This window comes from Danio rerio, chromosome 3 (assembly GCF_049306965.1).
Source record: "Danio rerio strain Tuebingen ecotype United States chromosome 3, GRCz12tu, whole genome shotgun sequence".
Taxonomy (NCBI): domain Eukaryota; kingdom Metazoa; phylum Chordata; class Actinopteri; order Cypriniformes; family Danionidae; genus Danio; species Danio rerio.
Window position 1 is genome coordinate 45,157,370 of NC_133178.1, and position 144,179 is coordinate 45,301,548.

The 144,179-nt window shown below is 37.4% G+C and overlaps 1 protein-coding gene across 1 annotated transcript; it reads right to left on the reverse strand.

The window, feature by feature from the left end:
* Positions 1 to 36,943: 36,943 nt before the first annotated feature.
* shisa9b (shisa family member 9b) lies at positions 36,944 to 109,728 on the reverse strand. Its single transcript, NM_001135975.2, has 4 exons — positions 108,887 to 109,728; positions 95,350 to 95,471; positions 47,338 to 47,490; positions 36,944 to 38,709 (listed from the first exon to the last, which is right to left on the reverse strand). The coding sequence occupies exons 1-4, from the start codon at positions 109,513 to 109,515 to the stop codon at positions 38,312 to 38,314; spliced, it is 1,302 nt and encodes a 433-aa protein (NP_001129447.2). The 5' UTR covers positions 109,516 to 109,728; the 3' UTR covers positions 36,944 to 38,311.
* Between the last annotated feature and the right edge of the window lie 34,451 nt (positions 109,729 to 144,179).

The following is a 144,179-nucleotide window of genomic DNA, read 5'->3' on the forward strand; positions in this document are numbered from 1 at the left end:
ACTCTAATTGGTGAATCTTTAACTAAGGACTCACTCTGAAAAGATAATTTGAATCAGTGAATCTTTAACTGAAAACTCACTCTTTACAGAGTGAAGTTTCACAAACTAATTTCAAGAGGAGCATGTGATAGGATCGACTGCAGCTGATCCCTATCACTAATCACTAACTAGCCAATCCTATCATTCCAAATTTATTAGAAATATCCAGCCTAAACATCATTCCTCATCTTCGTTTTGGAAGACCCCCCTCCCCCCACTCTCTGTGCAGAGTTTGCATGTTTTCCCTTTGTTTGTGTGGGTTTTCCTCGGGTACTCCGGTTTCCTCCCACAGTCTAAAGACATATAACAAAAGTTTAAGTCACAAGCACCTATTACGCACACTCTGGCACAGTTGGCGGTCTATTCTTGGAAAGTTATTGAGAACTATGTGATCTTGTATGCCTCTTAATGCTTATTGACCAGGCGGGAGCCTTGGGCTCATCTATCTCAGAGCTTAGGGTTCTCTCCCGGGACAGCATGCCACACCTGCTAAAATAGTTAAGCATTATGTGTGAACTCTTGAAACATTTGAATCATTGAAGCTTTAACTGAAGACTCACTCTAAACAGAACATTTGGGTCATTGAAGCTTTAACGGAAGACTCAATTGAATTAGTGAGTACTTAAGTGAACACTCACTTGAATCAGTGAATCTTTCCCCAAAAACTCACTCAAAATAGTAAACTTTTAACTGAAGGCTAAAGCCTCATTCACGACTCGCAACGGCAAAAAAACAAAACAAGCGACTGTTCATTTCATTGGAGAGCGAGCAACTTCTGGCGACTTCCATCTACGTGTAATACAGCGACTGTTGGTGACGAGGTAGGCATAGAGGGATGCAACAAAGTTGAGAATCCTTCAACTTCATGCAAATGAAGAGGTACTTTCTTATTTGACAGCCATTAGAAGCACCAGTAGAGCTCACGTGATCCTCTCTCAGCTTGCTCAGGGGCTGCTTGTATTTGTGGTGTGTAGACCTAAATAGACTTGCATTTGCAACAGCTCGCCACCCAGAGCAACAGGCAACTACAAAGTTGCTGCTAGTGTGAATGAGGCATCACCAAACAGAAAATTTGAATCAGTGAATCTTTAACCAAAGACTCACTCTGAACAGAACATTTGAATCAGTTAATCTTTAACCGAAGGCTCTTAAATCAGTGAATCTTTAACCAAAGATTTAGGCTGTTTCTCAATTCCAAGAACGCAGACAACGGACTTGTGTTCTTGTAGAGACCGGTCTTGCCAGGTGTCCTCGGAAGAACGAACTCAGGAGACCACGAGGGCAGAGAACGCGTCCTTTGAGAAACGGCATTCTTCCGGATGGTCACGTGACCTTCACGCGTTTTAAATGGAAAATATTTAAACATTACAGCACTCATACAACAATTTATTGTTTTTCCCCTCTTCAAAATATATACTTTGCATGAAAACATTATAAATATACTCTGCACATTATAAATAAAACAAATTTTAATATGAATTTCAGCAAACAAACACCCATGTGTTTATTCCTTTATTAAGATGTCCATGGTGATGTTTATATTCACAGTTTCATTTAGGGAAACTCCTAAGGTTAATAAATGATATCTCTGAACTTTAATAATAAATCTAAATAAAATGCTGTGCTTCCCACCTCCAGTCACAATGACTTCTGGGACTTCTAGAGCGAGATCGGTGCTCAAGCCTGCATTGGTTTGTCCTCGATATCAAGAACACATCCGGGAGGTTTCACGTGTCCTCTGTTCTTGCGGTCTTGAGTATTGGAACTGAACTTAGGCAGCTGATGATGACGTTGCACGAGGACGCAAGACCGCTGAAGAATGCATATTGAGAAACAGCCTTACTCTGAACAGAACATTTGAATCAGTTAATCTTTAACCGAAGTCTCGCTCAAATCAGTGAATCTTTAACTGAAGACTCACTCAAATTAGTGAATCTTTTACCGGGGACTCACTCTGAACAGAACATTTCAATCAGTGAATTTGTGACTGAAGACTAACGCTAAACCACAAAACCACATACTTCCATACTATATAGTATGCTAAAATCAGTATGCGAGCCGAGTAGTATGTTCGAATTCATAGAATTCCAAAAATCAGTATGCGAGAAGTACCCAGATGACTTACTACTTCTGGCGAGATTCTGGAGTGCGCATTCCCATGCACGCTTTGCTATCCCATGATGCCCCGCGAGAGAATTCATGAATGGGAGTGAAGCGACGCATGACAAAATGGTGGATGTAGTATGTCCGAATTCCATTTATATTTTTTTACAATTATACTGTATAGAATGTACTGTTCTAACAGCCGAGTAGTATGTTTAAATTTAAATGCAGTACCTACTGAGTAGTAGGTGGTTTTGGACTCAGCCTCTGTCTGAACAAAGCATTTGATTCAGTACATCTTTAACTCAAGACTTGCTCTGACCATATAGTTTGAATCACTGCATCTTTAACTGTAGATTCAATCTAACCAGATCATTTAAATCAGTGAATCTCTAACAAGAGACTTGCTCTGAATCAATCATTTAAACTAGTGAAATGTTATCGGGAGACTCATACTTAACAGATCATTTCAGTCAGAGAATTTTTAACTAGAGACTCATTCTGAAGAGGAAATTTGAATCAGTGAATCTTTAACCGAAGACTCACTCTGAATTAAACATTTGAATCAGTGAATCTTTAACTGAAGACTCGCACTGAATTAAACATTTGAATCAGTGAATCTTTAACTGAAGACTCGCTCTGAAATAATCATTTAAATTAGTGATTTGTTATCAGCAAACTCATACTGAATGGATAATATAAATCAGATAATCTTTAATTAGAGACTCATTCTGAACAGAACATTTGAATCAGTGAATCTTTAACCGAAGATTCACTCGAATTAGTGAATCTTTAAATGAACACTCACTTTAAAAAAGAAAATTTGAATCAGTGAAACTTTAACTGAAGACCTACTTGACTTAGTGAATCTTTAACTAAAGACTCACTCTAAATGAATTTATATTGATGAATTGTTAACTTGAGAAATAACTGAATCTTTAACTGAAGACTCACTCCCCCTCAATCATTAATTCTCACAGTTAAATAATAAAAAATAATATTCATTTAGTAGTAAGTAGACTAAACTGGAAAGCAACTCTGATTGATATTCCAGCCACTTATACGTACATACGAATAGCCCTAAATAGCAATATAGCCACAGTGGGACAAAAATATAGTCTTTGTTTGTGTCAAAAGAAATGGACCATGGATTGGAGTACCGTCAATACTTCTGTAAAAAGCTAGAAGTTTAGTATCTGTTTAAATGGGCCACTGCCACTGATATAAATGCTTTCCTTTTCAAACAATTGGGAAAAGTGCAATTATCGCATTGTATCCTGTACTTAACCTACTTTTGCTTGTTTACAATTGACTTGAGCGAGAGATCTTCCTCTAATGCAGAGTCCTGTGGTGATTTTCACAGTGTGAAGGGAAATGCACATTCAATTAGCTGCTTTTGTCAAACCTTTGTTCTAGAGCAAACAATATACATAAAAATACAAGGTATTTTTAATAACAGGCTATATTACTGTATGTAGTTGTCTGTTTGTGAATTACAGCCTTGACAAGCAGGATTTAATCAAACATTACAAACCCTAAAATTAGACACAACTGACTGCGTTTCAAAGTATGAGCTATGTTTCTGATCACGGGAGTTTACAGAAACAGTTAGACTGACTTAAATAGGACATTTTTCCTTTGAGACACAAGTTCTCTTTGTTTTTGTGTTTTTTTTTTTTCTTCCTTTTTTGTCTGCTTTAAACTACTACCCCATTGGTACTGTGATTTCAACTAAATCCAGAGTAATAAAATGAAACAGACACCAAACTTCTAGACTAATAAATGCATGTTGTGATTTAGGGCAGGCCAAATTTGCTTTTGGTTTTTCTGCATAATTCTCATCATTCTTGCACAGCAGGTTTATTCTCTAAGACATCTGAACATCTCTTGCTCCCTGGGCCTCAGATGATAAAAGTGGACGTTATGGTGTCATACTCTCAACATGAGGGTGCAATAATGCAATATGATTTTCATCTCTCCTGGTATTTTGTTTGCACATAAATGAACAAAGACAAGTATTTTATTTTAGTTTTTTTTTTTTTTCTACTAACAGCTTGCACAAATGCTAAACATCTTTTGGTGTTAAACAACAACAGGAATTACTAAAGATGTACTGTAAAAAGTTGTAATGAGAAGCCAAAGACTACTATTTTGAGTCGACTTATTGCATTTGCATTTATAGGAGCTTCCCTTTCAGATAATTCAATTAATCATAAGACATGAATTAGTAAGCTTTGCATTACTCACTTTTTTAATTCGTTTCTAAATGTTTGCTTATTTGCAAGCAATTCCTTGGGAATTATTTAGGAGTACTAAAAGTTATATTAAATATTCTAGCAAAGTTCCCACATATTAATCAATAACAAACAGCTAACCTCTGTGTAATGCCACTTGCAGAGGGAGTACTCAGCTCTGCTTCCTCTGCACTCACTTTCTGTTTGATGAGCATTTTAGCAAGGACTCAGATACTGTGGCTGCATCCCGTTTCACATACTTATACTACGCCCTAAAAGTATGTACTTGTAAAGGAAAAGTATTTACTTTTGAGTTTTTAACAGAAGAGTATGCAGGCTTTGGGACATACTACTTCTTTGTTAACAGGTCACTATGTTGCTTAGTTACTTTCCCTGTCAATCATCACGACACATCGTCCACATTTTTTTTTTTTCATATTTAATTACCTACACCTTATTAGAGAATCAAGCAGCTGGATAATCTGCCATTCACAAGTCTTTCATGCAGAGAAATCTCCTCAGGTCTTTAGATAATTATGCGTTTAAAAGTTAATCTCCAAACATGTCTTAATATAAGCTTACATTGTTGTTGAAGATGAAATTGAACAATGGAAAAGTTGGTTTAAATATGTTTCAGTTGGCTAGATATTGAAGGTTGGTTTTCCGTGTCTGCCATGTTTGTATAGTTTGTTTACACTTTTCTCCTGCATTTGTACTTCTAATCAATTTCACATCCAACATGCAATACAATATTAGTGGTTAGGTTATTGAGGCTTCTACACTTCGAATTTTTTCCGGAAATATAAACTATCTGGGCACCTTTGGCATACTCCTTTCAACATACTATGTTTTAAGACACACTAATTTTATTTTCGAATACTATTTATGATAGATAGTCTGCGAATTGGGACATATTCTGTTACTTTGTGAAGTATTGGCAGCTTACCTGCTTGTTTACCTGCTTTCCTGTTTATGACCCAGCCTGTTTGTCTCACGTACATTCCTTGTATTTGCCCTTTTGCTCAGTTTTTTGCTCTGTTGTTTTTGCTGTGACCCATCCCCAGCCTTATCACTCACGCCTTTTGGAATTCCCCTGTGTTTGTTAAAAGATTTGGACTGCCTCTCTGGTTTTGACGCTCTGCCTCTTTTCACGTTTCTGTTTTTGTGCAAGTCTTTCATTAAACTTTCACAAACGGATTCTAACAACCCTTTAGCATCATACTTACACTCTGTCACTAGAATTAATTACATTTCTAAAAATCTATTCAAACAGAAAAGAGTTTACTATGCAATAATATTGTTACTCTATGAAAAACAAAGCTTACTCATATACTTTTTTTTCTTTTCACAATATGGCTGGGGGCGAGGCAGTGGCGCAGTAGGTAGAGCTGTCGTCTCACAGCAAGAAGGTTGCTAGGTCGCTGGTTCGAACCTCGGCTCAGTTGGTGTTTCTGTGTGGACTTTGCATGTTCTCCATGCCTTTGCGTGGGTTTCCCCCGGGTGCTCCGGTTTCCCCCACAGTCCAAAGACATGCATTACAGGTGAATTGGGTAGGCTAAATTGTCCATAGTGTATGAGTGTGTGTGTGTGTGGATGTTTCCCAGAGATGGGTTGCGGCTGGAAGGGCATCCGCTGCGTAAAAACTTGCTGGATAAGTTGGCTGTTCATACCGCTGTGGCGACCCCGGATTAATAAAGGGACTAAGCCGACAAGAAAATGATGATGAAATAATATGGCTGTATTATTAATTTAGTTCTAGTTAAATTAAGACTTTTTCAAATAAGTTCAGTAGAAATTCAGTTTGAAGCTCAGTTCAGTTTAATTCAGATCACTCTAATGCAAATTTCACTACTAAATGCAGATTCACCGAAGAGCAACTCCACCAGTCCTGACCAAGCAAGGTAGAGGCAAAAGTGACAAGAAACCAAAACATGCAGAGCAAACCTAGGAAGAAACCAGGCTCGTCTGGAGCGACAAGTTCTCCTCGGGCCAAACGTAAAGAGCAGCGTTACAGTTTGGACATCGGCAGCTTGAGAATGATGAACAGAAGGTGCAGGTTCATGCAGGTCACCACAAGACAGGTCGACGAGATCACTGATGAGATTTGTCTGTCACTGCAGGGTCATTGCAGGAATTAGTCTTGTGCTCTCAACTCACTGAAGACTATGAAAACCATCTGCTCTGGATACAGGCTGGATCATGGATTATGTGAGAAGTAACAGACAGAATAACATGAGTATAGATGCCATTTAGATTAGAGGGGCTTTTTGGGAAGTGTTCTGGTTGCCCTTAAACAGTCCTTTATATGATTCAAATTTCAAAGTTAGGCATTCGTGTTTATGTGTATGCTAGTGCGGGGTGTTGAGGTGGTGCAGTAGCTAGTGCTGCCGCCTTACAGCAAGAAACTCGCTGGTTCAAGCCTCAGCTGCTTTAGTTGGCTTTTCTGTGTAGAGTTTGCATGTTCTCCCTGCGTTCGCATGGGTTTTCCTCCGGTGGTCTGATTTCACCCACAAGTCCAAAGACATGTGGGTCAGGTGAATTGGGTAATCTAAGATTGTCCGTAGTGTTTGTGTATGAATTAGAGTGTATGAGTGTTTCCCAGTAATGGGTTGCAGCTGGAAGGGCATCCGCTGCGTTAAAACATGTGCTGGATAAGTTGGCAGTTCATTCCACTATATGGCGACCCCAGATTAATAAGAGACTAAGACGAAAAGAAAATGAATGAATGTATGCTAGTGCAGTCTGTATTCTTGTTTAAGACTACTTTTTATTGCTTAGGAACTTGTTAAGAGAACACTTTTAGCTTAAACTTGTCCTGTTATAGAGGCATGGTAAGCGCTAATATGTATAATAACTGAATTCTAAACTGTCATTAGGCAGTAAAGTCACCAGTGTTTAGGTGCCTATTTTGGTATTCCCTACTGACAGAGTCTGTGGTGCTTGTATTATAGTGCTTTATAACTCCAGTACAAAGATGAACCAATGTAAAAATCTGTTCATAGGTTCTGCTCTAGCAAAAGTAGTCTTTTATGTGCATTACCGAGACACCCCATCACCATACATGCACTGTGGGATGTATTCCCTCACACATAACTTATATAAATTGTAACTTTTCAATTGTTTTATTAATTGCAGTCACATTAAAAAAAAAAAGGTTACCACTAGGATATTATTGAAATACTGATGCTAGCAAATATTTATTCTATGCACATATATTTTATTTCCCATATGGAAACATACTGGTTCACTGAACAATGCAATCAAAACAAATCTAATAAATCCCCAAACTCTTTTAAACTTCTCCCAAACACAAGAAAAAAAAAACATATAATGTCTTAGCTGTTTGATGATGGTCCTTTCTTCTGAACAAAGAAAAACATTGAGTGCGTTGAAAGTCACTGATCCATTTCTTCAAACTCACAGGTAATGTTTGAATAAAACTGCATGGTGGCCTCCAAGATAAATCGTCCAAAATTAATCAGACATCATCGCCTTACAACATTAGTGAAGTGCATAGGTTGAGCTTAAAACTCTAGGTTTCTCAACTAATACTTCACAAATTTACTATTAGTTTAAAGTAGCCTCAAAGAACCATGTGTTCCATAAAAGAAATAAAAAATTAATAAAAAACTGACCCCCCCTTCCTCTTCTTCTTCTCAACCTTTTATCCCTCTATGTATCTCACCAGCGCCCTCTAGTGCCCTGTAGTTTACATTTGAAATTTTCATTTGGTTTTCCTTTCATTATTCCATAGATAAACAAAAAAAAAAAAACAAGTGACAGACATTTTATTCTGTTACAAAATATATATGTTCTTTTATGATGTCATAGGGAACAAATGGCATGTGTGTAATGTGTGTTATGTCTAACGTCTGTAGATGTTTTGCAATGATCAAAAAGCAGTCATAAACTTTTTTATTGTTTGATTCAACAAGCTTCTTACTTATTGATATCTATGATTTTAAAAAAGTAAAAACATCCAAATCAAGTACTAAAAATCTTGTTGATCAGCTTTAAATCTCCAGCAACTTTCGAATGGAGCTGCATTTAGTACACAGATCCATTTTTCATTGCAGACGATTTCATCGGCATGATCCTGAAATCCAAGAAATCGTTCTGTGATTTGACAGCTGTTTTTCTTGCTGTTTAGTAATCTATAGCTCTGTGTTTTAGCTGTGTCCTATTGCTAGTGTTTGCCTTCAGAGAAGATTTATTAGTGACCAGAGCTAGGTTTCCCTGACAAAATGTGCATGAGAATCACAGCTTTTGCGGAATCATGATCTTAATTTCATTTCTAAACTACCTGACAGAAGTCTTGTTGCTTGTTTTAAGAACAACAAATAATAAGTTGACTTCTAGTTGATCATTTGGTGTCAGAAGTGACTTATTTGAAAGACAAACACTTCAAGATTGTGTTTATTTTACCAAAATAAAATAAAATTATGCCTTGTTTTCTAAATTATTTATTTAGGGCAGTGAGGTCTGACTTTGCTTAAATAGAAGTCTTGACATCTAGACAATGGCATCTATACATCTCTGCAATGATTCAAATAACTAATTAATAAATTCATCTGGAATGGCAAAGAAAGATCCAGAGTTCATTAAGATTGTTTGGATTCACCTTCAATGCGTCCTCCTTCATCTTAACCCAGACATGCTCAATAATGTTCATATCTGGTGAATGGGCTGGCCAATCCTAAAGCACCTTGACCTTCTTTGCTTTAAGGAACTTTGAAATGAAGGCTGAAGTATGTGAAGGAGCACTATCCTGCTAAAAATTTGCCCTCTCCTGTGCTTTGTAATGTAATGGGCAGCACAAATAGGCTCTAGTTGCTGGTGATTGTCCTGTCTCTACAGATTTGGTAAGTAAGCGACCAGTGCTCTTTGTTTATTCAGTTTGTTCGTATTGAACAAACTATTGCACCGAGTGTAACCAAACTTTAACCTTGTGTAGGATTTTCACCGCATTTTGTGACCCGAAATAACACATGCGGCTTTCTGACGCTACCTGCCATGTGCGTCTAAGTTTCCGGGAAATGCTGAGGTTTTTTTTTCTCTCATTCGCCATGCGGTCTCAAACATTGCATGAAAAATACACGCTTAAAGCAGTTCCTCGAATCAAATATCTCGTTTTTCACGAGGGACATGAATGAATTCCCTGAATGAAAGAGCCAAACTGCAGTTAAAGTCCACCATTTAATAATTTGGCAAATAATTCGACTACAGATGTCCATGTAAACACAGTTCCTTTCTCCTCTGTGTGTGTGTGTGTGTGTGTGTGTGTGTTTTGACTCTGAAAGTCAGCGCGCCCAAATAGACACTCCCACACTATGCCTCTTTTCTTTCTCCGACACTCCCCCCTAAACAGAGCTGGACACGCCCACTTTTCTGACTTTTTCCAAAGTAGAGGTGTGAAAACACCCTGCTGAAACGAGGGGGTTTCATGTCCCTTTAAAATCCAGAGAAAATGTGAGCGTGGTGATGTGATGATTATATTCTATAACATGTAACAGAGGATCAAAAAATAAATAAAAATGTAATTCTACTAATTTACTTACTGTTATGTTTAATAATATGTTTAATAATAATAATTGACATTGCAGTCACCTAGTGTTAACCAAAACAGTATGCAGTACACATCCTTAATAACGTCTAACAATTGATATCAGAAGCACTTGTCGATCAGAAATAAATAATCATCTCGTGTTAAAGGCTTTTGTGTTGTAGCAAAGTAAACAAAATGTTAGATGCAACATAACGCATCTTATTAAGCAATGCTTTCTCATAACAAATCATATAGTTTCCTATTAATTCAGTAGAACCTGTGGGCATAGTAGGGAATACCAATATGGCGGCACAGTGGCTAAGCTTTTATGATGGAATAAGTAATCAGTGTTTGCCAGATAACATGGTTTGTGAATATCCAAACCTTTCCCAGTGGTAGTGTTGTCCTGTGGTCAGATAGCGTCTGGTTGTGTAGTGTCAGCTTAATGGAGATTGTGGAGTGACCCGGTCCTTTCTAAAGCCCTGTGGTTGAGGCACAGGTCCAGCTAGCAGACGGGTAGGAGGGAACACAAGCTGCTACTCCTGTATTGAATCAATTATGAATGCTTTTGGAGGCCATTGTTCATGTTTTAGTCGGTTTGCATTCACTCTGGAGACTTTTTGACAGGGCTTTTTCACACTTCCTCCGCAAGATTTCCTTAAATGTTTCACACGTACATTTTATTTATAAAGCATATCATGGAACTAATTAATTGTGGCAACTGTCCACTTTAAGTTGGCATGACTAAGTTTACACTCAGAGATCGCCACTTCGTCACAGGCTGATGGTGGAAATATGGTTTTGTAATTTCATTTCAAGTGCCTTTGAAGGAAACATTATGTGGGTGGGGGGATGTTGTGCATTCATGAAAGCTTTAGTATACAGTACACTCTAGATTTGTTTTCCATATGTTATTATTATTTTTTTTTAATAATGGTACTGACATTACAATGACACAATCTACATAGCAAAAGCATTCATATAAAAGACTATAAAGGACTGCTAAATTATCTTCTTAAATATGTTGTCTTTTTTCTATAAAACTCTAATTGATATTCAATTTAATTCACCTTTATTTGTAAAGCTCTTTTACAATGTAGATTGTGTCAAAGCAGCTTCACATAAAAGATCATAGTAAATTGAAACAGTGTAGTTCAGGTTTCAAAGTTTAAGTTTAGTTCAGTTTAGCTCAGATCAGATCAGATTAGTGTAGTTTAATAATCACTTCTGATAGTCCAAACACTGAAGATCAAATCGATAGGCAGTTCTACAGCTCTCCAGAACCATGCAAGCTAGTGGCGACAGCGGTGACAATTGGCAAAAGTGAAGAAAAAAAACCTTGAGAGAAACCAGGCTCAGATGGGCACGACCACTTCTCTACTGGCCAAACGTCTTGTGCAGAGCTGCAGTCAAGGTGTCGGAGGCAGGAAGCTGGACCTCAGCGAAGACTCGTCAGTCCCTGGAACGTCAATGGAATCAGTCTCATGCGCTCCACTCCTCCATGACCACCACGGTAGCTCCTCAGGACACGGCCTGGTCCAGGATATGGAAACCTTGGGATCATCTCATCTCTGGTCTTAGATTGAATGGCACTGCGTGGTCTGAGGGTCTTGGGATGAGTTTCCCCAGGTGGAAATAGAGAATAAAGAGAATAATTAGCGTAGCTGCTGTTCATAGAGTATATAAATGAGATGCAGAAACCTGTGTGGAGCACATTCATGTATCATACCGCTAAGTGATGCACTGAGTGTGCTTTTTCTAAAAAGATGGACAGTTAATCTAGTTTTGAACTGCGATAGTGTGTGTCTGTGCCTCGGACGTTATCAGGAAGGCTATTCCAGAGTTTGGGAGCCATAAATGAAAAGGCTTGACTTTGCTATTCTAGGCAATATCCCAACACAAATTGATGAAGTTAGCTTAACTAATTTAAGTAGAGTCTGCGCAAATAGCCTTCTGGTTTATGGGTCACAAAACACCAAAACACATTTTTTAAGATGTTGACAGTCATACACATGTCCCATGCTGCTAAAAACACTATAAGAACACCTATATTTCACAAAATATAATTATATTTTTGTGTTTTTTCTAGCAAACTCATTTTTTTGGTTTGAAAATAAATTTTGAGACCATGCCACGGCCATGAGATCCTTGTGTAAATTCCAGCATGGGAACTGGATGTCTGTACCAACCAGTACAATGTGACGTCTTTGTGTTTTCAGCATTAATTCACGAGAAAGACTGAGTTTGAACCAATCAGAGAGCTCTATTGTGAATGAGATGCAACTTCATTAATAGGCATGATATAGCTTCAAAAACTGTTTTTACCCATTAAAATGTTTAGACGACAGAGAGATGCCACGTTGTGTTGCCAACTGTAATTATAACAAGTGGAAGAAGAAGAATTGTTCGGAGACATGGGTCGTCAGTGTTGCGTTCATACATGTGCTGCAACAAAGGTTTTGTTTCCATTTCCCCGTGATGAGAAAGGACCCACATTTGTGCTAACACGCGGCAATAAAATGTATGTAAGGAACAGGTTGGATGACAGAGGTCATATGGTTGGATGAGACACTAGATAGGGGCGATCGCTCCTCACGCCTCAAAATAGCTCAAAACACTGGATGTACAATAATTGCAACAAAGTGAGCATCACTCGCGCCAATAAACTACATATACAGAGGTCGCTCCACATCTGTATATAGTTTAGCTGCTGTGTTGGGAAAGCAGCAATCGCTCACGCCCCATGCATCATATGTCTCCTCACGTGTTAAAGCTTTGCTGGATGCGCACATGGTTCTCCTCTACGTATAAATTCATAAACAAACACTTGCAATGAGTTCATGAGATCGGCCAGATTGGCGAGTAACAAACGAGTCATAAAATTGGATTGCATTGATCTCTGGCCGATCGATGGGAGCATCCCTAATAATTTCTTTATGCAGTATTGATAGTAAAATTTAAGACTGCCACTTTCAAGCAGATCACATCATAGAAATTCATATGAAATCCCCTTGACCTGTTGGCAGATTTGATTGCAATGGAGGAGGTTAAAGGAAAAACTGATCATTTCAAATTAAAGGTCTCTGAGGTCTGTGTTCATAAAATGGCCAGAATCACATTAGATTATTATTTAACAACCTTTGCTACTTAAAACCACATCCTCCTACTGTGAAGTAGCTGACAGTCTTGTTAATGGTTATTATTGAAGATGAGCTGATTAACATAACTCTCATTAGGGAAAATACATGATTAAAACTGTGCTTTTGTAAACTTATGTTGATCACAGTTTGGCAAGTGCAAAGCCTTCAGCAAAATCCAGATTAGTGCTGATTCTCTGTTCTGCACATCAATGCTGCAGATCTAAACCCTCACATCATCTCCTTAGTGTAATGATTGTAACTCTGGCATTGCCTCTGGAATAGCTCCAACATTCAGATGGAGGTATTACCAGATTTATTTATATTAACACTTTAGCATACCTACTTATAAGACAGTTCTCCCAAAATTGAAATTCTGTCACGGTTTATTCACCCAGAAGCTCTACACAAGACAATAGCGCCATTATTCAACTGATTTTGTTCAGTGCATTTTCAGTTTAGTTCCATTACTGCATCGATGTTCATCAATTACGAAACGAGTGCATTTCACCTATAAGCAGCTCTGTAAAAGATTATAGAGTCATTATTCAGCTCAAGTCAATCACTTCAGATTAATAAAAGAGTCAATAGTGCAAAATTCATTAAATACTAAATGAGTTCTTTCCAGTCATAAAGCAGAAGACAAAAGTCTAATTATTCAGCTCGGTTTCATTTCACTGTTGATTCTTTTTTTTATTCAGTTTTGTTGAAGTGTCAGTGTTTCCATCGACATACTTTTCAGCTCACTTTCGAATGTTGCATTAAAAATGCTTAATAGAAATGCCAAAATGTGCATCAATTTTGAAAATGCACATAAAGTCATATGTGAACAGCGATAAAAAACTCATTTACTAAATATATTCCAGATTGCACACCAAAAAATTCAAATCACAGGGTTTCTGCATGTTTCACCAAGTTTCACCAAGCAAGCTCTATTTGTATCCATACACTTTTTTTCCAACATAAACTTTCTAGTATGTTTTTTTATCAATGGATGCCCTTCCAGCTTCAACCCTGTATTGTGAAACACCTATACACACTCATTCACACATACACTCATACACTATGGACAATTTAGTTTATTTAATTAACCTACAGCACACGTGTTTGAACTGTGGGGGAAATCTGAGCACCCAGAGGAAACCCACACCAACATGGGGAGAACATGCAAACTCCAAACAGAAATGCCAAGTGGCCTAGCCAGGACTCAAACCAGTGACCTCCTTGCTGTGAGGTGACGCCGCTAACCACTGAGCCACCGTGCCATCCATGTTTTTAGATATCCAAGTAAAATAAAACCTAATTCATACAATTAAAACTGCAATCCATAGTGTTCTTTTAAAAACCCTCTGCCGTTATCAGCGCGCAATGAATCTTGGGTCATTCGAGGTCACAAAAGATTCAAAAGTTGTATCCTTCATTACCTGGGAACTGAAGGATGTATTTTGAGGCTGCATTTGAAGGAGCCTTCAATTTTTCTTAATATGAGACAACCTACGATGACACAGCACCTATAGCTAATAGCCCCTTTCACACAGTGATACCGGTAAATATCCGGAAAATTTCCGGAACTACTTTACCGGTATATTAAAAAAAACGCTGTTCACACAGGCGAGGACGTTACGGAATTTTTCCGGAAAAGAGCATTCACACATCCATCGCAAAATGCCGGTAAATTCTGACATCATTAACCAGAAATGACCTTTAAACTGCGCTTGTGTTTGTAAACATTTGACTACATTACAAACTCTTCGGATGGATCAGTATTGAGTACAACTCTAATGAAAACATAGGGAAACACTTTGATATGTGTGTGTGCTGGCGCTATGGGCGCTCACGGGCACACGCAAAGCTTAAAGGTAAACAAACAACGGATTATCATAAACATTTTATCGATAATTATTTACACAGCATTAAGAAGGAACAAAGAAACATTATCTGACTAACATCTAGCAGCTAAAGGTGTCTGGAAAAAATATTCAAAGGCTTTTATTCTCATAAACCGCGCGCACGTGAATGCGTCTGACTGTTGTGATTGGCTAAAGCAGGTGTCTCACGTCAGCCCATTCTAGACGTGGACGCGCTTATTACGGCAATCTTCCTTCTGCATTCACACAGCGCAGCATTCCGGCAAATTACCGGTAATGTTACAACTTCTCTTTCCAGAAAATAGCCAGAACGAATTTACCGGTATTTTCAAAAAGAGCCTGTTCACACATACAACCTTTCCGGAAAATTGCCGGTAATTTTCCGGAAAGGTCTGTATGTGTGAAAGGGGCTAATGTCCTAATAATATTATCTTATCATTTACTGTAATAGTATGGAAAGGGCAGTGGCGCAGTAGGTAGTGCTGTCGCCTCACAGCAAGAGGGTTGCTGGTTCGAGTCTTGGCTGGTCAGTTGGTGTTTCTGTGTTGAGTTTGCATGTTCTCCCTGTGTTCATGTGGGTTTCCTCCGGGTGCTCCGGTTTCCCCCACAGTCCAAAAACATGCGGTACAGGTGAATTGGGTGGGCTAAATTGTTCATAAGCCCCTTTCACACAGTGATACCGGTAAATATCCGGAAAGACTTTATCGGTATATTGAAAAAAGCGCTGTTCACACAGGCGAGGACGTTACAGAAATTTTCCGGAAAAGAGCATTCACACATCCATTCCAAAATACCGGTAAATTCTGACATCATTCACCACAAATGAGCTTTAAACGGCTGCGCTTGTATTTGTAAACATTTGACTAAATTACAAACTCTGTTGATGATCAATATTGTGAACAACTTTCGCAGGATCACTTTCGCATGTCGAGATGTTCATAATATGTGCGTGTGCAGGCGCTCATAGGCTGTTTCACAGGCACACGCAAAGCTTGAAGGTAAACAAACAACGGCTTATCATAAGCATCTCATCAATGATTATTTACACAGTTGGCATTAAGAAGAACATATAAACGTGATCTGACTAACTTCTAGCAGCTAAATGTGTCTGGAAAAATATTCAAAGGCTTTTATCCTCACAAACCGCACGGACGTAAATGCGTCTGACTGTTGTGATTGGCTAAAGCAGACGTCTCACGTCAGCACGTTCTAGACGTGCACGCGCTTATTACGGGAATCTTCCTTCTGCATTCACACAGCGCAGCATTCCGGCAAATTGCCGGTAATGTTACAACTTCTCTTTCTGGAAAATAGCCAGAACGAATTTACCGGTATTTTCAAAAAGGATCTGTTCACACATACAACCTTTCCAGAAAATTGCCGGCAATTTTCTCGGAAAGGTCTGTATGTGTGAAAGGGGCTATAGTGTATGAGTGTGAATGAGTGTTTGTGGATGTTTCCCAGAGATAGGTTGCGGCTGGAAGGGCATCTGCTGCATATAGGCGTGCTGAATAAGTTGGAGGCTCATTCCACTGTGGCAACCCCAGAGATTAATAATGGGACTAAGCTAAAAAGAAAACGAAAGAATGAATGATTGAATGAATGAATGAGTATGGAAAAGAGCAACCAGCTCTTTTTTTTTTTGTGTTTGTTTTCAGGTTGGAATGACATCAGGGGGAGTGGAAGATGACAGAATCTTTATTTTCAGGTGTAAGTGTGTGATCTTGTCCAGAATCAGACATGTCTATAATACTCGGAGAAAGCTATTTGTTAGCACTCTCATTCATCTTGATCAGGTCAATGCCGTAATGAGTGTTCTGGTCTCTGTGTCATCCAAAGCCAGCAGGCAGGGTCCATTTCACACTTTTAAGAGCCTTCCAGAAACAACATAGAAAAAAAATCTATATTTTGCCAGAATACACATCATTTTTCTGAGTCATGTTAACAAGCAAAATCTTTATACTATTAGCCAGAACAAGAAATACTACATTTTTCTACATGTTTAAGTGTCTTTTGTTTATCTGTTGTTGTTTGACATGCCTTTCCTATTTCCACTTGACCATTTAATGCACTGATCGGACAGCTTTTCATTTTGAAAAAAAATGTTAATAATTAGCAAGATTATAATCAGTATGGGGTATATGCACAGCTAATGTTTTTCAGCTGAACTTCCGATGCAAGCTTAATGTGATTATTTTCAATTTCATAAGGTTCCTTTTACTGCAATGATTCTGTAATGTAATTAAATACATTCAGTTAAATAGACTTAATGAATTAGACTTATTCATTTAGTTGTTCAAGCATAAAACGAGATAAAAGACCATGTAACCTAACCATATAACCAATCCTGACTCTAGTGCCGTCAGGATCTGCAAGTCTATTGAAAATACTGGGCTAAAATAAACTGTCATATTTTAAAGACATGGCAGGGGAGAATGGAATTTAATGCAGTGCTTCTTGCACATTATGAGATCCACTTTATATCATATATCTATCAGGCATTGACGATCTCTGATTTAAAAAAAAAAAAAATCAGACCTTAAACTTGGCAAGTTTATAATGGAAAGCGCTGAGGCTGGCTGTCTAAAATTAAAAGTCTGTATGTACTGTATATACCCTATTCTAAATCTTGCAGTGCTGATGTTTTTCTTAGTTCTGACTTGGCTATTCTGTGAGTCAGATCTAAATAAAACTCTCGCAATTTTGCTATTTTATTCTCAAAATTCTGACTTTTCTTAATATGTCAAGTTTATATTTAACTCTAGCCCATAAGAACCCGGACCGATATGACCAAATGGACCACTTATAACATGTTTCTGCAGTTGTTTTTGAAATCCAACCCACAATTGAAAAAAATAAATATTGTCAGTTTTATTTGCTACATAACCTTTTTTTTAAGTTTATTTGCTTTTCCATAACATATTTCAAAGCCCCATAACTGTGACTAATACATTTTGCAACAACTCTTTCGAAACATTAAAATTTGACCTTTTTTGGTGTATGGTTGTTCGTGTATTATTTACACAACTTGAAAATGTGTGAACTAAATAAAAAAAATAAAAATAAAAAAAACTAACTCACAGCAACACAGTGGCCCAGTGGGTAGCACTTTTGGCTCACAGCAAGAAGGTCACTGGTTCGAGTCTCGGCTAAGTCAGTTGGCATTTCTGTGTGGAGTTTGCATGTTCTCCCCATGTTCGGTGGGTTTCCTCCAGGTGCTCTGGTTACCCCCACAGTCCAAAGACAGGTGGTAAAAGTTAATTGAATAAGCTAAATTAGCCATAGTGTATACGTGTATAAATGCAAGTGTGTATGGGTGTTTCCCAGAGATGGGTTGCAGCTGGAAGGGCATCAGCTATGTAAAACATATGCTGGATAAGTTGGCGGTTCATTCTGCTGTGGTGACCCCTGATTAATAAAGGGAAAAGAAAATGAATGAATGAGCTACCTCACACTGAAGGTTAACATGTTAAACATGCACCTATTGTCTGCCACCATGGAACACCTTGTGTAATTATCCCAGTATGCACGATTTTCTGGCATTTTGTTTTGGACCAATGCGCAGATAGCTTGCAACCAATATTTACAATTCTTTAACAGTGGAGTTAACAGTTTTTTGAGTTCCAGATTGTTGTACACTGTACAAATGTGTTTGTTTCTTCAGTAAAGCAAACATTTCTGCTGTTATGAACTTTCTGAAATACTCCAGTGGTGTGTGAAGATTGTCTGGAGGTGTAACACTTGGCCATTTGAATGTGCACTTGTGGGTTTCAACTTTTTCCAAGAAAAAGTTTTGTTACCCTTGCTGGATGCATCTTGCTGGCCAGATTTATGTTTGGCTGTGCAGCTTCTAGATCACTTGATCTGCTAATGTTTAAATCAGATCCACTTGATTCATCATCCTCCTGTTTTTCCTACTTGAAGTGTTATCAGGGTCATCAAAGTCTTTAATCGAGTCACTGTCACATCCCTCATACTCACTGTCATCTCTGTGAATAATCTTTAATGCATTCTGAACATCAAATTGTTTCCTGAATCTAATCATGTTATTCTCACTTCAAATTTACAACCTTAAAATAAGACCAACTTAAAATATAAACATCTTGTTACAGCTTATAGTTATAAAATAGTTTCGAAATACATTTCATTAACAATATATTTAATGTGACATTTTTATTATTTTTTTTAGTATATGCTTTGAAATGAGCAGTAGAAAATATAGAACACTAAAATAATTTAATCAGCTAAATTAATTGAGCGGTTTGTTACTATTTTTCTTAATGTGACAAATACGTCACATCAAAATTCCACCTACTGTTTTAAGGTTAAGACCCTAATGTGACATATATGTCACCGCAATATCTTCGTACCTTGTTTTATATCAGTTTGTTCAAGAAATGTATTAAAATCATGATGAGTCTAATCTAGGATGTGTTATTAAAACATTAGAATAGTTAAATGGGTCAAAACATACCTTTAGTAATAAAAACAGGTACTTTTAAAAATTGCTGACACTGCAATGTGTGCTCCCCTCACAGTACACCATTTTGGACATGTTGCCATGACAACAAAAAATGCACACGTTCTCACGTGACTGAACCTGGATGTTACTTCTACGTCACTTTGAGACTTGCCAAGATGAAAATGAGGAATAATGCTTTAAAAAGACCTTTCCAGATGATCACAATTGTTTGTGACACCGGCGTCACAGTGGGTTCTTATGGGCTAGGATAAAAAGTTTTTAACCTTAAATTTTGATGAAAAAGACATCTACATCTAGAATTGCAAAGTTATACTTATCAATTTATTGAATTTCTTGCTATTGATAAGTTGCAAATCTGATTTTTTTGAGAATATTTGATTCTGAGAGGGAAAATAGATGGATATGAGGTGAGATATAAATAGAATTCTTAGCTCATAATCAGATTGCACAACACTGCTTTTTTCCCCTTAATTTTGAGTTTATATCTCACCAATTATTAAGATATTTTCATCATAAAAACTTACCTTATATCTTTCAATTTTGATTTACAAACTCACAAAGACAATGCAATTCTAAATACTCTCTTAAACTATGGGTTGTATTAACAATGGTTACGCAAAATATGGACACTGTATATGGAACTGTTTTCAATACAATTTAAGCTGTTCTTTTTAAACCAACTGTTGGGTTTGTCCATATTTGTCCTAACATTGAGTAAATACAACCCAGCATTTTTAATTTTAATTTTTTTTTAGAATGTATCTTATCATTTTGAGTTTTTATTTAATTCTGAGAAATAAAATAAATCATGACTGTGCAAAATAAACACACAATTGAAAAAAATTTGTTCATAGAGTATACGTTGCAGTTCTGCCTTTTTTATTAACATTTTAAAACTTTATATCTCACAAGTATCCATCTTTCGAAAGAGATGTTAAACTGAGGTTCTGACTCTCTGTGGTCATTAAAAATCCCATGGCACTTCTCGTAAAAAGTAGTGCCATATAACCCTGGTGTCCTGGCCAAAGTCCCTCCATCGGTCCTTATCCATCATGGCCTCCCAATCATCCCCATCCAACGAATTGTCTCTATCACTGTCTCTTCACTCCATTAATAGCTGGTGTGTGGTGAGCCCACATGCGTCATTATCTTGTGGCTGTCGTTGCATCATGTAAGTGCACACTGGTAGTGGTGTGGAGAGACTCCCCTCATGATGGTGAAGTGTGTTGGGTGTATAGCTATACACGGTAAGTGCGCTATATAAATACACAATACAACAATACACATTACAAACACAAGTTTTGCGAGAAGTTAATGTTTAGCAGTTCTGAAAATAAAAACCTAAAAAATTTGATGTAATATATTAAATCTCACAATTCCTAATTGAATATCTTGCAATACTCAGTGCTCAGCATATATGAGTACACCGCTCATAAAATCTAATTTAAATTCATATTTTCCATAGGAAGCTTTACAATATTATTTTTGTGCATATACATTAGATTAGTCAGTACTGAAGCCAAATCTGGAGCTATTCATTCATTCGTTCATTAATTCATTCATTCATTCATTTTCTTTTTGGCTTAGTCCCTTTATTAATCTGGGGTCACCACAGCGGAATGAATCGCCAATTTATTCAGTATATGTTTTTGTGCAGTGATTCCACTAGATCAATGGTTCTCACTCACCAAACCATGGACTACACTTCCGCCTTTGATGGACTACATATTTATACATGCACTTCGCCCAGACACACATGCTTACGCATCTAGACTGATTACATTCACACCACCTGAGGATTGTCAGAGACTGATTGCACAACTATTTAAGCCACACACTCACCCTTTCAGTTTGCAGAGTCTTGTTTATCCTTTGATGACACTACAACGCAGTTTTCCTTGTCTTGTTTACCCATGTTTAGACCAAGCCTTGTATTCCTGTTCTCCCTGCCTGCCGCCTGCCTTTTGACCTATCGCCTGTTTCCTGATTACGATTCTGGACTGTCTCCATATACCTGTTTGAACCTGTGTTGACCATCGCTTGCCTGACAACTGATAAACCTGCATATTGGATCTTACACCAGTTGTTGGTGTCATCCCGTCCCCCGTCATTACACAACCCATCTCTGGGAAACATCCACACACATTCATACACTACAGACAATATAGCCTACCCAATTCACCTGTTCCGCATGTCTTTGGACTGTGGGGGAAACCGGAGCACCCGGAGGAAACCCACGCAAACACGGGGAGAACATGCAAACTCCACACAGAAATGCCAGCTGACCCAGCCGAGGCTCAAAACAGCGACCTTCTTGCTATGAGGCAACAACACTATCGACTGTGCCACCCCGTCACCCAATCTAGAGCTAATCTAACAAAATAACTTGATAATGTTCCAAAATTAGTCGCCCAAATGTGTTATAGAAAAATGTAAATACAATTATAAAAAAGAGGAAAAATCAAGAAAACAAAAAAATGTATAAAATTGGCAAAATTTTGTTGTTTGTAATCCCCCCCCCCCCCATGGTTTCACATGAATTTTAATAAATATATATTTTAATAAATCTGTTTTGTTGCACCAAAATATATAACTTGCAGTTGAAGTCAAAATTATTCAAATCTTCTCTCCAGTAAACAGAAATTGGGTAACAGAGGGCTAATAATTCAGGGGGGGAGAGGTGGCTAATAATTCTGACTTACTAATAATAATAATTCAACTACGTAAAGCTCACATCACTTTATTATCAGTTCATTTCACAGATAAAAAAGTGAAGCGGTGTTTGGCTATCACACAATATAACATATTAACTTATATGTATATTTATTTTTACACTTTTGGAGGAATTTATAAAAGCTTTTTATTTTCTGCCACAAATTCTGAAAAAATATACAGTATATATATATATATATATATATATATATATATATATATAAAAGGGGGGCTAATAATTCTGACTTTAACTGTATATTGCACTAAAACTAAAGATTGGATTTAGATTTTTCTTGCAGAGATATTTAACAAAATATAAACAATTTTTTTTTTTAGATCAGAAATGAATCTGACCTCAGAAAATACATAATCCGCTTGTTAAGTGTGACGTCACGCGAAGCGGCTTCCGGGTCCAAGCGCTCTATTCAACTGAATGAAGAGACTCATGAAATGGCAATAATAAACATTTACAAAGCGATTTAAGGCTTTCGAAAACCACGATCGCAGTATATATGTTCATGCCTAATATCCGATGGCCAGTAAGTGATAAATTTTTTTTTAGAAATTGTTACATTTTTGGTATTTGTTATGCAGCAAGCCCAGAGATTGTTGTTTACACTATGATTTTATATAAAATTAACTTTAATGTGTAATAGGAATAAAACGTGATCATAAACGAATGATTTCTCCACTCAAATGAATGGCGGCTTGGACCCGGAAACAGTATTACATACGTCACAAGCACATCACCACTTAACAAGTGGATACATAAACAGACATTAAGCATTAAAAGGTTAATCATAACCTGCAGTAGCACAGCGAACATTAAAAATTAGCAAACTCAAATAAATCCCACAGAGTGTATTGAGAAGAGACATTTATTTTAAATAAGTTTTGTGATGTTAACAGTACAACAGTGCTTAAACTTTCAACTTCCACATAGAAATGTTACATAGAGTATGTCATTTAAAAAAAAAAAAAGTACCTTAGTGTAGTAAATATGATCCACGGGCATTAAGATAAGCCAAAGTGCTCTTTTGTTTCCCAGACGCTTTGTTTGGCATCACCAATACAAAGCACACCGAAATACACACAGTATTATGACTAACTCAATACTATATTGACACATTTTCAAATAAACCCGAATCACAAAATAAACCTTCAATAAAAGACACTCAGATTTCACTGTATAATTTGAGCTTGCACGGGTATTGGTTTGGCGGGTATCACTTTAATTCTGAACGCTTCGTCTATGTGATTTACAATATTGACCACTAAACTGGACAACTTGGTCTGATCAGCAACTACTATGCTACTACTTACAAATATCAAGTTACTGTGATACTTTTCTGGCTTTATGTGAAGAATATGACAATATCATATCATAAAAGAGCCTGACACTCTAGTAGTAAACCATTATCACCAAAATTAACAAGTAATTCAATTAATTCAACAGTGGCTTTCTACTTGTCCAACATATTTGAGGTATTACTTTTCTAAACATGAGTTCTATAAAGTCACATTAGTGTGTGTGTGTGTGTGTGTGTGTTTTAAAATGAACCATTTACAGACACAGACGCACAAACTAACATCAATATCAACTGCGATGGTGTTGTGGAGATTTTCAGGTGTGAAATAAAGGGCGATATCGTTTTAGCACAGCTTGCCTGTACATGTCAGTGTATTTTCAGTGAGAGTCAGAATGCATTCGCTCAACGGATCACAGCGTTAAAGTTGTTCTGCTTATATATTCAGCCCTTTTGTGGTGTAATGTACTGGTTGGACATGCGAGACCTTGCGCTGATGTCAAAAGATAATTCATTTATAAATGTGTGTTTATCCACAGCCAACCTAAATCCGATACAAGGAAACAGATGCATTAGGTAAAACCTTGAAAACAAGACCTAGCTTGTGTTTATGAACAGCAAAGGCACAATGAGAGGTGGAAACAGCAATCAGACATTAGACTACCCCCTATGTAGACTCAAAGTAGCATGCGGTTTCATACATTTCAATACATCGAGAGGCTAATTCACTGAACAGTTGTGCCACTTTTGATTTTTCTTGTGAGGTATTTTAGAGACAAAAACTCTAAAAGGGAGTTCACACAGAACATGTTTGTTTTTTTCATTCTATTGCAATACTTACTGTTAACCTGGAAATGGGTCAAATATGGACAAATCCAACATTGGGGTAATTTTTTTTAACCCTTTAACTGCCTGCTCTACCAAATGGTTGACCATATTTTATTTTTAATAATGGCTGTTGAAGTCATTTAAAGAATGACTGTTTTAAATAATGGTTTACACACACAGCATTGCTGGTTTACAAGAAAATCAAACACACATAATCCTGCTGCACGACTACACTTGATTTTTTGGCTTTATTTTAAAAAAATATATATCTGAAATATTTAATGGCATATTAAAAAAAAAATAAAGATGATTGAGTGTTCAGAAATGTTTTATTTTTATTATGTTTTTTTAATAAATTAGTCTTACACTTCATATATTCTGATTTTTCATAGTGTATGTATTAATTTTGGTACTTTTACCATAAACCGATATATCCACCAATTGGTAGAGGTTGATATTTTAGAAATTATGGGATGTGTTGAAAAAAAAAGAAGTGAGTGTGTAACTAGCGACATTAGGAGTTAAGATATGCAATCCAATTTTTTTCTTTTCTTCGAATGCTAAGTCATATGAGATGCTGCAAAAATATCCGAATCCATGTAATGTACAAAGCAAGTACATTTGACCCAATATTGGGTTACGATAAACTGGCATTTTTAAAAGTGCATCTCAGAAAGCATTTTTCTGTGGTTAAAAACATATAATTGATGTCCAAACATAGACATATTGGCTAAAACAGTATCCAGATTTGGACAGTCGGTGACCAAATGTTCAAAATAGCCAAGTCATCAAATAGACAGGAATGAATGAATACACACTGTAATGGCTAATCCCGGCAGGCACACAACATCAAAGGACATTAATATTATGTTAGATTTAGGTTGTGATGATTTCTAGCCAGCATCTAAGGACAACATTATTTTGATGTTCAATAACGTCGTCAAATTATGTTGATATTTGGTTGATTTTAGGTTGTGTTGGAAAGTGACCAAAATCCACCATCTGATAGACGTCAAAGTGGTAACTTCCACACAGTAAAAGTGTAACATGATTATATGTTGAGATTCGGTTGATTTTAAGTTGATTTTAGGTTGGACGTTGGACATTGACATCGGCCTGACATCATGATTTTTATTTCCACACAAAATCCAACGTTTCCATGACATTGGGGTACATTGGAGTACAACATTCTATGCCTGCCGGGATCTGTCTATTCGATGACTATTCTAGCTTTAAGCTATTCTTATTCACTGTTTCCATTTTGCGTGGCATGAGGAAGCAGCTGACAATTTTTAATTTTTTTTTAATAAAAAATGTCATAGCAGTCTGACTGAAAAAGAAATTTTGAAATGTACATTTCAAACCCTTTATCACTATATCTTAAAATGGATTTGTACAATTCTTATTTTATGTGACTTTTTGTCCTTCACACTTCTATTTGAAGTCAGATAAACACAACAATCAGATTTGGTTCGACAATCTAAACAAGACTTTGTTCATCAACCAATCATATTATACAGTACATTTAGAATGTAACATCTACACTTACTGGCCACTTTATTAGGTACACCTTACTAGTATCGGGTTTGACCCCCGTTTGCTTTCAGAACTGCCTTAATCCTTAGTGGTATAGATTCAACACTATTCACATAATAGCATCACGCAGTTGCTGCAGATTTGTTGACTGCACATCCATGATGGGAATCTCCTGTTCCACCACATCCCAAATGTGCTCTATTGGATTGAGTCTTGTGACTGTGGAGGCCATTTTAGTACAGTGAACTCACTGTCATGTTCAAGAAACCAGTCTGAGAGGATTTGTGCTTTATGACATGGTGTGTTATCCTGCTGGAAATAGCCATCAGAAGATGGGTACACTGTGGTCATAAAGAGCTGGACATGGTCAGCAACAATACTCAAGTAGGCTGTATTGTTGACTTGATGCTTAATTGGTACTAATGGGCCAAAAAAAATCTCCACCACACCATTACATCACCACCACCGCTAGTCTGAACTGTTGATACAAGGTGGCATGGATCCAATCTTTCATGGTGTTGCCCATGTCAACATGCCTAAATGCATTGAGTTGTTGCCATGTGATTGGCTGATTAGAAATTTGTGTTAACGAGCAGTTAAACACTGTACCTAATAAAGTGGCCCGTGAGTGTATGTTTATCATAGCAATGCATGTACATATTCAAACTAGGCACAAATTATGCTTTGCGTAACCAAGTGTAAACAGCAACACAACTTATCTTTATTTTACATTCAGTGTAAATAGAAGTGATGTGCTGTTAGTAAATGTAGGAACATGATTACTAGCCAAATCCAAACCGTAGAAAGCTTAAGAAGCGTAAGAAGCAAAGCTCTAACATAAATACACTTTCAAACTAACCTGTTGTTTGTTGACTAACTGAACCCAATGTGAAATCTGTAGTATAGAGGAATCCTTCGCAATTCCACAGACCTCTATAAAATTTGTAATGTTGGAATTACATTATGGTGTGAATACATCTTAAAGCAGCAGGTACTGAACAGGTCACTATTGCTTTTATTCAAACACATGCAAACAGTCCAGAACATAGAGCAACAAGATGACCAATGCTCAAAAATGTCTGATTGAGGCGTTGGTGTTTTTTTTTTTTTTTCTCATTAAACTGGCCACATCTCACATTTTTCAAAGTGAAGACATGTTCTTTGTGAACGACCCCTTGAGTTACATTTACAGTGTTCGTCCAAATTCCTATAAAATTTCACTGTGAACGTAATTGTGGCCGTCATTCAGTGAAAACACCCTTCGCTTACACCCTTATTTGCACTTAGCGTATGCAAATAATAGATTTAAATGATTTAAATGCTTTTTTTCTGTGCAAACAAATCCTATTTCTTTGGACATTAAGGTGCAGTCACACTAGGCTTAATCATGTAAAAAATATATATACTTAATACTAAGATTTTTTATTTATTTATAAAAAATTTTTGTTTGTTTTTTATTGTTATTATTTAGGTGAAAATGTATCTATTTGTTTCAGTTATTTGAGCAAAATCTGACTTTTCTTCTGCATTTGGAGTGGCAGATCTTCTCTGTTGACTTCAGTTTGACAGCTTCAGCCACAATATTTTTAGCCACGCTCTACTGTTAGTTTGCTACAAGTGAATGATACACAAAAAGAAAGCTCCGGCTCCTGGTTAATATTACATTTCAGTTGGAAGGACATCAACATACTGAAAGTCTCAGAAACTTCCTGTTGATACAGACTACAGGATGAGTTGTTTTGGTCAAGTGACCTCTAAAACAATGCTAATAAGCGAATCAATTAATGGATTGATTAACCTACATTAATTTTAAAAAAGCACATAATCTACATCAAAATTTCATATTTAAGATTGTGCAGGCAAACCGAGGCTGGAATCCAGCTGTGAAGATCTTTTTAGCTGCATGCCGGATCTTGACATTATCTGTGCTAATCCATTTCTCCTGTTCGAAGATTTCAAGGGAAAAGATATTCACTACATGCTATAATTCTAAGAAATGTGCCCCCCGGTGAGTGATCCTGTAGTGCGCTCTGAGTCATGAGCTGACCTGCAGTGAGACACTCAGGTTTAATAGATGCTGAGTGGACTCACTGACTGACAGACCAGCAGCCATTATGCCAGTACTAAGTAGTGGTTTGTTGCAGGCTGTTTGGCAGTGACGCACAAAGACATTATTCAATGGAGAAGCAGTTAAGCTGAAGTTAAGGCAGGGCTTGTACTATTTTCACATTGTTTTTCTTTAAGAGGGAATTGTTGAGAAAGCGGAGGACAACATTTGACACAATGCTCATATTTTGGTCACACTTCATTTTGATGATCTGTTTGTTGCATTTAAGTTACATTGCAACTAATTCTCATTAGATTATAAGTAGACTGTTAGGTTGGGGCTTGGGCTAGTGTAAGTTGATATGTACGAGCAAAGTGTCTTATCGTCAGTTAAATGTCTATTGTAGGAGCAGTATCAACAGATATTAAGCAGTCTACTAATACTCAAATGGACCTTCAAAATAAAGTGTTACCCAATGTTTTTTTTTTCTGCAGGATTTTCATTGTTTTTAAATAATTATCAACACATGTACATAGAACATGGTTATGAATTTAGTTAAGAATGGAAATTAAATATCTTATTATATTCAGATTTTAAAATGGATGTTTTATTTTAATTCCATCCCAGAATCATTCACCTTGATGTCAAACTGACATTTAAAAAGGCCAAAAACATGTCAAAAATCAATTTGATGTCAATTAACTACCCTGATGTCAAAATTACATCAATTTGAAATCTAACACTGGCATGAAAAAAACATCAAAAATATATTACAGGACAATGCTGTTTTTGTTTCGTTTTTTTGTTTTTTTTTTTTTTTTTTACACCAATTGTAGATGTAAATGTGATGTCATTTTGAAACTCAGATTCAAACTCAGATTGAGTAAAATAGGGACTAGCCCAACTTCTGGGTTAATTTTTAAAATGGACATTTTTTATTTTAATTTCATTTAATTTTTTTATTTTATTTTAATTTCAACCCAGGTTCATTCTCAGCAGGCCTCTCAACAACATAAAAAAAAAAACTAATAAAAAATGTCAAAAATCGAATTGATGTCAATTAACTCACCTTGATCACAAAACTACATCAAATTGACATCTAACACTGACACAAAAAACACATCAAAATTCATTACAGGACAGTACTGTTTTTTTTGTTTTTTTTTGACACTAATGTTAGATGTCAACTTGATGTCATTTTAATATCAATGCTAAAAATTCTAGGCTTTTTAAACCCAGATTGGGTAAAATAGGGACTAACTTAACTTAAGTGTTACATTTTTTAAATTGAATTAAAAGGAAAAATTTAGCCCAATGTTTGGGTCCATATTTCACATAATTTAAGTTTACATGCATTGTAAAAATACAAACAGTTTGTATGTATTTGGTTTACATGCTTTGTAGAGACTTAAAATCTAGTGTTAATGTCAAATTGAAGCTTCCAGACAAATAAAATATTTATTTTACATTATTTTGGTGGTCAAATAGGCATCAATTTGCGGATGTCAAACAGACGTCTAAATTTTGAAATTAAATAGATTTTTGGCATGATTTTATTTAAGTCATTTTGACATTGAGGTTCCCGCTGGGTGAAAAATATGTGCCTGTTGCAGCATTTTTGCAAAATACTTATATTATGTATCTTTTTGCATGTTTCGCTGTGGATTCAAAGTCAAATGTCCAGGGTAAGGTGCTAAAAAGTGTATTCAGTTTATCAGAAAAAGAAAATGCAGCATAGGCTTTTTGAACCCAAATTGGGTAAAATAGGGACTAACTTAACTTATTCACCAAATTGGGTAAAATAGGGACTAACTTAACTTATTCACTGTGGAAATGTTGTATTATGTTAGTTTGTGTTCATATGCAGTTTGGAAATCTAATGCCTTATACTGTAACCGATCACTAAATGTTAATGCTTTATCATGTTTGAAGATACTCAATCACTGCCAAGCATTACATTAAAGTTAACTAAGAGACAAAAAAGTTAAGTAATACTTTTTAAGGTATCCTCACTACACGTGTTCTTACTTTACAAATGATGCATATTATATGCAAGCCTAACCCTAGACCACATTTTAACACTAACCATATAGCAAGTCCAACTGATTAATTACTATTTCTCAGTAGTTTAAGGACACCTAAAAATAAAGTCACACTTTTTTTTTTTTTTATGGACAATTCACAGTATCAACAGACCATTACCTAAGATGTGTCCTCACTAAACTACAAATTAGCTGCTTAATAATAGTTAGTAAAGTTATATTAGGTATGTAAAATAAATCATGCTAATAAACAGTTAATATTACAATAGTGGACAGGTAATAAATCAGTAGTAAGTTGTGTAAATTGTTAAACTAAATATAATGTGTAACTTAAAGTTATGCTAAAATAGTGGTAAAAACGCCTTTGCTTAGGCAAATATGCTGTCTTACCTTATTATTTGAGCATATTTGAGTTTTGTAAAAGTATTTTGAGTTAGTAAAATAGTATGATAGGAAAACGGTAATTTTAATGTTTTTTTTTTGTTTTGTTTTTTAAACAAAGAAATGGTGCTGAGGCTATTCTTTATTTATTTATAATCCACTTTGTAATCATAGTTTATGTAAAAAAGAATAATCTGTGTCATGTGTCATGGTGCATTGTATGTATAATTATGTTTTTGCAAAGATGTTGGTAGAGACATTTTTTTTTTTTTTTTTTTAATAATGAGCCTGTTTTTTTTATTTTTAGACATGCAATACATGGACAAAAGTGCTGTGGTTTTTTTTCCACCCACAAACTACACCTAGATTTTTACACAGTTGCATTGCATTGTGTCATGTTGTAGGAAAGGTCTGTAAATATTACGAAAGAGAAACTAGTCATTTTCTCTCAGCTCATTATCTATTTTCCCCCAGATGCTTCAATGGCACTTGGAGAATCCCATATTTAGTCTTTTCATATTCATACTTTAATTTAGTTTTAATTTCAAGTGCGTAATTTCTACGACTTTTTTTTCCATATTTACACTGCATGGCTCAAGTGACCCAATTAGATTTATATATATTTTTTTATTATCGGTGGCACATATCAGATATGACTCATGATTGCATAAGCATGAAAAACACAAGGATTTCAATATTTTCAGATCGGTTTCATTCATATGTGGAAATAAATCCAATATAAATCAGGGATGTGCATTTGCATTTGGAATGTAAGCAGTCAGATCAGATATTCACCTGTCAATGCGAGTCGGGCGTCATTTAAATAATGACGGTGAAGGATGAATCGATGTAGAAGCGATCATTACTGCATTATTGATATGAATAATATCTACAATATCACTTTTCTGTGTTTAGCTGACTTTTAAAGATTATGATTTTTTAGCTTTCTTTTGGGGGGGCAACATTTATCTTTGAAAGATTTTGAAGACTTTTTTAATAAATAAATAATAAAAAAAAAGATATAAAAATCTGACAGTCACAACATTGGAAGTGGATATCCACACCTAGGTCTGTATTCACAAAACATGTCCCTTGTTACTAAGAGTTCTCCTAAATATAAGTAAAAATAATATAGTCTTTTTAAACACATTCAGAACAAGCCTATGCTTTTTATTTTTAAATTATTCTACATATTTAAAGCTACTATTAGCCTTGAGATGTTTTGTGAATATAGACCTTTCAGTAAATGCAGCATAAGAACCTTAAATGATCCGACATGACTATACAGAATTAAAGTTCTTTAAACATAGAGCCAGATTTGCTAAATAGGGCAAAGCAACAACACATAAAAGCACCAATGGGAGCATAAAAAAAAGTATACAGCTCTTTCTGCTGACAATGTGCAGAATTAATAAACACAGATGCAGCAATTATGAATTAACTACACTTACAGCAGGGCAAATGACAAATAACGTGGCCTGGTAATTGATTTGTGCAGATAATGTTCTTGCACTGCAAATAAAGAAAGTCAAATGCAGAAAATTCTCGACGAACTCTCTGTTCTCTGTATTCCTCCTTCAAAAAACGATCATGACACACACGCAAAGCTTAAAAACATAAAATATTTGAAAATAAAGAAGCTTTTTTTAGATCTACATAATGCTTTGTGTCTTTGCAAATTGTTTTCTAAGAGTTTTTAATAATTCTTGACAGAACAAAAGAGGGTTAGGATTCATGTAAGCTGTTGATCAATCTAAAAGTGACAGTACAACCAAAAATGAAAAATTACTCACTGTCTATTCACTCTCAAACTTTAAACAGAAAATAAGATATTTAGAAGAATGCTGAAAATCTGTAACCATTGACTTCCATACACTGTAACAAATTATCAATTAGTCATGACAAAATATGTTTTTAGTTCATTGTACCTTTTTAAACTAAGAAAATCATGTTCTAACTTAATTTTATAAGTTATGCAGGCTGTTTTAAGTCAGTTTAACATAGTTTAAGTTCAATGGACTCACATGGTTAATTTGATTTAGCTTAAAAATTTAAGGCTACCAGGGTAATTTTTTTACAGTATAGTAGGTTTCCAGCTTTATTACAAATATCCAAATAAGCCAAAAAAGATTGAAACAATAAAAGGGTGAGAAAGGATGGTAGAATTTTCAGTTTTAGGTGAACATCCCTTTGAAAAAAACAGCAGTATATCTAAACAAAATCTAGTGTGACAGCACTTTAAGTCCAATTGCAAATACTGAGATTGTTTTCTACTTGTTTGTGACAATGCAGAACAAACTTTTTTTTCCCCATATTTTCCAAAAAAGTAAACGCTAATAAATAAGTGCACAGAGATAAAGCCACTTGTTTTGGAGCAATTAAAGTTATTGTGACCCTCATCATACACAACCAGATACTAGGGATAATTTGGATGTGGATAACAAAACGCTCTCTATTCAAAACTGAAAGCAGCCTTTTGCCCTTATGCTAATTGAAATGCTTCACATTATGACGCTGAAGACAAAAGTACCCACTGAAGCAGTTTTAACACCAAATAAATACTGGGAATGCAACCATGGCAGTGTCGTAACAATCTTGTTTGGTACCAGAATGAACCACTCACTTTTATCATACCTAACAATAAAAGAAAACAAACGTCTATCATTAACCCTACGTTACTTTCTTTTTCTACACTCTACAGTTAAAAAAAACAGGGCGTACAGTTTGTGAACACAAAACAGAAGGAGGCAATGTATAAGTTAGAACAATGACAATCAACATATTCGGTAACACTTTACAATATGTGCACTAATATGCATTAATGAATGCTTAATAATCATGAGTTGATGTATAACTCATGAAAAACTAAACCATTTTTAATAAATACTGCATGAGCAACAAATGAATGTTCTATACATTGTAAAAAAAGGCTGTGATTTCAATGGTAAAAATGCTACAGTAAAAAGCCATAACCTGGTTAACAGTATGTTTCCTAATATATACAGCGAATAACCGTAAATTGACTTTCCCATAATTCCCTGCATGGCACGTCATTTTGTATATTTTTTGTTGACATTACTATGCATATTTTTAGTTGTTTCCCCATCAGTAATGAAGATTTATGTTACATCTAATATTGATAAACAATGTTTATTTCATGACTTTAATTTTATGCATGTCACCATACTGGTGTTTAGTAGCTGTGTGAATGACACTGAGCACCTTCTTTACACTGATACACTTTTCTGCTCGTGGGAAAATTTGTTTGTGATGAGCATTCGTTCATTATGTAACTTTCTCATCACCAACTGCACATGACTCTGTTAACATGTCTATCTGTGTAACAAAAGATGTGTAGATGTGAGTAATTCAGAATACAGACATATTGCCTTATACATATATGAAATATGGTAGTTTACTTTAAAAATAAGAAATTACTTTTATGGTTTGTACCATATTTTTAACTGAAATACTGGCAACCACAGCTGTTGTTTTTTACCGTAAATTTTGCGGATTTATTTTTTTAGGGTGTATGATTTATACATTAGGTTTTCAAATGTCTGCCATGAAATTCCATGCACACGCAGGCTGAGTGCTAAGTTTCACCTAATCTGCTCCTGCGTTATTAACTACAGGGTGGTTGCAATTGAGGTTGCTCCTTATCAGTTTAAATGCTCCACGTTGTTTTAAGCTGTAAAGACCCTCCTCCACCCCAGCTCCACCTGTGTTAGATCTGCTACGGGGGTTACATATATTACGTTTGCAGCGTGTTATATTCTCAGATGACATGTCTGTGTATATACTGGCAGTAGTAGGTATAGGGTACTTGCTCTGCCATATTAATCAAAGCAGCAGCAGCAGCAGCGTGACAGATCAATACTGCCAAGACCAAGTACATCAACATTGCCATGTAAATATTCATTATCATACTAAATCTCAAGAGTAATCATGACAAAAATCTTTGAACTGTTATTAGTTAAATGAGTTATGAGGGTTAGTAATATATTAATTCCCTAAATCAACTTACACACACACACAACAATGTATAAACACCAACCTGACACCATGCATTGTGTGTATTGTTCTTCAAAAATCTAATGTAACTTATCTAAACATATTTTATTAACTAATGATGTCATTTCATATGTTAATTACCACAATTGTCAAAGTTATGCACTTCAACTGCCAGTTGTTTGCTTAAGTTTATTATTAACTAATGATGGGGCAACACAGTGGCTCAGTGGTTAGCACTATCTCACAGCAAGAAGGATGCTGGTTTGAGCCTCGGCTGGGTCAGTTGACATTTCTGTGTGGAGTTTGCATGTTGTCCCAGTGTTTGCATTCGGGTGGGTTTCTTCTGGGTGCTCCAGTTTCCCCCACAACTCCAAAAACATGTGCTATAGGTGAACTGGTTAAGCTAAATTGTCCATAGTGTATGTGTGTGAATGAGTGTGTATGGGTGTTTCCCAGTGGTGGGTTGCAGCTGAAAGGGCATCAGCTGCATAAAACATATGCTGGATTAGTTGCCGGTTCAATTTGCTGTGGCGACCCCAGATTAAGAAATGGACTAAGCTGAAAACGAAATGAATTAATCATGATGTTATGACTACTTGTTGAGGAACAGGACTGCTATTGTACCCATTTGGTTATAAACTGTAAGTAGTTAGTCCTGTCTGTGCCTTAACAAATAAGTCATAACATAACGATACCTTTGCAAATCATTAGGTAATAATTAAATAAAGCAGAAAACTGGCAGTTGGAATACATAGCTTTGACATGTTGTGGTAATTACAAATGAGTTAGGGATTTATATTAAGTCATTCAGCAGATGCTTTTGTCCAAAGCGACTTACAATTAAGGAGGCATTCAGCGATTCGACAAGAAGAAGCAATGCACACATGAAGTACTAATTATACAAAGAAACTTTTCGTGTTCGGATAATTAAGTCCTAGAGTAAGGAGGGAGCAATGTTTTTTTTTTGTTTTTTTCTGTATAGAGTGTTTCTACAGGTGGTTTGTCAAGACCACTCACCTATATGAGGCACTCAGAATTGCATAATGGTTTGAGGTTGTTGTGTGGTGTGTTGGGGAAAGGGGGAAGAGGGGGGTACTGGTATTGTTCACAGAGCTTCGTCTGATTCATCTGCTTTGAATGTTATCACTCGGTTGAGTAGCTGATTTTAGAGAGTATTTGGTCCCTCTTTAAATATGGACAAACAGGTTGGTAATAAGTCCAGCTGCTGTTTGTTGAGTTGCTTAATGATCCTCTGCTGAGATTTTGAGAGATTCAATGTATTATACTTCAGCTGAGTTCATCTAAGGCCGTGATTTGTCAGTTGTAGTTTTGTGTTTCTCTTCTGTGTTTCTGTTTATTAACAGCAGGTGTTCATCATCAGTGCTCAATCATCCCCTAATTAGTTCATCCATTATCTCATTAACTTGAATAACTTTAACTCAATTTAGAGAGGGACAAAGACTACCTAAACCAACCCAAGCTCATTCTGGAAACGTAGCCCCGTGGACGTTTCTGGAGATCACGATTTACGTGGCCGGAGGTACGTAAAGGCCGCGTTTGTTTTTTTTCGAGCGAACGCTGTGGGGCGGTGTGGCGCCGCTCCGCCCCTCCTCTTCGCGCTCGCCGGCCGACGGCTCGCCTCCGAGTGGAGGGCTTTCCCGACGCAATCAGTTTGTCACAGCGTTGCGTCGGCGGAGCGGAGGCCCCGGACGAGGAGGAGGAGCCGGAGCCGGCCGCGGTGGACGACGACCGGGATCGAGTCCGGGGAACGGCGGGTTCCGGAAATCAGGTAAGATGAAAAACGAAATCCGTAAAATGAGGGCGAGAATGCGGCGGGATCCGAAAACGCGGTCGAAATCGAAGACGGGGGCTTTTGCTTTTTTTTTTTTTTTTCCCGATCCGGCTGGCTTTTCGCGCGAGAACGGCGCGGGCGCTAACGCCGCGCACTCCCGAGAGGCGCCCGCCTGAGACGCGAAAAAGCGCGCACAGCGGCCTCTCGTGGATCCGCGAAAACAAACGTTTCCACAATGAGCCCGGGTTGCCCTAAACTGAGTACATTTTACCCAGGATTTTGCTGTGTATGGCCTTCTGCACCTACTAGTAAGCTCAAAAGGCTGTTAACATCCATCCACATGGTTAATCAGCTATACTAATAGAGAAGACTCCAGATCCAGATCTGTTTTGACATTACTGTGATGGTTGGCTTTAGGATTGGGGTAGGGGTAGATGTTAATAAAATACAATTAAATGGAAAATTTAATAAATTATATAAATAATACTTGGTAACGTATAACATTGGTATCTATACCTGCTTAACACTTGTGGATAGATGATAACACCCTTCTGAGCCTACCAGTAGGCACAGAAGGCCAATACTAGCCCATACTATCAGCTGATAATGGCCATTCAATTGAGTGATAACATTCGAATTGGCTGACTGATAAGATATAATAAAATTTATATAGACATTAGGTTTCTTATCAAAAAATGTTTTCCACATAAGGCCTACAAGAAATTAGTGGAGAGTACATTCTTGTCCATAATTGCTTATATTATCATGCAGCAATAGGCTTTGTCACAGGTGCAGACTCACGAATGCATCGATGTATTTTGTATGATTGGTTAGATTGGTTCTCTCTATATCAAAGGAGAAAATTACATTTGTACTTATTTACTTGAAAGGCTCTTTAAGGTAAACTACCATCCTATCTTTCTAATTTGCCAACATTTTACATAAATAACCAACACTAGATTTGGTTCCTGTATTCGTTTTACAGTCCCAAGTGTATTATCAGAACTTAGCAAACATGCTTTTTCCTTTTATGCTCCTAGTGTTTGGGATGACATGCAAAATCAGCTTAATCTTAACACACTTCCAACTCTGAGTACTTTTAAACATCTTCTCTCCAACGTCTTAAAGGATACTTGTAATTGTTTTTATGATCTGACCTTTTTACGAATGATGATTTTGCAATTTTGTGGTATTGTTTTTTGTGCTATTTGTGTGAAACTTTATGTGCTGCCTGCCGTCTTGACCAGTTCTCACTGGAAGAAGAGACAGTACTGTCTCAATGTGATCTCCTGGCTAAATAAAGGAAATAATAATATTTATGCTAGTAAATATAATTTAAAACAGACATGTATTACTAATAACACTTTTTAAAGATGACTTAATGCGTGAATCATATAGAATATTCATGTGTTGATCTTGCAGTAATCCTTAAAATAGGGTTATTTATTCAGAAGCTATACGTTTAATGCAAATTAGAGCACCTGTATGGTAAAGTGTTACCAGATTTTTTACCAAAAGATGACAGCCGTAAACAATAGATTTATATGTATGCATCTTTGTTATTGAAGAAACACCATGTGCTCACTGAAAAGCACAAGAGCTCTTACATATAATGAGTTCTTCTGTCAGAAAGGCACAAGCCCAGTGTTTGTCAGGATCCGGCGTGTTGCGTTGCTACAGGAGGTTTTTTTTTTTTTTTTTCTTGTTGTTTTCTCTTTTTTTGGTGCACACGCTCTGGAAAAAGTCTGGTTGAGATGAGAAGAACTAGAAACCCCAATTGTCCTAACATCTTCCAAATCGATGTTCTCTGATTATCTGAGGAAGCTTCTGACATTCTGTTATATACAAGAAAAGAAAATAAACAAGTGCTTTTAGACAGTGATTTCCTCAAGTACGATTGGTTTTCAGTGGGTTCCTCATCACTTTAATGCAACAGACTCATCACAACAGGTCATTTATTCATTTGCATTGTGACTGAATGGACACAGAAAGAGATCCTTAGCCTTTCGAAAATGATGCCAATGCATGCCTGGTCCATGCACAACCCAACCGCTCTAAGACAAACAGCACACACACAGCCATGCAGATCTCGAGCCAGACCCAATCGGCCAATCCTTCCAGCAGGATGGGCTCCTAATCCATACTTCTTCTTCTTCTTCTTCCTCCGTCAGGCGTCTCTGGTTATCTTCGTTCTCCTCGTCCACTCAAGCCTGGGCTCGATAAAGCCGTTGGTTCGGCCACGTTCACACAGTCACCTCAGTCTTGCTGTTGGTGACGAAGTACGGATGTGGTGGCAGGTAATGTTGGCTCTGGGCGGACGTCAACTCGTTCATTTGCTCCATTGTGGCGCTGTGCTTCTTGGGGCCGTACGTGTGCCGGCGGCCCAGTGTTTCTGTAGTCTCCCAGCTACTCATCCTGCCGGGGTTGGCGATTGTGTTGGAGCCATAAGCCAGCGGGTGGGAGCTGTGGACCTTGGTGCTTTTGGACTTGTGTCCGTTCTGCTTTTGGCAGGGCAGCTCTGGGCTGTATGGGTTGGTGGGCTCCTGCTCCAGACTCACTGAGTGCATGGGAAGAGTGCCTTTCGCTGCCAGGTCGGCCAAGTGCCGTCTGTTGGTGTAGAAGTTTTCGTTGGCTTTTTCAGCTGTAAAATAAAGAGAGCAAAGGCAATGAGAATTTAATAACACTTCATTAGTCAGATGCAGGGACAAAAAAAAAAAAAAAAAGCCAAACAACAACCTCCCAACTGATTATTAGCTTTTATCTCTCTCATAAATGGCAGAGAATTACACATGTAGTAGATCAGGAGTGATCACAAATGAGCTTTTTATCTGTTAATATGCTTGACCCTGTAGTTATTATTATTATTATTTTTTTTTTTTTGTAGAAGAGTAGCTCACGTTCTGTCATTATTTCTATTTTGTGATAAATACATCATTCTTTATCATTTACACATCACATAATTTCAAATAAGAGATGCACACTTGCATTTATGTTTAATATATATGTATTTTTAAATATAAATAAATTAATGTTTTAATATAGCATGAATGCCTTTTTCACATACTTTTTAATGACTTTAAATGTATAAAATGGTATAATGTAAAATGAACATACTATATATTCATACATTAAGTAAGGTATGAGTTGTTATTGGTTTAATGAGAAATCTATTTACACATACACAAATATTTTATAAACACCAACCTGTCCAGGGACCACAGGGGGAAAGTAGCATTTTGCTATGACCTGACACCATGCATTGTGTGTATTGTCCATCAAAAATCTAAAGTAAACTTAACTAAACATGTTATATTAACTAATGATGTCATTTCATAAGGTAATTACAACAATTGTACACAGTGCAATTGTACAAATTACACAGCGGATGCCCTTTCAGCCGCAACCCACCACTGGGAAACATTCATTCACACTCACACACTATGGACAATTTAGCTTACCCAATTCCCAATTTTTTACCCAATAGAAATGTTTTGTAAGGATCAAATAAGCATATAAGAACTGGAACAATGATTTTGTTTTGTATTACAATATTCAATTTAATTATTATTATTATTATTTTGACTGTTTTTAATAATGGCTGTTATAGTAATTTTAAGAATGACTGTTTTAAATAATGGTTTAGATACACAGAGTTGTTGGTTTACAAAATAACAAACAAACAATCCTGCTGCACTACTACACTTGATTTTGGTTTTATTGTAAAAAAAAATAAATAAACAAAAAAGCATGTTAAATGAGAATCTGAAATCGTTTATGGCATACTTCAAAAAAAGGAAGATGATTTAGTATTCAAAAATGTTTTGATTAAATTAATTGGGGCGACGCAGTCGCACAGTAGGTAATGCTGTCGCATCACAGCAAGAAGGTCGCTGGTTCAAGCCTCGGCTGAGTCAGGTGGCGTTTCTGTGTGGAGTTTGCATGTTCCCTCTGCATTCGCGTGGGTTGCTCCGGTTTCCCCCACAGTCCAAAGACATGCGGTACAGGTGAATTAGGTAGAATAAATTGTCCGTAGTGTATGAGTGGGTATGGATGTTTCCCAGAGATGGGTTGCAGCTGAAAGGGCATTCGCTGCGTAAAAGGTGTGCTGGATAAGTTGGCAGTTCATTCTGCTGTGGCGACCCAAGATTGATAAGCGGACTAAGCAGAAAAGAAAATGGATGAATGAATGATAAATAAATTAGTCTTACACTTCATATTTTCAGACTTATAGTATATGTATTAATTCTGGTACTTTTACCATAAACTGACATATTTACCATTTGGTAGAGGTTGATATTTTAGAAGTTATGGGATGTGTTGAAAAAATGCATTGAGTGTGTGTTAACAATCCGCTTGTTAAGTGTGACGTCACGCGAAGTGGCTTCTGGGTCCAAGCGCTCTATTCAACTGAATGAGGAGACTCATGAAATGGCAATAATAAACGTTTACAGGGCGATTTAAGGCTTTCGAAAATCACGGTCGCAGTATATATGTTTATGCCTAATATCCGATGGCCAGAAAGTGATACATCTTTTTATAAATTGTTAAATTTTTGGTATTTGTTATGCAGCAAGCCCAGAGATTGTTGTGTACACTATGACTTTAAATAAAATTAACTTTAATGTGTGACAGGAATAAAACGCGATCATAAACGAATGATTTCTCCACTCAAATGAATGGCGGCTTGGACCCGGAAACAGTATTACATGCGTCACAAACACGTCACCACTTAACAAGTGGATAGCGACATTAGGAGTTAAGATATGCAATCCTTTTTTTTTTTTTTCTTGGAGGGCAGTTAAAGGGTTATGCGGTACAATATTCAGGTATTCAATACACTGCTTGTGTAAAAACTCAGTGTTTGTTTGCAAAAACAACTTTTAAAGAAACTGTGAATTATAAAAAAAGTGCCTTATATATTTATAGAACGAGCTGTTAAGCTGCCAGTGTGAATGGTGACCAAAGTAATTCAACTGTTTTGGAGCTGTGTGCAACATGCTAATTCTTTTTTTCGCCTAAGGTTTCTGTTTGTTTCACGATTCATGTAAATGTGTTTCTTTGAATGCAAATTGCTCTGGATTGCCTCCATCATCAAATGAAAGTGCCTCTTTTTCCTCTCTTCCAGCAGATGGGTTGGGATTTTATCTGTCTGTTGAAACCACTTTTTATTTAGATTTTTTTTTTTCAACTTGCACTAGTTATTGTGCACTTAAAACCCCACAGTCGCTTTGCAACTGTTAATATTGCATGTTATTTTTGGACAGTACGTGTTTACAGGCAACAAACTCCGCTGCATCAACACTGACATTCAAACAGACACAACAGCTCCCTTGCAAAGAAGTCGCAAATGTTTTTCTGCCACAATCGTTTTCAGTTAGTCCATCGCTGACAGCATGAAATGCAACTTGTTAGGACCAGATCAGACAAGCGAGTATAAATATTCCTAATGTGTTTTCAGATGCCATCACTAATCATTTATTATATTTTTTGCGGTACAGCATATTTCATAACGTCCCTCATAGTGTATCATTTTCCAGCTCAGCCGGGCTTTAATTGGGATTGACTACCCTCTGCTTGAAGTCCTCTTCATTCCAGCATGACATTTCAGACTTTTTAATTAAATATCCTTCAGATGACCTTTTTAACAGGTCTGACGCCCCAACGAGTCGCAGCAAACCACAGATCTGAAAGCTCATACCGGGAGGCAGACGGCAAAATAAGCCAGCCGGACGAGAGGAAGGCTGATCTCTGACGTCTTTCTTTCATTCACATCAATCCGTTGAGATTAGCCCACATCAGAGGAAGGTAGCAAAACTGAACTTGGAAGCTTCAGCTCTCCAGGCAATATACTCCACTGCTTGTGTAGCTCGTCTCCCGGGTCTCTTTCATTACAAACTGTCCTTTTTTTTTTGTTTGTTTAGTTTATTTATTTTTTTCCGAGTCATCGGTTTGCACAGACTGCACTTCAGTGGATTACCAACTAAGCTGTTTCATCTGAGGAAAGTCACAGAGAAAGCTTCTGCTAGTTGAGTACAAAAACTCTGTCTATATAATCAGAAGAGACACAAAATACTATATCAGTGGCCAAATCAATGTTGGCCAACAAAGGTTATTTTTAATAGTATCATTATTGGTCTGATAAGATGATAAATGATGTGTTATTTCTTCTGGTTGAATCAATTCACACATTTGCTGCGAGCCGCTAAGATTTTGATCATCGCTTCTGTGATGCAGGAGTTTTTAGTCATGCAAAAAAGAAGAAAGCAGACTTGTATTCTGCAACAGTTGCAGATATGCAATGCAAACTTTACATTTACAATCTAATTTAATCTTGAGTCATTTTTATTATCTCTTCTTATGTACATTTATGAGCTAGACAGAGTTGTCGGCAATTGTTTGTGGCATAGTCCTGAAGTGTGTCCTAAACCTCCTGTGGTAACACATTACTTGAAGGGGTGTTCTTAAGGGCATCATGAAACCTTTTTAATCATTACATGACACGCCTTGAATATGAATGTGATTTTTAGCATGCTTATGACAATTGTCATTAATTGTCATTTGCTCAGTTGTGTCATTTTCATGCAAAGATGACACTGTTTGAGATGTTTTGTTATGACAGTTGGACATAAACAAATAGATTCACCTGTCTTTGTCATGACAACTTGACATTACATTGACAAAATCATTTGTAATAAATCTGTCATTAACATGAATGTCACAAGGCCATTATAAATGTGTCATCCATTTTCTAACAGCAAAAAAATGTATCTTGACCGCAACTACATTAGTACAAATTTAATACATCATAAAATTGTCATCAACTTTTTAAAATATTTTAGGGCTGTCAATTGATTAAAAAAATAATCAATTAATCACACTTTTTTGTAATTAATTAAGATTAATCAGGAAAAGCCATATTTATTGCAGAAATAAAAACACAGGCATGTCAGTGTCATTTGAATTAATGGCAATAACAAACAAAAATGATTTTTTAATGTTGGATTCTAAGTGGACTACAAAAAAAAATATATATATATATCCAAAGTACAGGCATTGTGGAAATGGAAATTGAAAAATTGAATACAAACAATTGTACTCATTGAAAAGTTGTATTGCAAGTTGAGAACATTAATTATAAAGTAGAAACAATTTTGTTTAGTCCTCCTTGACATTTAATATTCGTCACCTTAGAATTATAAGGTTCTATCTGATATTTTTGTCAAAAATGAGTTATTGACATATTCATATTAAATGACGTCTTATTTACATAATGGGATGTTTTTTTTTAAGTTGTTTTACGTTTTAGGACTTTTTATTTAAAACACAAATGTTACATACATACTGTTTGCTATGGAATGCAAAAACTTTGAAGCTCAATATCTCAAAATCAAAATCATTCAGAACGCAGATAGAACTTTATAATTCCAGGGTGACGAGTTGCTAAGACAGTCCAGTCTATTGACATTATCAGGGGACAATGTGGCCCTTTTCTTTAGAATTATGGGACCTGAGAGTGAGAACAGTGTCTCAAACAGAATCACTGAATTAGCATATAAATTTCGGTGCCTAATTTTGGTGCCACTGGTGCTAAGGACGCAAGGACAAGAAGCACCATGGGGACATCAAAGGCACGTACCAAACCATATAAACTTCTTACAGTGACTTTGGTCACACCATCTCTTAACATTTAATTCCAAAACACTATACAGACAATGTCAGCGATGTTCGGCGTTTGCTCTTGTTGCACCTGGTGAGCGACTCCCTTCAGATTCATCAACACGCACGATTGCGTTCATCAAATTTGCTTAAAGCGCTTAAAAGTATGGCTGTATTTCACAAGCAAGGATGCTGACACAGCAACGTGAAGCAGATGCTTTACAAAAGTTGCGTGTAAGCGGGGAAACATCAAACTTTATCAAACATTGGAGTGCGCATGGAATCAACTTAAAGGCAGAGGAATGGGCTGTCTTTAACAGCTTGCGATATCATCTGGCACTTTCATTGAGTACATTTACATGGACACCAATACTCCGTATTTATGATTAAAATAATACTCTGATTAAGAGTCCACCATTTAAGCAAAAATTTTTGATTACCTTAAAGGACCACCCGAGCCATAAAATGCGGATGTATTTCTTTCCATTCGCCATGCCATGCAGTATCAAATTCCATTAAAAAAAACACTCTGCCGGCTACCTTTACTATATATTTTTATCCAATAATTGTCACCGGACATAAACAATATGTTGCTGAATGAAGGTGAACTGCTGAACTGCTGTTAAACTCTAAAGATTAAAAATGAAACACCCAAAATTGCATGAAACTCTGGAGGAAACTCTGGATAGCCTGGTGATGGACATTAATTTTATTTATATCGGAACTTTAAAACCGCTTCCTTGGTCTTATCCATATTTATTTGCACGTTGAACACACATCGGCCACAACAGGAAATAAAAAAAAAAAACTGTAACTGCGTTAATTGCGTAATTTTTTTATAAAGCGTTAAATATTTCAAATTAATTGTATGCAATAATGTACTAATTTTGACAGCTCTAAAATGTTTTTATGCTAATATAAAATAAAAAGAGTATTGATATTTTCACTAATTTCAGAAATTTTAATGAAAAAAATAATTTTTGTTCCATTGAAATAAATAATCAGAAAATTATTCATGACATAATTATAAGCAGGGCTTGACATTAACACCTGCCAACCCGCCAAACGCAGGTAGAATTCAGCTATGGCGGAGTAAATAGCCACTCTCACCAACCACTTTGGCTAGTTGAAAAAAATGTTTTTAATTGCCAGTGCTTGCTCATCACTAAAGATTAGAACTTTTGACCGTTTGTCAATACGCATTCAAATTTGATCTTAGAATCGAGAAGTAGCATGACTGACAAAAATAATTGTTTGCACGAGTGAAAAAAATACCAATTTGAATACTGATGATTAGGCGCACAGTGAGACAGGTTAAATCAGGGGTCAGGAACCTTTTTAATCAACCTAAAAATCAATCAATCAACCAATTAATCAATCAATCAATCTATCTATCTATCTATCTATCTATCTATCTATCTATCTATCTATCTATCTATCTATCTATCTATCTATCTATCTATCTATCTATCTATCTATCTATCTATCTATCTATCTATCTATCTATCTATCTATCTATCTATCTATCCAAATCAATGAAATCATCCATCTATCCATCAATTATCCATCTATAAATTCATCTGACTAGTGTTGCTGTTTTGGATGTTGTTTTCATGCCTGACCCCCAGGAATGAGAAATTAATCGGAGGAAGAAATTACACATTTTAAAAAGTAGGTGGAGTTCCAGAATACACCCACTGATTGTGTAATCATCACAGACCAATGGTAGCTCGAAGTTGTTTAGAAGCCAAAACAACTCTCCACCCCTTAACCCTCCCTCATTAACACCAAAAATAAATAAATGAATGCAATTTTCTAAAGTGAGCTAATTAAACTGCTAAAATTAACTCAAAAAGAACTTTTGGTTGGATTTCTGGATTTTATTTTTTGGATTTAGTGTTAGGATTAGGTCTTTCAGTTGCCTCTTAGATTTTTTTTTATTTGAAGTATATCGCAGCCTTAAAGGGTCACGAAACACCAAAACACATTTCTAGAGATGTTGACAGTCATATATGTGTCCCATAACACTATTAGGACAAATTTATTTCACTAAATGGCAAAAATTGGTTTGTTTTGTTATTTCAAGCAAATTTATTCATCTGGTTTGAAACAAATTTTTGAAACTGCGTCATGGTAATTAGATCCTTGCGTGTACATGAAGAGTGGAAGTCTGTACCGGTGATTATATTGTGACATCTCTAAGTGTGCAGGATTAATTCATGAAAAAGACTTGGTTCAAACCAATTAGTGAGATGATGATTAATGAGATGTGACATATGCATGATAGCACTGGACTACAGAAAGTTTTGGACTACAGTGCACGCGACAGAAATATGTTTGTAAGGAACATTTTTTACCCAAAAACTTTTTGCATCCAGAAATGGTGAAATCCGGATTTGCTGCTTGTCTTCTTTTAAAAAAAGACATAGCTCATATTGGTGTTGATTGTCCTCTCTCTACAGATTTGGTAAGCGATCAGTGGTCTTTGTTTATTCAGATGGCAAAGTTAGTTTGTATCGTCAGCTGTACTCTTTCGTTTTTTAAGACATACCTTAGTCAAAATGATTTAGTTACTAAGTTAACAGTACCCCTAGTAGAAAATAATTCTGGTCCTGATTTTTTCAAATAGCTGGCACAGCAGACATTAATCTGGCACTGACATACAGCATGTGGGCAAAACATGGCCCGGGTTTGGCAGAGGTGGCACCGTCTTTAAGGCGGCACACATGATTTGGGCCAGATATAAAACATTTTTGGCCCAACTTTAAAAAAATATATATTTGTGGGCCATGTGAGTTTTGGCCAGTCTTGACCCACATTTAAAATACATTAAAATAAATTTGAATAAAGAAAAAAAATTCTACCAATCAGGTCACTTTGAGAAAAAGCGTGCCCATAGTGTGCCTAAAGGGCAACGCTTTATGGGTTTATCAATTTCATTGCAATCGTGGAACACCAACCTATCTAGCCCAGTTCAGGGCCAGTTATCAATTATTAACTTGGCTGAGACTTGGTCCAGATATGATCTACGTTTGGCCCTTGTCTATAAGCCAGATTTGGTCTAGTCATGTACCGTAAGTCACTGAGGCATGTGGGTCAAGCGAAACCTGATTTTGTGGGCCAGAGCTGGGCCAGAGAAATTTTGCTATGTGGGACGTTAATATCGCTACAATTTTACGGGCTAAAAGATCCACTGTAAATGCTGCCCTCTGAGTGTAAACATGTAAACACTTTTTTTTTCAGTGCATCATATAACACAAAAGCAGACAACATCTGAAACAGGTTGTTTGGGGGGCTTGGTTTTAATAAACAACTTTTTTTGTTGTTGGTAGACCAATAACCTTTTAGACGTCAAACGATCAAGGGAAATTGGATTTCTCAATTCATGGCCCCTTTAAGATCAAGATCAATATTAGACCATCTGAGATTCAGAGCACAGCCCGACAGATCTCAGACAAAGACCACAGTATCAAGAAGTTCACTGAACATGCTCATATTGAACAGTCTGTTTAAAAAAAACAAACAAAAAAAACAAGTAAAATGCTTTTAAGATGTTCCTGATGTTCTGAATTTTACATTCACTTTTTTATAGAAGCAAAATGTCACATCTTACCAACAGCCTTGAGCGAGGCGTACTTGTTGAGCTCTTTTGCAGCTGGTGACGGCTCATAGGGGTGAGCCACTGGCACCTGTCCCAGAGCAGGGTATGGGGTCATGGCCTGCATCATAGATGAACTGGGACCCACACTGTTCATCTGGGCACTCTCTACAGCAAGGACACAAAAACATAAAAGATATGAGGGATGATCAATCAATCAATCAATCAATCAATCAATCAATCAGTCAATCAGTCAGTCAGTCAGTCAGTCAGTCAGTCAGTCAGTCAGTCAGTCAGTCTGTCTGTCTGTCTGTCTGTCTGTCTGTCTGTCTATCTATCTATCTATCTATCTATTCCAATGAATGAATCCATCCATCCATCCAACCTACCGATCCATTCTTCCGTCCATCCGTCAGTCCCTCCATCCATCTCTCCCTTCTTCCCTCCATCCATCCATCCATCCATCCATCCATCCATCCATCCATCCATCCATTTTATTCATCCATCCAACCATTCATTCTTTCATCCAGGATCAATGCTTGTTCTGGCTCATCTGGTTTTCTACATTAAATTAAACATAAAAATAAACTCTTCTAAACCTTTTGCAGTTTTTTGTAATTAGAGACCACAGAAATAGAATTAAACAACAGATAAGGTAAAATGCTTTTTCATAAATACATATAGTGATGTCATTCACAATTATTTATTTGTCTGTTTCTTTGTTTCTTTAATAAGGATCAATGTCCGTTCTGCCTCATTTGCTACTCTGAATAAAGAAAGAAAGAAAGAAGGAAAGAAAGAAAGAAGTACTCTAGAACAGTATTGAGAGACCTTTTTTATATGATGTAGCAACAAATAAACAAAATCAAGATTTAGACCAACAAAATCAGTGGGTGCTTTCCTTTCTTTATTTTTGTGTTTTCCTTCTGCTCTAAACAATTATTAAAGACAGCATGTCTTTAGAAGGTGCGTCGAAAATCGACTCGAGGTGGCTCATGCCTCTGAATGTCTATGAGGCTTCCAGCTAGTTTTTCGTGGGCTAGCATTATTCACATTATTAGAGAAGCCAAAACAGTATATCGAAATCTGCTGTTCTCCTACCCATTAACACCCTGAGAAGTCTCGTTCTCTTTTGTTTAAGCTCAAAGCAGTTGGGATACCTCCCATCAGAGTCCGCTAAATTAACATTTAACAATATCTTAAGCTGCTTGAGGCCTGTTTCATCGACCCATCAACACAAGTTGTGAGTTTTCTCTTTGGTGATTCACTTTAAACCCCCAGGAAGCAGATCATTAGTCATGGATTTCGGGAGCTCCAGCCAGGCTCTCCAGTGCTACTAATCGAATCCATTTGAACTGCTAATGTCAAAACATGTTAATGCCAAGAGCACTGGCAAAGCCATGGTCACAATGGAAAATTAATTGTTTGTTTCACAACTTTTCACACTTGATTACTGCAAAAGACTTTCACATTGAGGGCCGCAGATGGAGTACATCATAAATGCTATTCTAGAGATTGCATTAGCAGACATCTGGCCAGCTGAAGGGGGGCACAGGAGCACAACAAATACACTGGCCGGCTGCCGGCTGGCATGAGGGGCCAACCAGATGTTGTGGGTATTATTTCTAACCACTCTGATGAGTCGCAAGAGACAGAGAAAATACAGCCAGATAGTGCAGAGGAATTGACAAACAATAACAACACAGGCGTATGAAGAAAACAACCCTGATCTTTGCAAAAATTATATTATGTACATCAATTCATGCAAATTTTTCACTGAAAAATGTGATGTTACTGTCATCTACTTAAAAACAAGTGAGTAAACCTGTTACCTTAAAAATGACAAGCTGATTTATGTAAAAAAGAGTAAATCCATTGTAACTGTAAAGGTCACTTCATCTTTTAAATGACGCACACATAAGTTTAATGGCTTAATCTATTTAAGGCAACGGGGTTACTCACTTTTTTAAGTAAAGTCAATTAATCACTTTATACATTGTGGTTTTTACAGTTTAAATGTAAAATTTCCAATATGTGGTGGTAAAAGTAAAACATAAATGGTTTTCTCAGGACTAGAAAACATGACCACCTATGCAAGAAACCTATGCAAATATTGCTGAAGTTCACATATTAACTATATATGTGTAACTGATAGAGTATTTCACAGAGGTGCGAATCCAAATGCAGATTTATTTACAATGATTGTAAATTAGGCAAGGGTCAACAAAAGGAGCCATCGGCAACATATAGATAATCCAAAAGTTGTTGTCGATAAACAGGATAAACAAGTAGTCGATAAACAGGATAAACAAGTAATCAAAACCAGAGAAAGGTAGGGATGGCTGATGAAAAACTGACATTTTGACACAATGTTGAGATCCCGAAGTGCAATTTGAATGTAATTTGAAACACTGCGCCGAAGCATGATCTGAAACACCCAAGTCACATGACTAAGGTGGTTCGAAACACCAAGGTCACGTGACTAAAGTGATTCACCCTTGGGGACACCCTTGAAATTGAGATGATTCATCTCAAGGGGTTATCCCATTCAATAAATAAAAAAAAATAAATTCAAGTGTTTCAAAACACCCAGGTCACATGACAAAGGTGATTCGAAACACCAGGGTCATGTGACTAAAGTGATTCGAAACACCCATGTCATGTGACTAAAGTGGGAGCCCCTCGAAAATGAGCTGATTCATCTCAATGGGTTTTCCTATTCAATAAATAAAACAAATAAATTCAAAGTGTTTCGAAACACCCAGGTCACATGGGTAAGGTGATTCGAAACACCAAGGTCACATGACTAAAGTGATTCGAAACACCCAGCTCACGTGACTAAAGTGGGACCCCTTTGAAAATGAGATGATTCATCTCAAGGGGTTAACAGTTCAACACTATATCCGTCCATATTAATTTCCTTCCATATTCTTAAGTTTCATATCCGTATATATTGTTACAGTCGCCAGTGATCTAGCTACTGCGGATTGCTGAGAACTACAACTCTGCCACCAAATGTACTACGATTTACAGCATGCACCGCACACACACACCAGTTCCTGATTCTTTCTGATTGCAAACACTCACAGCTGAAGCTGCTCAAGGACACAGGCTATTTACAGTATACACCACATCTGCTCACGCAAATTGCTGAGTGTTGTTTGCTTGTTTTGTTAGTTAAAACGAACCTGTAACTTCACATAGCATTTTAATTTCCTTGTCTAGCCGTGTTCTTTTATTCTTGTGATTTATGTTATCTCCTACCATTGTTCCTAGTTTATCTTATCTTTATCTAGTGATGGGCAAATTGAGGTATGTTTAAATGTTCTGTTCTTGCAACGTGTTTTGTTTTAACATTGGTCCGACATCTCAATGAAGACTTTGTGAATAAGTATGTCTTGTTTTGGTCATTAAAATGTCATGTGACCTGGTAATTCTAAACACTTTGAATTAATTTATTCTATTCATTGAATGTATTAACATTGCAGTAAAAAAAAAGCATTTAATGAAGTAAATTTGCTATTTTGGAAAGGTCAAACATATAAACATTTGTTTAAATGTATTAATTATTAAATGTATGATTTATACTGTAAATGAATACATTTAAAATATCTTAAAAGCACAGGAACAGTGGACAAGTATTGTAAAACTACTATTCAACATGATATGATAGTACTGTGCAACTCACTGTGCTGGAATGAGTCTTCATTACTTGAAATCTACCATACAATAAGGATTTGTGCGAGAAGGAATAAATGTTTTGGGGTTTTTACAGGCTTTAATGTTTATTTCTGCTTGAAATGTTTTTTTCTTTTTATTTTATTTTATTATTCTATGGGTTTAATATACATTTTTAAAGAGCTACCACTTGCCAATAAAAATGTGTAGAATTTATATTAATAGATATACATTTTTTTTTTTAAATCTAGATTAATCTCACTGTAATCTTGGAATTAATCTGGATTAATCTAGATTATAATGGCTCATTTGAATTCTGCCGAAGGCATTCAGAATTTGTAATACATTATATCTAATAGATTATATGTATTATAATACCCCAAAAAAAAAAGACTAAAAGTAAGTCTTTGAGAACGGGTTTCTCAAGCCAGGTGGTGCATTAGACCAGGGGCTCATCTCCTGTTTCCAGAATGCATCACAAATTGCATGAGAAACTGTTCTATGATGATTGGTGATGAAAAAAAAAAAAAAATGTTCAATATGATGTACTAGTGTACACTGTTGTCCTGAGTGACACAACGTTTCGTTCCTCTGTATGTCCACAGATGTAGCAGAATGACAATAAAGCTTGACTTGACTTGTGTGTTTTAGTATATGACAGTTAATTGTCTGATTGAGTGCTCTGCCATAATTTTGAAAATTTTTGGACTATAATGATTTTTTGTCCCACTTATTTTATACTTTTGTGTCATTCTTTTACAAATGATTGTCATTATTTGAGTCATTTGTAAGCTGTCACCATGCACTTTTAATTATTAAAGCATCTCAGAACATTTTGTAAATGCCAGAAAGAATGTCATAGATGTGAGTACACCATGACAGAACATTTTGGGTGAATACTTTTTAAATATTTGACATTTATACAAAAATAAGTCTTTGTTTATGTTTTCTAAGCATAAAAACCTAAAAGTGCCAACTATGGGTGGCACAGTGGCTCAGTGGTTAGCACTGTTGCCTCACAAAAGAAATTCGCTGGTTTGAGTCCCAGCTGGGCCAGTTGGCATTTCTGTGTGGAGTTTGCATGTTCTCCCCATGTTGGCGTGGGTTTCCTCCAGGTGCTCCGGTTTCTCCCCAGTCCAAAGATTTGTGCTATAGGTGAATTTGAATAAATAAAATTTTCCATAGTCTATGAGTGTATGTTTGAATGAATGTGAATGAGTGTTTCACAGTACTATGTTGGGGCTGGAAAGACATCCTCTGCATAAAACATGCTGGAATAGTTGGCCGTTCAGCCGCTGTGGTGAGCTCTGAAATAGAGACTAAGCCGATTGAATGAATGAACTGCTATCATTGAGTCATTTAATCAGTTAATTTGTCCAAACAGTTGATTCATTTAGGAATTATGTAAATTATATTAAAATAAATATTAATAAAACAGATTTGCATAATTGTAGCTAAAGTTTTCTGCAACAAGTTGGATTCTTTACTGTTTTTCAATTAAAATGCAGCTGTTGGTAGAGAAACCCTACAAACACATGTACATCTCTTTCTTTCACTGTGACGATTTCATTCAGATAAATGTAGTCTTACCTTGTGCTTTATTTCTCTGTCTGCTTTAAAGTGGGCAGAAAAAAGCGTATTCTTTGTGGTGCAGTGCAATGACACTGTCTGGTCTGTTTCTGTCCTCCATGTGTGTTTTCAGTTGTTGAACTCTCCTTGACCTGTTGTTGTCGTGGAAACCTTAAACTCTATTTTTCTAGCTGGGTGTCTGTTCGTTTCGAGACTCTGTCGTCTGTATCATAAATGCACTGAAGGGCTCTTCCCTTAACACACTTCAGACACTAGTGGGCTGAAGCAAAATACACCTGTTGTCTAAGTTATCTACTTTCACTCTCTGTTTCTATGTCTTTTTCTCTGTTTTGTTTCAGTCCTCAGATGGTTCGGTCATAGGATGAGTGTTTCATAATTAATGATTTAATTTTGGAGCAAAGTGTGCTGCACCGAATAGGAAAACAAAAATCATTAATCAATTTTAGCACGTGGAAGGAAATTGGAAGGAGAAGGGGTGGTAGATCTTTAAAGGCTCTTATAACAGACAGAATCAAGGAAGAGTTGGCATATTTTACATAAAAAAATAATGTAGAGAGTTTTAATGACATTTGGGCTTTGAGTAAGGTTTTGAGCACAGGAGATTGTAAAAATAAACTGATCTTATACTAGTAACTAAATTGTGTAATTGTAATGTTAGATTTTGTTTTTTTTTTTTTGTGTGTGTGTGTGTGTGTGTGTTGAAGGATTATACATCACTTTCTTAGGTACACCTTACTTGTACCAGGTTGGACCACCTTTAGCTTTCAGAACTGCCTTAATCTTTTGTGTCATAGATTCAACAAGGTACTGGAAATATTCCTCAGAGAGTTTGGTTTATATTAACATAATAGCATCACAGCTTCTGCTGATTTGTCGACTGCACATCCATGATGTGAATCTCTCGTTCCACCACATCCCAAAGGTGCTCTATTGGATTGTATTCTGGTGACTGTGGAGGCCATTTTAGTACAGTGAACTTATTGTCATGCTCAAGAAACCAGTCTTAGATGATTCACGCTTTATGACATGGTGCGTTATCCTGCTGAAAGTAGCCATCAGAATATGGTTACACCGTGGTCATAAAGGGATGGACATGGTCAGCAAAAATACTCAGGTAAGCTGTGGCATTAACACAATGCTCAATTGGTACGAATGGGCCCAAAGTCTGTCAAGAAAATATCCCCTACACCATTACACCACCAGCAGCCAGAACGGTTGATACAAGGCAGGATGGATCCATGCTTTTATGTTGTTGACACCAAATTCTGACCAATTGTAGCAGCAGAAAACGAGACTCATCAGACCAGGCAACTTTTTTCCACTCTTCTATTGTCCAGTTTTGGTGAGCCTTTGGGAATTGTAGCCTCAGTTTCTTGTTCTTAGCTGACACAGCACACGCTGTGGTCTTCTGCTGCTGTAGCCCATCTGCTTCAAGGTTGGACATGTTGTGCATTCAGAGATGCTCTTCTGCATACCTTGGTTGTAGTGAGTGGTTATTTAAGTTACTGTTGCCTTTCTATCAGCTTGAATAACTCGAGTCTGGCCATTCTGCTCTGACATCTGGCAACAACAAGGCATTTGCGCCCACAGAACTGCTGCTATAGGTGAATTGAATAAACTAAAATGGCTTTAGTGTATGCCTGTGTATGTGAGAGTGTATGGGTGTTTCTCAGTACTAGGTTACAGCTGGAAGGCAATCCGCTGTGCAAAACATATGCTGGACAAGTTTGTGGTTCATTCCGCTGTGGTGACCCCTGATGAATAAAGGGACTAATTGATTGATTGATCTGTGTGTTTTCTCTCTATCGCTCTTTGTCTTTAATAGTTTCTCTAAATCTCCTTAAGTAGATGCGGGGTTGCATTTATTTTACTTGAAGGAGAGATGGAAAGACAGTCACTGTTGTTTTTCTCACCAGCACAAGAACCAGGTATATTGATGAAATGTAAATTTGTCATTTCTAAAATTCTTGTTAAACTAGTTTAATATTACATAGATAAAACAGCACATTCAATTAAAACCATACACTTTGTCATAAAATAAAATAAGGCCAAGTATTAACCATATAAGAGCTCAAAAACAAGTTAGCATACCTGTACAAATAAACAGAGACAGAAATCCTAAAGTATTCCTAAACAACCACACAAACAATAACCCGGGTGGTTTTGTCCATATTTGACCTATCCATGGGTCAAATAACAACCCAAACGGCGTTACTAGTGTTAAATCTTTGATCTCTGACTCTATATTTGCATTAGCTTCTGTATTCTATGGCTGTGTTTTTGGCCAACTGGCAGCCTGTATTTTTTAAATACTCTTGGGTGAACTGACTGTAGGCGGGATGCAACCAAAACATAACAAACATCCAATACAAAACACAATACGATTCTTTTTTAAAGTAGTATCTGACTGTATTGTCTTACAAAGAAGCAAATATGTGAACTTGGCACGTTTTCTAGTTCTCTGAAGAAAAATTCTGCAACGTAAATGTCCTTGATTTTTACTATATATATAAACATCCACACACACATTCACACTCACACTCATACACTACGGAAAATTTAGCCTACCCAATTCACCTGTACCACATGTCTTTGGACTGTGGGGGAAACCGGAGCACCCGAAGGAAACCCACGCGAAGGCAGGGAGAACATGCAAACTCCACACAGAAATGCCAACTGAGCCAATGTTCGAACCAGGGACCCAGCAACCTTCTTGCTGCGACCTACTGCGCCACTGCCTCGCCCATATATAATGTGGCTGGTGCTATATACATTTCAGAGACTGCAGTGACCATCAGCTTCTTCAAAAATATACTTTAATCAGATTAAACATGTTTAAAAAGGATTTAAAGTGGCCCTATTATGCTTACTTTAGATCTGACATTTCACGTAGGGTGTAATGCAACAGTTTGGAAAAGGTCTATGAAGATTCAAGATCAAAGTGCAGGATAAATGGAGTTATTGTCTCCCAAAAGAGGGGATTCTGAACTGCCTGAAATGAGTCGTCAGTAATTGCAGTCTTATACTTCCTGTTCAATCATGCATAGGTTTGTACAAAGTGGCTTAGTCCAAGTGTTACATGATTATTTTGCTGTTTATAGAACATAAAATACACTTCAATTGATTGTGCAAATGTATAAATATGGGGAAAGCAGGGCAGAAACTAGCATGGGTTATTTCAAGAACATATGGTTTAAACTTCCATACATAAGTGTGAAATTGAGTATTATTATTATTTTTTTTTATCTTAATTGAAAGTCAGAAATAAGTGAATAAAGTTGTCATTTCATTAACTACAAACTAATATTTTTGAATTCTTCCTTCTTTCTTTCTTTCTTTCTTTCTTTCTTTCTTTCTTTCTTTCTTTCTTTCTTTCTTTCTTTCTAGTAGTGATAACTGAAAACCTTTGCAAATCAATTGATCTTTTGCTTCATCTAATACATTTCCTGGATAATCTGGAATTTTATTTTCCTGATATATGTATATATATATATATATACTGTATATATATATATATATATATATATATATATATATATATATATATATATATATATATTTTTTTTTTTTTTGCTTTCACAAGCTTTGGAGACATGAGTAGATTCCACTTTCAATAGGTCACGTATAGCTTTAGTAGTCATAAACCGAGCACAATTTTCAATACGAAGATTGCTAAAACTAAACTGTAAAAATACTTTGAAATCAAATTAGAACCTCAAAAAGATGATTTCATTTTTTTTTTTTTTTTTTTTTTTTATAATTCCGAGTTTAAATGTTTGAACATTCTATATGAAAAAGGCATAGAGGGATTACTTGGAATAGAACACAACCAAGAGCAATGATTCAAACTACAGCTCTACAGGTGAAGTTGCAAACGTTTAAGTACGCAGTTTGCAAATATGTGTTGGAATGATTGATTTGGGAAATGCCAAATCAATGCACTAAATTTGTAACAAAGAAACTTGCGAACTTAGCTGGCTAACAATGGTTTTCAGAAACGCACCCCTGGTTAACTTTTATTTATTCATCTATTGCTGTACAAAAACTTTACTGTAAGTAAAGTTGAAGTAAGAAATATTACACACACCCCCCCCCCCCCCCCCCGCTTGAATTATTACAGCCACACCCCCCCCCCCTCTCTCTCTCTATTTTTCCCCAATTTCTGTTTAACGGAGAAGATTTTTTTCAACATATTTCTAAACATAATAGTTTAATAACTAATTTCTAATAACTGATTTATTTTATCTTTGCCATGATGACAGTAAATAATATCTGACTAGATATTTTTCAAGACACTTCTACACAGCTTAAATGACATTTAAATCCTAAACTAGGTTAATTGTGTTATAACGTATAACAATGGTTTGTCCTGTAGACTATCGAAAAAAAATATAGCTTAAAGGGGCTAATAATTTTAACCTTAAAATGGATAAAAAAATTAAAAACTGCTTTTATTCCAGCCAAAATAAATCAAATAACATGTTCCCCAGATGAAAGACATACTGTGAAAATGTCCTTGCTCTGTTAAACATCATTTGGAAAATATATTTAAAAAAAAAAGAATAGAAAATCAAAAAGGGGCTAATAATTCTGACTTTAAATGTATTTTGTATTTATTATTACTTATTTAAAAAACATAAAATAAAAAACACTTTTATTTTCTACAGCAATAATTAAGTAAACAGCTATAATTAAGTAGTAGGCAATAAGCAGTACATTTATATACACTGTAGATATGAGTAAAAATCCCAATAAAAGAGCCTAACCATAAAATAAGACTATTAAATAAATGTATGTTCATGTTTAAAAACATTTTACAAGTTAATCAATTATAATATAATAACAACTTTTTGTTGTTTTATTTTTTGTATTTTAAATTACTTTTTAAGCCCCTTTTAAGCTCCATAACATAAGTTTTTTGCAAGTTTAATGTGCATATAAATATGGATGAAGAACACCTTGGGTTGTAAGATAAAAAAAAAATATCTGCAAAAAAGTGTTTTACATACAATAGTTAAGAAAAATTTTTAATAATCTTTTTATACGTATAATCAGTCGACCAAATCATAGGGACATTCTCCTCATGAAGGAAATGATCATCATAATATTAAGCATAAAGGAAATAATCTCTGACAATTAGAATCAGTTTGACGGTTCAGACCGCAGACCCCTAAACATGAAGATCCCATAAACTCATCAGTTAATATGCTCATAAACCAGGTGTGCGGAATATCTAATTAAATGTGAGGAAATTAATTACGCTGCGATGCATAATCTCTTAGGCAGCGCTAAGATTAATTCCAGTTCTATTATCAAAAGAAGGCTGGAAATAAGTCATTATGCAGTAGAACTGTAATAAAGACAGGGTGAAATGTCTTTTTGCAGAAAATGAAATGCCTGTCCTGGGGTCCTGGATGAGTTTGGAGGGTCTTCAGAGGCTGAAATGCTGCTTCTGAAGACGTTTGTCTGATGTAGGCAGGTAATGGTTTTTCATATCCGCCGACAGTGATGAATTTTCTTTTTGACATGGTCATTAGTCAAGCTGAGTATCATACTACCTCTTGGTTATTAGTATTGATGCACAAAGACACTTGTGCTGTTATACAGGACACAGAGCTGATTTACCATTGATTCATATTATTACCATTAACCCTGCAGGCTTCATATTAGCCTTAGAGGCTGAGCAATATTGTCAAATTGTTTTCCCCCAAATTGCTCATCACAATTGTTGAAAACTGCATGAATTCAAATAAATAAATAAATGCAAACATGCAAATATATAGTTTAGTTAAACTAAAGGGAATTTGTTTTAAATATTCGTTCAGTTATTTGTTTGTTCATTTGTTAATTTGAATTAGTTTCAAGCCTTCCACTTCCACTTAATTTGTTTATCAAACATCAACTTTTCATATATCTGTCTATCTGTCTGTCTATCCATCTGTGCATCCATTCATCTATCCATCCATCCATTCATCCACCCATTTGTCTATCCATCCATCCATCCATCCATCCACTTGTCTGTCCACCCATTTGTCCATTCATCCATCCATCTGTCTTTCTATATATGGTATATACACATATATCTTAACATCCATCCATCTATCCATCCGGCCAGTCAGCCAACCATAAACCTCTTAATCCACATGTTGGGACAAAACACTGTAATTAGCTAAAAAAAAATCACTAAAGATGGAAATTATTTTACCAAATTTTAAACACATTACACAAACCACCTACAAGTAAAAACACATGAATCTGTCAAGCAAGTGGCGGTTCATTCCGCTGTGGTGACCACTGGTAAAGCATAGACAAAGCAGAAGAAAAATGAATTAATGAAATCTGTAAAGTAAGTGCACAAATCAATAACATTAAATCTGACATTAATTAAATCTTAACAATCTGTTGTCATTTCAGATATTAAGGATTTAGATTTAATGTAAGCAGAGCAATGTAAACATTGCAAACATTGCGAGCTAAGCATGTTAGATTCAAATAATGTAGTGTAAAAACATTGTGAAACAGCAATATCTGTACATTGTCCGTTAATATAAAAAGCTTATCAGGCATATATTAAGTAATATAAATAATGTATAGTTTAGTATTTATTTATCTTTTTAAAAATAGCTTAAATTAGGTAATAAAACACAAGGTAGGCCTACTGGGAAAAAAAGGGGATGTCTCTTAGACACTTTTAGAAAGTCCTTCATTCATTCATTCTCACCATAATCAAAGTCTTGATATGTTTTTTGTATCTTTTTTTGTTCTCGTAGCATACATCTGGGATGAAAAAAAAAAACAAAACGACATCTTAACTTCTTTCTTAAAAAGTGTTGTTGTTTAATGTATAGTAAATCAGACTCGTTCAAAGTAGTGTCGCTGAGCAAAAGCATGTTATTAATGCACGCTACATTTCCGACTGTACAGTGTGTTTTCTTTTTCTTATAATGCACAGAGTTGAGGTAAGGCACATTTTCATTTGCCATTCACTGACAGTCGGACAGGATATTCCAGTTCATCAAACTCCTGAACTGAAGTGGAATAAAACAGTCTCCTCATAAAAGTCGCCTATCAGTGCGCTGCTACATTGAAAACATGATTTGATTAGCATTTTCTGATTGGTTCCTAGGGATATAGTGGCTTTTGCTGTCAAGAGCAAGTGGCATTTAGTGGCTTTTGCCAACAAACTGTTATTTATGAATGCAATTCAGATGATTTGAAGCTAAAATATTTGTTGAAGATGAAGTGTGTGCCAAAAGCATTGACTCAGTGTCATTATCTCATTTTTGACGAAAAATGTATTTTGTGTGTGTGTGTGTGTGTGTGTGTGTATACACATATATATGTGTGTGTGTAAATATATAAAATACATTTTTCATCAAAAATTAGATAATGACAGTGAGTCAATGATTTAGTCACACACTTCATCTTCAACAAATATTATTGAAATATATATTATTATTATATATAAATATTATTATTATATTATAATATTATATTATTATTATATTATAATATTATATTATTATTATATTATTAAATATTATTATTATTATCATATATTATATATATATACACACAGACATGTATCTTCCAAGCCATCTATTTTCCAATCTATCCAGCCATCCATCCATCTATATATATACACACATACTCTCCATAGTTTGCATTCAAATAATGAAATCTAGTAAAGTGACTCTTAGAATAGGCAGAATCTCTTCAATTACACAACACAACACAACACAACACAACACAACACAACACAACCCATCTCAATCATCTACAGTAGATGAAAGTAAAATACTGAAAAATCATGCATATTGCTTACATTTGCTAACTTTTTTTCACTAAGTATCCATATTTACTTCTCATCCAGCACTAATTAGATTTCATGCTGGTTTCAGGACAGACATGCTGTGCATCTGTGCTTCTTTACGGAGGGATTACAAGCATTGATTAGAAGTCTGTTTATCTAATATGCAGCATATGAAAAGCCTAGAGACAGTTCCTAACATCACAACACAGTGAGAAATGTATCATTCTCTCCTGTCTCTAAACAGCACACTTACAGTAACCAGCTTCAGAAAAGCACCAGAAGGTGGAAAGGAGATGATCCCTATTATTTGTGGCCCACAAACAACTCCATCCTCCAGATAACTGTATTGGCACACAGTACAATTATGGGTTTGAGAAGAACTAAACCTCTGACTTCTCATTTGTGAAGATGAAGCTTCAGTTTATGCAGCCAGTAATGAGAAGCTTGATTTAAGATGCTATACAACCTGCGGCTTGTTTTTCATGACCGCCTGATCCCTCATTTACCTAGATACAGTAAATACATTCATATTTTGTTGGGAATAATCATTATTTGTAAAGATCATACATTGAAAATTATTCCATAGTCTTTTGAAATTCTGAAATGGCTGGAAGGGGTGCAATATGATCTTTGCATAGGTAGTTCCAGACAGTTTTGATTACTACTTAAAATAAATGCGCTGCCCTCAAACATTAGTAGTAACCATCACAACCCAGTGACAGTAACTCAGAGTCTTGGTTTATCTGGGAAATCAAATATGCTTCACCAAGAGTTAACAGGGATCAACCACCTCACACATATTTGCAAAGAGGTAGCTAACATGTTACTATGAGCTATTAGATATGCCCTTGCCATTTACATGCAAACACACACACACAATCTCTCTCTTTAGCCCCTTTCCATAACAACTTTAACGGTAGATGTTAAAAAAATACTGTTCACACAGGGCAGGACGTTCCAGATTTTTCCCGGAAAACATCATTTAGACATCCATTCCAAAATACCTGTAAATCCAAAGGCAGAAGTGCTAACTGCAGCTAAATATTTACACATCAGACTACATCACAAATTCGGTGAATGGATAAATATTGTGAACAACTTCGATGAAAACACATCTATCTATCTATCTATCTATCTATCTATCTATCTATCTATCTATCTATCTATCTATCTATCTATCTATCTATCTATCTATCTATCTATCTATCTATCTATCTATCTATCTATCTATCTATCTATCTATCTATCTATCTATCTATCTATCTATCTATCTATCTATCTATCTATCTATCTATCTATCTATCTATCTATCTATCATCTACCCTTCCGTCAATTAATTCCATACCCTATAATCAATTAGATTTTTTTAATAAATATTTTTGAGCAAAATACCATAAACCATATAAATATTGGAAATAAATATAATTATTCTTTGGACCTTGACTTCAGTGTACAAAATCTCTTCTTTTATGTTCCACAAAAGAAAGGATGTCAGTTATATTATAACTGAGGAGGCTGGCTCAAAAATATGTTTCGAAACGCCCATGTCTAACCCCAGTTACTATGGAGATGAATGGTAATGTAAACGGATGCCTCTCTCCAGGTAATCCAGCCCTCCTCGACCGGTCAGTGGCTAAACAGCAGGAAAAGCTGATTGTTTTTGGCTAAATATAGATTTTTCAAGTGACAAAACTATAAATGCAGGACTAACGAAATTGCTATAATTTGTGAGTGTCTCAGAGAGAGAGAGAGAGTGAGAGAGAGATGTCAGCTGTGCGTGAGATGTCAGCCAGCTCTGGGTTCTCACCGTTTGCCTCTGCCAGAATGTCTGATTGGAATCTAGCCCATTTTTGAAGAGCGCAACTTAATGAAAGTGCCCGTTTTAGTTACGTTACATGCACAGTTCGACTCCCTCCTGGACTGTGATTCAGAAGACTTATCTAACGGTGCTAATAAATGACTGAGGTCAGCTTTGATGAAGAAAAAAAAAAAATCTATGAGATATTTTCGGTTAAATCTCATTAGAAAAAAAATATGCTTCAGTGCATAGATGCAAAATGAGAAATATTGACCCTGAGAGACATGTTAGCATGGCCAGTGATAGATTTTTCATGAAGAAAATATTAATCAAATACCTTCATCTCTTCAATAAACAATTTATTTAATATTACTAAAGAACTTTTAGATCACAGGTATTGGTATATAAGTTTTGGTTAAATGAATACATATACAAAAAAATGTATATATATAAAAAAAAAATATATATATATATATATATATATTTATATATATATATATATATATATATATATATATATATATATATATATATATATATGTAAAGTATGTGATTATCTTGCTTTGCGTGTACATGTGTGTGTCTGTGTCTTTATTGATAATTTAAAAAGCTGATGCTGGTCTGTGGTTCCTCACCTCACCACCAGTGACTCTCTGTGTTTTGACCTTCAGCATCTCATTTCAGATGACGGGCTAACTGTCAAATCTCTGTCTTAAAATAAATCCACATTTTTTTTATTTTTGTGTTCATTTGGTTCTTGGCGACACGGTGGCTCAGTGGTTAGAACTGTCACTTCACAGCAAGAAGGTCGCTGATTCCAGTTTGGCTGGGTCAGTTGGCATTTATGTGTGGAGTTTGCACGTTCTCTCTGTGTTAGCGTGGGTTTCCTTCGGGTGCTTTGGTTTCCCCCACAGTCCAAAAACAAGTGGTATAGGTGAACTTGTATAAGTTGGCATAAGTTGATGGTTCATTCCGCTGTGGCGACCACTGTTGAATAAATTGAATAAGCCAAAGGAAAATGTATAAATAAATTAATGAAGTTGGTGGTTCATTCCGTTGTGCTGACCCCTTATGAAAAAAGGGACTAAGCTGGAGGAAAATGAATGAATGAATGAATGAAGTTGGTGGTTTATTCTGGTGTGGTGACACCTGATGAATAAAGGGACTAAGCCGAAGGAAAATGTATTAATAAATGAATGAAGTTGGTGGTTCATTCCGCTGTGCTGACCCCTTATGAAAAAAGGGACTAAGCTGGAGGAAAATTAATTAATGAATGAATGAAGTTGGTGGTTCATTCCATTTTGGTAACCCCTAATGAATAAAGGCACTAAGCCAAAGGAAAATGAATGAATGAATGAATGAATGAATGAAGTTAGTAGTTCATTCCATGGTGGTGATTCCTGATGAATAAAAGGAATAAGCTGAAGGAAAATGAATGAAGTTGTTGGTTCGTTCAACTGTGGTTACCCCTGATGAATAAAGGCATTAAGCCAAAGGAAAATGAATAAATGAATTAATGAATGAATGAAGTTGGTGGTTCATTCCACTGTGGTGAACCCTGATAAATAAAGGGACTAAGTCAAAGGAAAATGAATGAATCAATGAATGAATGAATGAATGAATGAATGAATGACATTGGCAGTTAATCCGCTGTAGTGGTCCTCAATGAATAAAATGACTAAGCTGATAGAAAATGAATGAATAAATTAAGTTGGTGGTTCATTCCGGACACTCTTTAAGCGATAAGAAGAGTCATGGTGGTTCCAAACATCTTCCACTTACGGATGATAGAGGCCACTGTGCTCATTGGAACTTTCAGAGCAGCAGAAATATTTTTGTAACCTTCCCCACACTTGTGCCTCAAGACAATCCTGTCTCAGAGGTCTACAGACAATTCCTTTGTATTCTTGCCTGGTTTGTGCTTTGTCAACCCTATGACCTTATATAGACAAGTGTATGCCTTTTCATAACATGTCCAATCAGCTGAATTTACCACAGGTGAACTCCAATGAAGCTGCTGAAACATCTCAAGAATGATCAGTGGAAACAGGATGCACCTGAGCTCAATTTAGAGCTTCACGGCAAAGGCTGTGAATACTTCTGTACATGTGATTTAGCAGGCTTTTTATTCTTAAATTTGCAACAATTAAAAAAAATATTTTTTTCACATTGTCATTATGCGGTATTGCGTGTAGAATTTTGAGGAAAGAAATGAATTTAATCCATTTTGGAATAAGGCTGTAACATGAAAAAAGTGAAGCACTATGAATAATTTCCAGATGCACTGTATGCGTGGGAAGCACTGAATGCAATAGTTTTTTTCACATAAAATGATAAAATCCTGGTCAAGTGAAGATAAAATAGATTTTTATGTCTTTACATAGTGAGACGACAATGAGTATATGCACATATAAGTATATATACAAAACCACAGCATTCGTTTACACTCTACAGAACATGCAGATTCACAACAAACTTATTATATAAATCTTGAGTTAGTTTGTTCTTATAATGAGTCGACACTGTGAATTTATGCCATATTTTAATTCTGCCATTAATTTTTGCATCTGTAATGACTTTTAATTACACGACAAGGCTCACAGAAGGGTCCGTGGGACCAAAAGTACAAGAACTTTTCTTTTTCAGAAAAAAAACATCCTACTTTGTGGTGGCAAGTTTTAGTTTGAAGGAGCCCACTTAATGCTGTATCTCAATGATAAAAAGAGATAATGAATGCAGAAATTGGGCTAATTACAGCCTTATTTCCCACTGGTCAAAAACAGATATCAGTGCCAAGCTAATTACTTTAGAGAGGGGCATGAAATTACATGTTGTGTCTGATAAAAACAGTCTTCGCTAAATAGCGCAGGGTATGAAGAGGACACTTTGACATATCAGAAAAAGTCCTCACTGTAAGACACTAATAATCGGGAGTCTTCTCATATCTTTCAGAGGAATACGTCAACGAAAAATTATCAATTATAAAGTTGTTTTGGTCTGATGAAAGGACTTCTTTGTGTCCTTTTGGAAATCTCGGATGCATATTCATTGTGGTTAACTGCAGAAAGGAATGGATTCTGCTGTATTTCATACTTTGTGAGTAAATGTTGACCATGAATTGGTGATTTTTTGTGTGAACTGTACCTTTAAAGAAGAAGGACATAAAAGACTTGCTCAAATGAGTGAAAGTGAGTCCAAAACAGTCACAGATAGTCTGGCAGGCCTCATTAAAAATGCAGTAGAGTATTTTGGGATCTAAACACAATAGTGGCATGAGAAGGGCACAGACATTGTAGCCAGCTTGAAAAGTGGAACAGAAGTAATGGATTCAGAACATTTCACTACATTCCGTGAGCCTTTCATTTGGGAAAGTATGCGAATATCTTGCAATGGTGTGTGCGTGTGTGTCTGTGTGTATGTGCCCGTGTGTGTTTGTGTGTGTGTATTGATAATTTAAAAGGCTGATGCTGCTCTGTGGATCCTCCATTCTGTGTTTTGACCTTCAGCATTTCTTGTTTCAGAGGCTAACTGTCAAATATCTGCCTTAAAATAAATCCACATTTTCTTTTTTTGTTTGTTCATTTGTTTCTTGCACAGGAACCCTTAATAAGTTTTATATATCAAAATCATTGCATAAGATTCGGTACTTTTGACTAGATTTTTAAAAGATATATTTTACGACTAATGTAAATATTATATGTGTAAATATTATATGTGTATATATATATATATATATATATATATATATATATATATATATATATATATATATATATATATATATATATATATATATATATATATATATATATATACACGAGCAATATAACATGAGTGTCTGTGCGATGTGGCTGTATATCGCAAGCCGAGTGCCTTAGTGTCCCACCAGTGATGATATACAGCCATATATCACTGTTGCGAGTGTGATATAGCATTTATACAACCGGTGCAGGTGAACGACATAATCATTTATAAAAAAAAGTCTAAAAACGCTTTTATGTCGGGAACTACTTTTTTCCAATAATCATTCACACATGCAGCTAATTTCAGAACAGCAGAAACCATTGCAACTTCACCAAAATCACTTTAGAGCTAGTATTTGAAAGATTCTCTTGCGTAATGTCTAAAGTAAAGACAAAACAGGTGATTATGCCGACATTTTAAAATTATAAGGCTGAACAGCATGAAATGCCATCAATCTACAGAGATTTTCCAGTATTTCCCTGTTGGGATCGGGAGATCACAATAAAAATCCCTAACAAAGTCAAAGCAGGGCAAACATTACCAGATTACTTTTTTAGGAAAAACACTAAACGCATGCAGGCATTTCTTCTTTAGAATCACTTTTGGTACAGAGTGCGATCATTTATTATATTACTTATTTTTTTCCCTCACAGTTGATCAGATCAAAAGTGACAGCTACACACACACACACACACACACACACACACACACACACACACACACACACACACACAAAATAATTGAAATTGCATGTTTCAAACAGAGATGGAAAGAAAGAGGCTAAACTTTTGGACAGCTACTTTAAGGGAATGATCTTTGCTACGTATAAATTTTCATTATTTGCAATGATAATAATAATAATAAAATAATAATAATAATTTATATATATATATATATATATATATATATATATATATATATATATATATATATATATATATATATATACATATATATATATATATATTAAAAAAACACAAAAGCCTTTGTAAAAGCTATTTCTTAGTTCTGAACAGTGAAAATATTGCTCAATTTTCACTGTCACTACGACATAATGAAGGCATTGTGCACCTACACTGTGTTGTTAGGTCTTTCTTAAATGCCCTGTAGTCAGTTCTGTCATGCATGAATACCCATTCCATTCCTTGTTTGGTATTTTTTTGAAAAGGCTTTGCATGTGATTCAACAGCCCTCTCCAAAAAAGCAGAACAGGCTTTGACTTATTTTGATTTATTCCTGATCTGCCATTACATGACTCATTACACACTCCACACAACTCCACACGTGGGCAGCCATCTTAAATTTGGAAACCCACGTCTGCATATTCATCTCTCCCCAGGAAATTAGGATGTTGTGCTGCCAATGGCCCATTGCTTTTGGATAAGTACACCACAAATGGACAGAGACCTCATTATACATTAGAGAAGCAGGTGCTGATGTGGATACTACACAAACTATAACTACTACAAAAAAAGTTGCTGTTGTTGTTGTTTTCAAGAAAAACATCAACATTCTGTAAGATTTTTTAATAAAATAATCAAAATTAAGTTATTTTTTGCATCTGCTAGTGGGGTAAAAATACTTTGAAATAAGTTTAATTTAATCAAAAAATATATCTGTTTAGTTGTTTATAAGGTGCAAAGCAATGACTGCTCATGCTTCATTTGTAGAAAATCCCGTTATTTGTTCATATATATTTACTTAATTATATACAGCTACTCAGCTAACATGAAAACGACTGTCATATTTCCTAGTTCCTCCGAAAGACCCGCCTTCAAGAGGCTTTGATTGTTCAGCTAACATAATGTGCTGTGATTCGCGGATCGGCTCAACGTCACCAGGAAAAGTGTCACACCCCTACAAGCATACGCGGTCTAAAAACTGCAGCCAGTGTAACTGTTAGCCGTATCAGTTTGTGCCTGAATTAGACAAAAAATGACACAGAGGACACAGCTGAACCTCACGTCTGCTCTCTAAAATAAAATCTGACAAGTGTCTTTCACACATATTCGGAATAAGCATGTGTAAGTAATATGAAACGTTCACATATCTTTTGCGAGTTTGTTATTTGAGATGTTGATCGTTGTTGCATTGAGAGACAATTCATGTGCTGCTGAAGATTGTGGGTGTTTACAGGGGCTTGACGGAGGAATCTGAATTTGTAGCTAAATTTTTAGCGGTACCAAACAGCATTTCCTGTTGTTACATTCTTGTTTATGTCCTTGCTACAACATGCCATTACACTAGAAACTAAGTAAGCAATCATTGCTCAATGAATGGTTTGGTTTTAACAAATAAAAATACTTACATGTTGATGCTTACAATCTTCTATTATAGCTGGAGCTGCTCCTTTGAGGAGTTTTTAGCCAAAATCCAGCACTGAACTGAGAGAGATTCTGGAAGTTCTCTTTTGTCAAATGCTAGATATATATATATATATATATATATATATATATATATATATATATATATATATATATATATATATATATATATATATATATAATTCTCTGGAATATAATTAAAATTAAATTGTAAGCACTTATCTCTTTGTGCTGTTTTCTCTGCTATAGTATTACAGCGCCTCTGGCCACGCCCATTTGCTGCGCAGGGTGTGTATGTTGTAATTGTGTTCGTATAACCTGAAGTTGTGATCTCACTAGCCCGGATGTATTTTTTTGTAGTCCCCAAACTTTGTTTGCTGTAGGCTTTGCTAAGCTAACTCTGTAAAAGCCAATGTCTCCCTTCGCATTGAACTTTGAGAGAGAGCCCTGAGATCTGTGATTTTTTTTTCAGTTAATCTATAGTGCATGTCTTTAAAGTGTTGGAGAAATTAGGAGTACCAAGGGGAAACCCACATGAACACAGGGAGAACATGCAAACTTTACACAGAAACTGACACAGCTGGAGCTCAAACCAGCGACCTTCTTGCTGTGAGGCAACAGTGCTACCCACTGAGCCACCATGCCACTCTGTCCTGGATTGATCTAGGAAAGAGAGGGAGGAGTAGGTGTAGATAAGGGGATTCTTCAAGTCGAAGATGACTAAGGTTATTTATGTGCAATTGGATTTGTCTGACTGGTAAATCATATGATAGTTAATGTGGGATCAGCCATGGTCAATCATAAGCATGTGATCTTCTCGCAATTAGTTTATAAATGAATTTCACTTATATTTGGAGGGTTGACAGCCTATAATGTTTTTGAGCAAGCCAGAAATTGCGTTTAACATCAAACTTTTTATTGTTATTGTTTGTTTCTGCATTTTGACACAGTCCTTGGTTCTGTTTTTTGTTCCTCACTTAAATGATCTAATATTATTTGGCAGATCCTGGTTTTGTTCATCTTGATAACTGATCTCTGGCTAATTTGGTTCTTCAAACAAGTTCGCAAATCAGATTAACATGTCTGTATGACATACATACAAATATATACATATATATATATATATATATATATATATATATATATATATATATATATATATACATATATATATATATATATATATATATATATATATATATATATATATATATATATATGTATATATATATATATATATATATATATATATGTATATATTTGTATGTATGTATATATATATATATATATATATAACATAAATATGAATTATATTTTATTTTATTAACTATTATTAATTATTATCAATTATAAATGTGTATATATATATATATAAACTATTTTACTTCTTTCCCAAGTGTATATAATCTATAGGTTACTACTGTAAGAAAATATCAGCATCCGGTACATACTCAGTATTACCTTTGCTTGAAATGAGCTGATCTAATCCTGTTTATATGAATTGAACCTGCTCTCAAGCAGGTTTGAGCTACCAGAACTGTTGGTATGACAACAACGCTCGGATTTTGAAGAATGAAATGTACCTGCATCTTGTTAAAGAGTCAATAACCAAATCCAGCTAATTGAGTAATCCACGTACAAAGAACAGACCCCTGAACATAACCAGCAACCAAATCAGTTGTGTAGTCTGAACCACCCTTTTAGGTCAACAAGACCTCAAACCCCAACCTCACAAGCCTCAATATGTTTTTGCTTCCATGGCTTTCATCACCAGTACAGTACCATGACCTCTTCAGTGGAAGATATGCTAGTAAACAGGGTAAATAATAGAGAATCTGGTGAATATCAATGGGAAACTGTTCAATTCAGCCATACATGTTTCATCTTCTGGCACTCTGTGAACATTGAGCCTGTCTCTCTTCTTTTTTTCACAGCCCTCTTTTTCATTTCAGGAAAACATTGTGTACATAACTGAGATAAACCTAAGTTGATACACTTATGTCAAAATGATTGTGAATGATCAATATTTCCTTTATAAATAAATTCATGAAATCCAGAAAATGAATAAATTAACTAGATCCCTTAAATCAGCCATTTTTAAAAATGTAATATTTTTTTGTAGAGCACAGCTTGTACAGTACCGCATCATTAGTATGGTACCTCCTCATGTGGTTTTTATTCATAAATATTCAATGTCCTTCCTCAGCCTCAGATTTAATAAATATTAATGGACAGAGATCGGCACGGCATTACCTATTACCCACCTTCAAATATTCCCACAGTTATTAGTATTACTTTTTTGCTTCTCCACAGTAAATGGCTTTACACTGATGCGGTGCAGCCTTGAGAGACAGACAGAACAGGATTGGAAAAAATTGGTAACAGCAGAAACATGTTATTTGATTTTCAATGAGCCACGCCACAGTGACCAGAGGGCATAACGTGGGAATACAAAATGTGAGGCATATGATGGTACAGGAATCTAATGGAGCAATCAAAACGCCTAAAAAAATAAATGTCTTGTAGATTTGGATAAGTGTTACTGTTGATTTGTTTACAGATGCCACTTGTTTTGATGTTTTAGATCAAATTGAATTTTCAAGTGTGGCATCATTGAAGTGCCATAAAACACTCAGTGGGAAAGTCATAGTTTAACAAGTTTATTTCATAATTAAGATTATTTTAGAATTATTTTTTTATTAATGGTGAAACTGGATGGACTGTAAAAATATATTTATTTATTTATTTATTTATTTATTTATTTATTTATTTATTTATTTATCCTTTATTTAACCAGGAATTTCCCATTGAGATATGCATCTCTTTTGCCAGGGCATCCTGGGTAAAACGGCAGCACAAAAAGCTTTAGATACAACATTAGACACAAATAAAATATCACAAAATAAAGTTTACACGTAACATTCACACAATTCTTCCAGGTAAGACTTCAAAAGGTATTGAAAAATATTTAGAGATGGAATTGTTTCTAACATGATAACACTCTGCATTCCAGCCCATAATATAGAGCCCAAGAAGGAAAATGCTGTTTTACCAAACACTGTACATACATTAGGAACAGTTGAATGTAATTCATAAGAATTTGGGGGACTATAAGTATAACAAGATAAAAGGTTTCAAATATAACATGGCAATCTTGTATGACAAAAAAAGATGAAAACAAATATTTTTGTTACTTTAACCTAATTGTATAAGTAAATAGGGTTTCGACATAATATTTTAAGTTTAACAAAGTTTATTGTAATATGTTTAGTCAGTTTGCCTGACTTAAGTTTAGGTGACTAGAAAAGCTTGTTTTATTTAATAATAATATAATAATAATAATAATAATAATAATAATAATAATAATTATATATATATATATATATATATATATATATATATATATATATATATATATATATATATATATATATATATAGCCATTTGCCATTTGCTAAAAAATCATTTAAATTATTATTTTTTTTAATATTAGGTGTACACACAGCACCCCGTATTGACAGAAAAACACAGAATTGTTGACATTTTTCAGATTTAATAAAAAAAATAAAAATAAATAAAGACTCAGAGCCTTTAAGGTGACACTCATATATTTAACTCTTCTGATCATCCTTGAGATGGTTCTACACCTTCATTAAGTCCAGTTGTGTTTGATACTGATTGAACTTGATTGAGAAAGCTACACACCAGTCAGCACATAATGCATGACAATAGACAATGAGCAAATGGCAATGATAAGGTTAAAGACAGAATCGTGGCAGGGCACAGATCTGGCCAAGGTTACATAAAAATGTTATTGCCGTTCCATTAAAAAAACAAACAAAAAAAAAATGTATATTTTTCCTGCCACATATTGTCACATTATTTCAAAGAACCAAAAAGTAAAGAAATGCCAGGTGAAAATGATGCAGCTCAAAGCATCTTATGTTTCCAATGCATATACACTGCAAGGACAAACATTTTTCAGATGTTTCAGTATGAATTACCAACTTTTGGTAAATGATTGAAAACGATGGTGTGGATGCTGTGCGTTTTTAGATGAACTCTGAAGCAGAGTAAGCTTGAGAGTTTGAGGAAAAACCTTGATAGTTCACCTTGCGTACCAAACAAGCTGGATATGACTGCGGATAATTGGATCTCGGTCTTCTTTGATACAGTAATGGTTTTGAATTAAAGCATTCACTCGTATTTAGCTTAGCAGCACTGTCTTAACATTCTTACCAGAGTTTGTTTCAATTAACAAATCAGCCAAGTATGAATACACCCTTGTGTTGCATAAAAAAATAAAGCATTTGCCTCTGAAATTTATCAAAAATATAATTCATATGATCACAGAAGGGGCTGCACAGTGGCGCAGTGAGTAGCACCTTCGCTGGTTCGAGCCTCTGCTGTCAGTTGGTGTTTCTCTGTGGAGTTTGCATGTTCTCCCAATGTTCCGGTTTCCCCCGCAAGTCCAAATACATGGGATAGGTGAATTTGTTAAGCTAAATTGACTGTAGAGTATGTGTGTGTATGGATGTTTTCCAGTGCTGGGTTGCAGCTGGAATTTGTTTGCATAAAACATATGCTGGATAAGTTGGCGGTTCATTTTGCTGTGGTGACCCCAGATTAATAAAGGGACTAAGCCAAAAAGAAGGTTGCTGGTTAAAGCCTCGGCTGATTCAACTGGGATTCCTGTTTGGAGTTTGCATGTTCTCCCTGTGCTCGTGTGGGTTTCTCCCGGATGCTCCTTTTCCCCTGCAAGTCCAAAGACATGCGGTACAGGTGAATTAGGAAGACAAAATTGTCCGTAGTGTATGTGTGTGTCACTTGATGTCACTTCGCACCTTCATACATGTGGTCCAGGCATTATTGTTTTGGTTGTCAAGCATACTATACAAAGCATTTACTGTACTCAAAACAGAAAGTAAGCCTGTTGTAACTTGGAACTGTTAAGTTGACCTAACTAGATTTTTATAATTGTGCACAATGTTCAATTATTTAAGAAGTGAGTAAACTCATTGCCTTAAAAGCATTAACTTTGCACATAATTATAAAAATTACGTAGTCAACATACTACTTTCAGGTTTACTCACTCAAATACATAACATCACACATACAGTGAGTGACAGTTCAAAATGACCACTACCGCCGGGTATGACACCGCCATGAGGCAAAGGGATTATTAAAACGTTTTTAGGTGTAACAGCAATTTACGGAAATGAAAACTACATAAATTCAAAATGTAATGTTTGGATTATTTTGTTGTTTTAAAATACTCACACTTTAAAATCTGAATACTTTTAGATTCACATGATTTAAAAATGGGGCCGTCATGTAAATAAATAGCCAATACAATGTGTATCTCTATTGCTTTAAAAAAAATACAATGTTGTGTAAACACTTCCTTATTTTCGCAATGGTAAAAACAATACAAGACAGCGGCTACAGTACACTTTTCTCTGAAGGGCTCATCTTTGTCCCAAAATCCCTTCAAAGCCTTTATCCTTCAGCATGAGAGCTTCAAAGGGATGAAGGGATTCTGTGCATCTTCTGCGCCACAAATTAATTATGCGGAAATATAAATGTAAGCGCAAAAGTGCCCATCACCAGTACCCAAGGGCCCTTAGAAGATGTCAGTTTTCAGCACTTGAGTTTGGAACAAAGGTTTAATATGGTGGCCATGTTTGTTCTCCCTCTAAAGGGCTCTTTGGATATGTATTCATCCTGTTTTAATTTAGAGAGCATATACTTAAAAAAAAAAAAAACTCCTACTGAATACCCCATGGTGTTTTTGTGTTTCTTTCACAATGGGCAACTCTGCACTCACTATAATGGATTGCCGCTGTAAACAAACACTAACCACATGCAACCTGAAGAAGACGCATTTAAAAAAAGCTCAACATCCCCATGCATTATTAAACTCCTCCATTTATCTGATCTGATCTGCCTCACTCTCTAAATGCTAAACATAGTAATAACCTGATTTTTTTTTTTTTTTTTTTTTTAGTAAACGCTTCAAACACTCGCTACAGAAACTCTGGAAGATGAAATGCCCTCCAGACTAAATTCTGCCACTGAAGAATGTAGTCCAATAAAAAAGTGTACCCATTTCTTTCAGCGGTGCCATAAAATCCAGATTGGACTGACCCACTTTGGCAGCGTACATCACCACTGGGCTTACATTTTGACTGAGGGATGTGCTCTGACAGCCACTCGATGACATGGTTTTTAAGTTGAGAGGAAATACTTCTCCCCCGCTTGACCACCTGCTGGAAAAAGAGGCCATACTACCATAAGTGCTCTAGTTGTGGTGGGAGGCTTGTAGCATGGAAAAATGATAGAAACAGGAGAAGCTGCACTCATCTGGTACACGGGCACCTTGTATGGCAGAGAAATGACACCTGGAGAAACACTTGAATAAAAGCACAGCCAGACCGTAAGGGGGAAAAGAGAGCAGTTTGTATTGCTTTATTTAACATTGCTTTACTTTAATTGTTTGCAGTCAGCGTAATCATTGTGAAATTGGGCTCTTTGAAATGACATTCTTTGAAATGCCATTTCTTAAGAGGCTATTTTTTTTCTAATGATGCTGTCTTGTTTACAGACAAAGTCTGCATTGATTTAGACTTTGAATGTCCTTCTGTCACTCTAACCGTGCTGTTCAAACACAAAGTGAAGAATGATTTTCATGCTGTTTATGACGGCTCTGCACTTGCATAACAATAACAGCTCTCGTAGGGTGCCATTATGCTACCAGAATGCATTTGGACAAGTTCTGCAAGCTATAGAACATGCACAAACCAATAATTCACATTTAATCAAATGCAACAAAAAGTATGACGACAATTACTCCGCTTATCAAAGGCTGAATTTATAGAATCTATAAACTGAGTATGTATATCCACTTGAAATAAAGAGCAGTTTTAGAACTTAACCTACACATTTTTTTAGCATAAGCACACAATACTGTTTATAAAAGCTTATTGAACTATTAGTATTTGTTAGGAAGCATTGATTCAGTTCAATTCAATCTTCACAGTATGGAAGACCATTAAATAAAATATAGACACATTTTTACTATCATGTATTTGGCTCCATAGTATCGCATAAAATCTACAACAGTTAATAAGTTTTGAGAACAAATTCCTATTTTTTTTTTTTTTCATTTACTAGGCTCTGTACTAAACAAACAGAGCCCAAACAAACTGATACAATCAAAATAAACGAGAGGGGTCTAGCTGCAGACTTGGTGCAGATGCAATCTGAGCTGCTTCCAATGATTTTTAATGAGCTCACCTAACCCCACCCCTAACCATAATAGTTTTATTAACTCATTTCTAATAACTGATTTATTTTATCTCTGCCATGATGATAGTAAATAATACTTGACTAGATATTTTGCAAGACACTTCTATACATCTTAAAGTGACATTTAAAGGCTTAACTAGGTTAATTAGGTTAACTAGGCAGGTTATGGTAATTAGGCAAGTTATTGTATAATGATGGTTTGTTCTTTAGAATATCTGAAAAAATATATCTTAAAGGGGCTAATAAGTTTGACCTTAAATTGGGTTTTAAAAAAATGAAAAACTGCTTTTTTTCTAGCTGAGATAAAATAAATAGGACTTTCTCCAGAAGAAAAAAAAATTTAAATGGGGGGCTAATAATTCTGAATTCAACTATATATATGTATATATCTATATCAGTCAGCTTTCTGTGCTATTTTACCCTAAATAATCAAAAGTGCCCATCATGCATTTTCAGCAAAGATTATTCAAGTTGTGGCTAATGTGGCAATCCACACAGGAGTGCCATTTACCTCACAACATCTCACTATGGCCTACGATAGATCCACCTCCCTAAACTCCCATCCCGGGTCACGGCACCAATATAACCTGCCGTTCCTTTACCACCCAACCTTTTCAATCAGTATGGGGTTATGCGAGAGATCTGCAGAGTGAATGACAACATCAACAGCCTCAGGTATCAAGATATTTGAGCTCCCCTTTACATTATAAACCACAGGAGAGGGCAAACTCTTCAGCAGGATAGCACTATTTCTCATACTTGAGCCTCCAGATCAAAGTTCCTGAATGCAAAGAAGGTCAAGGTGCTCCAGGATTGCCCAGCCCAGTTACCAGACATGAACATTATTAAGCATGTGTGAAGTAAGATGAAGGAGGAGGCATTGAATCCAAATTATCTTGATGAACTCTGGGAGTCCTGCAAGAACGCTTTCTTTGCCATTCATTATGACTTTATTAATAAGTTATTTGAGTCATTGCAGAGAGGTATGGATGCAGTCCTCCAAGCTCATGGGAGTCATACACAATATTCATTCTTTCTCCACTGCACCATGACATATATTCTATTATATTCTATACTGTACATTATTTCTGTTAAATGACAAGTCTTTTGTCTAAGCAAAGTCAGACCTTACTGTCCTTGATAAAAATAATTAAAAATCAAGGCATGATCATATTTTATTTTGGTCAAATAAGCATAATGTAGAGGTGTTTGCCTTTCATATAAGCCACTTCTGATATCAAATGATCAACTAAAAGTCAAGTTAATATTTGTTGTTCCTAAAACTAGGATAGGCAACAAAAACCTTTGTCAGGTAGTGTATAGACATGTGAAGGTATTTCCTATCATGCATGCACATACTGCACATTCTAGTTTATATTCTGTTCGGTGTGTTCAAACGAACCCCTTTGGCCCAGAAACGACTAAATGAAGCAGTCGGCTTTCATCTCCGCTAGGTTTTTGACATCAGGCTTGTTGTGTCCTGGCCCTATATCATGAACATCTCCAAGACATTTTTTTTTAAATGTCTATTTATGGCTTTTGAACAGTTATGGTAGGCTCTCAGTTATAGGCCAGACCAGTCTTGAAGAGCTAAATTTTCCCCTGGGCCTTTTAAATAAGAGCAAGCACACAAGCTGAATTTCAGATGTGATAAAGAACATTAAATTTCTGACAATCATGCTGCGTTCTGGTGCAATCCTTCTTATGAGTTGACAAGTCATGAAAACTATGTGAATGCATTCAACTCACTTTCCTTAGGCATAAGATGGCATTGTGCCAACTTTTGACAAATTACAAAAAGCAGGGTTTGTTAACTCTGCCTATGGAACATGCCGAACAAAGAAATTGCAACAATTGTGTTTTGTCACTGGCAACCACAAGCGTTGGCTTTGCATCAATAAATTCCACCCACTGATTTATATATAATTAGATTTACTGTGTAATGATGTGTATATATAATGATTCTACCATGTTTCTCACTGACTCGCCCCAACTCAGAAACTTATTAAAGGGCCATGACACCCCCCTCTTTCAGTTAAAGTCTACTTAAGAATTTTTTCAAAAGATGCATGATTAATGGGCGTGGAGCTCCGCGAGCATCGGGCAGGAGTGGGCGTGGCCAGCAGGGGAGAAGGGGAGCGAATAACTGCTGTTGTCAGTTATAGCTCACAAAATGAGACACAAAGAGGAGACGCATGAGTTTATAGTTTACAAAGTTAAAATGCAAAGAAATGAACAGTGATTTAATGCCCTGCTACATTTGTTATTTGTAATTTCATATACAGACAACAACAATTTATATCATTATAAAGATGTGTGTTCATGTAAACACTATAAATGAGGACTTCTCCCTCAATCCCCGTATCCAGCAGACTCAGTGCAGCAGGTCTCCTGACCCGTCTATTTTAACCATTAACCCTGCTGGTAATCTTTAGGATTTAGGCAAACACAGCAGCACGGCGATGTGTCTGAATGTGAACGAACTCCTGATGAAAGACAGCGTCCGCCATTCTTTAATTCTCGTGCTGCTCTCCCGACAAAAATGCTAGCAGCACGCACACAGCTTTGCTGTATGATCGGCCCTGACAAGATCGCGGGGGAAAACATGCAACAAACCCCATGGATGATGGAAACAAACGCATATGAGCCTTCATGAACGGCTAAATACTGTGCCGTGGTTTCCGTGTCTCTCAGCTCGGGCTTGACACTGGCAGGTCTGGCAGATCTCATGAATAATTAAGCAGCCGGCTCTTCTAATAGGATAAGAAAACTCCGCTATGAATAATAATGAGAAACCGATGAGTCATCATTGCACTTGCAGTTCTGCGCTACGTCGCCGATTTTGATCCCGCCCCAAAAATCATTTTAAACCCGGAAGCTGAAATTAGCTGACAAAAGCTCAAAATTATCCAGTTTTCCCCACATTTAAAGCTGACAGTTGCTAACATTGTCTTAACTGATGCTCAACACACACACATCTGTTAATACAAAAAAAAAGTTCTCCGGGGTGTCCTGAACCTTTAAAGACAATGTTGAGTTTCCCTCTCATAATATTGACATTGCATTGACGATCATGTGCATTCAACTCGTAAATATGATTTACACAACAAGCCTTGAATGTACCATCAGTAAATAATAGACCAATCGTAAAGAGTGTGAACCATCTAACAAATCAGAGCAAAGTAGACACGCAGAAGGTGGAGTTTAGAGAGATGAATCCTTGAATAAAGCATTTCGACAGCGCGACAAAAAAAGCTGGTCATGCAATGCATTTAATGACAAACTATACAATTTCTGTTCTTTTACAAGATGAAAATAACAATATGATGTTTCTAGAGTGTGTATGTGAAGTTTCAGCTTAAAATACCTCACAAATAATATTTTATAACTCTTTGAAACTGCCTTTGATCCTTTGATCCTAATTGTGCTGTTTCGGTGACTGCCACTTTAAATTCAAATGAGATTAAATGTGCTTCTTTATTCAAAAGAAGAGAGAACTACAAATGCCCGTCAGTCAGCATAGTGGCATATTCAAAACGAGACTAATGTCTTATGTTAATGATGGCCTGTTTCCACTGAGTACAGGTTGTTACGTGTCACCTTTATCAGGCTTGTGTCTCCACTGCCAAAAGGGTATCAATGGCGTGGTGTACAACAGAAAATTTCCGTCGATGTCATTCTCGCTAAAGGAAATGTCAAAGTAAAGCTGAACGTGTCGTTCACATATCATATAAGAAGCACTTCTCACAAAACAGATGTTTTATACACAAACACATGTGTACAAATGTTTATCACTAACCTTTCTATGAACATGACTTGATTATAACTGCAGATCAATGATGAGTGCAAAATAGCCTACTGTAATGTCTGATAATGTAAAATTAATAAATAAATGCAACATATATGAACACATACAGACTCCTACAGTCTTCGATATGTTATCAATTACAAAAAAAAACTATGCACAGCATACATTTAGGCCCTTTTTGGCTTCAAAAACAACACGCAACATATAGCATAAAGTCAGTGCAAACCTCTCATCTGTATCTTCTTCATCAGCACATGTAACCTCTTGTTAGAAAGTATTTCTGTCATTCCAAGTTCATAATAGTCCAAAAGGCAATGATAATAGTTAATAGTTTTCCGGCTTCTCCTTTGTGCTTTCGCACTTCACTCTTACGTTTGTCTGTTTCTGAAAGGATCGGATGTTAGAAGCACTTTGATAATCACATGTATGTTATTAACATCAGCTCAAGAAGTTTGTTATTTCAAATGTAGATGTGCGGCGTGCGTATTCGAGAAAGCAAAACCTATCACGCTTTACACGGTCTTGTAAACAACTACGGTGCACAGGGTAGAATATGCTCTTCTTCTTGGCTATGTGGCTGTTCATCAAGACAACGACAAGGTTTGTTTAAGCTGGACCATGGCTCGTTATTATATGTATATATTATTATGGTGTAATGTCTCGGCTGTGTATTTAAAAATGGCGCTTCCTTTGATTTCATTCTCCTGCTTGCACTGGTGACGTTTCTCTTTAAACCAATAGCGCTCAGCTGCACGTCTTGCTCCGCCTATTGGTACACTTTTGTTGTGCTAGTTACTGTTCCGAAAGGGTACCCAAAAAGTGGTATGGCATGGTTCGCAATTTGGTACCTTTTTACAGTGGATACGGCCATAAAAGTACACCGAACTGTACTGTACTATTCAGTGGAAATGGCCCATAAAGGAATGGTCGTCACTAATCAGAGGGGCTTTGCCCTTCTTATGACACATACAAAGGATGAATGTTAATAAATGTGTTCCTGCAAATTGTTTATTCAAGTATGATTACAAAAAAATAGAGTTAATAAATATTTGCCATTAAAAGCTGGTTACATTCACAGACTGCCGCATATTTTTTAAAATGCAAAAGTCAAATCTTATTTATTTATTTATTTATTTATTTATTTATTTATTTATTTATTTATTTATTTATTTGTTTATTTATTTAAGTCACTTCACATAATAGGTTCCTCATAAACTAAAGTGTTAAGCACTTTATCTTTATGTTTAATTATCTTAAGATTGTTAATACTGCATTTACAAACAATGCACACAAGATGTGGCTATGTTGTTGCTAAGTGGTTGTAATTGCTAATCTGCTGGCTGAATTTTGCAGCAAAGTTTAATACGGAGTGTAAGTGGTTAAAAACAAATTCCAGAGCCTTTGCATGAGGTATTGTGATGCCCAAGGGCATAGAATTAGAATGGACAGAAGAGACGTGTCCCCACCGATTACAGAATTTTTGCTGTTCAATGCATGCACTCTAGAGATGTATGTCTCAACCAATGTCAAGAGCGAATCTACGGTCTTCCTGATAAAATTTGCCTGCATACATACAATATAAATGTATTAAGAGACTTTTAAAACAAAACGTATTGCCTAATATTGACTCTTTAGTGACTGATTTAAGAATAAGTAATGTATTTTTTTAAACAGATCAAATTAGATTCCTCATCATGTGACCCCCCCCCCTTTATGTGAAGTGGAAAAACTGCTCCTCTACAATCACCTGTGGCCATTTTCAGCTCAAGCCGTGGGAGTGTTTGACTGAGGGTGGGATGTATGAAGGTCTGAAGCAATCCACCCCCTATTGTGACACAGCTCTCAAAGAGCCAATTTGGGCCCGATGAAAAAGCAGCCTTTCTCAGCTCTCATCTTCTCAACAGTTGCTTTAGCAGTGTGAGCTCCGTGCCCCCTCTGACGAGCCAGACGCGCGATTCATGTCACAGGGATTATTTATATGTTTTGCTTGTTTTTGATGGTGTACATTTTTTTTCTAATTATAATGTGTTAACTTGGAGCCTATGCGATCTGAGAAGTCCACACCATCGCTTGCCAGTCAGATTTACACAGACACCTACCTGTCAGCACGTCGACTGGCAGGAAATTAACTGATAATTATTCAAGGGAGGCATTAGAGGGATGAGGGAATTCTGTTTAAGATGCGATAATTGATCTGCGAGCCCGGGCTCTACCTGGTCTTGCCTAAATTCATTAAAATCAATAACTGTCATTTTAGCTGTGCTGTAACATTTCAGGCACTGAACGCTACATTGATGGAACTGCTTTTTATTTTGGTAGCTGCTTATTTTTATTTATTTATTTATTTATTTTTTGTCTCCGATGTTCTTCCAAGCAGACTAATCATGATTTTGACTTATAGGTTAAAAATGACCCATGATCATTTTACAGCAGAAAAAACTAAACGTTTTTTAAAGGTGTGGTCCACTACGATATTATATTTTAAACTTTAGTTGATGTGGAATGTAGCTGTGTGAACATAAACAGCATCTCTGAATGTAAGACGTTCAAAGTTCAATGCAAAGGGAGACCTTGATTTTTACAGAGTTAGCTTAGCAAAGCCTACAATGAACGAATTTTGGGGACTACAAAAAAATACTTCTGCCCCCTGTGAGATCACAAAGGTTCGTTTACTGCGCACACACACTGCGCAGCTAAAGGGCGTGGCCAGAGGTGCTGTAACGTTACAGCAGAGGGAGAAAATGCCATCCTGCTATTTCCACAGAGCTTCTCTGTTTCTGTATCTGGGCTTCCAAAGGACACGAAACAGACACTGGAAGTGCTTACAGTTCAATATTAATTATGTTCCAGAAAACTATAAAATACATAGCAAGCATGATTTGACAAAGCACAGCTTCCAGAATCTCTCCCAGTTCAGTGTTGGATTCGGCTAAAATCTCCTCAAAAATGGAGCAACTACAAGGAGACGCTGTGAACTCTGAGCTACGACCTGCAAATGTTTTTGTTTGTTAAAATTGATCATGACATGTAAAGTGTCTTGCCTTAACGGTATGTTGTAACAAAGATGTAAACAACAGGAAATGATGTTCGCCACCGCTAACAATTTAGCTACAAATCCATATTTATCAGTCAAACTGCTGTAAACACACACACACATACACGCACAGCAAGTGCGTCTCTCTGTGTGCGAAGGCAGTTTTTCTATCGGCAGCTTTTCCATGCGTTTTACATCTCAGACAATGAAGTCGCAAAAGATATGTGAACGATTCATGTTACTTACACAGGCATGTTCCGGATATGTAAAACGTCCTGTAACTCATTGAGTTAAAAAAAATACAGCAATGCTCCCCTATCTAGAGTGTAGCAGCAAAAAAAATCAAAAAGATCAATCAAGGCTCTAACAGGTCTCATCCCACATCTTATGCTTTATTCTGTCACCAGCGTCACCACAAAAAATAGCTTAATCCGAGCATGAGAGGAAAAGAAAAATAAACATTGGTCCCGCACACATGCGTTTCCTGTGTTACAGTTAGTTCATAGAAAAACACACGCACACACAACGGCACATAAACACTCACTTAAAGAAGCCGCATCCCGTTTTCACTCGTTGCAGACACTTGTTGACTGACTGACTGTGCTTGTATGGGCGTGAAGTGGAGCCGATACGCGAATCGCAGCACATTATGACGATGACCAATCAGAGTCACTTGAGGGCGGGCCTTTCAGAGGAACTAGGAAATATATCAATCGTTTTCATGTTAGCTGAGTAGCTGTGTATAATCAAAGTGAGATATATAAAAAAATAAATAACATGATTTCCTTCAAGTAAACCATGAGCACACATTGCTTTGCATTTTATTAACACAACCAAGCATTCTGGATCACCCCTTTAATCTTGAACTTTGATTATTTTATCTAAAAAAACCCAACATTAGAAATAAAAAATCCCATTTTCTACTTTCAAAATGGTGGCACAATGGTTCAGTTGGTTAACACTGTTGCCTCACAGCAAGAAGATCAATGGTTCGAGTCCCAGCTTGGCCAGTTGGCCTTTCTGTGTGTAGTTTGCATGTTCTCCTCGTTTTCGCGTGCATTTCCTCCAGGTGCTCAGGTTTTCCCACAGTAAAAAAGACATGCTGGGTCAGTGGTTAGCACTGCCACTTTACAGCAAGAAGGTGACTGGTTCGAGTCCCAGCTGGGCCAGTTGACATTTCTGTGTGGAGTTTGCATGTTCTCCCCATGTTCGCATGGGTTTCCTCCAGGCGCTCCGATTTCACCCACAGTCCAAAGACGTGCTATAGGTTAATTAAATGAACTTCCAGGTAATTGGCAATAGTGTGTGAATATGAGAGAGTATAGGTGTTTCCCAGTACTGGGTTGCAGCTAATACGGTGACCCCTGATAAATAAGGGACTAAATGATTTTTTTTTTCAAAATTGCATGATGGATGTTCATATATAGTTGGTAAAACAATTGTCTGACTGGTAAAAACCAGTTTTACACTAACTATTCAGGCATACATGTGCACTCCAACACACACTAACACACATACACACACAATACAAAACATTTACTGACTTTTAACTGTATTGCTAAATATATATATATATATATATTACATTTTTTTAACTATAGAATACATAAACCTTTACTCTAGTCACAAGTGATTGTTGCCCATTAATTAATCATTGCAATTGACGCTGAGACTGATGAGGGAAATTCAAGACATTCACAGTTTGTGATTAAGTTTTGGTTGTTTCTTCATGCTAAATAGATGTGATAATTGAAATTACATTTTTAAATGTTACGATTCAGTGAAGGCCAGTCATTTTTGACCCCTAGGACCACACAATCAAGGTAATTACCAAGATAATCGGGCTAATTATCTATTAATTATCTACTTTTTCTAGATTTGTTGGAAAGCGGGAAATTGGCTCAAAATCAGACCAATTTTCTGATGTGAAAAAGAGATAATGGAAATGGATAGTTTTGCAGGAGATTAGTTGACATTGTGTGTGGTGAATGGGGTTGAGAGATGTGAAAATACAACACACATAAAACACAGGGGCAATATGTGACATTGGCCAGCACATACCATTGCTAACACTAATAAATAACATTGCATGATTAATTAAAAATCTCTTCTTCTATAAATTTGGCATTTGAAAGAGAAACTTCTACAAATGTATATGCAATAATGTACACCGCAAAAATAAATAAATAAATAAATAAATAAATCACACCTTTTTTAGCTTTAAACAAGTCTACAATATCATATTTTAAACTTGACTTGATGTGTAATGTAGCTGTGTGAACATAAACAACATCTCAATGCAAACAAAGTTCAATGCAAAGGGAGACATTGGCTTTTACAAAGTTAACTTAGCAAAGCCTACAGCGAACAAAGTTTAGGGACTACAAAATAAAATCTCATACAGAGAACATTTGAGTGTTGTCTCTTTTTTATTTGTTTAGAATTTTACGATTTGTTTGTATTATTGTATCTTTACCTTCCTTTTCATCTAAGATAATCTAAAAGTAAAAATGAATCAATTTGCACAATTAAATGGAGGCCCGGACATGATGGTGGGGAAAAAAAATTGTTGGGAAAAAAAAAAAAACTGAGTGATAGCTCAAATTTAGCGTTATCTTGTGTATTTGAAATATGGGAAAATACTTAATTATAGGATGATAGTGGTATAGAAAGGTAAAATACGTGAGAATTTCGGCAAAAATGTGAGTGTTGACATGAATGAAGTAAACAGGATGTGTTTGTGGAGAAACAGTTTTGCGAGATAACGCAAAATGTCTTTGCGAGGAAATGCAAGAAAGCTTAGAAATATGTTTTCCTATCACTCTGTTTTTTTTTTTCTACCACTAATTTTTTTCCCCACCATCACGTCCCTTGTGGATCTCCGTGCAATTAACCATCCAATATGGCCAATTAAAATCATAAATATATAATTTCAAATGATAATCACTGTACAAATTTACATTGCTTCCCTAGTTGCAAATTCTTATTATCCAAAACCAACATAGCTTCCCCTCAATTTCCCTCTTATTGACATATTTTTGGCAAACATTTAGGACACAAAGTTTGTGACATGATGAAACTCAGTGACGAGTGTCAGTCATATTGAGACTGATATATGGATGAATTTAGGAGCAGCTCATTATTTCCCATCTTGCTAAATGGGCAACCACTTGCAACATTTATACATCTGGCATAACATACATGTGATGGTTTATTTCACCATATTTTTTTTTCCAGTTGAGCTGTTATTTTTTTTACAGGGAACAAAAACAATGGTCAGCAAAATCCTTCACTATCTCCATGGAAACAAGCAGTGCAGCAAACCAGGTAAAGCTGTCTGTGTAACTAAACCACAGCCAAACTCAAGGATTTCAGGCAGGAATATTCACTCCTGGTCAAATATCTTTTGTTGTGGTTCTCCAAAAAAATATTACATTAATATAAAATAGAAACTATGAAATTGTTCTCATCTTCTTTGGGTTTAAGGTATCTGTTTGAGTAAAATGTTAATATTTGTTTTACTCTATGAAAATCTGATAACATTTCTTACAAATTTTAAATAAACGTATTATTATTTAGAGCATTTTTTTCTTCAGAAAATGTAAATGCAACATTTTCTTTTCATTTAATGTGATTAAAAATCATTCAATTAAATATATATATATATATATATATATATATATATATATATATATATATATATATATATATATATATATATATATATATATGTATGTATTTTATATATATAATAATTATTTTTTTAAGTTAAAGGTGAATACATTAGATGCAAAAACCTCTTAATGCCATCTGAAATTGTCCTCTTTATCAGGCTCCTGTGTGTATGTTCAGTAGTATAACTTTAATGGCAGATAAGAAATCCTTTTCCTGGTCTTTAAAGAGAAATGTCTCAACATAAACAAAGAAGGCTTAGAAAAAAGTTTGTTTTCCATGGAAATTTCAGATGGCATTTAGGTTTTTTATTTATTTATTATTATTTTTTATTTTTTTATTTTTTGCATCTAAACTCTTCAGGTGGTACTGCTTTTGTCTATAAATGAATATGAATACCAGATACAGTATTAAAGAAATACTCATTATTTACCACTCAGCAGTCCTTTCACAACTCCCCTGAGTTAAACTGTTGAGTTTCACCATTTCAGTGTCCATACAGCTGACCTCCAGGTCTGGTAGAGAGCATTTTTAGCTTAGCTTAGCTTAGCATAAATTATTGAATTGAATTAGATTGTTAGCATCTCATTCATTCATTTTCTTTTCGGCATAGTCCCTTTATTAAGTTCATAAAGCACATAAGCACATGTGAACTCTTAATAATCATGCTGTAGTATTGTTAGTTCATGTTTAGCACACAGCTTAACTCATCATTAATTCATAATAAAGTAATATTTAGTTAACATATTCATCAATATTCATGTACTGTTATTGTAGAGTGTTACTGACTTTAACTGCAGTTTTATGAACTCCAAAAGCTATTGCATTTTGATTCATTTTAATGCTGCTTTCACCTCTAACAGTCTCTAAAACTCTAAAAACTCTAACCTCTAAAACTGCTCTGAGCTGCAGTGATGTGTAAACAGAAGACTGTGAGTTGATTAGGTTAACTGGCATAGTAATGAGTCACCGTCAGTCTCTTTGCCCAGCGGATTCTGAGTTTTCGCAGAATCTCATGAGTAAAACTGCGCTGTACAAACACTGACTCTGGGGGTGAATTAATTATATATCATTGCTGTCACCTGTTTCAGTGAAAACAGACTCTGGAGCTTGTGCTGGTAAATGTTTGGGCTGCAGCTTTACAGAAGAACTCTGGGCATCCCAGATTACTGTGCTACGCTGATCTGTATGGTAATGAGAAAATTGTAGTGGTCGGCCAGTAAATTCGCAAAGCACTCAAGCCAAACCAAGGAGCTTGGTTTACCTGGAATTATGGACAGAGTTATGCATTTAACATCAGTGACTGGTTAACATATTTCTTCAGCCCCTAGTTGGCTGTTTTGTTAACACGATTGCTGCAGAGAAACGTAATTCTGAGCAAATATCTCACAGTTCTGCTTTTTATCCTTCAATTGTGAGGAAAAAGTATAGAGTTGTAAGCTAGAACTCACATTTGCAACTCACTCAGATTTTGTATTTAGTCCTAGGATGAAAACAAACTTCCACAGAAATGTCTGTAGAATAGATAGGAATGATAGCTTAAATAATATTATAAAAAAAAAAACAGATTATTAGCCTGAAATTACAGCACACTCAACCATATATATTAGATCACTCTCTTTTTTATGTTGTAGTCCTGAATTTATAACATAGTAATTGTAGTACATCAAGTGTGAGATGGGGCTCAAATATCAGAAATGTATGTATTTTGTGTTGGCCACTCTTTATATAACTGTTTGTTTCTAATGAGTCTCCGGTTTTTGGACTAGTTCAGTAAAAACAAAGAAAGAAGAAATGCCTGTGCATGTAACTGGCGTTTTCCCTTATCAAAAACACAACAGTAATCTGGTAGATACTGCCAATGTGGCAGGTGTATTCTGGAAAAACCTCTTACCCCTTGGTTTCGAGTGTGATCCTGAAAACTCTCAGTTTAAAGGGCTATCTACCCCTTTCCCGTAGCCCTACGCCTTCAGGCTAGAAGAAATGGGACACCCCTACCCCTTTACATGAATGCGGAAAACAAAGGGTAGGGGTAATGGGTGTGGCTAAGGAGTAGAATTGAGATTGGGCCTTTGTCTTCGCCATTATGACAGTTCATTTTTTTTAGGTATTTTGCAAATTACTGTATTATTGAGCTTAAAGTTTACCTATGTTAAGGCTTACATGTTAATTCAGTTAAACAGACAAGTTAGGTTAGGCCAGTCATGAATGTTCTGTAGCCAATCAAAATCAAATATTTCTTAAGGTAGTTAATAATATTGACACAAGCACTTAAAAAAAAGAAAGAAAAAATAAATATATACTGTAGTGTCTAGAAAATCATAATAACCTGTGAAAATGTATATCTTTACTCACATCAGATCCTCCTTTCAAAATACCTTCAAGATAAAGATGTAGAAAGGCACATGTTAGAAGAAGGCTACAAAAACATTTCAGAGACTGGACAAGTTATTTGAATGTGATTAGATTTCAGGCTGTATGACAAATAAAGTCATAATTTCAAAGGGGCATGATGATTTTCTATAAGCACTTTCATTTCCAGCTAAACTAAAAAATAATAAAGATATTTTTCACAATCTCAATAATAATGTCACTTTTTTACTTTATTTGTAATAGGTGAACATAAGAGCTTTCAGGTTTCATTTAAAGCTAAACTTGTCACCCACACCGCTGTGTCAGAAGCAAATACACCAACCGCTATGCTCAATATGTTCCTTTACTCTACTCAACTTGACTTTTCTCTGCTTTTGTCTCCATCTGTGTAACTTTGTCTACCAAAAACAAAACCAAACCAGCTTCTGGTTCCAGCGTGGCACCAGTCAGCACTCCTCAAGCAAACACTTTTAATAGGTTTGTGGCTGCAGAGCCTTGAACACTGCAGAGTTCCTCCTGCTTAGCCCACCTCTGGTTATTTCTCCCCTGCGTTTACCCAGACAGCTCTTTAGAGGAGCAATACCTGCATGTCGCTCTGCTCTGCTCCGCTGCACTTCCAGAAGCAGCAGAAGCTCAATCACTCAGGCAGCCTGTTAACATACGTTCCCCATTGCCTCTCAAGTGTTGATGCACGAAAAACACGGGTGTGCACTACAGATCTCACTCTCTCGCTCAGACCTGACAGATACCTTTAAGTGCTCGATTTGTTTCCTTTCCGCGAAATCCCTTTTCTGTCTCAGTGAATCAGTAGAGACCAATGAATAAACTCAAGCATGCACCTTGTTTTCTGTTAACAGCCGGATATAAACAAAGAGCTTTTTCACTTTCATTTAAATTCTGAAATTATGCTCTCCCTGTCGGCAGTTAAAAGGATCAACTTAAAATGGAAAGCTGCTGTCAATTACGGACATGCTGTGTGATTATTGAGAAATTGCAGTACTGATTACAAATCACATGAAACTTTTAAGTAAATTGTATCTGGATAGTATTCACAGTGCTTCTGTATTTCAAACAAACTTCTTTCACATTTGTCATTAAGGGGTATTTTTTGTGGTATTTTGGGGAAAACAATCAAATTAACTTTGGAATAGGGCAGGGGTCTCAAACTCAATTTACCTGGGGGCCGCAGGAGGCAAAGTCTGGGTGAGGCTGGCCGCATAAGGGATTTCACAAAAAAAAAGTCCTCAAATGTCATTATTAACAGTTTTAATTTTTTTTTTTTTCTGAACATGAAATGTCCTAAACATTAATTAAACATTGAGTGAAGATTATGAACAGTTCTTCTGAACATGGCATCTTTTGCCTACTTCTTGCTGCCAGAGACTTGACAGCGCTTCTTCTCACAAATCTGGACCACATTTGGCTTTAGAGCAGAAGCAGTTGAGACCCTCAGTATGGCTTGAAGATGATCATCATTAAGTCTAGACCTGTACTTTGACTTATTGAAGTCCTAGGGAAAAAAGTGGGGGAACTCACTCAAAACTTCCATTCCCTCACCTAAAAAAAAGGCTTATATATGTATAAATAAAACACCCCCACCCCACTCCAGTCACATCAGTCTGTACCAGTCTGTATCTACCTATAATATATATAAGATGCAGGGCAGGCACGTGCACACATAGGGCTCAACCTGTGCAGAGCACATGCCCTTTTTAGTCTTGCATAGAAAGTGCCCTTCCAAAATGATCAAATATGCCCCCGCGACGCGACACACCCTCAGTCCCCGCCCTTCAGTAGGCGCGCGATAACACCGCTCATTGAGTGACAAGCGCGCTGTGTACGGATAGAAGCGATCCCCACTCCGCTGATTCTGTCAGTGTACAGCGGTCAGCGCGGGCCACAAAATATTGCACTGAGGGCCGCAAATGGCCCGCGGGCCGCGAGTTTGAGACCCCTGGAATAGGGCTTTAACATAACCAAATATGGAAAAGGGAAAGTCTGTGAGTACTTTTCAAATGCATTGGGTATTAAGTAATATAATCCGGCTGCATTTTTGAATGCTTTTAGATTTCTTTTGAGCAGAGATGCCCAAAAGAGGGTCCACTTGCCAAAGTTGGCCCATGGTAACCTTTGATTTGGCCCGCATTACCATCTGAGAAGAGTGGAAGAATGATGGAGATGGTTTAAAGATAGTCATTTCAAATTTAAAGGAAACAGTTGTGTTTGTTTTATTGTTAAAAGCTAACGAAAATTGAAAAAATTCATTAAATGGTGTAAATGAATGAGATGGCGATGCAGTGCCGCAGTAGGTAGTGCTGTCGCCTCACAGCAAGAAGGTCACTGGTTCGAGCCTCGGCTGGGTCAGTTGGCGTTTCTGTGTGGAGTTTGCATGTTCTCACTGTGTTTGCGTGGGTTTCCTCCGGATGCTCCGGTTTTCCTCACAGTCCAAAGACATGTGGTATAGGTGATTTTGGGTAGGATAAATTGTCTGTAGTGTATGAGTGTGAATGAGTGAGTATGAATGTTTCCCAGAGATGGGTTGCGGCTGGAAGAGCATCCGCTGCATAAAAACATATGCTGGATAAGTTGGGGGTTCATTCCGCTGTGGTGACCCCAAATTAATAAAGGGACTAAGCCGAAAAGAAAATAAACGAATGAATGAATGAGATTTAGTGTAAGTGTACACACTGTTACCAACAGACTTTGTTTAGCAAATCAAGGCAAAGGCAGATTCTGTTTGACTAGTGTATCCAACATTGAACTGTGTTATAAATGTGACTTTTTTTTTTCGTTTTACATGACATGTAAATGTTTTACATGTTATACTGCATTGGTTAATATGATTTAAAGTGATGTTTTCTATTTATTTTGAAATATTATAAAATAAATTAGGAAATTACCCATGGCAACTTTAATGTAATACAGTTGGGTATATTTACCTTTGATCCACAACTCTATTATATCTATAATATATATATGATATTTGTTTTTTGGCCCATTACATAATACAGTTTGGGCACCCCTGCTTTTAAACCAAAAATGTCTCACCCTTCCAATCTTTAATGGCAATTTTACAGGTTTGCGTAGGAACTGAAAAGGGTTTGTGAGTTGCAATTTTGTCTAAATAAAACCTTTAAATGCAAAAAAGCTGAAGTAATTATTTTGTTTCCCTGAGTTTAACTATTAGAGAACTGTAAACACAGCAAATGTGTTACATTGTTGACATATTAACTTCATGGCTGAGGTAATTTTGGATTCAAAATAACTCACTGTAAAAAAAAAAAAAATCAGTAATGTTATGGTTTATTTCCGGCAGCTGGGCTGTTAAATTACCCAAATTTACTGTGAGGTTAAATAACAGAAATTTACCAGAAATTAAAATTTAAGGAAATTTGTGTAATTAAACTGCTGTTATTTTACTCTTTATTTCTGGCACCCCAGCTGACAGAAATAAATCTTAAAATTACAGATTTATTAGTGCTGGTTTGACCCAATGACTGTAAAAAATTTGACCTGACAAACATGTTTGGAAATCCCTATATTTCATGAAAAATATCATAATAAACATCATGTTCATTAAAGAAGATAATGAGCTCAAAAGCTATTATCTTTGGTTATTCCTCAAAGGCAAATCAAGGCTGATGGCACTTCATGAGTATGGAACTTGAATGCATTGTATACACCACCATACACCTTGGTTTCAGATCATTTTCTTCTGAAGATCTTCTTTATTCAACGTCTTGGATAGCTTCAGGGTTACAAAATTTACAACATATTAATCATTTTTGTGTGAACATTTCCTTCAAAGCAACAGCTGTCAGGCCACTGAATTACCATGTGGTAAAATAAAAGCCACCAGAGTTTGTGTGCGACGATTTAGTTACATAAACATGTGTTATCAAGCACATCAGAGCGTTTGCATGAAACACGCAGGCTATAAAAAGAGCATAAGAGCATCTGCTGCAACTGCTTTTCTTACTTTCATTAGGAGGCTATCAAATAAAGTGTAACTGTTTGACTCGATGCGAAGCATATTGATCTAAACATCCGGAAGACAACTGGGAAACAGATCGGGAATCTGTCAGCACCATGGCAACACTGTGACATGCCACCAGACAATGTTAGTAAATCAGCGCTGTCTGTAGGCTGAAGTTTATTGAATTAGACTCCCTAGCTTGTAATATTTCATTTTAATCATTATTTACAGAGGAAACTTCACAGTGATTGTTTTTCGTGCCAGATATCTTTCGGCAAATGAAATATTTGCATCGACTTGAAAGACACTGTTTAATCATTTTTTTTTTTGCCTCGGCTAAATTAAAGGAAGTTATATTTAGGCAATAAGACACAGCTTGAGAGGGAGGAATTGATATATTATGAATACAGTCGTGAGCGTAGCCTTGAGTGCCTTATCGGTTCCTACATATTAAAAATATCAAGAAAACAAATTTTCATTAAAGTCTTACTTAAGTAAGCAAATTTATTCAGTGTCACAGTGGAAACAATTTCTTATAACCGAGTCTTTGGTTATAAGAGCTGCACAGCTGTTACTAAAATGTGAATTGTACTTAGTACTGACCAATCAGCATTTAGTACCAGAGCTACCTGCTTGGTAATAGTTTATATTGACCAATTAGCATCACCAGAACTACCAGCCTGGGGTGCATTTCCCAAAAAAGGACATAACTCGTGGCTGAACTATTATAGTACGATGCATCGTTTTGGAAAAGAACCATGTTGTGACAAGTGTTTCTCAAAACCCGTAGTTTCTCTGTCGCAGATCCATCATTTAAACAACGTTAGTTATAACATACAACCTTTATAATGATGCTCTAAACGGGGCAGAGTAACAACTTCTTTAGAGAAAATTACTATCATATTTTTTTACTAAATTATATTGTTTTATACACACAAACACACTTAAAAAATCCAATATTAGTTTTTGTAGAAACATGCACTCTTTTCTATATTAACTGAAATATGCAAAATGTACAAATAGGGCATTGTTTCCTTTACAAATATTATTGAAAATGTTCAATATTCTATGCTAAAACATAAAACTATTAAGCTAACACTCATACTGTATCTAATCTCATGTATAAATTAAGTTTTTATGGTATTTATGGTATATTATTATTATTATTATTATTATTGTTGTTATTATTATTATTATTATTATTATTATTATTATTATTAAAACTATTATTATTATTATTTTATTATTATTATTATTATTATTATTATTAATATGTTAGGATGTTCGGACTCAACATTGTAGTCAGCAATAGTATAATTTCAGTCAGTTAAAACATCACCATGATCTGAAAAATGTCTTACAGTAAAGTTTTGCAACCCAACTAAATCATGATTCACTTTTTTAAAATTCCATTTCCACCAGATCCTCTCATTTAAGCCCTCGGTTCACCCGCGCTGCAGTTTTTCAAGTTTAGTTCAGTCACACAGCAGGCTGTACTGTTTGTGTTTGGTTCACTGAATCACGCATGCACAGTATTATCGGTTCACCGCTTCTCAATGCAACGTTACTGTTCTAATAACTGAATGAGAGTACATATTGGATTATTTAGAGTCAGAGGGGGGTATTAGGCTTAAGTAGTTTGTGGAAAATCATTTCAAATGATTCATTTAGATTGGGTTGACTAGTTCAACCGGTTTACTTAGAAGATCCAGTTAAAAAGATTTGTTTGCGATCGTAATACAGAAATAAAACCCATTATAGGAGACAAATGTGTTAAAGTAATAGTTTAACGTGTCTGTATTTAATGATGTCACCATGCTGCTGTCATGTCCACTCGTTGTTTTTGTTGCGGGAGCAACAGCGAGGATGACTGGAGGAAAACAGGCTCGATCTGGTCAATGGCAGCAGGACCACAGACTCTGAGGTGCGAAAGGGTCAAACACCTGCCAAGCGAATCAGATTTACTTCTAAAAGGCTTACATTAAGATTATGTATTAAATATTTTCACAAATATGAAAACGAAGGAGGCTTTTCCTATAATTTTAGTTAGTTTCAGTCTGTTTCCTATGTACAGTACAGTTTCAGTTAGTTCTAGGTTTTAATAAAAATCTCTCTTTTTTATTTTTATTTCAGTTAACGACAGTTTTTTTACATTTTAGTTTTCATTTTTTCATTCGTTTTCATTAACTATAATAACTTTCCACGCAAGAGTGACCAAATGAAACTCTAATTGTTTTATCACAAATTCCTCATTGACTCGTCCTCAGCAACCAGCAACTATCCATTTTATAATAGATTGGACAAATCAATTTGCATCCAAGCCCAAGACAAACACATTTTATATTATTCCATATTGAAAATCAGCACCCAGCCCCATGCATTTTATATAAGAGCTCTCAGAAAAAAACACTTGCCAAATCAAGCGGGATATTTTTAAGGTGATAAATTGCCAGTTCTCATATTTCCCTGCACATTTGTATTATTTGCATGAAATAACAGCATGAGTGAGGAGACGAGAGGGGAGGGAGTAAGAGGGAGATAGAGTTGTGTGCGAAAGAGAAGAGTGTGTATGTGGCTTGCTGTGTGTGTTAGTCAGCCACTTAGCCTGTGGTAATTACTATCTCAGCATGTTAAATGATCACTATAGACGCAAGTGCTACTGCAGCCCACCGGACACGCCAAAAATGGGCTTCTGTAACTACTTCCCCTGTTCTCAGTAGGAGTCGAATCAAGCAGGCGAAGATATTTACTGATGAATAGCCATAGGACCGCACAGCTGCTTCTCCGGGGTGAAGGAGATACATCTGCTACCACTGGATTTTCACAGCGGAGAGTGTTTTCTAAAACGGGCCGAACTGAGCTTTGAGTGACATGGATTGGACCTGTTGTGCGTGAGGAGATCTACTTACGCAGGTTGTTTCCTGTTGCTCGGGCCTGCAGGTTTTCGTAGGGTTGTCCATGCACCGCCAAACTCTCCTCTCTCTCCACATGTTCTCCTGGAGCTGTCTGGCGCATCACCTGGGCCAGTGCTCTGCAGAGAAAGGCTTTATTTACTCAAACTGTTAATTAATGTAGAGCGATACATATTTGTACTGTTCTTGACAGACATTTCTTAATCACAATCATTTGTTGAGTATAATATTGGAAATGCTGACAGATGTGTTAAACAGGAATCAGAGATTGAAATTCAATACTTTTTAAGACCTTAAGACCTCCTCACCACTACAGGTTTCAACCAGTAACATTGCCAACATTTTAACTTGCAGTTTATTTAAAAAAATACTGATTGCAGGAAACAACATCCTAAACTAAAACTGTATTTATATACTGAATAAAAATGTTAATCCAGCAGGTGGCACCTTCACTTTTTCCCCTGCAGTAAACTAAGCAGCATGATGTCAACTCTAGCAGAATTTTTTATTTATTTATTTTTTTTATAAACTACACAGAATCCCAATATTCAATATTTAATACCTTAAATTCAATATTTAATACCTTGTAAAATAGTATTTAGTTCTATTTTTCTAAATTGATTTATCAAATTTTGGTACTTTTGAAGACCCCTTGAGTCTGAAATATTAACTATGTAAAAAAAAAAAAAAACGCCAGTAGTTAATTTTTTTTATATTAAAAAACCCTTAGTTAAAATTAACACTAACCTGATTTGATGACAAGTTTTAGTTGGAGGGAATTCTGGTTGTAGAGAGCCCCTTAGTACAATATGAGTAATGAATATATTCAGTTTGTTTTAATGGAAAATGTATTACATATTTTATGTAATACAATTTAAATTCATCAGTGTTTAATAGTACTTTTTTAGTTTTTGTTAGCCAAGAAGAAATCTATATTTCACCTTTTGTTTCATATCTCAGTGCTATAGTACACTGTTTATGGTGGATTTTACACTGTCTGTGGATTTTAGAAATATTTAATGATTGAAAAGTATTAAAAATCTGCTTAAAAAAGCTTCAACTGTTAACATGGCCACAGCCATGTCACCCTGCAGCCCTAGACCGGTTACTCACTAAAGCTAAGCAGGGCTAAGCCTGGTCAGTAAATGGATGGGAAATCCATGGGGTTTTTCATAAAGAGTAGGGGTGTAACACCACCAAGCCTCGATTGGCTAATCAGGAGGACTGGGAGAATTCCTGGTGGGCCGGTCTGTTTTTTTGGCCGCGAGGGCCAGTGTCCCTAGCTGCTTGCACTCTCAGCAGTCGCACTTTTTTTTTTATTTATTTATTTATTTGACCATAGCCTCACTCTTTTATTTATTATTTTGCCACAGCTCTAATTTATTTATTTTTTATTTATTATACATGCTAACATAACAGTGCCATTGTGGTCCAGTGGTCAGCATGACCCAAGTTCGAACATATAATAAGACATATAATACTGTTTTGGTTACTTATGTAGGTGTACATATTTTATTTAAATTTTTTGTGTGACCACTGTTACAAATGACTGGATATCTATAAAAAATTTTGCACAGAATACTGTATATATTCAGATATTGCTGGAAAGGACATTGTGATGTTTTAAAGAGTAGTGTTGGAGATTTAGCTACCCTTTAATGTTCTCAAATTGATGAAAAACATTTGAAGTTCTAAAGCAGCTGTTACCTTAAAAAAGATGCGATTGTCATTAGAAACTGAATTGGAAATGGAGTTATTTTAATATTGTCAGTCTTGAACTGAGGTGGACCGTTCTAAGGCTTGAAACTCCAAGGCTGAAAAGAAGTCCCACTACGGCCCTGAACACCACCTGACCAATTTCTCTCCATCTGCCCTTACTGATCATGGCCTCCAAATCATCCTCATTCACCGAATTGGCTGTGTAACTAGCTATGTTTCCATCCACCTCTTTTTATACTCATTTTGGACATGCGGATTAAAAACCAGTTGATGGAAACGTCAAGCTGTGCATAAATTTTAAAAATGCGCATAAAAAAAACGTATGCGCATACCAGAGTAGGATAAACGTTTTATTCGATAAGAAAAGACGGGCATAAACTATGATGGAAACACTTTTGTTATGATATTGGTTTGATATTTGTCATGTGATGATAAAAATTTGAGTGAATGGATAAACCAGCTGGCTGAGCACATTGTAAAACATCTGAAATGTTGTTTTGATCATTCTTAAAGGCCTTAACCATTTCAGTATCAGCGTTATAATACTATTTATGATCTCCAGAATCAAGAGCGTCTGTGCTCCGCATTTAATGCCTTCTAACGCTAAACTGCGTTGACTGCATGTCAGGATTGCCTTCTGAGACGCAAGTCATTTATTAAATGAAGAAAAGATTCATGCAGCTTCTCTTATCGCAGCAAATTCCATTTTTACTGTTGAAATTTGGTGCCAGTTAATCAGCAAGTGATGATTTTGTTCGCTTTGACTTGCTGTTGGATGGAAACGCTGCTTTATTCATACGTTTTTTATGCAATAATCCAGTTTCTCGCATTAAAGTATATTTGCATTTTTTGATGAAAACATAGCCACTGTCTCTCCATTCCCCCAATAGGCGGTGTACGGTGAGCACACTGGCGCTGTTTACCTGTGACTGCCATCGCACCATCCAAATGAGAGAGACCCCCCCCTCATGATTGTGAAGCACTTTGGGTGTATGTCCAAACACAACAAATGCACTACATAAATACACATTACTTACTTACTAAAAATCCACAGCTACATCCGAACCTCAGAGCTCTGTCCACCACCACACAGACCATTTCTGCTTGTTCTCAATGTAGGTGTAATTAAATTATTATTTGTTAGTATACAGAATATGTTAATGTCATCATAGAACAGCCATTTGGGGTTCCTATCAAACAGCCTATCAGTCAAAAGTTCTACTATTTTTTTCTTAGTGTGACGAGTAATATTTTAATAGCTTAGAACATTGAATGTAAAGGTTCTGTAGATCAGGGGTTCCCAAACATCAATTCGCAACCCCTAAAATAACAATGCCAGTGACTCACGACCCCTAAAATAACAATGCCAGTGACTCGCGACCCCTAAAATAACAATGCCAGTGACTCGCGACCCCTAAAATAACAATGCCAGTGACTCGCGACCCCTAAAATAACAATGCCAGTGACTTGGGCCCCTCAATATCCTCTGAGGTAGTTATATAAACCTTGCATACAATAGTGCACACATATCAATAGGCCCAAGACCGTCTTCCATGTTTAGTTGTAGCCTGAGTTTATTTTTAATATACGTGAGTGCCGTAAAGATGTCAGAAAGTTTAACCTGGTGCCATAAAACCAATCTGCTCTTGTTCTGTCTTTAATATAACGGAATGACCCCAAAGGTCGCAAAAAATCGAAAGGCTGATGGCTTTATAACCTCCTAGGGCATGAGAGGCCACATACGTGGAGAGCACATTTTAGCTCTTAAATGGCTATTTACAGTACTTTAAATGTTTTATATTTTGCTACAGACATACACTGTCATCCTGCAACTGCTTTGCAGCATGTAAAATGTCTTCACCCCTATTTTCAACTTTCTAAAATGGGAATAAAATGTTGCTTTTACTCTCTGATAGTCAAAGTAAGTTCCAAAAAAAAAATGTCTATGTTATATATGCACTAAAAACAGTCAGGAAAAGTGATTTATCTAAATTCGGACCACGAGTCCACATAAATGGACATCATTTTTCTCTAAAAGTACATCATATCAAAAGATGACACTTCTAATTAGGTTCCAATAAGCCAAAATAGCAAAGAGAAATAAAAAAATACATGTAAAAAAACACCTTGGGCCTTAAGAGGTTATTTGCTTTTTTATGTGGCTATTTTCTTTTCTTCTGTAGGTTAATTCTACTAGTTTAATGAAATGAAATAGATTTTTACAAATCACCAAGTGACCCCCGCTCATTGTCCCATGACTCCCCAGAGGGTCCTGATTCCCACTTTGGGAAACACTGTGGTAGATGATGTGGAACTGTTGACACCAATGAAGAACTTTTTTTAAGCATAAAAATCCATTTGACTTCAACAGTGTTTTGCATGATACTTTTCATTAATTAATTAATTCATTCATTCATTCATTCATTCATTCATTCATTCATTCATTCATTCCTTTTCTTTTCGGCTTAGTCCCTTTATTAATCAAGGGTCGCCAAAGCAGAATGAACAGCCAAATTATGCAGCATATGTTTCACACAGCGGATGCCTTTTCAACCCATCACTGGGAAACATCCTCACACTCATTCCCACACATAAACTACGGACTATTTAGCCAACTCAATTCACCTGTACCAAACACCGTGCAGCCTTTTAAAAGGATATTTGTTATTGTTGTTATTAATACATGCTAGCTACATCATTATAAAAGTAAGTAATTAAAAAGATACCAAAAATTCTACCAAAATTAAAATTAGCTCATGATTTCCTCTCCCTTGACTTGTTCCAACGTTTTACTTTTTCTTCTAATTGAACACAAAAGAAGATATTTTGAAAAACCCATTGACTTTCATAGTATTCTTTTTCCTGCTATGGATGTCAATGACTGCAGCTTCTAATCGTTCTTCAGCATATTTCCCTTTATGTTAAACAGAAAAAAAAAAAAAACTCATAAAGGTTTATGTTTACTTGATACACTGTGAGTATAGAGAGAGTGCATTTTCATTTTGGGGTGAACTGTCAAATTAAGTAACAGCATTGTGGAAAATATTCAATAATATGATTACTCATTAATGATAAAAATACCTCCCGTAATACTGTTGCATTGTAATACCATCACTGGTTTTGAATTACTGTTTTATGAACTTAGGAGTTGAGAAGTTTGTCTTGTGATGATAGTCAATTCTACGTTAAACTTTACTTAATCTTCTGCCTTGTATATCTCATAACATGTAATGTTGCCAAATTAATTCAAAGAATAGAGAAACTTAATACTTTTAAAGTTCCAGTAATGGTAATTATATTTGATGAAAATATACAGCAACACATAACTATTCTTAAAATGAACAAATTGCACATTTCTGACATTCACAGGTCAGAACACTTGTAACATTTAGAGGTGCACTAAGCCAGGGGTTCTCAAAGTGGGGGTTGGGACCCCTCGAGGGGTCGCGGGACAATGAAGGGGGGGTTGCCTGGTGATTTTAAAAAATCTATTTATTATTATTGAATCATATAGGAATGACCATATTTTATCCATAACCTACAGAAGAGAAAAAATATAGTTGTTTATAATTACTATATAGTTACTATAGTAGCTTATAGTTACTAGCTCTATTGGATTGCGACCCCAGTGGTAATTACATTATATTAAAGACACAGCAATAGCGTCAGATGCCGCAGATTGATTTTATAACACCAGGTTAATGTTTCTGGCCCATTTACCGCACTGACATTAAACGAAGAATATCCCTGGGTGTATTGGTGTGTGTGTGTGTGTGATGCAAGGTTTCTGCATTCATAACCAGGATATTAGGGGTCGCGAGTCACTGGCATCGTCATATTGGGGGTCGCAGGCTGAAAAGTTTGGGAACCCCTGCACTAAGCAATATTTGATAAAACATTTTTACCCCTGAGCAGGACAAAGTCCCAAAACACATTTCCAGACAATCAGCAGTAAGAGGCGTGTCTAGTAGGGCTGTCAAAATTAATTGTTTCTTCGGTGCAATTTGGTATCGGTTCAGTAATAATCATAGGTGGTTATTATATACTGATGTCATTTATTTCATATGTGCTATATGTCGTCGTAGCTTACTATGGCGAGGGAGGCAAGTGCAAGTGTTTACAATGGTCCAACTACTTAAAAACACAGAAGCTGTGCACAACTTCACTCTGTGAGTGTTTGGTGGACAGTCTTTCACTGGCACTTACAGTAGAATCCCCTATTTTACTGCAATTGACAGAATGAAAGCACTCCATTTCTCTCTCTCTCTCACACCGTGGCCCATTTGACCGACTGGGGTGACTTTTCCTCTTCTCTCGGCTGTTTTAGTGATACTTCTAGATACAGACCAGGCGCGCAAGTTTTCTCCACCGCGTCTATCATGGATCAGATTTGATCGACCATGCAGTGTTGCTAGATGTAGCTGACTGATTCCAGGCCAAAAACTATCCAAAACTCGCTGAAATGCCTATCCAAAACCACCCAATCTGGCAACACTGTGCGGCTGCTGTTTATCAGTGTCACTCATTGGTGAACAGCACCTGTAAAGTAAAATATAAAATTGTGTATGGAAAGCATCGTCAATGCACTGTGATGCACCGAGATATCGAATTTAACCGAATCCATAATCATAACCGAACTGAACCGTGAGACCCATGTAGGTTCACACCTTTAGTGTCTAGTAACTAATCAAGATATCAAAAATGAGCGAGGTCCTTTTGGGTTATGGACGTTTGTGTTGGTGCTTTCAAATATCAACATTGTTTAGCAGAATTCACTTTAAGGACTGGGACACACCAATCTGTATGTAACTATGCTACAGATTTGCATGAGGGTATTTTGCACCGACACAAGGCAACAGCACAGTTGGGTTTCATCTACGCTTGTTGTTTGGCATCACCTTGATGTGTCCCGGCCTTAAAGGGTATAGTACAGCGGTTCCCAACAGGGGGGTCCCGGCCCACAAGGGAGCTTCAGCGACCTCTGTGGTGGGTAGCATTATATTTAAAAAAAATATTTAGCCATTGACAGTTGGGAGAACGATCATTTTATCCACTGGCTGACCTCCACAATAAAGACAGAGTTCCACTGATTTGCCTTCAGCAGCTAATACTAATGACTAGGCTCACAAGGAATCTGTGCGTGCAGAATTCCGCAAATTTTCCGCAGATTTCTGCATAATTTTAGCCTATCATTAATTCTGTTTATTTACTTGAGTAAATGTGTGTTGCTTTGTTTACCAAATAATGTGAATCTAATTGGATTTGCATTTTAGACAATAAATAAAAGTTAAAAAGATATAAGTTTTTTTTTATTTCACATATTAATATATTAGTTTTGATACTCCCAAAATCCTTTCCCAGAGATGGGTTGCGGCTGGAAGGGTATCCGCTGCGTAAAAACTTGCTGGATAAGTTGGTGGTTCATTCCGCTGTGGCGACCCCGGATTAATAAAGGGACTAAGCTGACAAGAAAATGAATAAATGACTCCCAAAATTCACAGATTTTAACCAAAATTCTCCACAGAAATAGCAAAAACGTCCACACATTTTGTCTGGTCCTACTAATGACCCAAGCATACTGGACCAAGGTAAGGAAGCTCCAAACAAAATACCTGATAAGATTGTTACCTGAACTATGGTTTTATTCCATTTTCTCGAAGCAAAGAGTCCCTGACCAAGCCACAGTGCATTATCTGCGCCAAAGTGGAGACTCGTACCCAAAACCATGACAAGCCCAGAGCATTTTTCAAGCACAAGGCAAAAGAATTCACACTACCAAAATGACATGAGAGACGTCACAGCTACTGACAGAAAACTTTTTAAAAATTAGCACCTAATTGGCAACTAATATAGGGCCATAATTTAAAGGCCAAAGGCTTACGTTTTTCAGTTACAAATGGCCCTACTGATGTTTTGCTTTTATATTTTACATCAGGTTATTATTTGAGCATAAACATCTAGATATAGTAATAAACATACTGTTTATTTGAAAACATTTTTTTTTGTCATAATTACTGCAGTGCAAACTTATATCAGCAACAATAGTACTAAATGTTGAAGGGGGCCTTACAATATTTTCCAGGAGAAAAGGGGGTCTCAGTCCAAAAAAAAAAAAAAAAGGTTGGGAACCACTGGTAAAGTACACTCAAAAATTAATATAAACTCACCGTTTTCAAACCTGTTTTATTTCTTCTGCTGAACACTAAATAAGATATTATGAAGAAAGCAGAAAACCTGTAACTATTGATATCCATGCTATAAAAGAAAAACAAATACTATAGAAGTAAATGGTTACAGATATTCAGCTTTCTTCAAAATATCTTCTTTTGTGTTTAACAGAAGAAAGAAACTCAAACAGATTTTTAAAAAGGTAAATGAGGAGTAAATGATGACATAATTTTCATTTTTGGGTGAACTATCCCTTTAAGCTTTGTGTAAATATTAATGATGACACAACCGTCTGACCAGTCTGATCATATGAGCTTTAATCACACTACCAAAGTTAACAGCACAGTGTTTATCATTCATTAATTCAATCTTCTTCATCTTAGTCTCTATTTCAGAGGTCGCTACAGTAGAATGAACCGTCAACTACTCTGGTATATGTTTTACTCAGCGGATGCCCTTCCAGCCGCAACCCAGTACTGGGAAACACCATACACACTCAATTCACCTATAGCACATGTCTTTGGACTGTGAGAGAAACCAGAGCACCCAGAGGAAACCCACGCCAACATGGGGAGGACATGAAAACTCCACAAAGAAATGCCAAGTGACACAGCCGGGACTCAAACCAGCAACCTGTTGTGAGGTGACAGTGCTAACCACTGAGCCACAATTACGCCACACACTGTTTAGTTATTTGTAAAATTCAGGGTATTTTACTCATTACAAGCAGATCTGCCTGTAAACAAGTTAAAGAACTCAAGCCTTCAAAGTGGCAGATGACAAAATACACTAATATTAAACTAAATTATAATGTGTTTAAAGAGTTCAGATGCAAAAGCCTCTATAAGCCATTTGAAATTTCCTCTAAAATTAGCATTTTTCTCAGCCTACTATGTTTATGTTCAGTTGTCTCACTTTAAAACCAATAAAAACAAACTATTCATTGCCAAAAGAAGGGAAATTCTTGAACCTACACACAAGAGCCTGAGAAAAATGCACATTTTAGAGAAAAAAAACACATCCAGTTGAGATTTCTGCATCTAAACTCTTCATTGTTGCATTGTAACCGTGCCTTAAGAGAAATAAAAGCCCCACTTGCATTTCAAGGTGTCTTTAAACCACATTATGCACTACATGTATGCATGAAACCAACATGCACAATCTGAAATGAAATTGTTTTTGTACAGTTTAAATCATCCTTAATATGTCTGCATGGCGCAGTTTTCAATAGACCCTCAATTAAAAGGGTGTAAATGAATAGTTATGTATGGTGGGTGTTTTCCTATGGCCAGTGTGAGTTTAGATTGTGCTCACGCCTGTTCAGGTCAGTCTAAATAGAGCGAAAGGTCACCGCACAAACAGAATGTCCTTGAAATATTAGCGTCATTAGACACAGATCAGTGTCCATTATCCTACTAATGTCACGGACACCTCTTTACCGATGCGAGCGTACGTGAGTGCTCGATTGTTTTGGAGTAGACGCTTTTACAAATGAAATCTGCGCCTCGATATGGAGATAATTAGAGACTTAGGGAGATGTTGATGAATGTTTAAAACACTGCTGATCAACAGATGAATAAAACCTGAATGGCAGTCTTTTGTAGTGCGACTGCTTTCAGCTCTCTCTCGCCGATTTATTCACGGTTTATCCCGTGTCTTCAGGGGAAAGCATGTCTGGTTTTTAGCGCTCATTGAAAGCAGGCAAATCTTTCCTTCTTGGTTTTAATTGAACGTTACTTTGCACATTCCACCTCTCAAAAAGGCCTACTAAACCTTGAACGTCAGATAAACGTCTGCCTGTGAATATAAAAAAGTGTACTCCCTGCTTCTGAACATGTCAGTGTTGTAGACTGCATGAGTGATAAACGGATCGACAGGAAAATAAAGCAAGTTGAAGTTGTAGGAAAACTAGCACAAGGTCATGGTGATAGATGGTGTCGGTGCGATCCTTGAAAGCCTTGAGCTGCACTGAATGGCATCCCAGAGGAAAACTGTCATGCTTAGGGCTTTCTCATTGATAGCTCAGAATACAAAAGTATTCTCTGTTATGTTTCATAGTGATACAGTATCAACTTTGATGAAACAAAATACGTGTCCTTAGGACAGAATCTAAACATGGACACAAATGAGGCAATTGTTGATATACTGTATATCATTGAAAATGAAACAAATGTAGTAAATAGCATAGCTCAGTTAAATTTGGAGTAGTATAATGACAAATATTTGACCAAAAATATCCATAAATTAGCAGTTTTTTCATATTTTGTGATTTGTTTTTATTTTATTTATTTATGCTTTTGAGTTGCATTGTGGGACTTTAATCTCTCTTCCAACAACTTTAAACCTTAAAAAGTTTTTAAAAAGTGACATTTATAAACATTTTAATAGTTTAAAAGGATATATTGTCTGGGTTGGTGTTAAGTCTGGACAATAAAATCAGTTTTGATATTTATTGCCTACAGACCATTGCCAATATCGATATAAAGACAATACAGTATGTAGTTTTGTTATATAAGCTATAGTTTTATTAAATCTGGCTGCTAAAAAAAAGCCTATAAGCTTAGGGTGTAAGTTTGTCATTTCCAATGGAGGCGCGTGACTTGCACAAGGCACATATGGGAGCGACGCAAACATGAACCGCGCACATTTTCCAGCCACACCTAGTTAAAATCATCTGAGCTTTTCAGAATGTAAGTAGAACTAACCAATCTGCTTCACTCTTTGTAATATACACATTTCAGTAATAACAGCAGACTAATTACCTCAGACAAACACAGCCCACCAAATCACTGCAGTGCTTTTTACTTTTCTCCATAAACTTTCATCTGAGTGGCAGCAATGGTTTGTCTGTTTGTCATTCTCTAAGAAAATGGTTGATGATCACCTAGTTATACAAGAGATTCCAGGGTAGCTCAAGTGCTAAATCCATTGCAAATGGTCAAGGGATCCACTTCAGGTCAGAATAACATGCGAAATTAAGTGCTGTATAGCAGCAGTGAGGAGATTGTAAATAAAAAAGGATGTAAGGATGTTGCTAGAGTGGCTTTTTGGTTTCTTTTCTTGTGCATCCCAGCAACTAGCACCCCATCTGTTTTTTTTTTTTTTTTTTACGTAGGGGGTAATATAGTCATTCAACTTCACAATTTCACATATTACAATATGTATTTGAGTAATGATGGCTGGATTCCTTTACTTGAAAGCTCAGATTTGATTATCATAATCTGTTTTGTTGACAGACTTTGAGGTTTACTGTATCACTAATATTCACACCTTAAGTTTGCTTTTTTTGTTCAGTATTTATGCTTTACTATTGCACACACTTTTTAACATTTTATTTATTAAGTTTAAGAGTCTCTTTATCACTAATGTTTATTCATTCATTCATTTTCCTTTCGGCTTAGTCCCTTAATTAATCTGGTGTCGCCACAGCCGTATGAACCACCAACTTATCCAGCACGTTTTTACGCAGCGGATGCCCTTCCAGCCGCAACCCATCTCTGGGAAACATCCCACACACATTCATTTACACTCATACACTATGGACAATTTAGCCTACGCAATTCACCTGTACCGCATGTCTTTGGACTCTGGCGGAAACCAGAGCACCCATTGGAAATTCACACAATCGCATGCAAACTCCACACAGAAACACCAACTGACCCAGCCGAGGCTCGAACCAGCGACCTTCTTGCTGTCAGGCGACAGCACTACCTACAGCGTCACCCCACTAATGTTTATTTTATTATAAGATATTTAGTTTAAATTTTTTTTGTTTGTTTTTTGACTTTAAAAAATGATCTGCCTTAGTAATGTTGGTAAAATAAATTAAATGGTTACATAAAAAATCCTAATATTCCTAAATGTATTGTAAAAAAAAATAAATAATTATCTATATCGAATGATATGACTCATGATATCATGATTTTTTTTAAATAGTTGATGTTATATATTACACTAAAAAAAACTTTTTTTGTTGTTGTTATTTTACTGACTTATTTCTCTCTATATAATTTAATATACACTTTATTATTTTAAATGACAAATAGTTCAATTAAAGTCTCTTTGCCAATTGTAGAGTTGAATTTTCAACATCAAAAGTCGGCAGAGCAGATATAATACAATACAATTCACACCCGTAAACAAATTTAAAACACTTGCAAATCACATATAAACTGTTAATTAACAGAAACTTTACAGTGTAATGAAATATACAGAAGGTAGAAAAGCTCTCACTGAGGTGCTGCCCTTTTAAACACTTTTTTACCTTGGGTAAATATTTGTGTCATAAAAATGCATGTTAGTAACTAAAGTACTTGATAGTGCACTCAATACAACTGTAAAAAATAAAGTACTGACCAACTAAAACAATATATCTTTTAAACTACTAAAAATTGTTAATAAAAGTCAGTTTGTTACACTACAGAATAAAATTTTCAACATCCAAACAGAGCAGAGATCAAGGTCCCAGAACGCAATTTGAAAGCATAAACACCTGTGAATCATAAGCTATGAATTTCTGTTAAAAACACCCAGCATATACCACTCCACTGACAGCTTTTGTATAGTTCTTCTCAAAAAAAAAAAAAAGGTGCGACACTTGATTGCCCTGACTTTGGCATCTCAACAAATTGTGACATTGTGTAATCTCTTCTGAAACTCTTAAGTAAAAGATTCTCAGACTGAATGCATTCACTATAGAAATGTCAATTAATGAAATGCTGGAAGTGCAAAATGGAATTAATAACCTTTCTTGGGCTTGGTTAAGAGCATGTTCTATTAAATGTGCAACAATTAATTTAAAATGTTAAATAAAGGTTTATTTTCAAATCCAAGTCAAGATTCAGAATGAGTAATACAGACAATATAATAATATGTTTGAAGTTGAAGTCAAATTTCAGCCAACTGAAAAAAGATAAAGATTCAATTAACATTTATTAGCGAGAGAAATGAAAAATATGTGGAACTAGTTACTAAATAGTTATTAGTTAAAGCTGCTTATTTTTTGCGTTGTTGTCAGAATTAACAGCTGAGATATTATTGTATTACATTTGTATTTTTTTTTCTTTCATAATGAATAAAACTGTCAGCTTCACAACAACAGACACACAACAACATTTATAAATAACAATAGATATGCATATTCAGTCAGGTCATAAAGCTGTATGTACAGTATGAAGACAAATATACAGTCATTGAAATCAAATAAATAAATAAAATCATGTGGATTTTCTTTCTGTCCTCTGGAATGAACAGCTCAGCTCCATAACAACACAGATTACAACAGCATCCAAAAATGTCAACAAAGAATCTACAGCCTGATATAGATTAAGGCTTCTCTGTAAAAGTGAACTGATCAATTGGTCATGACAACATATGTTTTTAGTTCATTATAACTTATTAAAGTTAGTCAATCATGAAGTAAGTTAATCATGTTCTAACTTAATTTTTTAAGTTATGCATGCAGTTTTAAGTCAGTTATTATAATATAAGTTCAATTGGCTTATAGGGTTAATTTCATGTAGTATAGAAATTTAAGGCAACCAGGTTTTTTTTTTATATATAGTGTAGAATCAACTGTCACAGAGCTCTACAGTAGTCACACAAACAACATTCAACAGCTTTTAAACTTAAGGTCTGTTCAACTCACCTGGACATATTTTCTCTGTGGGGTCGATGCGCTTTCTCCAAGCCAAGTTTGGTGAAAATCCCAACCAGCGCCATGATAGCAACTACTCCGCATATGATATACACAATCAAATTGGTTTTATCCTTTGTCGGGTCGTGCTGGTCCATCATCTTCGGCGGTGGTCGGCCCGTCATGGACCACGGCGGCGTGTCGTAGTTTTTGCAGGTGGTCTGATCTAACCTGGAGTTCTTAAACTCGCAGCAGAACCTGAATCCACAGGTCCCGCAGCAGTACAGGTAACTACCAGTCCGGCACACGAATGGAGGATCCCACTGACCCATCACATCGTAATAGCCCCGACACCTGTCCTCAGTGTGAGGGGTCTCGGAGAGGCCGTTTTCCCCGTCTCTGGAGTCATTGGACCCGGACGCTGTCACCGCACCATCCAGGCTTTTGCCTGGCTCTCCTTCCGCGTCGCACACAAGAACTTTCATTAAAAAGTAGCCCAACAGTAAGCCAGTGCTTTTCATCCTGCGCTCTTCTCTTCTCTTCTTTGCCACGGTTGATCGGACGCTGAAAGATAGAGTTGTTGTGTGTCTTTTGTCATGAAGTGTCAGGACGCAGATCTCCATCAAGAACATCACCGCCATCCGAAATGATGCTGCTCATGTTTGAGGATACTTCTGCGCCACGGCTGGTTAATAGAGGCTTTGGAGCGTCCAAATGTGTGAATGTGTATGATTCCTAGCGCTTCAAGTGTGGCATTGAAATAAACACTATTGTGTTTTTCTACTATTATAACCGATCGTTATCAGCAGCGGTCTTGCGCACTCGGGTGCGTGGAGCGTCTGGAGCGCAATGAGCGGCGCTTGAACGGAGCGCTGAGTGAGACTGAATGCGTAATGATGAGAGAGGAGGAGGAGGGGAGAGACCCAAGTATGGGCACATGGAAGTAACAAAAGGATTGAGAGAAGAAGAGGGGAGCAGAAGATGTCTATCAATATCAAATTTCGTCATTTTTACGTAAAGCACGTGTTGCTCGTAAACATGTTTTGGCAAACAAACAACGCGACTGTACGGTATAGCAGCGTGATCATCTGTCTTTAACGGGAACTGATTGTTTAAAAATATTTAAAATAGTTTTCAAACATTGAAGTAAAACTGGCTAAGGTCTTGTAACACCTAACTTTTATTTAATTGTTTGTTTGAAACAGTTCACAAATGTGTAAATATATCTTATACTTTTTAAAAGATTCCATAATTGTGTTGCTGTTTTTTACCTCAGTCAAACTAAAGTAAATATACAATCAAGTATTATGTATAGGCTCTATAAAAATGTTTTTGCTGCTTGTTCAATTAAAATGAGCTGAAACAATTCATTTCTTGAGATGTTTTGTGACGACTTAATTGTTTTATGTTCAGTCCACTTGAATTTGTAAAAGTTGACTAATTGATTTGTGTCAGGACAACATGAATTGTGTTTAACCCTGAATTATTTAAAAATGTGGACACCATCCTTTGAAAGAGTGTCCGTTTAACAAGAAAACATATTAATATAAGCATTGAATTTGAATGTAGCCCTTTGTGGAAATGAAAGATTGTTTTATAAAAGATACATGTTTTGTAGTTTTGTACAATTTACAGTACATGAGTCATGGTTTAGGGAAACCTCCATGTTTTATTGATCAACTGATATTCAAAAAGTGACAATAATTTGGAAGTTGCAATGCCGTTGCAAAATCATTGAATCAATGTCTTTATTATTTAATGCTATAGGATTACACTGGGGTTGCATTTTAACAACACTCAATGTAAACAAATAATTAAATAAATAAATAAATAAATATTCGCTGGGTCATAGGTTTGAGCCTCGGCTGGGTCACTTGGCGTTTGTGTGTGGAGTTTGCATGTTCTCCCTGCGTTTGCGTGGGTTTTCTCCAGGTGCTCCGGTTTCCCCCACCGTCCAAAGACATGCGGTACAGGTGAACTGGGTAGGCTAAACTGTCTGTAGTGTATGAGTATGTGTGGATGTTTCCCAGAGATGGGTTACAGCTGGAAGATCGTAATAATCTAGGAAAAGTCTGTAAAATAAGTGTTTTTCTGTAAACATTTTAATGAGAATATCTGTAGATTTATTATTTTTTGCACTTAATTTTAACGAAGAAATTTTACTGTAATTTTATGGTTTTTGTTTGGCAGCCATAGCTGCCAGTCATTTGACCATTTTTTACTATTTTTTTTTTCTAACAGAGCAAGTAATTACAATTTGTAACTTTAATTTTACGTCATTTTAAATGTACTTTTAAAAAAAAGGAAAAAAACAGTATGCAAAAATACACAATTTTATTGTATAAAACAGGAAAATTGCTGTAATTTGTCGTTAATTATATAGAACATAAAATAACAGTCAAGCTGTTAATTTAGAGAGATTGTTTGTTATTTTACTTAGATTTGAATATAATTTGAAATTACAAAAATTACAGTAAAAATTCTAGACATATTTTCTGTAAATTTAGGTTTTTATTTTTTTATTATTGCAAACTTCTCATTTTTTTTCTTTAAATTTCACAGTTTTGAAATTATAGAAACATATATGAAAATATGTTGAGTAATTAGGCAATGCAATAAAAACATAGACTTTTTATTTTATTTTATTTGCAATTCTGTTTTGTGCACAGTACTACAGCAATGTGACCTATGAGCATGTGATGACTGAATATAAGACACATTACTAATTAATAAACTGATTATATCCATCCAGTCCCTTTGATTCATTGTCAAGAATCATGGTTTTTGACCAGTCTTTATTGTATCCATGCAGAACTTTGTAAATCTGGCAGGTACACATCTGATTACACAATTAAAATCCAACCCCCAGACAGGCTTGCGTATCTCAAGAGATATGATATAAATCACTTTTATTGTGTTACATTCCGACTTAATCCCTTGTTTTTGTATGGCCTGTATTTACAGAATTATACGATCAGTCAGTGCTTTTGGGCATTTGGCACAGCAAACAAGACCTCAGCTCAGAATAAGCTAATTATATACTGATTCAGATGAACGAGCAATCTGCATTGTTTGTCTCCGAGAGGACAAATAGACCTGCCTAAGGTGGAAGAAACTGTAACCTGAATGAAGGGAAAGGCAGTGCTAATGCAACTGTATTAAACCAAGACATTTCAAGTAAACATGGTGAAAAATAAGGTAATATTTTATCAACATGCTTGCACAGTCGATTGATAATATTACGAATTGCAATTTTTTTTTATTATTATTATTTTGTAATAAATGTGGCTCAGAGGCTTTATATTATGCGCTAATTTGCAAACATTTTTAGGACAAAAAAAAAACGTAAAACAATTACAATAATAAAATATAGCTGCAAGCAGCAATTAAGGGGCCAAGCACTATTGGCCATAAGGTGGCGCTGCTCCATACGTTTTTGAGTACTTTCAGGGCATGGGGTTGAAGATGCATACCATGTTTTGTAATGATATGTGAATGTGTTGGTAAAATATAGCATTTTGGGCCAAAAATCGAAATGGGCGACGCCCAAAATGGCTGACCTGTGAAAATCAGACATCATTCGACTCGGCATGCTCTGCCGGATGTAATGAGACCAGTTTCATGAGTTTCGGACCAAAGGTTGAGACGTTATAAGCCAAAAAGCAAGTTTTTAGTATCTCCGGACCACTAGGGGGCAGTGCGCCGAAACTCCGCAATTAACCTTAGACCCTAGTTGTCATAACACACACCAAGTTTGGTGTGAATCGGTGAATGCATTACAGAGATATCGCCTCAAGTACATTTTCGCAAGTTCTACGTTAAATTAGTTCGTAAGTTAAACGAAAACGGTTGGTCAAATTAACTTGAATTCCATAACTTTTGGTTGGCATGGTCTGTAGATCATGTGATTCAATTTTGGTGAAAATCGGAGACACGGCCTAGGACGAGTTCGATCAAATAGGTTTTTCGAAAAATTTAAAATAGCGCGAAAAAATTCATGACGGAAAATGACGTCATAGGGTGGGTTTGAATCGGACTGAGCCAAGGAATCAGAGGAAAAAAGAATTTTGATTGTAGCCCATTCGGTTTAAAAGTTATGATGATAAACATATGTGAACGTTTGGACAAGTGGTGGCGCTAGAGAGTTTGATTTTGAGACTTCATAATTGGCCTGATTAATGTTAATACTGGCCTCTATCATTGTGCCAAATTATACAACTTTCCCGCATACGCCTATATGGGCTGCCATTCAAATCCGGCGGAAGAAACGGAAGAAGAAGAAGAAGAAGAATAATAATAATAATAATAATAATAATAATAAGAACACTAACGAAAGCAATAGGTGCCTACGCACCTACGGTGCTTGGCCCCTAAAAAATCTATAATTTGGGGGATAAAGCAATCAGAAAAAAAAAATATAATTTTTGTACACTAAATTTAGTTCACATTTTTGATATATATATATATATATATATATATATATATATATATATATATTCATTTTCTTTTCAGCTTAGTCCCTTAATCAATCTGGGGTCGCCACAGCGGAATGAACAGCCAACTTATCCGGCAGGTTTTTACACAGGTTTTTCATCCTTCCAGTGGCAACCCATCTCTGGCACACATCCACACACACACTCATTCACACAAACACACTCATATACTACGGACAATTAGCCTACCCAATTCACCTGTACCGCCTGTACCCAATTCACCTGTACCGCACCTGTACCGCATGTAGCCTACCCAATTCACCTGTACCACTATGGGGGAAACCGGAGCACCCGGAAGAAACCCACGTGAATGCAGGGAGAACATGCAAACTCCACACAGAAACGCCAAGTGACCCAGCCGACCTTCTTGCTGTAAGGCGACAGCTCTACCTACTGCGCCAACTATATTATATTATATATATACATTATATATACATTATATATATATATATATATATATATATATATATATATATATATATATATATATATATATATATATATATATATATATATATTATAAATAATATATATTTATCATTTTTACAGCTCCCCTGCATAGGACCACGACAACCTGATCGTCAGGCACAGAAACTGGCCGTGAGGAGCTGTGGCCGTGAGGTCTGTGGTACCTGTCGGGGCGGCAATCCACGAAGCCGGTGGTGGACATTGGATGTAAGGGATTTCATAAAGCTAAAGAAGGAGTCCGACAGGGCTTAGTTGGCTTGCAGGACTCCTTAGATGGCTGATGGGTATCAACGGGCCAAGTTGCAGCCCGGGTGGTTGTGGAAGCAAAATCTCGGGCCTGGGAAGAGTTCGGGGAGACCATGGAGGAAGACTATCGGTTGGCCCAGAAGAGATTCTGGGAAACTGTCCGGTGCCTCAGGAGGGGAAAGCAGCTCCACATCGACGCTGTTTACAGTGGAAATGGGGAGCTGTTGACCTCGACTAAGGATGTGGTCGGGCGGTGGAAGTAATACTTTGAGAATCTCCTTAACCCCACTGACATGTCTTTCATCGAGGAAGCAGAGACTGGAGATGTAGGGGTGGACTCACCCATCACCCAAGCTGAGGTCACTGAGGTAGTTTGCAAGCTCCGCAGTGGCAAAGCGGCAGGGGTGGATGAGATTTACCATATGTATCTTAGGTCTCTGGATGCTGTGGGGCTGTCGTGGCTGACACGTCTTTACAACATCGCATGGAGGTCGGGGACAGGTGAGGGATCACACTCCTCAGCCTCCCGGGGAAAGTCTATGCCAGGGTACTGGAAATGAGGATCCGGCCAATAATTGAGCCTGGGATCCAGGAGGAACAATGCACTTGTCGTCCGGGCCGTGGTACACTGGACCAGCTCTATACCCTCACCAGGGTGCTCGAGGGTTGATGTGTTTTGTGCATCTGGAGAAGGCATTCGATCGTGTCCCTCATGGCATTCTGTGGAGGGTGCTTGGGAAGTATGGGGTCAGAGGCGATCTGTTGAGGGCCATCCCGTCCCTGTATGAACAGAGTAGAAGTCTGGTTCGCATTGCCGGCAATAAGTCAGATTTGTTCCCAGTGCATGTTGGACTCTGGCAGGGCTGCCCCTTGTCACCAATTCTGTTCATATTTTTTATGGACAGAATTTCAAGGCGCCGCCTTGGGCTGGAGGGTGTCCGGTTCATTATTTGCAGACGATGTTGTTCTGTTGGCTTCATCGAACATGGATCTTCAGCATGCACTGGGGCGGTTTGCTGCCGAGTGTGACGCGGCTGGGATGAGAATCAGCACCTCCAAGTCCGAGGCCATGGTGCTCCACCGGAAAAAGGTGGTTTGCCATCTCCAGGTTGGAGGAAAGCCCTTACCCCAGCTGGAGGAGTTTAGGTATCTCGGGGTTTTGTTCACTAGTGAGGGAAGGATGAAATGTGAGAATGATAGGCGGATTGGTGCAGCGGCAGCAGTAATGCGGTCGATGTACTGGTCCGTTGCAGTGAAGAAGGAGCTGAGCCGAAAGGCAAAGCTCTCGATTTACCGGTCAATCTACGTTCCTACCCTCACCTATGGTCATGAGCTTTGGGTGGCAGGGCGCACTTTTATGGATAAGGTGAGGAGCTCTGACATCAGGAAGGAGCTCGGAGTAGAGCCGCTGCTCCTCCACATTGAGAGAAGTCAGCTGAGGTGGCTCGGGCATCTGTTTCGGATGCCTCCTGGAGGCCTACCTAGGGAGGTGTTCCAGGGATGTCCCTCCGGGAGGAGGCCTCGGGGAAGACACAGGACACGCTGGAGGGACTATATCTCCCGGCTGGCCTGGGAACACCTCGGATCCCCCCGGAGGAGCTGGAGGAAGTGTCTGGGGAAAGGGAAGTCTGGGGTTCTCTCCTAAGACTACTGCCCCCGCAACCTGGCCCCGGAAAAGCGGCAAAAAATGAATTTAATTAGTATATATATATATATATATATATATATATATATATATATATATATATATTAGTGCTGTCAAAATTAGTGCGTTAACGCATGCGATTAATTTGAAATAATTAACGCGTTGAAAAAAATTTACGCAATTAACGCAGTTGCAGGTTTTCTTTTTTACTTCCTGTTGTGGTGGACGTGTGTTCAACATGCAAGAAATATGGATAAGACCAAGGAAGCACTTTTTAAAGGCAAGTTTCAGTATAAAACAATTAGTCGCATCAGGCTCTCCAGAGTTTCATGCAATTTCGGGTGTTTCATTTTTAACTTTCGACTTTTGTTTTAATGTAATTTGATACCGCATGGCGAACGGAAAAAAAAAACTCCACATTTCGTGACTCGGTGGTCCTTTAAGATAATCAAATCGCTGCTTACACAGTAGGCTTTTAATAAGAGTATTATCTTAATCATTTTAAAATCAGAGTATTGGTGTCTTAGGTAAATTTACTCAGAAAGTCTCTGTTGAAGTCGCAAGCTGTCAAAGACAGCGCATTACTCTGACTTTCAGCATGAGCCCTCCAAGTTTAGCATGTTTCCTCATTAAATGCAACAAAAGTGTATGCTTCGCATTGTTGTTTCAGAATCCTGAAAAGCTAGGAGGGATGCGGTGGAGAGAGGTGTGCAACATATTTAAGGACCGGGTGGGAGATGCGCGATTTCCGGAAGATTATCATTCATTTGCGGGCATCCGGGAGTCTCTGTGCATTTGCGGGATACTCCTAGTCTTAGCAACTGGATGAATGTAGGTAGGACTAAGCAAAATTATTTTTACTTTATACATATTATTATTATTATTTTGTTTGAATTTTTTTATTGGAATTGATGGTTTTAAAATTCAAATGGCATTATTATGCCTGTTTTAATTTATTTAATAAATATGTATATATATTGTTTTTATTTATTTATTTATTTGTTTATTTATTTGTTTGTTTGTTTCGTGAGATTCATAGGCTAAATGTGCAAATGAAGCATTATGTATTGACATTTTTTAAAACAAAAATCTGAACATTAGATGAGATTAGAATCTAAATATTACAATTAAAGGTTTTTACTCTGTGTATTTTGAAAATGGGTGATAAAATAAACATTTCTTCACAAATTATTGTAGAATAAAAACTTGTATGCAATCTGCTATAGTATGCATGAGTGTCTCAGTTTATAAAATATATATTATATACTTTATAGAACATATAAATAAAACTGAACAGTTTAGTATAAGTAAGATTTGCTGGAGATTTGTGGCTATTTTTTTGTGTCGACAGACACAAATTGATCAATTGCAACAAAAGAGCCTGCGATGTATTTAAAAGAGTATTTCAGATTTTAGTTTCTTAGCCTTATACTGAAAAAAAAAAAAACACTTTATGAAAAGCTCAAAATCTCAGAAGTGACATGTGCATGAATAAACAGTGCATTTGCCTGCAGTGTCTCACATTAAAGCAAGGCTTATGGCTTCTTTTGGAGCATTCATGTTGAGAGCAAACTCATAAAACGTCATGAAAACAGCAGAAGTGTGTCAGGAATGAGGGTTATCAGAAAGCGAGGCCATCAGTAAAGTACTTGAGAGACACTAAGGGATCACTTGGTCTTGTTATTGCTATGGAAACCAGTGCATAATGGCCTAATTTCATTTCCCAGGTCCTATTGACTTAGTAGAGTGATTTTCAAAACATACACAAAGCCAAAGAAAAGTGCAGTCTTTTTGCTTTTTTCCCCACTTCATTTTTTTTCATGATGGTCAAAGTTGTATAAAGAAGAACTAAAGCTGAATGATGGTTTGCGCGGGAGATGCACCCCATTGTTTAAAGGTCAATACATAGTGAATTATCCCATTTTTCTGTTGTGCATCCCAGCAGGCCTTTTCTCTCTGGAGGCCGAATATGTCTTTCAGAAATGATAAAGATTTTGAGAGCTCTATTTTGTTATCTTGACTAAATAAGGGTATTTTTTTCTTGATATGAGATGAAATGGGGATATATATATATATATATATATATATATATATATATATATATATATATATATATATGTGTGTGTGTGTGTGTGTGTGTGTGTGTGAATGTGTGTGTGTGGTTGTTTCCCAGAGATGGGTTGCAGCTGGAAGGGCATCCGCTGTGTAAAACATGTGCTGGATAAGTTGGTGGTTCATTCCGCTGTGGCGACCCCAGATTAATAAAGGGACTAAGCTGAAAAGAAAATGAATGAATATAGAGAATAGTGACTGAGGGTATATACGATGAGCATAGACACAGAACTAGCACTAGTTATACTTTGGTCTTTTTTGAGCGAGATAATAGCGGTCTAATATAATAAAATAAGCTAAGCTAAGCTAAAAGTATTGCTAAACTGCCAGCAAAAAAGCATTATTATTACATGTAGTAAGAACGTTGTCTTATGGTTGCTAAATGTCACACAACAGCGTTGCTACAGCCTATGTTGTTACAATGAATCGAGCACATATGTAGCAATGTTGCCTTCGAAAAAATGCAACGCTGTATAGACATCGCTACAACATAAATGTGTTAGGGAAGTCTTGAAACAACTGACCCTTCGCCAACAGTTTGATTGACAAGCGATTTGTTCAATCATAAAGGCAATATATTTTAGCCCCTTTCACTTTCAGACATTTTGCAACAGGCGTCATAATAGAGTAACATGGGCAATTGAAATGAAAAATGATGAAAGTGTGTTCGTATAGAAACTGCAATGCAGACAGCAGGCACTCACAAATGCTGGGCAAGATACAATTTCATTCTTTTCACCCTGAAACCTAAGTGTATGAAATGGAAACGTTTGTGTGGACAGATCACCATCAGCTGTCAATCATTGGTGCAGCCACTGGCTGAATGGATAACTCGATAATGTGAAGACTCAAGAATTAGGATCAAATCTTTTCTGATATTGAACCACAGTCTGCATAACTATAGGGTCAATTAGGTTCCAATTGCTGTGCCAGCTTATACTTAAAAGAAGAAGGTCAAAAGGCAGCTTGAGACATGCTGCTACACCCAGTGTTTTATTTGTAAGTGAATAATTCCCAAAACAAATCCAGGAAATAAAAGGTAATGTGACCAACATATACCAAACAATTTCAGTTTTCCCAGAACATGACATTATTAAATGATGATAGCACAAAAAAAGAGCATCACATTTCTGGGTGGTCTTTAATTATTTAGTGCCATATAACGTTATAGGTTTCCTAGAGATGGGTTGCGGCTGGAAGGGCATCCGCTGCATAAAAACGCGCTGGATAAGTTGGCGGTTCATTCCGCTGTGGCGACCCCGGATTAACAAAAGGGACTAACGCCAAAAAGAAAATGAATGAATGAATGAATAAATAATGTTATAGGTCAGTCATAAATAATAAAAAAACAAGTAGCTACAAGCATAATTTGTATGAATAATCATTATTCAGTTCTCTTCCCTATTATGTTACAAGGGAAAAAATAATAATTAAATGGCTCAGTCTAATATTCAAGAAGCGCCCACAGTTACCTCTTTTTCTGTCATGTTTTCTGGCTGACTTGAGATCGCTTTGCTTCTGTCTCCCGCTATCCTGATCCATTCGTGCAGTTTCATCTTTTCAAGATTTCATTTGATCAGACTCATTTTCAGAATTACTCATTGTAACTCATTGTAAATAGAAAGAAAATATTCTTGACTGCCTCTTTGCAATTCTGAAAATACAAATAGGTTGGCCACTATGCCATTATTTATTTTTGCTGTTTAATGCACGCAAAACAATCGCCAACCAATAAGAGTGATTGTAAATATAAGAAAGCCGATTGGCTGAAAATATTGTTTCTCTCTGTCTTTCTCGCACACAGACACACACTTTTAGGCATGCACAATGCACAAGTTAATGCCGGATACATTAAAAAATAAGTATCGGAACTCAAAACACGAATTTCTGACATTTTTCAGAACAGGAGCCAGCAACATCCTGCTCAAGTTATGCACTAGTAACACCAAAAAAAAAATCTATGATCAATAAGTCATTACAACTGTCACAATCACTAAGTAGAATGCACACTAGAAACACTAGAGGGCACTCTACACATTACGTCTGCTACTGAACCAGACTACAAATCTCATCATGCCTTGCAGTCACACACCAGTTTCAGTTTACCTCCTGATTATGTCACATCTGTCTGTGACCACCTGAGGGCGCTGTAGTGCACTAGGACTTTGTAGGCGCTACAGCATCCCAGGAAAAACTACATTCTCATACATACCACGCGCATACACCAGAACACCTACACTGACCTGTCATCTCATCTGTTCTGTGTTACCGTTGATTATCTGGACTATTTATACAACCATTTCACCTCTGTTTTGCATCGCGTCGTTTGTCTACATTGTCTTCCTTGTCCGAGTATCCATTAAGTCTTGTATTCATAGTTCGTTGTTCCTGATCGTGTTTTGTAATTTTGCCAAAGTCTAGTGTTATTGTTTCTGAGCCTTGTCTCTGTTTTAGTTTCTGGTTTTGTCGTTTGTTTGTTACTTTGTATTTTGATCACCTCGTTGTTTCACTGTAAATAAATATCTGCACTTGGATCCGCACCTTTTTGTTTTTGTTCCTGTTTTGATCACGCTAACGTGACAGAACGATGCGATCACTATGGATCCAGCAGACAATTTAATTATGCTTCTAAAGCAAGGTAACCGCTCTATAGAGCGTTACATTAAAGAATTTTTGGAGCTAGCCCCAAAGAGCTCTCACATCGATATGCTGCTCATGATGTTCTTTCGGGGAGGACTATTGGAACCAGTACGATCCCAAATGCCACCATATGAGGAGGACTGGAACCTGTATCGGTTCATTGAGGCAGCTTTAATGATCTCTGGCTCCCCTCTCTCTGTTGCCCTGAAAGAGGAGAACCCTGAGGAGGGAGGCCTGCAAAATCAGCCCAGCTGATTTGTCTAGGGGAGGGAGGAGAAAGGCTGGACTGGAGTTGCGGGCTTATCCGCATCGGGCTGTTTGGAGACCACCCTTTTCGGAGTCTCTGGAGAGCCTTCTGGATTTGTGTGATAAACCAGTGTCTGTTCTAGTCCCACAATGCCCGCCAGTGTCGACTCCAGCTCCAGAGGAAGCTCCCTCTCCTGTTAACTATGCTCTCCCTTCTCAAACCACCAGACGGAGGAGGCGTAGGAACAGGACTGCTCATGCCACAGAAAGTCCGCCAGTGTCAGCTTCAGCCCCAGAGCGCCCGCCAGTGTCGGCTCCAGCCCCAGAACGCCCCCCAGTGTCTGCTCCAGCCCCAGTGTGCCCGCCAGTGTTGGCTCCAGCCCCAGAGCGCCCGCCAGTGTCGGCTCCAGCCCCAGAGCGCCCGCCAGTGTCGGCTCCAGCCCCAGTGTGCCCGCCAGTGTCGGCTCCAGCCCCAGAGCGCCCGCCAGTGTCGGCTCCAGCCCCAGAGCGCCCGCCAGTGTCGGCTCCAGCCCCAGAGCGCCTGCCAGTGTCGGCTCCAGCCCCAGAGCGCCCGCCAGAGTCGGCTCCAGCCCCAGAGCGCCCGCCAGTGTCGGCTCCAGCCCCAGAGCGCAGTACAATGCCAGTTCCAGTCCGGCTCCTGGCTTTACCGGCGCCACCCTGGCTCCTCGCCCTGCCGGCGCCACCCAGGCTCTCATTTTGCATCGCTTCGTTTGTCTACATTGTCTTCCTTGTCCGAGTATCCAGTAAGTCTTGTATTCATAGTTTGTTGTTCCTGATCGTGTTTTTGTAATTTTGCCTAAGTCTAGTGTTATTGTTTCTGAGCCTTGTCTCTGTTTTAGTTTCTGGTTTTGTCGTTTGTTTGTTGTTTCACTGTAAATAAATATCTGCACTTGGATCCGCACCTTTTTGTTTTTGTTCCTGTTTTGATCACGTTAACGTGACAGATTACACACACGCAGCTGCAGTTTATCACCACTGATTACATGGACTATATGGACATCAATCACACACACACTTCCAGTGCTGAGTCTTGTTATTTATAGTGAGCATTACACAGTGTTTCCTGTGTGGTCTTGCTGTGTTTTGACCCCTTGTTTGTTTACTGTTTAGCTTTGCCGCCTGCTTCAACTTCTTCACTTGTTACGACTATTCTTTTGGATTATTTTTATGCTACCATTTGCTCATTTGCTAACCTTGCCTGCCTGACTATAAGCTTAATAAATGTTGCATTTGAACCCTACCCTTGCTGTCAAATCCATCATTACAACAAGGTTTTTGCTCATTTAAATGATCAAAATAAGTTAACCATGTTTCAGCTTAGTTTAGGTCAGTTTATTGCTATGTAATATTAAAAGTAACACTTTTGGCACATCAAAAAGGAAGATATTCATGAATAAAACTTTGTCAATACTGTCAATGCAGTTTTCTGGACGAATTCTCTAGTGCTCTCCATAGACTGCAGATAGCGCAGTCATTTGCATGCTCAGCTATTGTTTATTTGTCAAGTTCCCTGTTATCACCATCACAATGAGAGGCCTTGATCACGCACAAACGTACACAAAGTTTGTCATAGATCATTTATTTTGGGAGCGGGTGTTAATCTGGAATTTTAACAGTGTTTTTGAAAGCACCATCTGCCACCTGAGAAATGCAGCTCATCTGCGTTTGATGTTCGTCCGAGCCGCAGAAAGCTTCTTTATTCACAATTGGCTGTCAGGGGATTCGTGGCTCTTTTTCCTCTTTGTATCTTTAAAGACTGCTGTAAATAGTGCTGTCGTTCCTCCGGGATTTGAACCAAAGTTTGTTTAGAGAGATGAAACCATGCACGAGAGTCTCGGAGATGCTGATCAGACCGTGGCATTGAAAAAACTTGACTTGCGTCACTTTGGCTTTGGAAGAATGGCAAATGGTGAGCAATGAAACATCACGCTCAATTTAGCTTGTCGATACTTTACTTCTTGGCCAGACTGTTTTAGCGGCGGCTGTATATCTTGAATGAATAGGATTTATGGATTCCGGCTGGGGCCGAATAATGCTGTGCGGCCCTGAGAAAAGGTCACCTGACAGATAAAACCAAATCTTAAATAAGTTTCAAATCGCCATCCTCAGATAGTGTTTGCGCAAATGTTGCTGGCTATTTTTATACATCATTTAACCTTTAAACCTCTTGTATGCTTTCAGGGTTGTTAAAATCATTGTAAAGGTTTCTGTCAATGTTTACAAGTGAAATTAGACTATGCTATGCTTTGTAATGTTGATAATACGTGTAAGGTAATGTGGAATGTGGAAGGTGGAAAATCAATTAAGTATTAAATACTGTGGGTTTCATTTTTTTGAGAGTTTGAATTGGATATTATTTTAATTGGTTTGTTTATACACTAAAAAACCCAACAAGTTAAGGTAACTCAAACCATTTGAGTAAACTGATTGCAACAAACCATTTAAGTTCAAAAACTAATCCTAATGAGTACTGTGAGCACTTAATTCATTTGATTAAATTATGTAATTTAGTGAATTAAACCTAAAAAATGAAGAGAACTCAAACCAACTGAGTACTGTAAAACTCAATAAGATAAGGCAACACAAACCCTTTGAGGAAACCGATTGCTACAACCCATTTGAGTAAAAAAAAAAGAATCTATATGGGTACTGTGAACTTATTCCATTTAAGTTGAAGTAATGAGGTATTTAATTTTTTAAAAAAATATTTAATTTCTAACTCTTTTCAAAAGAGTAGAACTAACTTTCAGTCAATTTTGAGTTAACTACATATTTCATTAGATAAAGCTGACTGTTGGATTTTACAGTGTATAAATACTCCTATATACAGATTTTTTCTTAATTTAATGTCAATATTTTTGTTTAGTTTAGTAAAGCTAAGCTTTGACACTTTTTTGTAGTACCTAGGTTGAATATATTAAGCTAAAACGATAAACTAACCCTGACTAAAACAAATAGTAAATAGTTGATGTTAAGTTAATTTAAAAATGATGAACAATAAAAGTATTGTGGTATTTGATCATTGTTGTTAACGTTAGTCATTAACTAATGTTAACAAGCACAACTTTGGATTTTTAATATTTCATTATGGAGGGTGACATGGTGGTGCAGTTGGTGGCACGTTCGCCTCACAGGAAGATCACTGGGTTAAGCCCCAGCTGGGTCAGTTGATGTTTCTGTGTGGAGTTTGTATGTTCTCCCCATGTTTACGTGGGTTTCCTACCTAGTGCTTCCATTCTCCCCACAAGTCCAAAGACATGTGGTGTAGGTGATTTGGGTAGGCTAAATTGTCCTTAGTGTATGTGTGTGAATGAGTGTGTATGGATGTTTCCCAGTGATGGGTTGGAGCTGAAAGGGCATCAGTTGCGTAACACATACTTTGGATAAGTTGGTGGTTCATTCTGCTGTGGCAATCCCAGATTATTAAAGGGACTAAGCTGAAAACAACATGAATGAATTATGGAAGTCATTATAAAATGTCAAAATAAGTGCTGTACAAGTATTGTTCATTCTTAATCCGAAATATTAAATACATTAACGTAAACTAATTGGACCTTACAGTAACCATATACAATCCATTTATTTACAATTGTGAACTGCATTATGGGATTTTGATCTCTGTTCAGGCGACTATTAACTTGTCGATTTAAAATGTCAGTATTAATTTTACTAATCCTTTGATTACTTTGAAGAGATTTTTGACACTGTTAAACCAAATTCAACCAAATTGTTAAAAATTTGTATAATCTACCTCTAATTGTAATTGTCTTACCATGAAAAAAACCTAAGTTGAAATGGTATAAAACACAAACAAACAAACAAACAAACAAAAAGCATTAAAACTGCATATACTGCAATAAGACTGGTATATTGTTTGACTGTGAGACTTAAAGTATCCATAAAAATCCCCTTTGAAATACATTTTCAACATGACAAGCTGTCACTGTTAAAATAGAACAACACTATTTTAAGCTATATCCCTGTTTTACACTGTGTACTTACTATAGTAATTATGATTAATTATTGATTGTTACGCTTAACTTACCCTAAACTTAACCCGCATAATAACGCTAACCTTAAACCTGAATTACTTATTGGTATTCAACAGTTTTATTTATTTATTTATTTATTTATTTATTTATTTATTTATTTATTTATTTATTTATTTATTTATTTATTTTATTTATTTATTGTTAATTTATTTTATATGTATGTAGTTATTTATTTATTTAATATTTTTGTAATTACGTATTTATTTATTTCAAATTAATTAATTAATTAATTAATTTATCTATTTAATTTAGTATGTTTTACATTTGTTTGTTTATTTTATATGTATGCATTTAATTATTTATTTTATTTATTGTGTATTTTTATATTTATTTATTTATCTATTTAGTATTTATTTATTTTATATTTATGCATTTATTTATTTATTTAGTTTAATATTTTTCACATTTGTTTATTTGTTTATTTAGTTACTTTTTTACATTTATTTATTTTCTTTTTAGATATACACATTTATTTATTTATTTGATTTATTTAATATTCATTTATTAATTTTTCTATGTATGCATTTATTTATTTTTCATTCATTCATTTTCTTTTCGGCTTAGTCCCTTTATCAATCTGAAGTTGCCACAGTGAAATGAACCGCCAACTTATCCAGCACAAGTTTTACGCAGAGGATGCCCTTCCAGCCGCAAACTAATTCTTTCATTTTCTTTTCGGCTTTGTCCCTTTATAAATTCGGGGTCACCACAGCGGAATGAACCACCAACTTATCCAGCACGTTTTTACGCAGCAGATGTCCTTCCAACATGCTAACTCCACACAGAAATGCCAAGCGAACTTCTTGCTGTGAGACAATTTTGCTACCCACTTCCACCGTGATGCTGTATTTATTTATTTTTATTATTTATTTATTTTTTTGTAATTTTTACATTTATCTATTTAGTTAGTATTTTTCCCAATATTAGTTATCGCATAAGCACAGGAAAAAAAAAACCTGAATGCATCCCACACTTTTGATAGTTTACAGGCCACTTTTTCTGTCGTGCCACTCAATGAGCTTATAGTCTGGAGCTCAGCATCTGCCGTCCGTCATTCCTCCAACCTCCTGTCAGGCCTGGCTGATCTCTGTCTCTGGCCATGTGGAGTGTGACGTGAGCCCTCCATCACTCGCTGCTCGTAGAAAAGGACACGGCACTGTGCGTGACGCTCTCTTGTGTAAAGGAACCAGACAGTGACTCAGTTTAATAATATGATTTCAAGATATGTAGCAGCAACCCACAGAGGAGTATTTAAAGTGAAAAATGTGTAAAGCGATGGTGGAGACCGTCTCTTGACATCATCAGTGACATCATTGTCACTACTACACAATATGTGGTTGAATCTGTCTGCTGCCTGTGCGAAATTAATTCATTCATTCATTCATTTCCCATCAGCTTAGTCTCTTTATTCATCAGGGGTTGCCACAGCGAAATGAACCACCAACCTATTCAGCATATGTTTTACACAGCGGTTAACCTTCCAGCTGCAACCCAGTACTGGGAAACATCCATACACACTCATTCATACAAATACATACACTCTCAGAAAAAAACAAAAGGTTTGTAAGCTGTCACTGGGGTGGTACCTTTTCAAAAGGAACACGTTTGTACTTGAAGGGTCCATATTGGTACCTCAAAAGTATATATTAGTACCTACAAATTTTAAGAGGAACACTTTTGTACTTTTAGGTACAAAAAATGTACCCTTGAAGAACTCTTGAAGATTCTTCTGTGTTGTTGTTTTTTTTTTTACATATTGTTTGAGCTCTATATTTCTGAGGGATTTAAGTGTTTTAGCACTACAAAAATCGGTAACATTGATGTGAACATTGTCAGAAAAAGCAGGTGTCGCTCTCCTTTTGACATGGAAACTCCTAGCATGGAAAACGTTCGAGGTTACAGAAGTAACCCTTCGTTCCCCGAGGAGGGGAACGGAAGTGCCATGAAATGGGAGGATTCGGATCAGAAGCCGCTTGTCTGGAGAGTATTGAACGGGCCAATGAATGAAATTAATTGGCAGCGTAAGCTTGCGCAGGTGTGCGGCATAGGCAATTAGCCCAGCATATAAGCGCACCTGAGCCAGCAGACGCCATCCTTTTAAGCTGAAGATCCTTTCAAACAGCTAAGGGACAGTCATTATGGCGACGGAGTATGGCACTTCCGTTCCCCTCCTCGGGGAACGAAGGGTTACTTCTGTAACCTCGAACGTTCCCCTTCGGTTGGGGAACTTCAGTGCCATGAAATGGGAGAAGTATGGAAAGCGCCATAATGACTGCACCTTACCAACACCCCCGATGAGGAGATAGTCAAGCAAGCGTGACACACCCACATCATGGGGGGCGCGGTCCTCCAACGTGTCCCAGGCCCTAATTTATCCTACTTCAACAGAAGTTTTACGGATTTAGATATATTTTTGGGAAGTCGTGAGCATCTAGATAATTCTAGGAAATACGACAGTACGTTGGGAAGCGTGCAATCCCGATAGGGAGGACGCTGCGGAGGCCATCCGTTACCCAAGGGGGGATAGATGGCAGAATTTACATATGGACTAGCCCTAAAAGGGGGAGTACGCATAGCAAAAGAGTGGTTAGCGGGGAGGGAAGACACGGGTCCGCCCAGGGGGGGGGACTTAACCGTGGCGGAATAAGCATATGGGATCGCCTAGTGGGGATCACGCATAGCAGACACCTTTACCCAAAACGCGGGCTGACCAGCGGGCAGACCTACAACGTAGTGGGCCAGCAAGTGACTCCTCCGCTGAGTCAGTGCTGGGGGCCACGGAGGAATCTGCAGGGCTCACCTGATGGGGAACTTTACTGACAGATAAAAAGGCGCACGTATCTCCGTGTTAGGGAAAATGGCGCAGCAAGCGTGTTTCAACACCCTACCGAATTGTTTCCTCAATCACCAAGGGTTACCTAATACCCTTGAGGAAACCGGCTCCACTCGCAGATTGTAAAACCTTGCAAATGTGTTGGGTGTCACCCAGCCCGCAGCTCTACAGATGTCTGTTAGAGGGGCGCCGCGTGCGCGCGCTCGAGAGGATGCGAAGCTCCGAGTGGAGTGCGCACGCGCTCTCGGGGGACGCGGCTCATCTATAGTGAAAGAAGGCATCCACAATCTAGTGGGAACTTATTTCGGTACGGCACTTCCCTGCTGCCGACCGCTATAACAGACGAAGAGCTGCTCAGATGATCTAAACTCTGAGTGCGGTCCGGATAATACGCAAAACGCGAACTGGACAATAAAGAAGGGCTGGGTCTGCCTCCTCCGAGGGCAGCGCTTGCAGGCTCACTACCTCGTATTAAAACGGAGTGGTAGGAACCTTGGGCACATATCGCGGGCGGGGTCTCAGGACGTGAGAGAAAGCCAGCCCAATTACAGGCACGAGTCACTGACCGAAAAATGCCTCCGAGTCCCCGACCCTCTAATCGATATCAACGTGACCAGCAGAGCTGTCTTCAGGGACAGAAGATACTGAGTCGAGGATCGAAGGGATCTGACGCGGCTTGTGTAGCGAGGGCGAGATCCTAAGAGGGCATGAGAGGGGGCGGGGATTAATTCGCTTAACGCCCCTGAGGAACCGGATGATGAGGTTATGCGTTCCCATGGTGCTGCCAGCCACCGCGTTATGAGAGCGGAGATGGCAGCCACGTAACCTTGAGTGTGGAGGGCGACAGCCTGCTCTCCAACTTCTCTCGGCGTAAAGAAAGCACAACACTGATCTGGCAAATTACGGGGGTCTTCTCAGCGAGAGACACACCATTCAGTGAATAGACTCCACGTCAGGGCATAGGCGCGCTCAGGGAGGGGGCTCTAGCCCGAGTGACGGTATTAGCCACCGCAATCGGAGGTTACCTAAGTCTTCCTCGCGTCTAAAAATCTCCAAAGATCGGCGAGGGTGCCAGGTGGTGCCCTGTCCCTGAGAGAGTAGGTGCTCTCTCGAAGGGACTGCCAGGGGAGGGCTATCGCGAGGGAGAGCTCTGACATCCAGGTCCGGTTGAGCCAGAGGGGCGTATTTGCACGTGCCCCAAGGCCAGCTGTAAGCCAGTGCATCCGTGCCGAGAGCACTCGGTCAGGGAAAGAACAACTGGCAATGAGCGATCTCGGGGGAAGCAACAGATCGATCTGGGCTTCCCCGAATCGCGCCCATATCAGCTGAACAGACTCGGGGTGGAGTCTCCATTCTCCAGGACGCAAGGCTGCCGTGAGAGCGCATCGGCTGCACGGTTGAGCTTGCCTGAATATGAATGGCATGCAGCGATTTCAGCGAGCTGAGACATGCGGCGAGAGCGCATACCCCCTATACGGCTGATATACGCCACCGCCGCCGTACTGTCCGTCCTGACCAGCACGTGTTGCCGCTCCAGCACCGGAAAAAAACGGTGGAGAGCGAGGAACACTGCCAACAGCTCCAGGCGATATGCCAATGCAACTGGGTACCTTTCCACAGGTCCGCAGCCGCATGCCCGCAACGCACAGCCCCCCAGCCCGTGTTGGAAGTGTCTGCTGAAACGACAACAAGACTGGACGCCTGTTCTAGAGACACCCAGGCCTGTAGGAACGAGGGGTCACTCCAAGGGCTGAGGGCGCGGCGACACAGCGCAGTAACAGAGACTCGGTGTGCGCGCGCGTGCCATGCGCGTCTGGGGACTCGATCGTGAAGCCAGTGCTGAAGTGGTCTCATATAGAATAATCCGAGCGGCATGAAGCGGCTGCGGATGCCATATGCCCCAGGAGCCTCTGAAATAGTTTCAGTGGGACCACTATTTTACTGTCGAGCTCTCTCAGACAGTACAGCATCAGCTGAGCGCGCTCTCCGGAGAGGCGCGCTGCCATGGTGACCGAGTCCAGCTCCAGCCCGAGAGAAGAGATCCTCTGCACGGGGGCGAGTTTGCTCTTTTCTCGGTTGACCTGAAACCCCCACAGGTGGAAGTGCCAGAGCACTTTGTCTCTGTGCATAATCAATTGCTCCGAGAGAGGGCAAAAATCAGCCAGTCGTAAAGAATCGAGTATGCAGATGCCCGCGAGCCGAAGGGGCGCTGAGGCACCCTCCGCGGGCTTGGTGAGGACCCGCGGAGACAGAGAGAGCCCGAAGGGGAGGGCTTTGTATTGCCAAGCTCGACCTTTAAACGCAAACTACAGAAACTGACGGTGGCGAGGAAGAGTGGAGACATGGAAATACGCGTCCATCAGGTCTAATGCTGCAGACCAACCCAGAGGACGAACGCACCGGAGGATGCGCTTCTGCGTGAGCATTCTGAACAGCAGCTTGTGCAGGCAGCGGTTCAAAACGCGCAGATCTAGGATTGGCCGTGACCCACCACTCTTTTTGGGCACGATGAAGTGTGGGCTGTAAAACCCGCACTCCATCTCGGCTGGAGGGAGCGGCTCGATTGCATCCTTCGCCAGGAGGACAGCAATCTCTCGCAAGACAGGGGCGGAAAGGGGGCTGACCCTGGTGAATACACACCCGAGACTTGGGGGGCCGTTTCACGAACTGAATCGCATAGCCGAGTCTGATTGTGCGTATGAGCCACCGCGAAGAGCTGGCCCACGCTAACCAGGCAGGCAGAGCTCTCGCTAATGGACTCATCGCTACAATCGCTGACGTACCAGCAGTGGGGCAGCGCGGAGTGGGTGTGCTGATCCGGGAAGCGCACGGGTCCCACGGAAAAGCTGGAGGTGAGATATTTGCTCTCACTCCGTACCCGAGCTCCGGAGGGGAGGCTCGAGGGGTGGGAGAAAGGAGACCGTCCTCCCAGCGCTCGTGAGCCACTGGCGAAACGCACCGAATCTGCAAGCTAGAAAGCATAGCGTCCCAGACTGGCAGATTTCGGGCTGTCACATCCGGGGAAGTGGAAAAGAGCTCTCTCATATTTTCATGGCAGTAAAAAGTGCCGTTGGAAATGGAGCCCCGCCCTCCAGCGGGGAAAGAGCAAGTTCCCTCTTCTCCAGATGGCCTGTCCCAGGGGCGCTTCGCGGTCCGTTGCCGGACTTAGCGGCGTTCTGGGCAGGGGGGCTGCCTGCTTCCGAGGTGCCCGACGCGCTCGCTTCGCCGGAGGCGTGTGCGGGGGCGGAGCAGCTCTCGTAGGCGGGCGCCTTCGGCGAGGAGCAGGTATGAATGGCACGGCGGGCGGAGCGGGCTACGGACCGCCGATAAGACATCACCCACCAACTGCTCTCTCACCGCCTTGAATTCCTGGGTGAATTTACAGACAGTGTCGCCGAACCTGGCTGGGGATATGGGGAAGTCAAGAAAGCGGACTTTGTCGACTTTGCGCATATCAGCCAGGGGTGGCGCTCCTGGACCACTAATGTGGACATCGTCCTCCCCAACGCACACGCAGCGGACTCAGTAATCCGAAGAGCTAAGTCGGCGGCGGTGCGAAGCTCGTAAGCCTGGGTTGGACCCACCCTCGTGCAGCTCGGCCAGCGCCTGCGCTTGGTAGCGCTGGTAGGTGGCTATCGCATGCAAGGCGGAAGCAGCCTGGCCCGCAGCTATGTAAGCTCTAGCTCCGAGGGAGGTAGATAACTTACAGGCTTTGGATGGGAGACGAGGCGGACCCCGCCAAGAAGAGGCGCCGCGCGGATTTACCGCCATCGCGCACTCAACCTGAGGAATCGCCACATAGCCCCTGGCTGTTCCACCGTCAAGAGTGGTTAGGGTGGAGGGACACGCAGCACGAGCAGAAAAAAGTGCTTTACAAGACCGCGTGAGCCTACTGTGCACCTCCGGGAAGAAGGGAACGCCCCTCTAGTCGGTCCGGCCGCGGAGCTGGGGGATAAACCATCTCCAACCCACGGCCGAAGCAGCCCGGGAAAGCACGGCTAACATGTCCGTTTCAGGATCCGTAGTGACAGCGCTCACCAGCCCGAAGGGGGCGAGCGGGTCTGGATCATCATCGGACAATGAAAGCCCACCCTCCGATGCCGCGGAGGACATCTGATCTCCGGTGTCAGCGAGTGTGAGAGCTACCATCTGGTTAGACGGATCACTCCCACTACCCGAAGCTTGGATGGAGCGCCGTGAGGAGCGAGAGGTCCGCGAGCCCGTGGGCGGCGGATTATCTCCCGCTGAAACCCTCAGATCTGCCCAAGCGCCCTCTGCTTTTTAGAACAGGAGGCAACTGGGGTGGCTCGCTCTCTTGCGAAAGTTGGCCGCGATCTTAGCTGTGCAACGGTCATGGCATCGCAGTGACGACATGAACCGCCCGCGAGCACCGCATTAACATGCTGGACCCCCAAACATGCAATGCAGTGATCGTGTCCATCATCCGGAGCCAGGAAACCCCCGCATCCAAAAACGCACAGTCGGAGCGCCATCCTGAAAAGGACGTGCTGCACGACTGTGTTGCTCTTTTAGGAAAGTTGCAACAATACGCACCGCTCTGGAGGACCGGACCCAAAGAACCGCAGGCAAGGGAGAAACCCAGCTCGACCGTCTGCCACCGCGAAGACCCACTCTGGACCGGGAGACACACTCGTTCGCTCTGAAGTGCTTGAACAGCAAGAGGAACCCTCATCGACTCACTCAGAAAGGATCTGAAGCGAAAAGGATAGCGTCTGCTGGCTCAGGTGTGCTTATATGCTGGGCTAATTGCCTATGCCGCACACCTGCGCAAGCTTACGCTGCCAATTAATTTCATTCATTGGCCCGTTCAATACTCTCCAGACAAGCGGCTTCTGATCCGAATCCTCCCATTTCATGGCACTGAAGTTCCCCAACCGAAGGGGAACACTTCCTTTATCGTGTGTTGTTGGTGTTGGCTTGATAGTCAGGCAGGCTTGGTCCTGTTGATTTCATCAATCTGACAACCTGCACATGCGTGGAGTTGTTGGAGCAACTCTCTCCAGTGTTTTATATCTGAACTGCAATACCTAGTTTAATTACTTGGTGTCAATCCTATATACTGCACCTTTAAGCTTAAACATATTATATAAGATTAATTCACTTTCCTTCACCTTAGACCCTCTATTTATCAGGGTTTCCACAGCGAAATAAACCGCCAACTTATCCTGCATATGTTTTACACAGCGGATGCCCTTCCAGCTGCAACCCAGTAATGGGAAACGCCCATACACTCTCACATGCACACACATGGCCAATTTAGTCTACATGTCTTTGGACTGTAGGGGAAACCCACAAAGAAATGCTAACTGACCCAGCTGGGACTTGAGCCAGTGAATTTCTTGCTGTGAGGTGACAGTGTTAACCACTGATCCACCGTGCTGCCATTACTGTTTTGTGTGTGTGTGTGTGTGTGTGTGTGTGTGTGTGTGTGTGTGTGTGTGTGTGTGTGTGTGTGTGTGTTTTCACCATATTTTGCATGAACAACACAATGTGTGTAGTTTACTTATAAACGAATTTCCAAAGGATCACATGCTTATGATTGAACACAGCCGGTCCCGCATTAGCTAATCATGATCCTCTAATCATATGATTCCTAAGTTACTATAAACAACCACAGTCTTATTTCCACATTTATCTTTTCTCCTAGATTGAGCAGCACAGGTGCCCAATGGTTAGCTTAGTTGCCCCACAGCAAGAACACAGCCGGCTCTGGTCCTCGCCAGAGCTCAATCTCCCCTCTCGCTCAACCTGAGCTCTCTCTCCCAGATCAGCATGCCAAACAAGCTTATGATAAATCATCAGCTAAGAGTGAACTCTTGATATCATCTCAACTACCCATTAGTGAGGGGTCATTCTTGAACAATTTGTTCATTTTAGATGTTATCTTTTATGTGATTCAAGAACAATGAGACCCCTCAGGGAGTGATTCGTTCATTAACTTTTGCACACATTGTGCAGTTGGAGTGGAAGATGTTCCTTTTTTGAGTGTTTTATCAGGTTTGAGTCATTCGTTCATCATGTGAAACAAAATCATATGTAAATGTCAATCAGTAGTCAGAGTCGGAACAAGATTTGATCCAGGATCACTCGAATCCTCGGTTTGAATCCCTCATTCATCACATGAAAGACATTAGCCAATCCTCTGCAATCAGGGCCAGATAAAGATTTGATCCAACAACCTCTTGAGTTCTTGGTTTGAGTCGTTCATTCATCACATGAAAGACATTAGCCAATAATATGCACTCAGAGCCAGAAAAAAAAATAGCTGTTCATTTCTCTAGTCCATCCATCCATTCATAGTCTGCTACTAAATCTGGGGCCAAGTCACAGGAGTAAACCCCAGACTTCTTTCTCTCCAGACACTTCTTCAGCTCCTCCAGGGGATCCCGAGGCATTCACATGCAAGACATAGTCCCTCTAGTGTAAGAAACTTCCCTGGGGCCTTCTCTCGGTGGGAATAGCCTAGAACACCTCCCTAAGTTGGCTTCAAGGAGGTATGCGAAACAGATCTCATCTGGCTTTTCGCAAAGTTCTCTTGGATTTTGTGCCGGGTGACAGAGCTGCTTGCCCAACTCAAACTATTAAAGTTTCAATAAAAGACACTTTGTTAAACTTTTCAAGATTAAAAGCTGTCGAGGCAGAGAACATGATGCAACTAGAAAGCAAAATAAACAGAAAACACTCATGAATCACAAGCTGGGGTCCGTTCTTCATATCTCACTTAAATGATCCAAGATGATTTGGCACATCCTGGATCTTTTCATTTTTTAATAACTGATCTCTGGCTAATTTGCCTCTTCAAACAAGTTTGCGAACCAGACTAAAATGTCTGGATGAACTGAAATCTAAGTGTGTTGTGAAGGACTGTTCTATTGATCCTCAAAATCATGATTAGCAATACAACGATTGGCTGACGGCACCGCAGCATAATGACATCATTTGATTAATATTCAAACATCCATGTGTGCAAAATTACATAAAATTAGCAGTAAGCGGTTTGTTAAATATGACACGCAATAACTTTACACATTTGTTGAGAGCTGCAGGCTTTACACTTTTACTTGTCAAGAATATTCATCATGTATTTCAATGCATATCAATGTATTTAGTTTAGAAGATTTTTTTTATTAAAGTAGCCTCGGCCTACTCAAGTTTTTTAAATTGGCGTAAGGAATAACTGTATAAATTAATTTTGCATCAAAAAAGCATTTTAATATTGCTAAAGGTGTCAGTCACACACTAGCGGTCAAAACATGTGCATGACTGCATTAATTATTACCCTTTTTTTTTTTAAAAAGTCGAATATTGTGTATGTATGCGTTTGCATCAAAAAGTTCATATCAATAAATGTTCTCTTAGAACCACCAGGTGACAGTCTTTTACTTTTATTTTAGTGCAGATTGCATAAGTTTAAATAATATACATAATTTAAATTTTATATTTATAGTTGATCATGTCAAATCGTCAATAACCAAATCCAGCTAACTGAGTAATCAACTTTTTGCCAGAATTTTGAGATTAATCAAATGGTAGAAATCATGATAGAGGTCTCAAAATTCCATGGTAAACTACCATATTTCTTCATTTATATATTATCATACACCAATGTTTTGAAGTACTAACATCTATACAAAGCTCATTACACCAAAAGCTCATTACAAGCAACTTTTTCCTGCAAGCAGAAACGCATAGTGATATAAAAAGATGCTCAACGTCATTCATACAACTACTAAACACATCAAAAGTAACACATACAGTATGAAGCTAAAGCAATGCAATAAACATTATTTATTAAAACAGATGTATCAAAACTCTAATGTACATCACTGATAAGGAAATAAACTTAAAAAGAACCACAGTAATGTCAACAAAAGATCATAAAAGTAAAGTATTATGCAGGGACTACTTTTTCATTATACATTAAGAGAGCTTTATATAAGCTTTTGACTCTTCAGAAGCATAAACATACCATAATATCTGCAGATATTTAAGAAAAATGTGTATTACGTGCCTGAACGGTTTGCCTCAATGTCTTTGTTTTAGTTCTTTTAACTCTCCCCCCCCCCCCCACCACTTTAACATATATATATTTTAGCACCCTGGGTTGCCTTCACGGAAAACAGCATATTTAATAAATTCAGTCAGAAAGGGTCTAAAGGCTTGTGCCCACAATGCGACGTCCGATATGCAGTAGTAGTCCAGAAATGAGACGCAGATTCAGAGTTCCACATGAGGTGTTTTTTTAATTTGCAAATAATATAAAGATTGCAAGCTTAAACATTGGGTGAGCAGGTTACATTGTAACCAAGTGTCCTAACAACACGCTACATGATGAGATTGAGGGTGATAAGCAATTTGATTTTTTGCACCAGACGAAACATGACATAAATTTAAATAAAGTCATTCAGAAGCACAGGATAGTGCACGTACTGCACTCCAAATAAATGGTAAGGTTTATAATCTAATTAATACATATTAAACCTCTTTAACATTATTAAATGCACATGCTGAATCACTGATAGGTGTTTGCTTACACTAAGTCACAGTTCCAAAGTTCAATTTAAAATGATTTATTTTATTTTCAAGATCTGAAGTGAACTATCAGCTGCTTTCAGTAGCATGGCAATAAATGTCATTCAAACTCACATTATTCACGTTTAATACTGAATAAAGCACATGAGGTGTACCTGAGAAGATTGTTGTTCACTTGTGAGAAATAGAAACCATTTAAAAAATACGTAATTTTCAGATATTATGACAAAAAACTCCTTTTAGTAAAGAAAATATTCCTTCTATTGTGTGCAGTTGTTTTTTATTAGAAAATGGTTCAAATAAGCCTTTAGGCCTCGATAGTCTGGCACACTCATGTAAATCTTAGCCCTTCCCCTCATTTTAAAGGGCTAGGGGTGACCCAGTTCTCTTTAGCTTGAAGGCATAGGGCTGAGGGGAGGGGCTAGGTATCTCTACAAACGTAGATTTTTCAGGACCACACTCGAAACCAAGGGATAAGAAAATTTCCCTTAATACACCTTTTACAACAGCAGCATGGATGCACACGGAAGTCAGGAGATCCATAAATTATTATTATTATTATTTTGTCATTATTACGAATCTTTACAACAAACAAGCATATGTTTTAATATATTCATAATGTGTAAATGCATAGTACAGTTATGATTTTATTGCCACATTATATCGTTATGATAACATAACATTGCCTTCAGTGATTTCCTGAAGATAAATAATAACACATAACACAACTGGAATAACTACAGCAGTCGTTGATCACATTTGAAGCAAGAGATTGACATATGATGACGTGTTCAGGTGTATTTCTTAGGCGTAAATTTTGAAGCCCCTACTCTTCACATTCTGTTTCAAGGGGAAGGGGAGGGGGTAAAAAAATAAAATTGGAATTGGGCCATGTTATGATCCAGGAGTGCAATACCTAGTTCAACCACTGGGTGTCAAACTTATATGCTGCACCTTTAAGGCAGGGGTTTTCAAATTATGGGGCACACCCCACAAGAGGGGTGCCAGAACCTATTAAGGGGGGCGCGAGACATTGGTGCATGCACTCGAGTAAATTATAATGATGATTTTTATGTGTTCACTAGAGTGAATCTGATTAATGTTAGCTCCCCATCTAACAAACAGGCACATTTAGAGTTAGTGCATTCAAGTAAGATGAATGCAAATAAAATGAAGCGGGTGCTTTTTAAAATGAAAGACGGAAAATGAAAGTCAAACCCTTGAGCGTCTGACAAACAAGTGCCCTTCTGAATCAAATCAGCAGGATGCCCTTCTGGATCTTTCACTAACTTTGACAACATACTGACTACGCTCACACAGACTTCATTAATGTAGTTATTTGCTTTAATAGATGATAATATAATTAAGGTGTTCAAGTTCTTTCATGCAAGAGTTTCCTGTAATTTTAGGAGACTTTAACTGCAGTTCGGCAGTTTCACTTTAACTCCTGAACATTGCATTCATGCCCTCGCAACAAACTGGGGAATTAGACGCAAATAAGGAGTGAGGTGTGAGTGTTATGGAATTTAATAATGCACGCCGAATGGAAAGAAAAAACTTCCGCATTTCGTGATGTGTGTGTGTGTGTGTGTGTGTGTGTGTGTGTGGTTCTTTACTGACAGCCACATTTGTCGGAAAATACAGCAAAAAGTACTACATGACAGTAATAGTTTGATTGCGGTGTTTACTTCAATAATGCTACTAATATATGCATGAACCATGTCTAATTCAATTTCTGTTAAGTTCAATTATGACTTTAGACTTCTGGTATGAATGCAGTCGTACCAAATAATGGTAGTAAACCACCAACTGTAAAACAAGTGAAGTTTCATAAACTAATTTCGAGAAGAGCATGTGATATGATTGTGCACTGCTGGCCACTCATCCGTAATCAGTAATAATCCAATCAGAATGATTCTAGCTTAATATAAATGGATCACTTTCTCCTTATTGCTCTATCTTCTTTTTGGAAGAATCCCCCCTTCCACCCCATCTCCTCCTTTTTCTCCCCTTCTAAAGGGGGAGCGATCGAGACCTACCTGATCTCGGATCCCCTGATATGCTTCTAGACCGGGCGGGAGCCCTGGGCTCAAATATCTCCGAGCTCAGGGTTCTCTCCCAGGACAGCATGCCAAACCTGCTATAAATGCCAAGCATATCTAAGTGGGAACTCTTAAAACTATTATTTTTATATAACATTCATTCATGTGTGTGTGTCATGTAATGTACCTTGCTGACAAGCGGGACTGAGCCAGGGCAATCACAGTGGTCTGTATGTGTAAACGGGCCCTTTTTTTGTTCTGGCTATTTTCCAGAAATTGAAGTTGTAACTACCGTTAATTTGCCAGAATGCTGCGCTGTGTGAATGCAGATGGAAGATGGCTGGACAGAGTGTGTTAATGTGACATGAGATGTCTACTTTAGCCAATCAGAACACACATTCACGCCCATACGGTTTATGAAAATAAATGCCTTTGAATATTTTTACAGATACATTTAGCTTATAGATGTTAGTCAGATAACATTTCTTTGTTCCAACTTCATGCCAACTGTGTAACAAATATAGATAAAGTGCTTTTGATTACCTGCTGTGTTTACCTTTAAGCTGACACGTGTGCACATAAAGCAGCCGGTGAGCGCCAGCACACACATATTATGAACATCTCAACATGCGAAAGGATGGGGCAACCATTACTGCAACGATTGAGTAACGATTGATGACCAACTAAACTTCTCTGACCACATTTCTAGAACTGCTCGATCCTGCAGATTCGCACTCTACAACATCAGAAAGGTCCAACCCTTCCTATCTGAACATGCGGCTCAACTCATTGTTCAAGCTCTTGTTCTCTCCAGACTGGACTATTGTAACTCTCTACTAGCAGGGCTTCCAGCTAACTCTATCGAACCTCTTCAGCTGCTTCAGAACGCAGCAGCACGAGTGGTCTTTAATGAACCTAAAAGAGCACATGTCACTCCGCTGCTCATCCGTTTGCACTGGCTGCCAGTTGCTGCTCGCATCAAATTCAAAGCTCTGATGTTTGCTTACAAAGCAACTTCTGGCTTTGCTCCTTATCTGTTCTCACTTCTGCAGATGAATGTGCCCTCCAGAAACTTGCATTCTGTGAATATACATCACCTCGACATCCCAAAGAGGGAAGAAATCACTTTCCTGAACTCTCTCATTAATTCTGCCAGGTTGGTGAAATGAACTCTTAGCTCAAACATACAGCCTCTCAAAGCACTTCAATGTTTATAATATTCATCAAAGTCAATCCCAGTTGAATGTTCACTTGTAGACGTCTCTGCTTTACCAGTAATAGTTCAGTATAGTTTTGATTTAGCTTATATTGATTACAATTCTTTGAGGGTTTGCACTCAATAAAGAACATAACCCGGTTTCAATAGCGCAAGCTCATGAGAAGAATGGATTTTTTTTTTCTGGTTGTTGGTATAAAAGCGTGGCTGTCGTGAGCAGGCGTGCGGCACACAAAATGACAGTGACATTGAAGGGGATTGTGTGACAGAGGAGAAAATAAATCTGCAAATTGCATTTGTTTTCAATTCCCATATCCAGCCCTGCTTTAGCAGCTGGCTTCTCAAGATAAAACAAACTGTATTTGCACATATCAAAAAGCTTGTAATGCTCCTCTAGCAAACAAACTAAAGATTTTTTCTTTTCCTTTTTTTGACGTGTCAAAGCACTCAGCTCTCATGAAAGAGTAACTTCAATAATAGAAATATGAAGTAGAACTCATAGCAGGCTGTTATCCAACATTTAAACTAGCAGCACATGGCAAGAGTGGAAATATTTTAATTTAGTGGAGCATCTTTCTTTACAAATTATAATATCACAATGTCGATGGAGTCAAAGGGATTGTTTAAAAGCTTATTTAAATAGTCATCACATGTTTGCACTATGTGAGTGAATAGTGTAAAATATACACAATTTCTTTTAGGAAATAAAAAGAATCATTTTGTAGTATGCTTTGATAACATTGTATTATGATCAGGGCTTACTTTGTGCTGAAACAAGTTGGATCCGGCACCTCATTTTACCAATCCCCTTCCTCTCACACTTTTACACACAGGTACATTTTGTATCTGTTCCATTTCTTATTTTTCTTCAGGCTTCTTCTTCTGCTCTTATGGCAGCCATATGAACCTTTTTTTCAGAGTATAAATTGTAATGCCTGTGTGGCACAAAAACAGGAGGGTTTACAATACTACAGTACATCTATATGGATTAGGGGAATGCTTGCAATCTCGTTTTATTTCTATAGTCATCATAGCTCATCTGAGTCTGGAATTTATTTAGTAAAAACCCATCTTTTACATTGCACCTGAGCCACAATTCAAACTTTGCTTTAGTCTGCAGTGCCTGGATTATTTCACTCAAATTATTATTTTTATTTTTTATGAGCTTTTCCACTCTTCTGCAATGTTTCAAGAGCAAACATACAATATTTGAATTGCATTACTCTTGACTTGACAGCCTCAGTCATGTAGCTTCCTTATTGGAAATCATCGTCATGTACATATGAACATCATATTTTAAATGTATTTTCCTTCTGCTTTTATTGTGGGCTATTTTTCAGTGCATGTTACTGCAAACAAAAACAAAAAAAGTCTGATGTTTGAAAAAAATTTCAGTCTTTAATGCAAAATTATTACATTCACATATACAATAAAATATTATGAAAAGCAAAATTCATTCTTGCATTGCAGAGCTTTCATGTAATTTAGGGGTGTTTAATGTTTAATTTGTCGAATTTAACTGCAGTTTGTCACTTACTTTCATTCAGGAACATTTTATGCATGCCCCTCATGTCAAACGAGATATTGGATGCGAGGAACTGCTGGAGGCAGGGCCGGATGAACATAAGGGCTAGATGGGGCTGAAGCCCCAGGGCCCACGGAAGAAGAGGAATCTTGATTGGCTGAAGAATTAGTTTGCACTAAGATGCGGGAAACGCCTCTGTGCGTTATGCTTTCTCGTAGATAATGTGAAGTACCTTTTGGTTCGCCTCTGTTCAAAAACAGTGATGCCGGTGCTAAACTGGGGCTACGAGTGGCTGTAGCCCAATCAGAATATTGAATAGCCCTGTTTTAGTTACTCATGAGGGTGATCAGATGTCCCAATTTTCCTAGGACACTCCCTTATTTTGGCACTACAGTGAAAACCGTCAAGTCAAAGGTAGTCTAACAACAAAAACAAAAAGGTAGACAAAAACAAAAAATACAATTCAAACAGTCTTAATCATTGATTAAATTGTACATGCAGTAACAGAAGCAGAGATAGGTGGAATCATGCTGAGTGGACTCATAACTGAAGCGCAGTCTCGGCCGGCGGCGGTTACAGCTAGTACTACAGCTAGTTACAGTCTAGCTGAACCAGTTGGAAAGCAAACTTTTTTTTTTTATGAACGTTTACTTTGCCCTTTTATGAAAATGACACAAATAATATGGAGCAATGAAATATTGGTGCTGGCTTTCATCAAACAATATATCTGATGCAATCAATCAATCAGTTAATCAATAAAAAGAAAGTAAAATTAAATAAAGTAAAATAAAATAAAATAGAATAAAAGAAGGATGCTATACCCTTCTGTAACTCAGAAGACCACAATATTTTGGATATTAGAAGCATGGTTTTTAAAGATATCCTTCTATCATTATAGGGATTTATGGTCAGCTGGTTAAAGGTAAAGCCCTATTTAAAGTATTTATTATAAAACACTAATTTCTAATTTTAGGTTCATATAATGTCATTACTTAATTTTGTATGGCCTACTTGCCGGTCTACGTTAATAAAATAGAAACATACATATGATAATCAAATATAAATGGTGGATAATAATACTAATTTATAAATATATATGGTTAAATATATTATTATGAATTAATATATATATATATATATATATATATATATATATATATATATATATATATATATATATATATATATATATATATCGTTTTGTTGTAATTTTAAGGGAATTTTAATATAATTTTTAGAGAGGTAAACAAATAAAAGTGGGTCCTTGGATTTGCTATAGCCCCAGGGCCCAATGTGTTCTTAATTCTGGCCCTCATTTTAATAGAATTTCATATTGAACGCTGTATGAAAAAAGCATTTCGTGGTGTCTGCAGGTGCAGGTGCACGATGCAGGTGTCTGTGGTCTTTCACCGAATTTTTCGGTGCAGAGAATAGTGTCAAACAGCCATGTGTGTATAGACTGTCCTGTCGCAAAATGCGATGAAAATCCTACACAATGGTAATAGTTTGATTAAGTTATTTACATGTCTTATGCGATAAATATTGCGACTAAAATCAGATTAGTCCTAGTTTGAGTCCTGTTTAGTTTGATTATGACCTTAATTAGAACAATCAAAAACAATCGCTGTTTACATGGTAGACTCTTAATCAGAGTATTGTTTTAATCGCATTAAAACCGGATCATTGGTGTCCATGTAAACATACTCACTGAGAAAGAAAGCAAGTTGTCGGTAAGAATGGGCCCTTACAACCAATAAATCATGAGTAACTTCATTTTCCAAGAGAAACTGATTTCTAGTGCAGTTTTTGATGACACACACATGCTGTTGAAGAGTGAGAAACCATGGCGAGCCACATAGTTTTTGTAGCACATCCAATTACTTTAGTGCTTTTTGAAAAGACAACGCACTCAAACAATTCCCATTCATGAGGATCTTCGAAAACGAAAAAATGTCACATTACAGAACTAGAATGGCTTCGGCTCAGATTGTTCGTAACACATCCTCTAACACGATGATAGGTTTTGTATTACATTTTGAGCGCAGACATAAGCCATAATTCAGAGAAATGTTTTATTAATCACATATTTGGTGTGTCTGATTAGCGTGCCTCTGACTGACAGTGCTATAATACTGGCAGGACACATCTCAGCTATAATGAGTAAACTGTCAGAGTTGTACTGTCAGTGTCAATGCCTCAATTTGCTCCGTCCGAGATTTCCATATACCGACTCTCCCCTTCCCTCATCTCTCCTTCACTCCCTATCACATCCTTCTCTCCTACCGTCTCTCTTTTCTCAGCGGAAATGGAAAAGAAACAGAGCTAGTTGTCCGATTTTCCCTCTCCATTTCCTAGGCGCAGTTGTAGCATTTGAGAAGTCATTATTGTGTTTCATCTGGCGAGCTGCCTTTGCTCTTCTGCTCCGGCAGACTGTGATTGAGCAGCAAGACCTCACCATCAGCGCTGGCCTTTTCTCCGCTCGCCCGCCAGGCCACAGCTCCATGGCCACTCTGCCGGTAATTGAAAAGGAAATGAAATGTGATGCCTGCTCTGCATGAGTCCACTGGCTCACCTGAGGGATCGTGCCGATGGGGTTCACTTTTTTTTTTCATTACAGGGAAAAACAAGACAAAGAGGTGAGTGACGGAATGCATTGGGGGATACTGGTGTCAGATAAATAAACAACAGCCAGATCACAGTGAGTCCTGTCCAGATGTGACATGTTTCCGATGGCAATTGGTTTGACTGGATAATTTCAAAGCATAAAGGCTGCACAATAAATCTAAACATACCCAATTGATCTACACAATGTCTTACCGGTGAACAGAACCCAAAAGAAATAGGTACTATTTTAGTAATTAAGAGTAAAAACGAAAGAGTTTTTGAACCATTCATTCGGCTTTGTCTCCAATTTATAAGGGGTCGCAATGAACCACCAACTATTCAAGCATATGTTTAATGCAGCGGATGCCCTTCCATCCACAACCCAGTACTGGAAAACACACATACACTCTCATTCACACACACACACACACACACACACACACACACACACACACACACACTATTGTCAATTTTGTTTACCCAGCTGACTTATACTTATCATTTGTTTGGACTTGTGGGGAAAACCAGAGCACCTTGGAAACCTATGCAAAAACACTGAAAAAAACATATAATCTCAAAAGTTAAACTTTATGTAATTCAATTGAATGT

Bases quoted from the DNA above. Each gene is read 5' to 3' on its own strand.
- shisa9b (NM_001135975.2), bottom strand. From the start codon at position 109,515: ATGGCGGTGATGTTCTTGATGGAGATCTGCGTCCTGACACTTCATGAC. The intron at 95,472-108,886 runs GTGAGTTGAACA...CTTTCTCTGCAG, and splicing joins CACAGAGAAAATATGTCCAG to AGCACTGGCCCAGGTGATGC. The intron at 47,491-95,349 runs GTAAGTAGATCT...TCCTTGCTGTAG, and splicing joins AGCAACAGGAAACAACCTGC to AGAGTGCCCAGATGAACAGT.